This window comes from Carassius carassius, chromosome 5, assembly GCF_963082965.1.
Source record: "Carassius carassius chromosome 5, fCarCar2.1, whole genome shotgun sequence".
NCBI lineage: Eukaryota > Metazoa > Chordata > Actinopteri > Cypriniformes > Cyprinidae > Carassius > Carassius carassius.
This window is the reverse complement of record NC_081759.1, coordinates 21106134-21250312: the sequence shown is the minus strand read 5'-3', so window position 1 is coordinate 21250312 and position 144179 is coordinate 21106134. Positions and strand designations below refer to the sequence as shown.

Sequence of the window (144179 nt, the reverse complement as noted above, 5' to 3'; positions counted from 1 at the left end):
AATGGAGATCTCTGGACCACGTTTGTTTGTGAAATAAAAGCATCCATGTTCAGAAGACACAGAGAGTGATGCTGGTAATTGAGATGCCGGGGGAATGCAGTGAACATTATAATACAGAGCTATTTTTATTTTGTACTGTAAACGCAGCAGACTATAAGATGAATATTGATGATATTTTTAAACACAATACAAAGTCCAAAAAAAAAAAATCATAAGTATGGCATCCCTTGCTTATGCTTTGTTTTTGTAACACAGGACATTTATCTAATAATTATAACATAACTAGAATTATAAGTTAAACCATTTTAAAACATTGTGTGTGTGTGTGTGTGTATATATATATATATATATATATATATATATATATAGTGTATTCAGATGTTGCAGCCTGATACCACAATTGTTCAATTCATTTTTTTTCATTAATCTATACTCCGTTCCTTATAATTACAATGTGAAAACATAATTTTAGAAATGTCAGAAATGAAATATCACATTTACATAAGTTTTCATACCCTTTGCAACAACACTTGAAATTTAGCTCAGGTGCCTCCCATTTCTTGTGATTATTGCTGAGATGTTTCTACACGTTGATTGGAGTGCACCTGTGGTAAATTAAAATGATTGGGCATAATATGGAAAGGCACACACCTATCTATAAAGGCCTCACAGCGGACAATGTATAATCAGAGTGAAAACCAAGCCATGAGGTGAAAGGAACTGTCTGCAGAGCTCAGAGACAGGACTGCACTGAAGGTTCCAGAGAGCACAGGCTTTCATAATTCTCAAATGGACGAAGCTTAACACAACCAGGACCAAGAGTTGGTCACCCAGCCAAACTGGGCAATTGATGGGGAAGAGCCTTGTCTAGACTGGTGACCAAGAACCTGATGTCACTCTAGTTGAACTCCATGATCATACATGCAGATGGGAGAAACCTACAGAAGGACAAACATCACTGCAACACTCCACTGATCTGGGCTTTATGGCGGTGAGGCCAAACTCAATCCTCTCGGTGAAGACACATGAAAACACGCTTTGAATTTGCAAAATAGAGCCTAAAAAGCCCTCAGACTCTGAGAAACAAGATTATCTGGTCTGATGAACTTCAATTTTAAGCATCATGTTCAAAGGAAACCAGCTCTGCTCCTCGTTTGCAGAGTACCATCCCAAAAGTAAAGTGAGCTGGTAGCAGCCTCATGCTGTGGGTGTGTTTTTCAGCAGCAGGGACTGGGAGACTGGGAGACTGGTCAGGGTTGAGGGAAAGCTGAATGGAGCAAAGTATCTACGTACAGAGATATCCTCAATGAAAACCTTTTTCTTTCTAATAGATTTACAGACATTTATAAAAATCGGTTTCATTTTGTCATTGTGGGGTATTGAGTGTAGATTAATAAGAAAAAAAAGAATGTAAACAATTGTAGCATCAGGCTGCAACATTACAAAAATGAAAAAAGTGAAGGGGGTCTGAATGCACTGTATATCTATATACATGTGTATGTGGTTTATGTGTGTATATATATATATATATATATATACAAACAATATATTATGCAAACATGCTTAAATGGTTTAACATATATAAAAAAATCGAATAATATTATAATTAACACTCATAAATCAATGCAACGCTTCTTGTGCCATATTGAAAAATCAGCTTGACTGAAGAGACTTAACATGAATATGTTCCCTTCAAAGATGTTATTGGATACATACAAATTAAACGTCCTTCTTAAAATAAAACTGGTAGCTGGATTAGAACTTAAACAATCAACAAATTATAGGATTTGCAATGTTCACAGAATACACTGAAAAGAGAAAACACACACAGACAGATATTAAGAAGGGATTCCAAAACATTGAGAATCCCATAATTAGCAGCTATTATAGAGAGTGTGGAAAAAGCTGCCAGTCTATTATAGCAGCTGACTGAAAAGCCTTTTAGGATGGACCACCACCCACTTGTCAGTCGGCCCTATTCATCCAAATCCCAGAGGGCAAGAGCGGGACTATGCCGAGGACCGTGAGGAAGATGGAGTGCTGCTGTAGCCGCCCCCATGCTGTCCTTCAGCGGACAGGGCTGGAGGCTTCAGCATGGTGTTTCTCAGCAACACCACATGGGATGTGAATAAAGCCACATGGGTCTATTGAAGGAACTAAAAAGTGCCAAGCAGGGCCCTGACCCACACCACCCCTCTCCACTGTCTAGGCCATCCCTGCTGCCCTGGGAAAGCCACGTGTCTGAATTGGAGCCATCTGCCTCAATTTGCCTAACATATTTGGCCACAAAGGCTGACCAGTTATCCCTTACAAAAGGGCTACAATAGGCCATCTTCAAACATGCGGAGGAGCCTGTAAATGCATTGGGCTCTATTCACCTACACAGACCAACTGGACAGTGTGTCTCACGGCTGACGATCAGAACACACATCCTGTCACCAACATCTTGGCAGAGTCTCAAGAGACGTGGATAATTACCATCAATAGAAGAAACGGAGTTTATCACTAGACACTTAAAATCCCTTTTCCCTCAGGCTAAATCAGGATTAAATGAGTAATATGCTCTAGGGCCTCCTCTTCTGACACTGTTTTTAATCCGCTCTGTGTCAGAAGCGTCTGTTAGAGAAAAACACATGTAATGTGTGAACATTGCTATCCCTGGGAGTAATAAAGCATTTGCATGAGGGAATCATGTTTAGAAATAAATATCAATTAACTATATATATTTTAGATTTTATTTCATAGTTGTATATTATATTATATTATTTAATCATTTGTTATTTATTATTTAAATATTATACAAATATATATTTAATAGTAAGATGTTATTTCTTAATACATATTTAATACCTATATTTTTTATTGAATAATTAAGCTTAATATTATAATATAGACAATAATATGATTAAATAATACGTTAAAGACCTGATTTGCTACTATGTTCTGAGCTATGTCTTATTTCTTAGTATATCATCTAACAGCAGGTAATGGCAATTGCTGTATTGTTCGAAAAATCATAACTCAGCACCTTCATTCTCTCAGCATTTAGTCTGAGACTTCATGGTGACCAGCAGCTGAGAAGGGAGAGTCATTCAGGCTTGCTCTCTTTTGACATGGAGTCCTCAATTAAAGTCTGCTGAAGCAGACACAATCCTATTAGGGAGCATTGAGTGAGAAAAGAGGGCTGGCCCCTCCATTTGTGCTGCCAGAATAATTATCACGGGGTTGGTAAATTGTATGGAGGCCCCACACAGATAGTACTAAATAGGTTGGAGAAAAATGATGTGGTTTTACCGCAACAAAACAGCAGGATAACCCACATTAGAATCATACTGAAGATGTGTTTCATACAATAACACAAGACAGCGATGAAACAGGAATGATTTTGCTGCATATTGCTCCTGATAAAAGTGGGAAATATGAGGGGAAATGTGATTCAGAGCAACAAATCACACGTTAAAATACTGATATAAACAACAACAATGGTTTTGAGGAATGCTGCCTCAATACGCAGACAAAGACAAAGAACAAAGGAAAATATTAGATCAACACTTAAAGCACTTTTGTACTATACTGTAAATAATAATAACAAAGACAATAACAATAATCAACAAAAAAACTACTCATGCAGTATATTTGACTTGTTTTCCAGTACAAATATCTTAATCTTTACAATTCAAGATACAATTACTTGAGAAGCAACAATAAATAAGATTTTATTTTTTTTAAACTAAATAATAATAATTATATTAAATAAAAAATGTTTACTGTAGATATTTATAATAAAAAGACAAATATACTGAGTAAGGAAAAGGTTGTTTTTTTTGCAGTGTATATATCAACAACAGTATTGCCACATAAATGCCACATAATAAAACATTGTGAGGACACAATTTTTTACGTTTTTTATTTTTTATTTATTGTTTTCATTAAAATGTTATAACAATTTAATTACAAATAACTAACTTAATGTACTATTTGCTAAAACAAATATTTGTTTTATATTAGTTCTTATTATAGTTATTATGCAACAAAATCTCCTATGATATGTTTGTATCATAATTGCAACAACATTATTATAGCATTAATAAAGCTGGAATATTGTATCAACCAATCATAAGCCAGGAGTGGAAATATAGATATATTTTATAAAAGTAATTTTTCATTCTAATTTTAAAAGTCATTCTGCAGACTTCTGAGTATTCTTCTTTCTGATTATTATAAGCATTGTGTCAGGCACTTCTTCTGTATATTGTTATTTCATTTCAAGATATTATTGTATGGTATGTCTTGAAACAAATATGGGCAAACAAGTATACACTTACATTGAAATGCTGCATATCATTTCTGTTTCTTATCTCTATCCTTGGATTTCTTTCCTCTCTTTCTAAATTAAGGTTGAATAAATGGAAAACAAACAGCTTTTGCACTGTATAATGCCTAAAACCTGTTTTGCCCAGGACCAGGAGTAAATAGATTGTTATTTAAAGCCAAGTACTTTTGTCAAGCTTCTGCAAATAGAATGATGGATGGCTCTCTGAGCTTGTCCAAGTGAATGCATTGCTTCCTATTTAACCTCAAGATCCACATTGTTAATGATTTGTCTGACTTGGATTTCAAAAGAGATGGTGCTGCACCATTGAAGTAAAATTAAAACTCCAGTATACCATGCTTTTCAGCGCACTCATTACGCGCTGCTAATGTATTGGCATAAAGCAAAGAAACATCATGTCAAGTGCCGCAATTTGGCTTTTTTCTTATTCAGCCTGCTTTACTGTTATGGGCAATTTGTACCACTCAGCATGACAGTGTCAACTGAATCAAGATTAATTTACATGCAAAGGAACACTTAGCAGAGCAGTGCAGTAAGCAAACATATTGTCTCGATTGCTGAGCTGGAAAAGGGGCTTTGGAGGAAGAGACGGTGTCAGAATTAAGGAGCATCAAATGTAATTGCTAGAGCTGGTTAAAAGGCTGAAATGGCACAATTCTTTGCTGGGACTGAGAGTATGTGTTGCGTTGAAGGACTAAATGGAAAAAGTAAGCAAATAAATCAGGGAATGTAGTGACTAGAAAACACATTTCATCAAAAGCGAAATCAAACTTTATTCAACGGTGAGTTCACTGATCATAAAAGACTACTCTGTATGTTTTTCTTCTGTCACAAAAACAGTTTACATATCAGTTACTCTGACAAAAGACAAATATGTCAAAAATAAAAATAAAAATGCTAGAAAATAGGTTGTAGGCTCATGCACTGTCAATAGAGCAAATATGACACTCGCAGCTCTGAGAAACCAAAGGGGAATTCTTGCAGAATGACTGTGGTTCAGAGAGGAGACGTCAGCAGACACCGCTGGCATCTAACACCGGCCTAAAGCAGCAACAGAGGGGAGGCAGGAGTCTTTGTGATCTGCTTCAACGTGTGCTCCATTTGCCAGCCTCAAATCCCCCGTCAAATTCACAATCCAGACTGACACCAGAACGTGACGCAAAGGCGCCAGGAGGCCTGCTTCCATTTACAAATATTTCACATAAACAAATTTTCAAATAGCTTTATTCTGAGCAGCCTTTCTGCTCTATTAGACATAACACACAGCTGCCACAAATGCTCAGATACATCATCAACAACCACAGATAAGATATATAGATTGAGAAGAAGCTCTCGCCAAAACGTCCTTGGAGAACGCGGCCACGCTCTGACCAATTCAAAGCTTTACAGTTTCAAGCAAAGTAAACAAAACCTCACATACTTCAGGCTATAATGGAAGACATCAAGAACATATCAATTTGACCCACATAATCCTATAAGAACATGGAACCTGTTTGTGGGCAGATGCATAACATGTTCATGGACTTCATCAACATCAGGAATTTAGGCTCAATTATTTATGAATGTATAAAGGAAAGAAGTTTTGTTCCTGTAGACTATAAAGAAATGTTGACCTATTATAAAGTTTTCATCATTTTTAAACACCTTTCTGCCATCAGTGGCTCATTTGAAATGCTACTATAAATATTATTATATTATATTAAATAAAACATAATCATAAACCTAATTTACAAATATAGACAGCAGGAAATGTCAGCTTCAGAAATATTGATGTATATACCCTTGCATAAAAAGTCTGGATTTTTATTAATGAATTAAAATATACCTTATTAATTTCATTATTATATCATGTCTCACTGTAGGACATTTCAACTTCAGATGAATTTTTTGTCAGGTGCTCTTGCATTAAAAGTAAAAAAAAAAAAAAGTCTTAATTAATGTAATACATTTTTCATAATAAATCATTTTAAATTATAAAATGATATAATGTCTCACTGCAGGACATGTCAACTGCGGAAGTATTTCATGTCAAACTACCCTTGCATAACAAGTACAGAAAAAAATGTACATTAAAAATAATTTAATGAAAATAGTTTAATCATCATATAATTTTAAAATATACAATTATATAACATAGGACATGTCAACTACAGAAGAATTTCACATCAACTAGTCTTGCTTAACAAATACAGAGGGAAATCAAAGATTTTGTAACATTATCACTGATTGTCATCTGTTTACATCCATATCTGTGGTGCATTCTGACCTTACAATGACATTAGATGTCGCTGCTGTCCAGAAATGGTATGCCAAGATGGGTCTTGCTCGTCATGCTACCAGACATAATCTCACATAACAGTGCAATTATCAATTTCACAGTAATTATTCCACACAACACATGCACAGACTCATTTCTGAGGTCATTTGCATACCTGAGCAGTTTGTTTGTCCTTTTTAGGTTTGGTCTGTTTCACATTAGTGTTTGGGTTTCACATGAGCATCTGTTCTTCTCAGGTGAGTGAATTTTCAGGGAGACCTGTGTCACACTACAACCAATTACTCCCAGAATCCTCTGGCATTCCTATTGTGTGAAACACATGAGTCTTTTTGTCTCTTGTTCTCTTGGCAACAAACCTGCAGCCGGAGGTTTGCTAATAATCACTTGAGGCTGATTGATCATACATACGCTGTGCAGTCTCTAGCTCCTCGCCCTCTCTGGTTAGACCATTGATTTGAACCCAAATCATTGGATTACATTCTCTGCTGTAGGGCTGGTAAATTAAGACTCTGACTGCACTGCATCAAGATCAATTTTTGTCTGTATGTGAAGTAAATAACGGTTTGGATGAGGGGGCAAAAGAGAAAACAACATTTTTGATGCCTTACATCATTTCATATTTAGAGTGAATTAAATTCTAATATTTATATTGGATTTCTGATATAGTACTAAATGTGTGTTTTCTGGAAGATCTTTGAAGAGCACTAAAAGTGCATTGAATGAATAGGCCACACAAAAATTAAAATTTGCTGAAAATGTACTCCAAGGTGTAAATGAATTTGTTTCTTTATCTGAACTAATTAAAAAAAAAGTGGATGGATTCTCTTCAGTGAATGGGTGCCGTCAGAATGAGAGTCTAAACAGCTGATAAAAACATCCACAAATGACTCCAGTCCATCAATTAATGTCTTGTGAAATGAAAAGCTGCATGACTGTAAGAAAAACAACAAATTCATCATAAAGATGTTTTTTATGCAACATATAGCTTTCTTGTCTGAATCAGGAGAGAAATATGCACAGATCAAGCACTGTTTACATGTGAAAAGAGTCCAAAACAGTTCTAAATAAATATGTCGGTGGATTTTGATGTGAATGGCCAACAGGAAGATGGACTTTTTCAATGGAAGGAGCATTATTATGATTTATGGACTGGTATTTTGTCCAGAAGTAATGCTCTTAATGTTTAAAAAATAATAATAATTCACCTGTTTGGACTCTCATTGGATCCAATAGTAAGCAAGTGATGCAAAATTTCTCCAAACGTGTACAAAAAAAGGAACAAACTCGTCTACATTTTGAATCAGGGTAAACTTTCAGGTAACATTTTTGGGTGAACTATTCCTTGAACTATTAACTATTCCTTTTTTTCAGGGACCCCTGTAAATGTAACATACTGTATTTAATTATACCTAATAATACTCTTCTGAATAAAACCGCAAATAACCTACGGTCCAGCAATCCTCATCATCACTGGATGCCATTGAAATGCCATTGTAGAAATCATTAGAACAATTTATCTCGATTGTTGGCAACAAATCTATAACTGTTGATGTTATTCATTGCCCTTTTTGCTAAACCATTGATCATCAGCATTTGTCTAATTGAAAAATAATAAACAATTACAAGGTATGTGGCAAGGTAATTGTTTTCTAATACTGTAAACATCAACAGCGAATCATACTTTCCAAAATGTATTGGCGAACATCTGCATAAAATCAATTGCGCGGGATGTAATTTGTATGATAATGATAGAAAGTGTGTTTACTAGTAGAGTCGGAGCAGGATTACCATCAAAGAACTATTCTTGCATGAATTACATTAAATTACTACACTCTTGGTTCCAAAATAATGTTTTCACATGACATTGAAGAACCATTGAGGGTTCCCCAAAGAACATTTCAGTGAACAGTTCTTAAAAGAATTATTTTATTATTTTTCTCAGTGTGAAGGACATTTAACAATCTAAACAAAAAAAAACTTTTTTTCACTACTTCTCCGTATACTGTGCAATGAAGAAGTCCATGGATTTTAAAAATGGCATTAAAGAGAGTGTACTGGACCTGTGTGTTTATACTGTGAGAGGAGGTTGATCAAATATTTTAAATGGAAAACATCAAAGCGTACTTCAACAAATCCAATTTCCAAGAAATCTTTCAATTCTAATTTTACTGAAGGCCAGATTTTAAAAAGCAGACAAACACATTCAGGATTATCAACAGGAAGTCTTTACCTTCTTTGACCAGACATATATTAAATGCTCCTGCCCTGAGAAGGTTAACAAATTGGCCTATTACAAATTCCCAGTTTGAGACTATTGCCCAAAGAAAAGGACAGAAAATCATTTGGGTTAAGCCTATTAACTGCCTGTGGGTGAATGCTTGACAGATACAATCACATAGCGAGCAATTCTCAGCGTCATGACAGAGGTTCTAGGGGAAATGGAAAAAAAGGCTAGGTTGAAATTGTATCGTTACACTGTTGTTCTGATGTTCTGGACCCAGAAGGTTAAGACAGTTGCATTTTCTAGCATTCACTTGAAATCTTACATTGATTAAGCACTAATCCTGATAAAAGAAACAGGCATTTGGAGCATTATCATTGTCTTGGGAAAACAAGAAAGCAACCATGCAATGAAATGCATATAAAGAAGAACAAAACTTGGATTAAAAAATAGTTTTGCCTGTGCAATTCTACATCACAGCTAGAGGTAAGAGCATTGCTTGAGTGTAGCCAAACGCACCCACAATAGAGTTGTGACTGGCAAACAGCATGGCATTTTCAATCTGGAAAACATTTGCTTAATTGAGGCATTGAGAATTAGTGTATGAATGGATTCATTGTCAAGATAGGACTAATTACTACTCTGTGGGTGAATCACTCAAGAAGAACCCTTGTGCTGGGTGACATTTTGCATCAGAAATGTTAAAAGCCTTTTCACCTATTTACATTAATCATATCAAGAACTGTGGACAAATACATGTTAATGCACTGCTATGTCCATTATGTATATTACCAACAACAGCAGCAAAGGAAAGCGACGAACGGCACAAATGAACGAGCTTGGCTGCGAGAGGACACATAAACAGCCATTTTAGGCGCCCACTGCTTCAATTTTCTCCCAAGCACTCAGGCTATCTGGCTCGTGTCAATCAGAGCGTGAGTGACAATCGAGGGGAGCTCAGGGTGGGTTTTGCTATTGCTTTGGATTTGCTGAGTCATAATTAAAACAGAACCAAATGGAATTGCGGAGAGGGAGGTCAACGGATCGGCAAGAAGAGGATGAAGCCGGACTGATAGGCACCAAATGAACAAATTATGATGGGCCCCATTCGCTGTGATGAGGTCAAATGCATGACTCCATTGGCTGACAGTTCAATTTCCTCCAAATGTCTCTCATTTCAAGATGAGTTAATTATGAGTGAAAAGTTATTAGTCACTCACCTATTGAAAAGAGGGATTAAATGCATTTTTCCTGCATTCTAATGTCAAACTGTTATTTCAGCTGGATAGAGGGTCAAACACAATAACGCTGCTGAATGTAGCTGCTTCAGGGACATTGCACCATATGTAGCAGTTTGCCTTAATACTACACTCTATATTTGTATTACAATGAGGTCCCATTTGTTAACTAACAATAACATAATTTGTTATTGATCTTTATTAATGTGAGTTAAGAAAACCATTTGATTTATCAAAAAATGGTTTGTTAATGTTAGCTCAGGTCCATTCAAACATATTGACAGTTCCATCTTATGATTTTAATAATGCATTAGTAAATTTTGAAACATTAAGATTAAAAATGACTTTCAAAATATTTTTTTCACTGTTAATTTATTTTAATTAATGTACTGCAGTCATTCATTCTCATCTGTTTGTATACCTTTTTGTTTTCAAATTAATTTTATTTATATTATTTCCATATTTTTATTGATTTAACTAACTTGAAATGAAATTCAGACATGCAACTAATATAATATAATGTACAATAAGTTTAGGTTTTTCATCTAATATTTATATTTTATTTTAGTTCAGCTTCATTCAGTTAAAAAAATATAGTTTGCAAGCTTTATGTTAACAGTAATATCCCTGTCAGTAGTTAATTAATATTAACAAATTGCACCTTATGGTAAACCGATATCTTTTTATTCCTCTTTTTGTTAACAGCATTATAACTGTCTCTGTATTTACAAGTGAACACAAAAATATTGTGGAAAGATAGTTAGATAGTTTAAGGCAGAGTTTGACCTCAAATGTCAGGCAAAGATTAAATTATGAGACCGGGAGCATAGGTAATATTTTATCATTAGCGTGACTACATTTCATGATGGTATTAGGGGCTCAGTGAATGATTGTGCATACTAGAGGAGGACTATTAGAATGTTGTAAGTGTGTCCAACATTTTAGAGGAAGAGACACTAATGATCGTTTAGAACTGGAGGTCACCGACTCAGTGCGTCTGAGGAGACCTCAACCTGTTCCCAGATCCAAAAAACATAGCGATTCATTTCAGACCAGATTACTCTGTTTCAAAAATGCTCAAAAAAATTGTTTTTTACACCTCAAGGCATAAAACCACAAGTTTCCTCTAAAACAACATTACCACAATGGTAATTTCAGTAACACACCGTTTTAAGCCATGAACATCATTTTCACCCTCTAAAAAGCCATAAAATTCTCTGTTGTTTCAATAGACGGAAGAGACTCGCACAAAAGAGAGATTTCACACAGCAAACAAACAATGAAGTTAGAACCATAACCACTCAAATATTCCCCATTCAGCAATTCATCTTGGTAATAGAGACAGAAGCAGGGTAATGTGTGGTGGTCTTGAAGCGTGAGATTGAGGATTTCTCTGGCACAATGCATAATTCATGGCCCTGGCCAGCAAAGTGTGTAAGATGAGAATTTCACAGCATGCTAAGAGTAATGGGGTTGTAGGAAGAGTCGGACTGTATTAAATTTCATTGTGTGGAAGAGTCTTTTCAGGTTGCCCAGTTTTCAAGAAACGATCTTTAAAAAAAAAAATCAGCTCATCATTTGTTGTGTTAGAGTTTAGTTTTGCATTACGGTTTTTTCTACAATCAGCATAATGCACCAATGTTTACTCTGCTTTCATTGGGTGTTTCAGATGTGAAATTAAGGATGAAAACGCACTGATAAACTCTCCAGTGATGAAAAGCCCGAGCTAATTCGAGCTACAGATTTAATTTGTTCAGAACAGGAAAAACAATATAAATCATTTTTAAAACCATTAGATGCTGACTTACATTAATAAAGTCGTAATTTGGGCATTATGCTGGTTTATTATGGAAGCAGCAGGGTGAGCTAGCACAATTAGCATCGGTAATAGGGAGATCAGGGTACGAGAGATAGGTGTCAAGGACATGGTTGAGCAGGACGCCGGTCACAGAGGCCAGTTTTAGTCTGTTTGCGGTGTCGTGCGTATGTTTGTTTGTCTTGCTTTTGTTAATGACAGAAAATGGTTTAATTAAATGATTTTATTTAATCAGACACTGATATATTTCTACAGTGCTTGTTGGCATGGTATCAGTCTGACAGAAAAATCCCATTGATCCTCATTTACCAAAGGCTGATCACATCATCTCAACAGCTTGAGTTAACCAGAAGAGAGGCGTAAAGGTTATGTTTAATCTGCAAAAGATAATCTCTTTGTAAGAAAAAGTTAGAACATTGTCAATACATATAGATTTTTGTTGTTGTTGTTTTAAATACATATTAATAGTAAAGCCTTTGCATTCCATGACTCCACACTATGGCTATGTTACTGAGTGGACATAATTATCTAGCTGTTAACTTAACATATATATAATAACACTAGGAAATATGCACTTTACATTGTGTAGTATTCAGTAAATAGTAAGCCATTTTCCGTTATAAATAGATCCTAAATCTAATCCTAAATGCTTTGAATCGACATGAACTCACTGTTCCCCACTCAGAATTTTCTCTTTATTTCCCCTCATACACTTGAACATAGAGCACGCAATGAGTTGAAGCGCATTAATGCCATGCTTGATGAGTCAGAATATGTGGCAGAATGCTGGCCCCATTTACAGCACTTTCACAATGGTTTGGTGTCCATCAAACTCATTTTGAAAAATTGAGGCTGGATGAATCTCCTTTGTGTGCGACATTATCCTCTTATGACTGGTTTTTATGAACTCATCGCTTAAACTAGCGAGCAATTCTTATAGATCACACTGGATCACATCCAGGTGTTACTGAGCTTCCCAAAGCATTTGTAATACAGTTTTTCTCAGTTACTTTGGTGCATTTCTCAAATCAGAAATGAAATTTTCAAAACTACTTGAACAACCTCCACATCATCTAGTCATTTATACACATCATAAAACCAGCTTTTCATTCTTTTGAACAAGTTGCGATTGCTTTTATACATTCATGCAATTGATTACGCACATTTATCTGCGGTTTCCTGCATTATCAGTTGCTAATGTCATGTCGCTCAAAACAAATTATATAGTTTTCTGTGCAATAGTCTTAGATAGATAGATAGATAGATAGATAGATAGATAGATAGATAGATAGATAGATAGATAGATAGATAGATAGATAGATAGATAGATAGATAGATAGATAGATAGATAGATAGATAGATAGATAGATAGATATAAACATACACATTCAGTATATATTTTGAAAACATTTACATGTATATATATTTATATATTTGGGATGCTATTAATCGTGAGTAATCATTTGACAGCACTAATATATATATATATATATATATATATATATATATATATATATATATATATATATATATATATATATATATATTAAAGATTATATTAAGCCCCTTATTCCTCTAATTTGATTTATTCTTTATTTCTGTCCTACTTTCTTTATGAAGGTTGCCATAGATAATAGATCTTGAGTGCTGCTTTCCTGAACAGACAAATGGTAAATTACAGAGAAGGTCATAAGAGTCATACTTAGTGCAAGCTTCCTTGAAAATGCAGCAATTTCAGCAACAGTGACTGTCTCATCACCAGCATCGCAAGGAGTCACACACCCTAATTTGAAAATGGAAATGCAAATAGTGTGGTCTACCAAGGGACCCTTCCATTTATTACTCTAAATAGGTTTCATTTCAAATTTGCATGGCATCAGCTTTATTTTGTAAATGTCGTGCCCTATGAATGCTCAGTGTTCTTTTTGGTAAGTTTGTGCTCCTTCTCATTAGTATGTAAATATAAAGTCAATCGGTCTTCTTCTTGACAGTAAACTGCACTTCTAGTGCAGTGTGTAATCAGCTTTGACTGCTATCCACCATTTATCATAAAATGCCAAACAATAAATAATGGGAAAGACAGTACACTCTGATAGCCCTGTTAACAGGGTGATATCCATTTAATTAGAGATCATCATTTGCATTTAAAGGTAAATATTACCACAGACCTTGCTTTAAAAACATTAAAGGGACTTCTGTGACTAGAATCAAGACTCTAAAATCAAGGAATTTTTTCATGAATTTAATCCATTGATGATGTCAATGCTTTTGGCAAATGGTCTAATATAATAGTATATACATACATAAGATATACAATACTTTAAACAAAAAAAACATATCTATGTATTTATGTTATACTCAACATGATTTTTATTTTTATATCTTTTCCAAGAAAAGTTGATGGAAAATATAATGATCCTAAAATGTCATGTGGCATGACCATTAAGTCAAAATTAATTATATTTTTATTGTCATTATTTCAAAAAAATGTATTTGCTTATTTATTTTTATTTTTATTATTATTTTGTGTGTGTGTGTGTGTGTGTGTGTGTGTGTGTGTGTGTGTGTGTGTGTGTGTGTGTGTGTGTGTGCAAATAGCAAATAGCACAGATTACAAATTAATTTATTAATATTACAAAGATTTGGGTTGCTCCACATTACATTTTATAATTTTCTAATAACCTGTAAAGCAAAAGTTTTGTTTCAAAAGATATGTATTATTCTTCATTATATCAGCACGTTTTTACCACTCTGACATTTTCTTTTGTCAGAGTTAAAAACATTTTTTTTTATAAAAATATATTCCTCATAGAAGAGTAAGAAGATTATTCAAGTTGCTGTCTGTATTAGTTGCATTTTTTTTTTTAATAAAGACAACAAACTTGATTGCCAGTACATTGAGCCAGTTGTACTTTGATATTGCAGAGGATTTTGAGTTATTGCAACTTTAACACTAACTATCCCGCTTTATTCAATGTCCAGTCTCTTTAAACTCCTAAAACTGGTCCATTGGTGAGCCACAAATATTTGTTGACAGACTGGTAATATAATATAATTCCTGGCAAAATGCTTTGCCAAAAAAGCTATAAATTTACACTGAAAAAATAAGGGGTATTGGATGTTTCCTTGCATCTATTTTGCCATGAATCCTAATTAAGGTGGCATAAACCTGAGTGTGTGGTCGTCCCAGGAAAGCAACTGAGGCTTGATTGATAACATGGAAACAGTGAGCCCAAGCTGACAGAGTTTCTACTCTTTCTTAAATTAATGGCCATCCCAACAACCCTAATAATGCAGCCCGGATGATAACACCCCCCCCCCCCCCCACTTTACCACCTCCCCCCAATTTCAATTTTCTAGAGGCATGGAAAATAGGAGAGATCATTCATTTATCTTGTAATAGCTGGATAATAGATCCATCACAATGGAACATCTGCACATAGCACGCACACACACACACGTAGCACGAGTACTGACACTACGCGTTAACACAGCCTCCCTCTTCCTCTTCCTCTCACAACTGCTGCTTGTTAAATCAATATCTTGAGAAGAATGAAGCCCACCTGAGTTACACATTCGCAGCACACACAGCTGTTGACATGTAGCACTATGAATTTGAGACATAAAATGTGTTACAGTGGCACAATAATAATAATGAGTCATGAAAACAAATAAAACTCAGTTCTGCCGACACACAACTGACTAAATATGACAAAAAATTGCTTTTTCAGACATTCAAAATTACATTTAGTATTTTTATTTTACTTTCATAGTTCAATTTACCAAACACAAGAGCATGACATATGTCAAAATAAGCTTATTATGATCATAGATGTTGAGTTGGTTATGGTATGGGTGTTGAAAGCTAGAATGGGTCTCGTGTAGAGTAAATGGTGCTGTCAGCAGGCCTGTCTGTGAGAAGGAAAAGCATTACAGGTTTCTTCAACCTGTCTGACTGGCCCAGCTTTCCCCATCAGTCTGCTGAATTAGCACAAAAACAATGATGGTCTTTTTTCCTCAGCCTGCCAAGCATTCAAAACACCCAGCAGAACACATACCGCACAATTACAGTTCAACCTGCCACTGACGGAGAATAAATTAATGTTGAGGTCCAAGCTAATACAGATTGTTTTGTTTTTTTTCGTTCTATGGTTATTATTGCACATATAACTTTATATTGTAAGTGCAAGTGTTTAGTTTTTTTTAATTCCCTCAAATGCATTAACACTGTAATGTTCCTAAAGAGTGATCAACACATTAATTTATTTACTTTGCAAATCATATATTATTATTAATGGTTTACACATAAGAATATTCTACATTAAATGAATAAACCTTAATAATGACTCCCATAGTATCCCATTATATTGGTTTTAATATAATCAAGTCTCCATCTTGTCTGATGATGACAACATTTCCTACGCTTTTCTCATGTCCAATCCAAACAGATAATTGTGGGTTTGGCTTTTAGCACTTGGCCTAATGTTTAACACTGAAGTGCTCTTAGAGTCAACAGTCAAGCTCATTCATTCAATTAAGCAGGAGTGAACTATTGCACCTATTCACTCTGCACCAGTGGTTAACGAACATTTCCAAATGGCCATGACCAGGTGTTTAAGAAGACTAATGTACTAGGCATTAAGCATGAGCAGTTGTTTCCCGCAGATTGGCCAGCACTCACCTCAGGGAAATGACACTACTCTGCTTTTTTGTCCCCTCCGTGTTTACCTTTCACATTCGGCAGCAAACAAACCATGTGATGGTCTGTACACCCAAGCGGAGCATTATTCCTAATTAAATCCCGGGGATGTGTGCCATTAGCAAGATTCATGCTCAGCTTCAGGAGACTTCATTCCGGCTGTTGACTATCCATTGATTATTCATACACAATATGATTGGAGCCCATTAATGGAAGATAAAGTGGGAGGCAGATTCGGTAAGCGCAGGCAGCAGAATGATGGTGGTCCTATTGAACACTAGAGAGGTGGAATGGGACAGAATGGGGGGCCTTTATATCAGTGTGTTTACACCGCTGCATCACAAATGGAGGGTGGGTTTTTGTTTAGGCAGTTTGCTAAGCACTCCCAATTATAGCAAAAATACTGAAGACTGCATATATGTTCTCACTCCTGTTTTCCCTAAATGTATACATTTATTTCTTGTAAAATAAACAAATATATGACAATGTTGTAATATGTTTATGTTAACTCTTACTCATTTAAAAGTGCCTAATTTAATTATTAACTATAAACAGGCTATGGATAAAATTGATAATGCATTATAAAAAATTTATAAATAAATAACTACCAGATAAACAAATTTCCAGAACAGTATAAAAAAAAAGTTATGAAGTGTACAGAACACTATACTTTTATAAATCTAAAATACATATGTTTCCTTTAAAGCGTGTTTACATTATATTTATTTTTGCCCACAAACGTGATATTTTCCAATATTTTCATTTTGACAATACTGTTTTTTTCACAGTCCTATGTGTCATGTTTTAGTGTAGCTTGCTACTATGTTTTTTTTTTTAAATCATCTTGTAACTAATATATGTGTTACTTCATCCCCTTTTATTTTTTATCCTTTCTTGTAATTTCAACTCATAAAATACTCTTAAAGATCCAAGTTCTTTCTATCTCCAATTTTGTATATATATACATATTAATGTAGAGATGTGCTGATTAATCATAAGGCCTATAAGAAAACTAATCGAAATTCAGTTTTTCTGTGCCAAACTAAGCTCTGTTTATCGAAATATAAACAATACAAGGTTCATATATTTACAATTATGTGAAATTTCTGCTTAGTATATAATGTGTTTTGTTTATTTTGTACTAAACTGTGTGATGGATGAAGGAACAGCAGGAATAGTTTGACAAGGGCTCCTCCAAATGGTAAATCAACGCTACTACAATGACAAGTAAGCAACAGAATTCCTGCATTGCTGGATATAATGAACGTGGATTTGTTACGCTTAAATGAATGGTTGCTAGACCAAGTTCATTTAAAATCGGTCAGTTCAAGATATAACACCTGCCGCATTTATATTGATAATTTATAAATTATTTTAGGTAAAGCAAAGGACTAAACCTGTATAATAATTAAAACAGCAAGAGTCCAGCCAAACATTTACATGTCATTACTTTTATATTCAAGACATGCACAAAACAAACCTAACCACTGCTCCAGCAATAGACAGGAAAAGTTACTCTTGACCCTAAATAATCAGCCCTCAGCCCCCGTTTACCAGGGCATTCAGCTCTAATGAGATGAAACAGTGAGCCATGCTTGTTTGGACAGCAGTTTAGGTGGGATGGCCTGCATACATTCATCAGAGCAGAGGGTGCTTTATTGGGAATTCATTAATCACTACAGACCTAATTATAAATTGATCGCATGCTCATACAAGATGAAGAGGCCTGTCTTGCATTTCTGATCAGCAGGGGAGGGCCAGCGGGTCCTAAGGATAGTAACTGACAGAGAGACTCTGAGATCTGCTTTGATCCACTAGCACGGAGCTGGATGAGAAACCTCCCCTCAGCACACCTGCCATATGCAGTCATTACAGAACAAACATCAGGAGTCCGGCCCTCGCTGCAGCATGTACTTTCCCACACCAACTCATCTGATGATTCTTACAAGAATCAATGACTTTTCTAGGTCCATCTGTTCGTTATTTGCTTATGTTAACTTCCCGTTCACAGCCTTAAAATGCAGTTTGCCAGATATGCGACACAACTTATGTTCTTTTAAAGCATGAGCACTGGGAGTGTTGATAAGGAACAGTAGAGGATGAATTCTGTTTCCTGAGATCAACAACTTCCTGTTTCCAGAATTTTCAGTTTAGCCTCTCAACCAGCTAAAACCAGCCTAAGATGGTTGGCTGGTTTTAGCTGGTCATCCAGCCTGGTCTTAGCTGGTCGGCAGACTGGTTTTAGAGGGGTTCTGGCAACTTCCTTTTTTTCAGCAGGGTAAGGCATGAAAATAGGTTTGACCTAGAGTTTGCTGTTAAAAGACAAAGAGAAATTAGAAGTAGCCTACACTATTTGTATGTCATATAAATCACAGTAATACACAGCCTAAATACAGCTAAAATGTGAGTAAACAAAACAGAAATCACTTGGAAACAAAAAAAAAACACTTTTTATGCATTTACTGATTAATGTATCAGGACCATACTGATATGAACAGATCACCAACAAGAAAAATGTTCTACGCATTAAAAAAAGTGTAATCATTCACAACGCTATTCAGTAACAAAAACGTACGCTCTTGAGAGCTGAAATGAAACGATGTAATGAGGGTTCACTAACAAACGCGTTTTTGAGTTCGGCTCCTATGATTTATTTTTCTATGTAAACATGAAACTGCACTGCCTCGACACTCACTCTCTCTCTCTCTCTCTCTCTCTCTATTATTGTTCTACAGTAGTCTACTGCCATTCCAAAACTTCTGCCGAAATAGGCCTATATCCCTCTTTCTGTAGCCATAAGTACCAGTGAAGCAGAAATAAAGTAAACCCGACATTTTTGATGTTGTCAGCTCCCTCCAGCGATGAAAAGCTATCAGTGTTCACCGCTGGGTCTCTTGACCTGCAGTCTTTGTACTTGAGCACTTGTCTACAGTTGTGGCCAAAAGTTTTGAGAATTACATAAATATTAGTTTTCAAAATGTTTGCTGCTAAACTGCTTTTAGATCTTTGTTTCAGTTGTTTCTGTGATGTACTAAAATATAATTACAAGCACTTCATACGTTTCAAAGGCTTTTATCAACAATTACATGACATTTATGCAAAGAGTCAGTATTTGCAGTGTTGGTCCTTCTTTTTCAGGACCTCTGCAATTCGACTGGGCATGCTCTCCATCAACTTCTGGGCCAAATCCTGACTGATAGGAACCCATTCTTTCATAATCACTTCTTGGAGTTTGTCAGAATTAGTGGGTTTTTGTTTGTCCACCCGCCTCTTGAGGATTGACCACAAGTCCTCAATTGGATTAAGATCTGGGGAGTTTCCAGACCCAAAATTTCAACATTCTGGTCCCCGAGCCACTTAGTTCTCACTTTTGCCTTATGGCACGGTGCTCCATCGTGCTGGAAAATGCATTGTTCTTCACCAAACTGTTGTTGGATTGTTGGAAGAAGTTGCTGTCGGAGGGTGTTTTGGTACCATTCTTTATTCATGGCTGTGTTTTTGGGCAGAATTGTGAGTGAGCCCACTCCCTTGGATGAGAAGCAACCCCACACATGAATGGTGTCAGGATGCTTTACTGTTGGCATGACACGGGACTGATGGTAGCGCTCACCTTTTCTTCTCCGGACAAGCCTTTTTCCAGATGCCCCAAACAATCGGAAAGGGGCTTCATCTGAGAATATGACTTTGCCCCAGTCCTTAGCAGTCAATTCACTATACTTTCTGCAGAAGATCAATCTGTCCCTGATGTTTTTTTTGGAGAGAAGTGGCTTCTTTGTTGCCCTTCTTGACACCAGGCCATCTTCCAAAAGTCTTGGCCTCACTGTGCGTGCAGATGCACTCACACCTGCCTGCTGCCATTCCTGAGCAAGCTCTGCACTGGTGGCACTCCGATCCCGCAGCTGAATCCTCTTTAGGAGACGATCCTGGCGCTTGCTGGACTTTCTTGGACGCCCTGAAGCCTTCTTTACAAGAATTGAACCTCTTTCCTTGAAGTTCTTGATGATCCTATAAATTGTTGATTTAGGTGCAATCTTAGTAGCCACAATATCCTTGCCTGTGAAGCCATTTTTATGCAACGCAATGATGGCTTCACGCGTTTCTTTGCAGGTCACCATGGTTAACAATGGAAGAACAATGATTTCAAGCATCACCCTCCTTTTAACATGTCAAGTCTGCCATTCTAACCCAATCAGCCTGACATAATGATCTCCAGCCTTGTGCTCGTCAACATTCTCACCTGAGTTAACAAGACGATTACTGAAATGATCTCAGCAGGTCCTTTAATGACAGCAATCAAATGCAGTGGAAAGGTTTTTTTGGGGATTAAGTTCATTTTCATGGCAAAGAAGGACTATGCAATTCATCTGATCACTCTTCATAACATTCTGGAGTATATGCAGATTGCTATTATAAAAACTTAAGCAGCAACTTTTCCAATTTCCAATATTTATGTAATTCTCAAAACTTTTGGTCATGACTGTACTTACTTACATGACGTATGTCCTCTATTTGACCCAAGTGCTCAAATACGGGTAGGCTACAGACCACAAGTGTGTGAAGAACTTTACCCACTGTAGTTTTAACATAGCAGTCTGTTGGTTTTCAATACTTTGCCCTTTAAAATTCTAAATGTCTGTTCAGTTGTTCCTATGTAAAAGAAAAAGCAGTAGCAAACACAAACCCTTTTTTTCTTACCTCTGTGCCAGTAACACAATCTTTAGCTAGGTTACTATTGAATTATATTTATTATCTAATTTAGCTTTTATTATGTATTGTTTTTCTGGGCAATTTGCAATTGCAAGTTCCTGAATATGATGAATGATGGGATACGCTTAGCCTCAAATACTACTTTGAAGTTGTTTGAGATAGAGTGGATTTAGTGAAAGTTAAGGGCACTGAACTTCGGCATTTTTCGGCACTTACTTCCTCTTGCGTACAAACTACAAACATACAAAAGCCAAGACAGTCTAGTGTCGGTATTACAACAGGCACTTTATTTGTCCTCTTAAGTCTAATTGGCAGCGTCAGATATTGTTGACAGATGAAAAATATCTGAACTCAACAAAAATACTCACAAAGCTACAGTTGAAAGTTCGTCATATCATGCAATCAGCTTCCCATATATGGACTGTTTGCAGTGAACACACACTGTGATAGAGAGACAGAAAGTGCCTCAAACACCTTCTGATTCAATAATCACTTTTTTTTACAGTTTAAAGAGACTAGGTCTATCACAGGGCAGTTCAGAGTAACCTATTCTAATTTTCAGCATACCATTCCATAGACAACTGCTTATAGTTTCATCCATTAGTAAGAAGTTACTAAATTTAGTAACAAATAAATCAAAATACTGATAAAATGCATTTGCTTATAAACACAATGTTAATGCATTTGTTAGTATCAAAAGGTTTTTTAATAAAAATAATCTGTTATGCGTATACTTTGCAATGGCGATGCAGCGATAAGATAAGATGAGATGTGATTAAAAAAGCACAAGCAAATACATTTGTAAATTCCTTAATCAGTAGACCTACAGGTCTGAAATACATTCTCATTTATGCAATAGTCATTTCAATCAGTAAACATGGGACACAAATGATTCTTTTTCATCTGAGTGGTTTGTGTTCACATCTCACAGCACACAAATGAGACTCCGTCCCTCTTCAATCTCATCCTGCACCTTATCGCTGGAGGTGGCGATTTCAGCCTGGGCCGAAAACATAGCACAGATGAAAGTGAGAACAGTGCCTCCTATGGCTGTGTAGAAAGCCCAGCCCAGAGAACACAGGCCCACTTTATATGGGGAAGCATCAGGACCACAGTAGTCAACCACCTTCTTAGAGCCCCAGCCTGCAGGATAGAGCATCAGACCGAGGATGAGGAATAGACCTGCAAAAGAGAAATGGGAATGCTGGAATTACAAGGACATCCATTCAAACAAATAAAAAACATTGTGAATTACAGTTGATAAAGTGTTCAGGGTAATTGAAAGGTGGACAGTGTAGTAAAGGTTAACAATAAAACTTCCTGAAACTAATAAGAAACACAGCTATAGAATTCTTAACGTCCATTCACACCAGGAACAATAACTATAATGACAACCATATTAGTGTCCACATTCTGTTTATTAGAAGTATGTCCTGCTTAGTTCAGTCAGTGTACTGTTTGAATACATGCAATATTGGTTTGTTTGAACTCAGAGGAAGTGTCAGCCACATTAAAAAATTTAACAGCTTAAGTCATTTGTGGATTAATGCGTATTGGAGAAGCGAACCGTTTAAAACGATTTAGTTCGATTTGGTGAACTGGTTCAAAAAGATCCGGTTACAACGAATGATTCGTTCGCGAACCGGATATCACAAACTACTTTGTTTTGAACCGTCTTACAACAGACACGGAAGAGAAGACAATGCTGAATAAAGTCGTAGTTTTTGCTAGTTTTGGACCAAAATGTATTTTCGATGCTTCAAAGAATTCTAACGGACCCTCTGATGTCACATGGACTACTTTGATGATGTTTTTCTTACCTTTCTGGACATGGACAGTATACTGTACACACAGCTTCAATGGAGGGACTGAGAGCTCTCGGACTAAATCTAAAATATCTTAAACTGTGTTCCAAAAATAAACGGAGGTCTTACGGGTTTGGAACAACATGAGGGTGAGTTATTTATGACATAATTTTGCAAATTGGGCGAACTAACCCTTTAAGTATGATAAAATCTATGAATTACCTAAAATGTGCACCTTACTGGTGAATAGTGTGAATGGGTCTTCACTTGGTATTTTAGTCCTATGATTTTATTTGGAAACTGAATGCTAACTTCATCTTTCTCTCTAAAGTTCCTCTTTCCTTGAAGACACACTCACTCAAAACTAGAAGTTCAGATTTCTCCTTGTTTTCCTGACAATGGCCTTGCAGCCCCTTTGAACTGTGATAACAACATCAGAAAAATCTCTTTACAACACGAAAGGTTTCCCTGTAAAACCTCAGGGTAACCATTGAGTCACAATTTCTGTTCCTGTGGCTCAGTGATAGAGCATTGCATTGGCAGTGCAAAAGGTTGTGGGTTCGATTTCCAGGGAACACACATAGTAAAAAAACCTAAATGCACTGCAAGTTGCTTTGGATAAAAGCATCTGATAAATGTAAGATCTAGGATTTAATTGTAGTGTTTAAAAGGCAAGGCAAGAACTCTTGCTGATCTAATCTTCATACCAAACGGAGCAGGTTGCTGTGATCCCTCTATTTTATTCTTACTCTAAATAGGCAAGTGAGATCCTGTCTCTGAAGTCATATTGAAGTCATGCTCTCACTATTCACAAATTATTCAATCAACATGTCATAAAACTTTCAATGAAATTATACAAGAGCTACATAGTTTGGAAGTACCTGTTTTTAGTCTTGGTCTTCTATAAAATTAACTGCAATATTTTTATTGTACCACAATACTTTATTGTTCTAGTTTCCAGACATGACTGCAAAAAAGATGCATTATCATTACTGATCTGTTAGTGCCTGGTATTTTGACTCAAAAGGCCCTGCCACAGTCAACATTCCAGCTCTGCTCCTTTGAGCTGGTTTGAGAAATGGTAACAAAAGTAGGTGTGGATTCATGAGGCCTGCTTAACAAAGCATTCAGATCAGCATGGGATAAAAATGTACCATATTTTCTAAATGGATAGATTGTGAATGACTTGTCCATGCATATGTCTGCTCTTTTTTTATCAGAGTGTAATTCTTAATGCTTAAGACTTATTTATGCTCATATCAAGCTCTGTTTTAAATCAGAACTAGGACAAGCTTAGCAGGGATTTCTAAACATTGGAGACACCGAAGTAACATTTCCAATGCCGTAATATTTAGACTGTCTTTTCTGTAATGGGATGATGAGAGTGTTGAAGTTCATAATTAAATAGCATGGTCTTTGAGGTCACCAGAGGAATGTCAAAACCTCGAAGCCGTAAGGTCAGAGCATTCTGGGGGCAGCTTCAGTGTCTCACTTAAATACACTCTCTAATTTTCTGTGTTTAGTTGATAGTGGTTCAAAGTTAAAAGATGACCACCAACTGCCACCACAAAGACTGCCAAGTATCTGAGAAAGCAGTGCTACAGTAGACTGTCCCATCTTACCTGCTATTCCCTGAAGCAGGCCACACACATTGAATATGCTCTTCTTCAAGATACTCTGGAAGCACATGCTGAAAACCGAAAGGATGGCCACTAGGGACAGAAGAAAGATTCCGATGACTAGAAATATAACAGTGGCTTGCCAGAAGCCACTGGCTATTTCCACGAAGTCTGTGGCGTAGGCCCCACACTGGACCACCTTCTGCTGTGCCACCTTGATGCAGCGGTTATAAATACCCAGGGTGCGCTGGTCACTGTGGTGAGAAGCCGTGATGGTGAAGTTGAACTCAGAACCATCGGGATACCCCACTAGCCATTCGGCGCTCATAAATGCCACCAGCTCAGCAAATGCCACCACAATGCTCATCAAGGTCCATAACATAGAACGGCATGTGACTATGACGTGACACATTCTGCAGAACCTTTATGCCAGCACTTGAGAGGAAGGGGTTTCTTCAAACAGCAGCTAAAGCACGTCAGTGAAGGTCCAGTGGTGTTATCATCACAGCTTAATTAGCAGCAGATCTCCTCAAACAGTACCACAGAAGAACTCCTGAGCTCTAGGACCGTCCGGAGAGTATCCATGTACTGACACCGACTGAACAACTCTATGGAGAAAAAAAGAGAAGCATTTGTTTGAGAAAGTTATAATCAAGGCTATAAATCTAGATTGCTCAAGAGCTCTGAATCAGCACACTGACGTCTGTACCAGGAACAATCCAATTTAACTCTGATGTTTTCCAGTGCATAAACCTCTCTGAAAATCCTAGCAACATGGCACACTCTTAAAAATGCTGGGGTAATCAAAAATCCAAAATCAACCCATTTTGGGTTTAGTAGAAAAACTTTGAGGTGGGAGACATGTTGAGACAAACAACTTTAAAATTAATTAAAATTTTGACTTTTTTATTGATTGATTTTTTGGTCAGATTTGTTGCTTGCAGTTGAGGAAGGAGTTGTCAAGTCAGGAAATGGAGCTGTCAAGTCGAAAACTATCGATTCATGATGTTGGTGCCATGTCGAGTCAGACAAAATATCTAAGCAATAATCCCTACTTCACGTTAGATGCTGATTGGTCTGCACAGGAAAACACAACTATTTTATAAGGTGGTTGTTTTGTATGAATTTGTATGATGTGAACAGTATTGAAATATACAATTTGGAGAAAAAAGCCTGAAGGCCCACCTCTAAACATAATCATCGTTGGGACGTAAGTATATTGTACAAAACATACAAAGGAGATTTTCCAGAATTTTTAATGAGATTTTTTTCAGAGGAGCCAGTTTAGGTTAAAAAAAAAACAACAACTGAGGGTAACATGTATGAAAAGGCATGGAAATACCTGGAATACTTAATATTAGCATGACAAAGATATTCAAAAAATAAAAAGTTTCTGTCATTTCACCCATCAGAGGATAGTGCTGCAAGCTATACAATACTTTCACCTAGGTCTGTGTTATGACAGGTCCTTACTGTGATACCGCAAGATTGTGTAAGTAGTAGCAAATGCCTGTTTGTACAGGTATGAAAGGTGTTAAAATAAAGAATGTGAAAAAACAAAATGTACTTCGTAATGCAGTCATAACATAAACATAAGAAAGGCATAACATTTCACATTAAAAAGTTCCTAGTTTAAGTAAACTGAGTCTGAGTACACGATGACTTAAAACCTTCAATGACAGTGCTGTGAAGGCAAGTGATATATGAATTTATTGAATGGGAGATTATTATGTCAGGTTAGGGTTAGTCTTTTCTTTTGGTATCAAGAAATGTTTTATCATTTAAAACTGAAACAGAGAACAACCACAGCACTATCTCAAAGCTTGAGTCCCAGGGACTCTTCAAATATACAGTATGTCTTGTGTTTAGAGCTTTTTTGTTACTACCAATAAACTTATCGTTCCAGTCCTCAAGAACGATTATTTAATTATCTGTGACCTGCCCAAGATTGTTTACCTGAATGGCCAGAATGTTTCAGATCTAAGAAACACAAAGAATGAGCTCACGCTTAATTTAATTACACCACATGATTTCCCCAAAAAAGGAGGTAGCAAACGAAAAAGAAAAGTGCCATGGATTCTTAAGGGGCCTGAAGAATGTCAGAGTCTGTTGCTGTGAGATGAGGACACAAAGGGCTCTCCTGCTGGAGAAATAACACGGTTCTGAAAAGGGATAAGGAGGTTCTCCACTTTTGAATAAAGATGGACCCAGAAAATCCCTAGAAACGGTGACAGACTTTCACCGGTTAATTGGAGTTTCAATGGTTTCAACCGAAACGCTGCCTTTAAAGCAGTTTGAAAGCTGACAAGAAGCATTCAATGAATTCATTAGGAACTCTGGAATGTCTTCCAAGATCATTATTAAATACTTCTTAAGAGGTCCAAAGGTGCTCAGCAATCAAACATAACCTGAAAATCACAGAGGTCAATCAAAAGCCCTATCTTATAGGCTACATCTAATTAGCTCCTATGCATATTAATATGGGGTTTTCATTGGCAGATTCTAACTTATAACCTTCTTTTACTGTGTAACTGTAGCATACAGTGATGGTATCAACTGTTAGTACAATGGTGCATATGCCAAGGCATGGTACACCATATCAAATAATATAATGGTACATGTTCAATCAAAACAATGCTATTGCCATGCTACATGATGTAAAATCATGTTATTTCACTAACTTTTAAATCTTAAGCAGTCTGCCGGCTGATTTTCGTGTTACTTCAAAGAAGAACTTTATTTTCCCATGTCTCCTGTTACAATCTGTTACAGATGTTTGCCTTAAAAGTACAAGTTGAAAAAGCAGTTTTATTTATATTTAAGGAGCAAGGCAGAAAAGTCCCCTGGATCACTGCTCTCTGTTCTCTTGTTCTGTTTCTTTGAATGCTCTGTCTAGTGATCAGTTGTACCATCCCACCACAGCTAGAGAAAATGATCTCTTTTGTTCAGCGTGACTTTCGACGATGTCAAAACCTATTCGACACAGCTGAAATGAGACGAACAATAACACGCAGTCCGAAAGGCAAATATAAGACTTGTGTATTCCTCTTACCTTAACGGTTCTGAATTAACGGGCTGTTCGGTGATTAGTGTTTAACTTCCTGATGTGTCTGAGCGGATCTCCTCTGTTCTGACGATACACGACACGCGCCAGAAGGGAAGAGCCACAGCAGAAACCTGGAAACATTCAGCTTCACAATCACAGCTCTGGAATACACGGAAAAACATACAACATGGCATCGATTAGAGATCACGGAACCTAGTTCGGCGCCAGACTCAAAACAATACCAGTTCTACCTCACTTCAGCTCCTTTCTCATTGTTTGTTCACCGCCTCCTTTACTCCAGCCCCTCGTGAAGTTAGAAAGGCTCGGAATGCGCCCGTACGCCTACTATGTAGGCTAGTCTAGGTAGACAGCTCACTACGAGCTCACATTTCCTCTGATTTGCCCTCTTTTACTTTGTAAAGATGTTTACTTTTTTTCTGGAAAATCTGGTTAACTTTACCCAGTCAGTTTATATACGAGTATGGCTGGATGTTTCTTCAAATATGAGTGGGCTAGTTCTCGCCCTGTTTCACACACTCATATAAAATGTTTAATCACCCCCCACCCCAAAATGTTAATTATATATTGGGTTTGATAGCTCAGTTGAGGGAATATTTTAAACATTTTTTCTCGGAACAAAAAGGCTTAAATCTTTAAAAGCTTGCATTTGTTTTTGTATCTTTAATTATAGAATTAAACAGTCTTTTCACATTTTGTAGGCTATTTCAAAAAATTACAGCTTTAAAGTAACACCAAATAAAAACGTTGCTATAACTTATCAAGATTTTCCCTAAATAAATATTGAAATGGTTTATGTTGGTCTTTGCTGGCATAATAGTTTTAAAAACAATAATAACATTATAATATTTGAATGTGTTTCACATAGTTTAAAACTGAACAGCTGCAAGGGATAATATAAATAGAAGGCTTTTGGAAAGCAGTGGAAATGATTAAGGATTGATAAAACACTTCCAGGACAGTTTTAATGTGATCTTCATACATAAAAAAGGATCAGTTAGCCTACTACAAATCAGACCTTGATTTGTAACATAAAGTCAAGAGACAAGGCATGGCTGCAGATGACCCATCATACAAATATTACATGTTGTCTGCAATAGTTTAAATATGAACATTTCGAGGCCGGGGTAGTAAAATATTCCTTATAAGGACGTTAAAGAATGAATTAACAGAAGTGTTGTAGTACAAATGTGTCAACTCTAGAGGGCTATGTGTCTGTTACTGTAAATGAGAGAAGACAACGAGTGTGGGATGCAATGTTGTGTAAAAAAGAATGCTCTAAAAGTACATAAAAATACATAATGTTCTCAATCAAAGTCCAAACAAACTGGTGCATTAACAGTAACACTGTGTACAGCTATGAATTATTAAGTAAAGTTTAGGACGTATCTGTTTTAACGTGCAATATTTGCTGACCGAAAAAAAGATTAGGCTAGTCCAAGACCGAAAGATCATGCAAATGCCTGACAAATACTTTGACTGTGTCTCATCCTTACCTAATCTGCCCTGCAGCATTCAGGTCTGTCTTTTTCTACTCAAGCTTTTGGATGTAATCCCTGTCTATGAAAATTGGGAAATGCTGTACTGACTTGCCAGTGAGTGAAACATCTTAACTCAAGGGGGTGAAAAAGCTACAACAGATGCTTGACAGAATAGATAATAAAATGTCATATAACACACTAACCTTTTTATTAATTTTACTGCTCAATTTGTCTAAAATGACATATGTAGAATTATTTATTTTAGCAAATGGATTGCAATTAAAATGAGAATACTCACTCTAATTCTGTTTCTGTGTATCTGTCCTGGTTTGTTCTTAAACAGACTTTAATTTTCCTTGGCTGTAACATCTTAAAAGACATTTAGATTGAAATGAAGCATAATGAAACAGTTTAATCTTCAGGGAAACTGAGACGCTAAAACATCAGTGTCCTCAGATTGAGCTGCATATAGACATATAGTCTTGGTTAGACATATAGTCAATACATACAACAGCTCTACTGTAAAGTAACACATTTCAATCCCAATAGTCCATATGCAATACAAAAATTCTTGCAATTATAATTCAGCAGGGCCCAACAATAAGATTTTCCCCTGCTGGGTCAGTACAATGAAAAAAAAGTGATGTTTAATTTACTTAATTGAAATGAGCTAATGCGGCACAATTGCTGTACATTTTGTCTGAATTGTATTCATTTGTGTTCAATCCACTTAAATATATGTAAAATTTTAATTTCCTTAATCCATTTGTTTTGGGAATATATGAACTATTATTGTTGCAATAATGGAAATGTTTAGTTCCCAGCATGCTTTGCATAGGGCTGGGTTAAGAGCATATCTGTTGAAAATAAGTTTTATTTTAATGTGTTTTTGACTGAAGTGCAAGATCCGGTTAATATTTAGTTTTTAGCTATGTTGGAAATTTAAAATAGTTATGTTTTTGTGCTAAAGAGTAAAGCTCTTGGTGGCTACATCACATTTTTTAAAATGTATGTTGGTTTGTTTGATTAGAAATAGCTGGTTTAATGGCAGTGTGGTGAAAAGTAACTTCATATTTGTGCTGTGCTAGTAAAACTGTAAATGTATGACAAAAATGAATGTCAAGCACTTACAGGTCTTTCCATTTATTCGAAAACCCAGACTTGAATTTAGTGGAAACTACTCAATAAAACTGTGACTAAAAGTACTGACTAAGTTCAACTAAAAATGAAAAATATTACTTTTGTGCAACCACTTACCTCAAAAAAAAAAAAAAAAAAAAAAACTTTTGTTCAATGCAGCCCAACCAAAAAACTGTAATTTTATTTATGCATTTTTATATATGGTAAAGATACCTTGCTAGAATGCATCTGGATACAGCTGGCATCATGATCAGGATGATATTCCTTAGTTTCTCCAGTGTACTTTATACAATGCTTTCGATTTAAATTAGAACATCACTGCCTCTGGGGAATAAACTCCTAAATTACATTAATTCTCTTCTAGTACTGCTTCTAACCACAAGGTGTCGCTCTAACCTAACTGAAGACGAACTTGTAATGTCGGTGTTCAGGGTACTTGCACCACTCAGTTGTGTTGATGTGATGTACATCACAACTGATACGCTTTAGGTGTTTGTGGACATTCTAAACAATAATGACAGTGAAAGGGTTTCTTTTGTGTAGCTATCCTTCAAAACTAGAGTCAAAAATTCAAGTTTAGTATTAAGGCTATGTTTCTTTACCAGGTGGACCCCAACAAACCTCCAAGTATTCCTTAAGTTTTAAAATAAGACAAAACGAGCAATAAAAAAATCTAGTAAAACAACTCAAAATAACAGAATAAAAAAAAAAAGATTTGAAGAGAGGGAGGGTTCCCAATGTCTTGAAAAACACTGATTTATGAAGAAGCCTAATTTTACAACTATGCCATGTAAAATGAATAAAATGATATTTTTTTATAATGAATATACATTTTAGTTAAGCCCCAATGTCTGGATGCAAATCACTCTGTGAGGAATTTTATTTTATTTTTTTCTCTCACAGATTGCTGGTCCTAATGTTATAAAACCTCAAACCTCATTCTCTCTCATCATTTCTAAAGAACAATGTGGTGAGATATCTTTAAATAGTCTTTATTAACATTGGGAAATTTAAAACAGAATTTTCCCACATATATCATGATCTATGTATTGTAATACCCATCAGCAGAATGGATTTTTTTAATATTACAATAATATTGTAATTGAAAATCGTAAGGAATCGAGTACATAATTGCATTTGGTAAGTCAACAAACAAAGGAAGATCCTCGTCTTCAAGAAAATCCTGAAAAATGTATAGATACGGGTTATTATAAGGCCAATACGATCCAAAAGCATTACACTGGTCATTGGAGAAATCCAAAGGTTACTTACAACAGGCCATAAATTCATCCTTTGGGCTGTTTGAGTACCTGACGGATGCACTGAAGTGGCTTGCACTAATCTGGCATACAGACGCTCACACTAATATTGCTCAGTGTATATTACAGGCCTAAAGCATACGCCACATCTACGTCTCAAAGTCTGCTAAATGACAAGAGCTTTTTAGGTCAGCGGTTGAGTATCCTGAAACTTTGACTGATTGAACATTGAGGCAGTTTCCATGACGGGGAAGAGGCAAGCCAATAACATTTGGCTACAACATATGGCTCTGAATATCCAGTCTTAAAATACGACTGAAGACCCAGTCAGTGTAATTCAGTAGTGTACTCAGCAGCATAAGAAACGTCCATTAACGCCAACAGCCAGGCACGCGAAACCAGCACCTTTAAAAAGTAGGAGCCTATATGCAGCCATGTTCTTTGCAGGCTGCCTATTTCAGGGGAAAATTGGAGGAAACATCGACAAATGTACAGGTGTATTGTTGACAATAAAATTGGATAAGTAGCAGTGGCACTGAAAAGAATGAAACCACCTCAAAAATACAAAATTAAGTGCAACCAAAGGTTTATCATTCAGTGTAAGTGAGTGAACAAGAGTCCGAAAGCACATCAGACTCTCTCGGCCTGAATCGGATGCTGTGTATTTCGTAAAAAGGAAAGGAAGGTGGCATTAAAGTCATGTTTGGAGGCAAGACTTGAAGGAGTCTAGCTGTCCTCTATGAGCTTAGCTAGGTTGTCTCTCAGCTCTGTCAGCTCGAAGATCTTTCCATCCAGAATCTCCAGCAGGGTTTTGAGGTTCTTGCGGAGGTTCTCCTGATCCACTTGACTTGACTCCAGACGTTGCTCTAGATCAGCCAGCTGTTCCTCAAGCTCCTTATTCCGCAAGTCTGTATCCTGTAACACACACCATGCATCTTATACTCACCAAGACTGCATGCATTTGATCAAAATACTGTAAAAACTATTTTGTAACTGCAATATTTTGAAATATTATTACAATTTTAATTGTTCGAAATGTAATTTATTCCTGTAATGGAAAAGCTGAATAATCACAATATTAGAATGATTTCTTAAGGAACATGTGACCCTGAAGTCACATGATCCTTAAGAAATCATTCTAATATTCTGATTTGGTGCAATGTAGAAAACAGTTGTGTAGTTTGAAATAGAAATCCTTTGTAACATTATGAATGTCTTTACTTTTGATCAATTTAAAGTGTATTTCATTCAAAAACCATACTGACAACTAACTTTTATGCATATGTCAATACATTTTCAGGACAGTCCTCACCTCTAACTTTTTGGTGAGTTCATCTTGCTGAGTTTGAAGCTGCTTTGCATTTTCTACTTCTTCTTTCAGTCGCACCATTTCCTATGAAGAACACACAGGAAAGATGTTTTTAATAGAATCTGGAGAATGAAAGAATACATTATATATTTCGACCAGTGATAACGACCAGTACTTCTTCTTTTGCCTTTAATGTGCACTCCAGTTCCTCTATTGTTTGGTTCAGCTCTGTTTTCTGGGATTTGATCACATTGGTTTGACTACTCTGGCTTTCCAATTCTGAAACCTGCAGAGAAAAAAAAAGGTCACAAATTTAGTTACAAAGATTTAAAGCATTAACATTGAGAGTGATTTGATGAAGTCTTTTTTTTCTATAACAGTTGGTGAGGCCATGGAAAAAAGTTCAGCCTTATTTATGTGAACTGTAGATGAGCAGCAACAGTAATGACCAACGAAAATGCAGACACTAAATTAAATCGCTGTCAGTGTGAACACTCCACCAGCCCTGTCATAGACTCACTATAGCAACAGTTCAAGACAAAACTAGATCTATTGAGCCCTAGGACAGTATGTTCTTGATATGAAGTTACACATGGTAAATGTCATGATCCGGTCATTGAACTTCCATTTATTCACCACCAGAGGTCATCATCCACAACACAGACTCTAACACTACACAGTAGACCCTTGACTACATTTCCCATGCTCCATTGCACCAATCACATTCACCTGATAACAATCACATCATGCACCTGAGACCAATCACACACACACAGCACAATTATCAGACATGCTTTATAAGCATTAGACTTCCCCTCATACACTGCTGTGTATTGTTCTGCGCATATCCCTCTACTAGCGATAGCTGCGATTCAAAGCCTTTCCATGTTAGTTTTCATAGTCTTGTCTCTGTTTCTAGTTTCATAGTTTAGTCTTTTTCTTGCCTTGCCCCATTACTCGTGTTATTAGTGTTCCTGTATCTCAATTGGTAGAGCACGGCGCAATCAAGCGCATGGTTGGGGGTCGATTCCCCGGGAACACATGATATGTAAAAATTGATAGCCTGAATGCACTGTAAGTCGCTTTGGATAAAAGCGTCTGCTAAATGCATAAATATATATATATATTTTTTTTTTTTTTTTACTTTTTTTACTCGTTTTGACCCTTTTGTTCTAAATTCTGGATTACCCCTCTTGCTTAGCTGGATATTGTTCGCTCATTGAAGTCCCATGCTTGCCCTAGGATTATTCTTCTGTCTTGCCCTCTATATACCTGTTTGCCAGTGTTTGACCCATGCCTGTTTTGACCACGTCTCTGTCCAATAAAAGCTTGCATGTGGATCTGCACGTCTCATGTCTTGTCGGCTCCATTACAGTAAAGGTCAACCCTCCCCTCCTCACCCGTTTGTGTAGTCTTTCAGCCTCTTCCTGATAAGCTGCTAGCTGCTGTTTCCATTGTTTGACGTTGGCTGTGGACTCCAGCAGAGCAGCTGTGAGCTTGGCATTGTTGCTCTTCAGTGCTGCAAGCTCTGCTTCCCAGTGTTTGTTGGTAGTTGGGCTGTAGAACAAACAAACAAAAAATAAATACTTTAAAAACAGACTTGCAATAATACCTCTGATGGTTAATGTTCATTTTAGACTGGGGATTCAAACTATAGGCCAAGGGTTTTAAAACTTTGTTCCTTCGAAGAACCCCCAACATTTCACTCAGAGGGAGCTAGCAGCTATATATTTCATGTATAAAGCTTTATATACTGTGTGTAAAAATATTAAGTGTGGTATTATAAATACTTTTTTCTAAAACTGAACAATTTGCTTTTACATAGTCTCAGTCCTGAAGCCAACACAAATGATTAAAATATTATCTTGAGAGAATTTCTTTAAATTAAGTATTATGTTGTATTTGTATTCAGCTTTGTGTTATTTTTTCCATCAAATACACTAATAAAGTCTAAAGAAATGTAGAAATGTTTAAAACAAAGTAGCTGTCAGTAGAATAAAATAGTGGTTTAATGTCGTTTTATTTTATTCTTTTAAACAGTAATGCTATCAAATTTCATATTAAACTTTATTAATATCTTATACAACCCGAATTCCGGAAAAGTTGGGACGTTTTTTAAATTAATAAAATGAAAACTAAAGGAATTTCAAATCACATGAGCCAATATTTTATTCACAATAGAGCATAGATAACGTAGCAAATGTTTAAACTGAGAAATTTTACACTTTTATCCACTTAATTAGCTCATTTAAAATTTAATGCCTGCTACAGGTCTCAAAAAAGTTGGCACGGGGGCAACAAATGGCTTAAAAAGCAAGCAGTTTTGAAAAGATTCAGCTGGGAGAACATCTAGTGATTAATTAAGTTAATTGATATCAGGTCTGTAACATGATTAGCTATAAAAGCTTTGTCTTAGAGAAGCAGAGTCTCTCAGAAGTAAAGATGGACAGAGGCTCTCCAATCTGTGAAAGACTGCGTAAAAAAATTGTGGAAAACTTTAAAAACAATGTTCCTCAACGTCAAATTGCAAAGGCTTTGCAAATCTCATCATCTACAGTGCATAACATCATCAAAAGATTCAGAGAAACTGGAGAAATCTCTGTGCGTAAGGGACAAGGCCGGAGACCTTTATTGGATGCCCGTGGTCTTCGGGCTCTCAGACGACACTGCATCACTCATCGGCATGATTGTGTCAATGACATTACTAAATGGGCCCAGGAATACTTTCAGAAACCACTGTCGGTAAACACAATCCGCCGTGCCCTCCAAACAACGTCTATTTCAGGGAAGGCCTTGTTTATTTCAGCAGGACAATGCAAAACCACATACTGCAGCTATAACAACAGCATGGCTTCGTCGTAGAAGAGTCCGGGTGCTAACCTGGCCTGCCTGCAGTCCAGATCTTTCACCTATAGAGAACATTTGGCGCATCATTAAACGAAAAATACGTCAAAGTTGACCACGAACTCTTCAGCAGCTGGAAATCTATATAAGGCAAGAATGGGACCAAATTCCTACAGCAAAACTCCAGCAACTCATAGCCTCAATGCACAGACGTCTTCAAACTGTTTTGAAAAGAAAAGGAGATGCTACACCATGGTAAACATGCCCCGTCCCATCTATTTTGAGACCTGTAGCAGAAATCAAAATTGAAATGAGCTCATTTTGTGCATAAAATTGTAAACTTTCTCAGTTTAAACATTTGCTATGTTATCTATGTTCTATTGTGAATAAAATATTGGCTCATGTGATTTGAAAGTCTTTTAGTTTTCATTTTATTAAAATGTAAAAAACGTCCCAACTTTTCCGGAATTCGGGTTGTACTACCCTTCAAGTTTTTGGGATCAATTATATATGAGATCTATATATATATATATATATATATATATATATAACGGCTTATTTAATGTTTTTATTAAGCAAAGGTGCATTAAATTGATCAAAAGTGAAATAAGGCATTTTATGTTACAAAACTGTTTTTTTTTTTTTTACTTTATTTTCAAAAGAAACAAAGAACTGATGAAAAACATTATTTCAACATTGAAAAATAATAAATGTTTCTTGAGCATCAAATTAGCAAATTGTGAAAGAGTGATTGTGAAGGATCATGTGACACTGAAGACTGTAGTGATGAAAAATTGCCATAATTTTTGATCAAATAAATAACTGCGTTGGTGAGCATGAGAGACCTTTTTGTGTTTTAACTAGACTTGGACGCAGTTCAAGAGCAATTACCAAGGATTATTACAAACTCTGTGATCCGAGTTCTGTCATTTGCATAAAAATTACAATAAAACGACTGATGGAATGTGACAAGCTGAAATAGATCAAAGTAGAAAGTCACCTAATGATTATAAAGAGACAGAGAGTCTCAAAGACAAAAGAACAAAGCCAATTCTTCACTTATGCAATGACCGTCTCTCATCAGTCCATCTGTGTTCTTCATGTAGTCACTAACATCAAGCATAAATTTACAATGTGCTCTGATCCTCATGTACTGACAAAACAAAAAAAAGAAATGCTGCAGCGAACACATAACCAGCCCACATCTATGAGGAATCCCATCCACTGTCATCCTGCTCAACATCTCATCACACATCCCACTCCTCTGCCACGCACTCCACCACAGCTTAACTACGCAACCAAGACACGGGTAGAGAACCAACACAGTTGGTTCCCTTTCATCTCCCCCAGTACAGCCACCTCTGCTGCGGCTGACGTGATTGCCTCCTCCCCAGACCCCTGCTCTGACAGACAACACCTCAACCCACACTCTCCAACTCCTACTGAAGCTGCGACACAGTGGGCTGGAGACACACATGCTTATAAAGCACCGCACACAAGGAGAAGAAATGTTCCTCTGCAGAGAAAGAGAGGAGAGCAGAAGAGAGTGAAGTCTTTCAGCTTCAAGCTAAGAGAAACAGGGACTTCAGCCTGGTAAGTCAATATATGTTGTATAGTATAGTCTGTTTAAATGTTTGTTCAGCCTTTTTAATTAAATATAAACTTTGAGATTTAACATTTGTCATTTTTAAGACAAAAAAAGGAGAATCTAATCTTAAACATATATAATTAATAGTATTGTCTAAAACGAAAATCACTGTAGATTTAAAAACTCTTATTTAAGGACTGTTGTCCTTGCATGTTATCTCATTCCCAATCTTCAAATTGTATTTCTTGTGATGTGTCCCGTGTTTTTCATGTAATAAACTATTCTGATTTAAATTCAAGTCTTGAAGCCTCTCATTTCATGTATAACAATTGAGATGTATAAACTGTCATGTCATTGCATTAGATATGAAATATTAATCTGAGTGCCATTATTTTAAAGGACCATTGTATGTAAGCAGGTGCACAGAAACATACGGCTGTCAGCCTTGCATAACTACAAAGAACAGCATAAGCATAATGTCAGCGTGACTGTCCTTCAGGCCTGCTGAATGTGAATCAATAAACAATCTCTATCTGATCGTTCCTCTATTCAGAGCCTCAACAGCATATCATTTCAAAGGGTTCACGGTGGCTCTCTGTCGGATGTATACATTTTAGGTCACTGATAAAGTGGACTGCTTTCCATATGCCACAAGTTTTAAGACTATTGATTGGCGTATCACACATTTCGGTGTACGTCTCATATTAAGCCCCACTGTAAATGTGATTCACTACACTGTGGCAACTCCCCAACCAGCCCCTCAACACTCACTTTAATGTGCTGCACAAGACTGTGGGTGAGAGAATTACTGTTTGAAGAAATGCCTTCAAATCACTCGCCACATAATAAAAGCCAAAGCTGAACAAATACACTCTACAAGCTAATCTATGACCCTTATACATACAGATTTATACACATTCATCAAGCGACAGGAACAGTATTCTTAAGGGGAATTTAGAAGTAAGGGCATCTTTGAAGGAACAAATAGCATTATTTACTTCAAAATCAATCTCACTAATGTACTAATTGGTTGTTTCATATAATATCATAGTGGTATGAATCAGTCTTAGCAAACTAAAGGGCAGTTTGCTTCACTAAGATCACTTACACACATCAACCAGTTTTCATTGTTAAAGTTCAAGTTGGAAAACTTCAGCAAACTGAGAAATTTAAGTGTAATGACATTTAATAAATGTATTAAATGATTTATCAGATTTACAAATATCAACCTTAGAATCACAATTTCATACAAAAAAGACCATGAAACAAAGTCACAAAGGATGCATTGCAAAGATTTTCCCAAAAAGTTGCAAGAAAGATCAGGAAATGTTTTCTCTACAAAGGATTTCAAAACACAAACTAATAAAACACAACATCAAGAGAGTTCTGCTGACATAAGTATGCATATCTGTAAATACTAACAGAATTTCATATAGAATTAACTTTTTGTTGCATCCACAGTCATTGTTGCATAAGAATGTATTCAGTGAAAACATTGTAGTCAAACAGCTGTGAATATCAGTAGGAGCAGACTTGGCAAGTTTTTAGCACGTGTCTGAAAAAAAAACACACACATAAAAAAGACCATATGAATTTGTTCACAAAAATATGAATTCACGTGGACAAAACACTGTCTTGTTTAAGGTCACATTGTAAGAAAAATGTTGTTTTGACTTAACAGTGGGTTTTCTGACTCATTTTGCAAAGGCTCAGAAACAGATGACGCCGCCTCCATCTTCATAAGTCACATTTGCTCTGGGCTGAAAACATGCCACTGTTTTATATGATTTTGACTTGTTTGGACAAATTATTACTGGGAAACATATATAGTTATTGATCCATGCTTCTAAAACTCTAACAAAACATATAAAGTAGTTGTCTGGAAGAGAGCTGCAGTGTGGGTGTTGAATGCGGTTCGGTCCACTGAGCATTTGCGTCCAATAATCGGTTAGTATTTTTCAAGTGGCAGGTGAGAGTGAAACATTAACCTGAGATTATGTAAGAAATGGTGGGATGCTATTTTTGAACCTGCAGCACAGGATTGCTCAACTAATTCAAATTCAAGCATCTAGAGACTCGGTGAAATGGGCTCTAAACATTGCCTTTGGAGTCAGACTAAAAAAGCTGCTGAGTACATACTCATGTGAACAAGTGTCTGAATGCGCATACTGTAAATAATAAAAAAATGCTTGAGAGAAAAGCACAATGAACTTGCATCTGTTAGTGTTAACTTTAACACCACTTTTACTTGAGACTATAGGTACAACTTATGTTAAATTAGGTATGCATTGATATTAACAAAAACAGCTTATATTGAAAATTTAGTTCACCCAAAAATCACTGTTGAGGCATTCTAGGTGCATATGACTTTCTTCTTTCAGACGAATCCAATCGGAGTTATATAAAAAATTGTCCTGGCTATTCCAATAGTTATCATTACAATGGGTGGGCAGCCCAAATCACGGTAAATAAAATGTGCACATCCATAATAAAACATTTCTGCGGGGCATGAATAAAGACCGGCCTTTTGCTGTTTTGTGCTTCTGCGTATGACAGATAGCGGAAGTAATAGAAAATTGTTTATTATGTTTGAAATATGGATATTTTTTCTTACAAAAATGCATGGATTCGATACAGGAAGCCTTTATTCGTGCCCCGGAGCAATGTGAGGCACGTTTTATTATGGATGTGTGCTTTATTTGAAGTGTTTTGGACTGTTGAACAGAAATACCTGCCCACTGCGATGATAGAGCTTAGAAGTGGCAGGACAATTTTTTATATAACTCTTTGTCTGAAAGAAGAAAGTCATATACACCTAGGATGCCTCGAGGGTAAGTAAAAAACAGGCTAATTTTCATTTTTGGGTGAACTAATCCTTTAAAATTCTAATATTTTGTTGAATTCAAAAAATCAACACTAAAATCTAAAACCAATCTTTTAAAATTATACAAGTAAATTTAGGCATCACAACATTATAATGTAAAGTATGAAGTTCCACGTTCATTTTGAGCTGAACTAATTTGCGAAACATTTAAAGCAGCGGTTATCAATTCCAGAGTCTGAGCATGGGATATCCATTGGAACACTATGGAACATTCATTCATGGATATGCACTACGCGCTTTCACACAGACGAAACTTACTAGAGAAATTTGAATTGTGACATAATAAACCTCTGTAAATAAAACAATTTAAATTCCCATCTAAATTCACATTTTAATGCCCTTTGACTGGAACATATACACTTGCTTCGAACTGGAATCATGGCAGAATATCCTGCGATGTCCACTTCGCAGGGCACTTCCGGTCAAATAGAGCAAATGTCTGAAGTGATAAGAGAAACATACAAAATATGCAGAGCTGGGGGGTGCAAGGACTGGAGCTGAAAACCACTGATTTAAAGAAGAAAAAAAATTTGCTGAAAATGTATTCACCCGCAGGCCCTCTTAGATGTAGATGAGTTTGTATCTACACCGGAACAGATTTGGAGAAATTAAGCTTTATATCTATTGCTCACAAAAGGATTCTCTGCAGTGAATGGGTGCCATTAGAATGAGAGTTCAAACAGCTGACAAAAACATTATAATACTTCAGTCCATTATTGAATGTCTTGTGAAGTGAAAAGTTGCATGTCTGTTAATAAATAAAACCCATAAGACATTTTTAACGTCCCTCTTTTAACGAAGCTCACTATGTAATACTGTTCTCTCTAATGAAAAAGTAATTTTATCCGAATCAGGAGCAACCTATTGAGCACCGCTTCTAAACAAAAACAGTCCACAACAGTTCTAAGCAAAAATGTAGGTTGATTTTGATGTGAGAGGACAACAGGGGAGGAAGCGTGTCACTTGAGGAAGCATTATTACGTATTATGGAATTATATTTTGGCCAGAAGCAATGGTTTAAAGTTAAAAACGCTTTTATAATGGATTTGTTTTATACAAATATGAAGCTTTTCACTTCACAAGACAATAATTGATGAACTGAAGTCTTTTGGATTACTTGTGGATTATTGTGAGGTTTTTATCAGGTGTTTGGACTCTCATTCTGACGGCACCCATTCACTCCAGAGGATCCATTGGTGTGCAAGTGACGTAAAGCGAAATTTCTCCATATCTGTTTCGATTCAGAAACAAATTATCTACAACTTGGATGGCCTGAGGGTGAGTAGCACAATTAAATATCGATCATACCTTGAGTCGGTATCGCTAATATTAGCTTAAAAAAAATGTAAGCAGAATTTGAATAAATAATTGTACAAAAAATGTACATTAAGCCCCAGTTACCTGTGTGCAAGGGTCGGCGTGGTTGGGGAAAGGTCTGATTGGAGCATAGAATTTGGTGACACGTCAGACAGAGTGACGTCATCACCAGTGCCATTGATTCGGCAGAGGTCCGCAGTGACGGGTGGAGTCAGGGGGGAATGGATGTCAGCAGGCGATTCCTGTGGAAAACAACAAATCGTGGGTTATTTATTGCACCCTCACATACTTACACATATATAAATGTTCAGCTGCTAATTACAATTGTGGGATTTAGGAAAAAAAAAATTCACAGCGTCAAGAGATTTTCTTTGGAGACTGAAATGTTGTCATTGTTCCATACTGGTTAGACTATGATGAGATTTAATCGTAAATGGAAAATATACTGATTGCAAAAAACTATCATGGATTGGGATTTTTACAATAACTGTACTGTATATATTCTCCTTGAATGACAAATTTGAGAGTTTTTGATTGATGATTTGGAAAATCTGTTATTCCAAGCAAACTTCACTCCATGTTAGCAACAGGTCCATCCTCCAAACATTACAGGACATACCTGAGAGGGCGAACTTGCCAGATCCATCTTTTCTAGAGACTTCTCCTTGGCCATCCTGGCTGCTTCCTTATACTCTGCAAATTTATCTGCAAACTGAGAAGAGAAATGGGTTTTAATAATCACAATAAGTGGATTTTTATTAGCTGGTTAGTGCTAGTTTGGTGTTGGTGTCACTGGTCCAGCTGATAAAGCACATCAATAAGCAAGATCTTTATGCTGAAGCTTTTTCAACCAAGAAAGTCATGATGGTCAAGTTAGCTAAATAAAGCCTGATGCATACAAAATGCAGTTTATGCTGATGCCTATTAATTCTTGTCTTTTTAATACTGTATGTAGAAACAGAAATAAGGATGTCATGTTTATGTGTTAAAATGGATGAACTATTTTAGAGTGGATATGCGGTATCTCTGCTAAAATAAAAAGTAGCAATGGTCAGAGTTCCCAATATAGACTGCTCCTATTAAAGCTTCCAGAGCTCTAGAAGGACTGCAGCATTTCCCTTTGAATATCCAGCAGAGAGACCAATATACGCTGACACTTTAGGTTCAGGACAACAGTGCTCCATTAACAATGTTAAAACATCAGATCTCAAGTGAATACACATCAGAAAGAGAAGGTTTATGGCACGCTTTTTTGAGAAAACTGAAAACAGGTCAAATAATGCCCATATCATTGACTGACATACTGAGTCAACAGTCAGCAAGAAATAGTGTATGAAAGAGAATGATGCATTATTGTATCATCAAAGTTAGAAAGTTCATATATGACCATTGATCTTTCCTTATTTTTTACTACAACTAAAACTATTTTTAAAATTGTTACCGGTAATTAAAATTAAAGGGATAATTCCCCCTCAAAAATGAAAATTCTGTCATCATTTACTCACCCTTATGTCGTTCCAACTAACTGAAATAAGTTTAAGTATTAAAATTACTAACAAAAGTAGAGCGACTATATCTAGTATCTCAGATTATTTTATTCAATTCGGTTTTGACGCCATGGTTCAGTATGGATTCAGTATAGCAGGGGGACAGAACTAAACATATATATATATATATTTTTTTTTATTAAACAGTGGTTTACTTAAGAAATGGCTCCTTCTTTGAATAAAATTCTAAATTCAATTATAATTACGATTTTCTTAGGGATAAGAATTTACTGTAGCTTATGCTCTGAACTATAAGGAGAACATATTACATTTAATTACTATTTATTTTAAATATAAAAATCACGCTCCACGCTGCCACGGAGGCGATTATACAACAATCAAAAGCCCCTTTCACACTGCCATTCCGGCAAATACACGGGTAGAGTGTTCCGGCAATTGTTCCCGGGTCGCTAGATTTTGCACTTTCACACTGCCAGTGATTACCCGGGATGTGTGCATGCTTTCACACACAACCCGTAAAGATCCCAATACGACACGTGACATCAGGGCGTGATGTGTAATTTACGAGTCGAAAACGTTAGGCACGTTATACTTTCACTGAAGCAAGCGAACGATCTCGGCGTCAGCACGGAAAGTGAGGAACTAACTGATCTCTGCTTCATTACAGTTTGCACATATTTTTTTTGTCGCGAACGTTGATCTTCCTTCAAAACAGCCGGTAAAAGAGTCGCGCGTCATCACTTCGACACGGCATTAGATCTGGCTTTTGTTCACACAGCGCTCGTCCCGGGTTGAACCCGGTAATGTTACTAGGTCCCCGACCCGGGTTCAATGCCGGAATCAATCCCGGGACGTGGTTGCTTTTACACAGAAGGCGACCCGGCAATGTTCCGGCAATATGCCGGGTCCGACGTGCAGTGTGAAAGGGGCTTAAGAGAGTCAAAACTTAATTTTTTTGGTTATATTGTTTATTTATTGTATATTGCTTAGAATAACATTTATTGTTAGAATTCCCTGAAAAAATGGACATGATTTGAAAGATGAGACTTTGTTTGTTATCAGAAGTAACAATATATAAAACTGGAAGTTTCCATGAAGTTCCATTTGGGCAATGGTTCAAACAATGCTGTATTTGCATACAAAACTGAAAGACCCATACCGAAAAAGAACATTTTCAAAATGATCAATAAATAATGGTGATAATTCACTTTTTATAAAGTTAATACAGCATATGTAAAAGCAAAAGAAACAGAGAAAGAGGAGAGTGAAAGACAATAAAAAAGAAGGATAGAGGAGGAAGACAAAAAGTGTTGGTGAGGTTTTCTACCCCCAGTTCCTGACAGTGCATCATCATAATGCAGAGGAGCTAGAGATAGAGGGAGCGAAAGAGAGGAAAGCACTGCACAGAAGAAGCCTCCCACGCACCGATGACTGTACAGCTCCTCATTAGGGCACAGTGTGTAGGTGTTCCCCAGCTCAGAAACACAGGGGGTGGAAGAGAACGAAAGAAAGGGAGAACAAGGCCTCCAGAGACACACGGAAGAAAATGAGAGATAGCAAGACCAGAAAGAGAGAGAGAGAGAGAGAGAGAGAGAAAAGGAGAGAGAAAGAATTCCACCCACCTTGGCCAGATGATGCTCAGAGGAGAAGCCCAGCCCATACACTGTGTTGGCACGACTGTCTGCCCACTGCCCAAACTTGTGAGATGTCTTCGTGAAGGTCATGTTTGGGGTGATAGTGCTGTTTATTATTGCCTGTGAGATGAAAAAAAGTACTTCTCAGAAATGCCTGTGAAAAACATAACTTGCACTACGATGAGCAATCTGGCCGTGAAGTGTTTAAGATGAAAGCTTTTTTTGAGAGAGCAAATAAAAGGGCTAGATAGGGTCCATAACATGGGCTGACTGACATATTGGGTCAAAATCCGGCAAAACATTTTTTAGGAAAGAGCATGATCCATTAGTTTATCAGCATATTCTTGCAGATTTGTTATCTGAGATGTGGCCTTTAAGTCAATAAGCAGAAATATGGCCTTTGATATATCAAACTAAAATAAAGCTGAAATAAAATTGTATTAAATATAAATATAAATATTATATAAAATGCTAAAAATTATGAAATAAATAAAGGTTGAACAGAAATCTTAGAAACTAAAACTAATAAAAATGACAAAAGTATTTGAAATACTTAAAATAAAAAATTGAAAATATAGAAATAAAGAAAAATTTAAGAGTATAAAAACAATAATTGCTCACTGCCATTATAAATCTTGGAAGAGTCAGTACATTTTTTTTATATAATTCTGATTGTAATCATTAGAAAGATTATAACTTTAATAGGCTAAAATTAACCAATATAATATAATATGTGGAATATTGTGAATGACTGGTGTTTAAACTCTGCAGTAATCTTTTGCCACATATTCTGTGTGGATGTGATGACAATTCTCCAGGATGGCATTTAATCATGACTAAATATGATTAATATGATATAGCTTATTTGCTGTACAGTGAGAAGTCTGTCTTAGAAATATTTCTAAAATGTCTTAATGAGATGGTCAGGGCACGGTCCGAAATGTCTGCTCACAAACACTTAAATGCCTTCAGTACATCTCAAGATATTTCCTGCGTTATAAGCTTGTGAAATGTTATTGATGAAATGACGACAGTCGCTGCCAGTGAATGTGTTTGTGTGGGTGTGAAACCGAGAGCAAATAAGGAGGAAGGAAAGAGCGAGAAGGAGAAGGAGAGAGAGGAAAGAGGTACACTGTGAATGTTGCACATATTATGTGGAACTCACATAATCATAATTTGAGCATCCAGAAACTCAGGCATCTTCACAGCCAAAATTTCTATCCTTAATCAGTATCAGTTTCCTGGCAGAAATATCTAAACATTCTTACTAAAATATGTAATGACCTGCAGCATTACAATGATTGTAAGACTTCACGTCATGGTGTTTTTCTTGTTCCTGTGGTAAGACTTTTTCTTACTTGTTTTCAACATAAGCATCATATTTTCATCTATTTTTTGCAGTGTACATCTTTAAGATGGGGTATGTAAAACATGGAATAGAAGGATGCACAAAGGATACTGATCCACGAAGGCTGCGTGGATAAGAGGCCTCGAGCGCTCTCATACTCCCACACACTTCCAGAACAAGGCCAATTGGCCACACACAAACGTGTAATTTCAAGCGAGAAAATCGACAGTGGGCTACCACTGTCAGCTTCCTGTGTGTGTGTGTGTGTGTTACACATGTTATACAATTGTTCCCTCAGAGAGGATGAATGCTGTTCCCTCTGTTCTATACTTCCAGTATTTATCATTCGCACAGATATTACAGGTTAACCTACAGCCTACATGCCTCTGTGAAAAGCAGAAATCAGTGTGATTTTTAATTTCTTATCGTTTTAAAAAAAAATGAATATCTGGTGAATTACACATAATCCTGAAGAGAGATCCACCAATCATGAAGTTGCTGTTACCTTAGCAATGGGAATCGCAGCAACAGTAAAGCTCAGAAGTAGTAGTCCACATGTCCATAGTTAATTTTAGTTATCAGTACTCTGAAATAGGGCTGCAACTAACGATTATTTTGATAATCGATTAATCTGTCGATTATTTTTACGATTAATCGATTAATCGGTTTATGTACTTATATTTTAGGTTTTTCCATTTTTCCCCCAAGTAAATTATTAATAAATGGTCTTTATCCTTCAGCATAGATTTTTAAGAGATTTTAACCATTTTGCACTGTCATATCCTAATCAAAAATATACCTGGAGTTGTTTTATTGTGTTAGTAATCCTTTGTCGAACTCTTCTGCAATCAGAACACTGACCCATACTCTAGCAAATTTCACAAGGAGATTTAAAATAATGTTTTCACCATGGCAGTCCTTAGAGCTCCTAAAGTAGTTTAACATCCCGAACGAAGCTTATTAAGGAATCTTTCAGAACATATTTTCACGAAGAATAAGGATAAAACAGAATAAAATCGCAGTGCATTGTATTTTATTATTTACTGGGAAAAAGCTTTATAGCTTTTGCTTTGAAATTGTAAACAATCCTTCGAATAAAGTGCTAATGGCATGAAACCTGAATGGAACTCACAATTTAAAGTAAAATCCATCAGAAGGTTGTCCAGAAAAAAAAATTGGACAGTCACACACAAAAAACCTGCTGTGTGAAAAAGAGCAGTGAATACTTAGAAAAAAAGTGCATTTCAAATATCTTTAAACATTTACCCCTCTCATTCAGTCATAATTAGGCTGCACGACTGAATTTTGAACTGGTAAACGACAAACTGATCACAGAACATGTTTGTAAAGCTTTAAATGTTAACTGTTAAAAAGCAATGTTATCAGCTTTTACGACTAAACATTTGCAAACAACATTGTACTGGAGAATCTGCACAAATAAAAGTCTTAGGGGCCGTTCACATATCGTGCCTAAAAACGCGTGGAAAACGCTAGGGGCGCCGCTTTCTCCTCCTTTCCAAAGCGCTCGTGCAGAAGCGCCCCTGAGGCGTCTGCCTTTGCTAAGCAACCATGACGTGCTCTCTCCTTGAAGACGCGGAAATTTCAGCAAAGGATAAATGGATTTGCAGCTCAAAAAATCGCTTGCAGTAGCTCTGCTACTAAATTTATTTCAAAATGGAAATCCATATACAACTATGATCAGCTGTTCCTTTCATCTTGACTGAGCTTTTAACGTTGTTACGGGAAAGGATTAAGCTGATTGGTTAGTTCTTGTCACATGACCCGCGATGCGCTTGCAGCATTCTGAAAAGTTGAGATGTTTTTAACTCGATGCGGTGCGGTGTTGGAAAAAATGAACTTGAGCGCGCAAAAGACGCGATATGTGAACGTCCCCTCAAACAGTTCAGTAGTGCAGAGTTTACAGGTTACTCTTCTTTTTTGAAGGCTCAAAGTAAAGTACTCCCAGTCTCCCACATCCCGCTAAATGCTGCAGAGACGCTGTTCGGGAAGCACGTGACATAAAACGAGGCCAGCTATTGGCTATTCGCTACTTCTCCTGCTGTACTGGCTGAGTAAAACCTCCGGTGGCTCATTACTGCCACACTTTGGTCACCGCAGATTTGAAATATGCACGAAATGAGCCGCTTACGGCAAATAAAAGTTATTTAGCAACGAATCGATGACTAAATTAGTTGACAACTATTTTAATAATCGATTTTTATCGATTAAATCGATTCGTTGTTTCAGCTCTACTCTGAAACATGCATGCTTTCAGACAAATAGTCAAATGCTCATTACCTGTAAAAACTGTAATGGTCGAAAAAGATTTTTGATATGACTTTTGGATCAACTCCTCCATGTAGAGATGACAATACTAGAATTCAATTTTCACATAAATAAATCACAGGCAATGATTTCTGAAGGATCATGTGACACTGAAGACTGGAGTGTGCTGAAAATCCAGCTTTTCTACCACGGGAATAAATTACATTGTAAAAATATATTACAGTAGAAGACAGCTAATAATATTTGACCATATTACTTTTTTTACTGTATTTTTGATCAAATAAATGCAGTCTTGGTGAGCATTAGAAACTTCTTTCAAAATAAAATTAAAAAAACACAAATAGCAGGTAAAATAAGTATTGAACACATCAACATTTTTACTCCGGAAATATATTTCTAAAGGTGTTGTCGACTCGTCCAGATGTTGGTAACAGCCCAAGTAATCCATACATCCATACAAACAAAACAAATAAGTTCAGAAATTAAGTTACATGTACAGTAATAAAATGGAACGACGCAGGGAAAAAGTATTGAACAAATGAAGAAAGGGAGGTGCAGAAAGTCTTGGAAACCCAAGACACCAGCTGAAATCTATCATCAGTTAGAAAGCAATCCTGCCTGAGCAATAGTCAGTGGATATGAATATTAGCTGATTCAGTCCCAACACCTACAGTACCAGGAGGATGAAGATGAAACAAGTGGACATTTCAGCAAGACAATGATCCCAAACACAGCCAAGGAAACTCTTATTGGTTTCAGAAAAATAAAACAAAGCTGCTACAAATGGCCAGCCAATCATCTGACTTGAATCCAATAGAAAATAAGAACTAAAGATCAGAGTTAACAGAAGAGGCTCACAGAACCTTTAAGATTTGAAGAATGAGTGGAAGAATGGGCCAAAATCACTATTAAAACTACTATTACTACTAGAGTAATGTATGTGACTAGTTTCTCCTTTCAGGAGACGTCTTGAAGCTGCCATTACCAACAAAGGCTTTTGCACAAAGTATTAAAAACATTTCAGTAGTTCAATACTTTTTCCCTGTGTCACTCCATTTTAATACACATAACTTCATTTCTGAACATATTTGGTTTGTTTTCTTTGTATGTATAGATTACTTGGGCTGTTACCGACATGTACACAGCACCTTTAGAAATATATTTACTGAGAAAAATTGTGATGTGTTCATTACTTATTTTACCCGCTGTACACACAACCCCAAACTTTTGAATGGTAGTATTTTTAAATTAAGGTAGTTGTTAAATTTAGGTATTGGGTAGGATTAGGGATGTATATGGTCATGAAGAATATGTGCATTATAAGTACTAAACAGCCAATATTTTAATAAGAGGTATGCAACTGATATACTGTTGTGATTGACATTAAAGCTGGTCGGGTTTCATCCAAGAACTATTTATTCAGGATTTATTTAATTGCCTATGGAAAAAATGAATGATACAAACTCTCCTGAATCACTAATGTGCTCTATGCAGACACTTCAGAACCCTCAAGGCACATAATGTGAGCTTTTGGCATACATAAAGCAAAAATAAAAACAACAGCACTTTTCAAATATTATAGCAACTAGAATTTAAGTATAACAGACACAGTAACACATAAAAAAATCAGAACACGCTAGTAATGGAAAAACAACCAAACACAACACAATAGCATGTTTTACATGAGCAAGCAGCTCATTATTTTCTTCAGAAGATGTACAAATATAATTGTTAAGATACTGAAGGTTTTCTAACAAATCTATGTTAGTGTTTGCTAATCTGCATCAGCATGACTGATGTTTGCGCTGTGCCCAATGTACATATTAAGTATGGTAAACTTAATGAAGTGATGAGCATGTGTATGTGTGGTAGTCCAGCTCAGGAACTTCACAGTTTGAGACTTTTCCATACTCTCGTGTATGTGCTGCACAGCTAGCTGAATGCTATGTATGTTAAAGCTGATATTTGTCTTTATTTTCAGATGTACACTGCTCGGCGAGAGCTCTAATCAGAGTCCACACAGCCTGCTGTATAATCACTCACTCACTTCAGGCTTTTAATTGCATGAGAACAGCTGGAAGCTGTACAGTGGGTGGACAGCAGCAAAGAACAGTGCTAAGACTAACATCTCTGTTGTTGGAAGAAGCTGTCCATTTCATGCCACTTTTGCAATCTGTCAGGGGTTAAAATAGAGCATAGTGTTGCAACCGTAACCAAGCAATTTTCTTTAATTACAAAGAAACAGCAGGTAATAATGGGGAATAAAACTTTAAAATTTGTTTACAAAAAAAATAAATAAATAGAAAGACTGAAATAATATTTTCTTGTGAAACTTATGTCTTACAGGGAAGCTGCATATAAAAAATAGAAGATTTTCTTCTTCCCGAAAATGCTTGTTAATGTTATCACATTGTGCTAATACATGATGACTCTGCTCACACATTGTATAACAAAATTTTATAATAACATAGCATAATGAGGGATCTTTGGGTTTACTTTTTTTATCTGAAACAATTCAATTAGGTAAAGGATTTTTAGAAGCAGGATTAAATCTAATTTATACACACACTAATCTACATAAACGATGGTGTACAAGAATCACACATATGCAGCCATGATGAAGCAATGATGTTGCACAGGGAATTGATGGATGAATCAGTCAACTGTTTTTGAACCTGTTAATTTACATAAAACATTCAACAAACTGTTTCACTAAAATTGAACAAGAAGAATGCATTTGGTTTAATGGCGATAACGGTGATAAATTGTGAAAGTGATCGTGCTACACTTCTAATGCTAAAATCACTCCATGTAACTGAAAAAGCTTCACTAATGTTAATTGAAATGCTACTAAAAATTTTAGTTCTGAAAAACTAGTATTGTTTCTACTTTATGTTATTGTCTCTAAATAAAACGGTAACAGAAAAAAATGCAAAAGAGAAAAGTCCTCAAAGAAAAATATAAACAAAACTGCAAACTGCATTTGATCAAATGCTGTCAAGGGAAGTTATATTCAAGATAAAGTGAATAAAGCTCAGTGGATAGAGACCTTGCTGCTGGCTGTGCTTCTGCCTATTATAGGTCAATAGTGGTTCAGATAAGGACAAGGCTTTAGTGACAAGTCCCTGTCATTCAGAGTGACAGGACCACAATCAGCTGTACCATACAAAAGTAAGGGCAGAATAAATTGCATAGGGGTAGAGGGAGAAAACACAGGAATGGAAAGAGCTTGAATATCATGTCAAGCTTTATATGAGCTCTTCAATCAATGTAGCATCCTGCTAATACCTTTAGCCACTGTGAGCCATAACTGAAATTCCCTTCAGGGCTCAGACTTGGCTTAAGATCAGACTCTAATTACAGCTGCTGCGCTGACCCCATTCCCTGCCCCAGTCTCAGAAGGAACAGTAACATTTAAAGGCATTATAACTGAATGGTTACCATATTTATGTACCCTGATGCTATTTTGATGATACGCCAAAGTATTTCAAATTATACCATGGAATGACCGTGGTATTTTCTGTACCCCTTTTTTTCTACGTTTTGGTTGATAGATGCCTAAATCGAGTTAAGACTGCTAATGTATTGTTTTAACCACCACTAAAATGCTGCATGTTAAAGAGGTTTTGGGATAGGTAAATTACTATTAAGGGTGTCTATGAACTTGTACAGCACTTTGGGATGCCGTAGTTGCATCACAAATGCGCTTTATTTAGTCAAAGTTTGAATTTTAATCAAATTCAATGACTAAACATATTAAGTTTAATCAAACATAATGCAAGTGGCATCACCTGTGAAATAAATAATTTCCTTACACCTTGAATACGTGTGAGTGGACACAACCCTTTCACATGTATCATTAATTCATTACTTTTCACACAGGCTTTTAAATGTATTTTTCATGGTTAAAGCATTTTTTTAAATACCATTTCACATTTTAAAACAAATTGTAGGAATATGGTTACATTGATTGTTATAAAATGGTCAAATTATCTGATAGTTTAAGAGACTTATTGACCGTGACCAGTGTTGGGAAGGTTACTTTGGAAATGTAATAGGTTACAGATTACAAGTTACCCTGTTTAAAATGTAATAGTAGTGTAACTTTTTCAATTACTTTATTAAAGTAATGTAACTAATTACTTTTGAGTACTTTTTGATTACTTTTCTAAATTTGTGAAATTTAAAGAATAATAAATAAAAGCATATACATCAACTTAAATACAGTTATCTAATAAGCATGTGTCGTATTCTGTGTAATAAACTCCTAAACATTGGTGTTTTTTTTAAACTGCTGTCTCTGTATATGATGATAGTTTTCTCAAAATAAGTAAAATGCACATGAAGTGACACAGAGCAGTTCTAGAAATTATGTTTATGTGCTCGTGTACTCCTATATTGAGGCAGCAGAGGTTGAAAACACTGCAAGCTTCAGTAGGCCTATGTGTAGTAAATGAAACCATGTCTTTGCCATTAATTTACAGGAGGGGCGGACTGGGAAAAAAAATTCAGACTGGAAAATTCAAACTCATACAAACAAATTCATGGACAAAACTATTTTTTATCTATTTTAAATCTTTAATTTGGGGACATGCAAAATAATTATAAGTTCTCTCCTGAACTGCACCTTCACTTCTATTTTTCTCTTCAGTCTCTTTATTTTGCCCTGTTATCCATCTCTCTCATGACTTTAATACTCAAGATTGAACAAAACTATACAATACAATACTCTACAATACTACAATATCTTTATAGAAAAATCCTAATACTGTACACGAGTCATGTTTTCCTTACAAAAATTGACTTGCTTTTTTTAGCCTATATAAAAGTAAAATAACCTTGTTTTTTTGTTTTTTTTTGCAAATGGATTTGTATTTATTTTTAAATTTTTATTTTTGGTGATCACAGTTAAACAATAGTAACCATTTTCTCTGGATTTATAGTTAAATATTAAAATGTTAATTTTCGTAAGGGTTGTGTTGTTGTCTGTCGTAGCTCCCCTAAACCTATAAAAAAAAATCTGATTGTTTTTCAGATAAATTCCTACTGTAACATTACAACTGATAATAATGATGTCCTTTATATAGTTTTTTTGAGTGATGACTGATGAGCAACGTGCTGCTGCTTGATTAAATAAATAAAAAAACAAAGACAAAAAAGCATCTTTACAGATGAAACTGACCTGAAACCCTGAACACTAGTTCTGCTTCTCTGCTCCAGCTGTGCGCTTCCCCAGTCCACTCTACTCTCTCTCTCTCTCTGTCTCTCTCTCTCTCTCTGTCTCTCTCTCTCTCTCTCTCTGTCTCTCTCTCTCTCTCTCTGTCTCTCTCTCTCTCTCTCTCTCTCTCTCTCTCTCTCTGTCTCTCTCTCTCTCTGTCTCTCTCTCTCTCTCTCTCTCTGTCTCTCTCTCTCTCTGTCTCTCTCTCTCTCTCTCTCTCTCTGTCTCTCTCTCTCTCTGTCTCTCTCTCTCTCTCTCTTTCTCTCTCTTTCTCTCTCTCTCTCTCTCTCTCTCTCTCTCTCTCTCGCATTGATTACTCTGAGTCTGATCCAAACCATTTGGCGGAGGCGCGGAGAGCGCGCGAGTCATGACTAACACTTCATGACTTATTAGAGATTTAATTATCAAATGGCGGATTCGCAAATGATCGCTTTAGTACATTCGGCAGGCAATTATACAATAATGATATTAAATAGTGGGGCAAAATCGGCTGCCAGGCCACCGAAATTGTCCCGGTTCTCCCGGTGTCCAGTCCGCGCCTGATTTCCACAGACACGCAGAATGTGCATTCAAGTGTACTGACCTACTTTTGATTTAGTCATCCAAAATGTGGCATATTCCGTCCGCGTTAGGCATTCCGTTTTTATGACTGGATTCTACGAACCATAGTCAGTGCGATTTGGGAAAGAAATCAGTTAAATCTGTATGTGGATGTGTGTAAATATTCAAATGTAATCCCCTTTGTAATCGTAAAAAATTTCATAAGTAACTGTAATTTAATTACTCATTTTTTCGTAGTAACTGTAACTAATTACAGTTACTATATTTTTGTAATTAAATTACGTAACGCTGTTACATGTAACTAGTTACTCCCCAACACTGACCGTGACACACAATGTCTGCATCAATCTTATTTAGAAATTATAAACATGCTCATCACAGAAGAGGTTTATTCAAGTCACTGTATCTATAAATTGCACATTAATGTATTTTTGAATGTGCATCATTTTGTTAACCCTATGGTATGTTTAAGGTCTACACAAAATGAAAAAGGATCAACTGCTCATAAACAGTGTGTGTTTGCCTTTGTAGGTATCAACAGTCACAGTCCAAAGTGCACTGGTTCACATGTTATTTCTGTCACTGAAACCAAAAGCTAAGGGGAGGGTTGAGCATCCCAACTCACAAGCACATTCAGGCATACTGCGGGAGCTATTTTAAATCCAGCTCTGCTAAAGCTTAGGAACCGTAGGGATATGGTTAAGACTGTGCATGAAACACACCATGTGACTGCTGAGATTTTGGTGGAGTGGTTGAAATCAATAGTGTGTCCACTCCTGCAGAGCAATGCTATGAATTATACGCTAATTAGGTCCAAGGGTTCATGATTTGCAATAAAAATACATTTTGTTGATTCTAACAGTGCATTTTTTGGTGGAGGATGGTAGAGGTATATGGTCTGCAATGGTCTGATTCCAAGTATTGTGAACAATTACACAAACTACATGAAAATAAATAGTTAAAACTATGAAGGCCTTAGAGTAAACAGCCTACGGTAAGATGGACGGACTTACTCTAGCGGATGTAGAGTCCCTACTACTGCCTATTGATGTGCCTTGGATTATTGGAGCATTACATCCACTGTATAAGACTGCACAGCAGTGACCAATTCAAGTGCATGCAGCTCTCCACAGGGAGAGTGAGCTAATCCACTTCTATCCAAGGGAATATGTTTGATAGAAATCTCTAGCAGGTCGGTCCTTCGCACACACTCAAATCTCTTGTGCACAAAAGGGTCCTGCAAATTCAACTGATGCATCAAACTCACATTATATTTTTGAGATTTGGAAAGCACTCTCAGAAGCTTTTTTTGGGCCAAAGACAATCCTTTAATCTCCACCGAACATGTTCTAAGACTGTTCCATTCCCTTCCTCAATTTCCCTTTGCAGTCCTATATACTCTTAAAAAATAATTGGTGCAAAAGGGGTTTCGCAGAAGAACCATTTTTGGGTTCAACTTTTTGTGAAATTAAAGGGTTCCATGGATGTCAAAGGTTCTTAATGGAAGAATAGACTTTATTTTTAAGAATGTAAACATGAATGAAAATAAAACACCACGTTACCTTTGATCCGTCCAGGCTGATGATCCTGTACACGTTCCTGGTACTGTCATAGAAGTAAGATACAGTGACCGCATGTTTGCTGGTGGGCATCCAGTTCTTCTTAGTATTGGGGTCTATCTGGAAGACGTGTGCCCGGGTGCTGTAGATAGGCTGCTCCCTGAAAGGAAGGAAGAAGAAATGGTGAACCTCTTTGTGCCTGAGCACCATCGTCTCTCCGATTCCACCAGGCGCGCTGCAACGTCCCGGTAGATGGATGACCATTTCTTCAGCCTCCATCTTGCTCCTGATCACCACTGATTGAACCCAGGTGGAAACCTGGGCCTGTCCTAACCAGTCAGACACATTGGTGCCCTGCTACCAGTGCAAGGCGACCATTCAACGCCCTACCAATATGGAAATACCAGATGTTTTGCTGGGGCCATGTGGGATGGACACTAAATATAGTCAGGGACGCAGTAATCTGTGCAGTCCCACCCCATTGACCTGATATTTGCTGTTGGAAATACGTTTGCACACATTGGACCACACTAAGAGCATATCAGGGCTCTTTTCCCAGACGGCCTGTCTCTGATAATTGTACACAGATGAAGGTAACATAAATACTAGATAAACTAATGTGCATTACTTCTTTTATTCTAAGAGGATGAGTGAACTTTCATAAACACTCCAGCCAAGTTTTTCTATGCTGCATTTCAAGATTGTGTTAACAATTCAAAAGTCAACAATCCACCCTTCATAAGGGCAGTTTAAGCAAAAAGGAAAATTCATGCTGTTTTAATAATATGATTATTATTATGTATGACTTTATTTCTTCTATGTAACACAAAAGAAGATATTCTGGAGAAGGTTTCGATTGTTTTTCTCTATACGATGAAAGTCAATAGGATCTAAACAACACTGGACACTATTTACTTTCATTTCTCAGCCAGACAATTCTCAGTATATCTTCTTTTGTGTTTTACAGAGCAGGTTTGAAACAACATGAGGGTGAGAAAATTATAATAGAATTTTCATTTTTGGGATAATTCCTTTAAGAAATTAGTCATCTTGGAGGCCATGCACAGTGAAAAACGAAGGTCTGTTTTTTGTGAATCATCACCTTGGCCAAAAAAAAAGAGGATCATGTGGACCACAAGCAGAATGGAATAATCACTCTCTAGAATAATAGGCAATCATCGCGGAAAAGAACAAAAGGACACCGGAGCCCCAGTCAGATGAGCCGTTTTACTCTGAACTTTTCTCATTCTTCTCAACTTAATTACACATTTATCATCATTCCAAGTGATACATACATGTCCTCAGCAATTCATGAGCAATTAGCATTCATGCTGCCAAAACGGAATGCTACACTTCTCGGTAAGTTTCAACTTGTTAACATTGGTTAATGCATAAGGTATCATAAACCAAAGTTAAAGATAATGTATTCTTGTGATTGGCGAGCCGCTATAGGTAAATAACAACAAGAATAACAACATGCAGTAAATTGTAAAAGTATTATACCTTTCCACTGCACAGAAGGTTCTTTGTAGTGGAAAAAAAGAGTCTTTGGAAAGGTTCTTTTGGGGGAAAAAAATTAAACTACACTTTTCGAACCTTTATTTTTGAGAGTATAGAAAGTTACATGGGAGGTTTTCAAAAAACAAATCCAATCACAGAGGTAATCCCAGTATAGACTGCTTATTGGACCTTTCCCAATACTTTAATAGCAGCTGGCTTCAAATCAATGTCAAAGGGCATCTGTCTTGACTACTGTATACTCAAACATCAGCAGACAGAGCTTTTCCATATCGTTGCCACAACCTACACTCCTCTGACCTAATTCCACAAAAAACACCCTTCAAATCCCAATCAATCCCAATATATTCCGTCCTGCTTATTAAAATATAGGATCAGAAGTGGGAAGAACTGAATGGGGGAAGGGGTAATATCCCAAGCACAGATACAGACGGTTTGTTGCTTCTATTCCCAGGATAACGAATCACCATATTCAATTACATTAGCGTGCTTCTAATCAGCTGCCGCTGGGTTGATGTGCAGGAATGAGAGGGAAAGTCAAGGAAGACGAAAGAAGAAAAGCAGGGATAGCTTAGTTGAGGAGGAGGAAAGAGAGCGCTGCGGAGTATGGAGAAGTGCTTACGCTGCACCGTGGAGGCGGAAGATCTCTGAAGAGCATCAAAGGCTCGTTGCATAATTAGCTTTTCAATTCTATTAAAATTCAGTTGCAGTCACCACACATGGGTGGTTCACATGACATCACATGGTGTCTTGTCCAGAGGGTCATAACCATTTAAAATATATTAACTTGAAATAAATGTTTATTTTGTGAATGCAATCCATTTGTATACATACTTTACTCTGTTTTCACCTGAAATTAATTAAAGGCATCTTTGGGGAAAGAATGAAACAGTAAATAGACTGGAAGTCATATTGCCATATTAAAGAAAATGACTTAAAATTTGCATGGATGCTTATAATTGTATGTGCTTATTGGATACCAATTGTTATCAAACATTTTCTCATTTTATTATAATGATAAATATTTATTATGGTGTGACAGACTTAGTGTCATTCATAAATAATAAAATATATATTTACAATAAAAATGCTTCAAATTGTCATTGACTGAATTGAAAAATCATTTTTATATTATATATATATTTGACCAGTAGAATCTGTCATCTTCAATCTTTAGCACAGAAAATATGACAAAATTATGTTAAAATACAAACTACACAAGTAACAATGTATTTTCTAAGTATCCAACAGTATAACCAACATGATTTTCATATTTTGTTTCCTACGAGTTTTCCATTTCATGTTTCATCAATTCATGGTTAAATGCCAACCACCCACACAGAAAAAATAAGATGGCAGTACAGCCTGCATTTACAAAAGGAAAATGAATGCTAGATTTCATTCTAAACTGTGTCTGAAAACACAAACCCTCTAAGACAATCACTTGAAAAGTTGTTATTCTTTGCTTATTTTGAACAGATTGATCATACAATCCACTGGACTCAAAAGTCAAATGTATCTCAAAGCTACTGTAAGACTGTACAATGTTAGATGTAAGTGCTATAGTCAATTATATAAGGAATCAAACTTAGCCAGCTCTATATTAACATCAACACACAAGGGAGACAATTTCACACCACCCACCTTCAACAACCCACCACCATCCAGAGCTAGCAGTCACTTCATCCTATCTTTACATGAACATCTGTATTTCTGTCCAAATAATACAGTAACAAAAAAGAAAACGAAATTCTGCCACACTTCCAGCTTGAGTGATCTTAAATAGTATGTACGGGTAGTAGACATACATGGATGAGAAGATTTTTTTGTTGTTGTTGTTGCATATTCACATATATTTGTTACATAACCTGGCTGGCAGGATGATTGATCTTGATTTTGAAAAGTGACATCATTTTAATCTTTACATCTAAAACATCTGTTTTAGAAGAAAATAAATGAAAAAAGCGAAATAGATCACTTTTCATTTTATAATATTCATCTTCGAAGCACTGCTTTTGTTTTCCATCTCTTCAGTTTCTCATTGCATTCAGCAGGGGGCAGATCTGTAAAAAAAGCCTCAACAGCCCCTACCACAGGCCTATTTTCTTTAGTGCCGCCAACTTTTTCAGCGGCGTAAGTTTTGGAATTATCTTTTTTTTTATTATTATTACATTTTCTCTAGTGGAATCTTAAAAAAGTAGAAATAGTTAAATATAAAAGTGTTTTAAGTGTGATTTCGTGGTGCCTCATGGGCAGAGCTTAGCACTCTTGGATTTTTTGATTGGTGGAATTGTGGAAATGCACTGCATTGTGGGTAATGTAGTTTTCACCGAAAATTTTACTGTTAAATTATTTTTATAACAATTTGAAATAATTCAAATAGATTGCTTCAACAAAAACATATTGATTAACAACCTCGTAGCCCACAATAGGTCTGTCTTTAAAGGTTTTTTATAAGTTATTGTTAAAATCAATTTCCGTATGGAGAAAAAGGTTTTTAATTCCAGGACACAAATGCTGCATTCTATTACAACCACTATTGCCTGTTCAGTAATGTTAGCAAGCATACTACACAACAATCAAACACTTTATAGCATGAAGTAAATTGAATTGTGTGCCGCTGAATTGAGTAGGAAGTGGGAATACTTTTCTCCAGAGTAATACACTCCCTGAACAGCCCTTGAATATTTCAATGGTGATCATTTAATTAAGAATAAGGAAGATGGGCCTTGAAGCAATTAGAGTATTTTATTTATTCATTGTTTTAATAAAAGAAAATGCTTTCTCACCACAAGAAGATCAATCTTTATTTAATAAAACACTTAAAATGAAAACATGATCACTTAAGCTTCCAGACACTGATCAAAGACTACCTTGGGAAAATCTTCAAGAGTCTGATTTATAAACAACAAGAGCTACCAATGAAAAGACTTTAGGTCATTCAGACCAAAACTCATGATAAGCGACCCTCCGAGCACCCAAGTTCGAATTTCCATGTATAGGGTCACCTATTTACAATCTATATTTCAGTTCAATCTCCAGCTGAGCTTTGGAAATTCCGTGTACAGATATCAGATGTCATTGCCAATATTGGCTCCAAAACTGAATTGGTAAGGCTGTGCCATTCAGCGATGCTCTGCTGAAATGTAGATTACATAAGCATGATGAGATTAAAGGCCTTTGGCACTGCAGCACATCAATATGTGAAATTAGCTAATGTTCATTCTCATTCAGAGTACATGCTTGTTATCATTTACCAAAAAAAAAAAAAAAAAAAAACACTATAGATCATACAAGGCTGCCCAATATACTTTACTCTCAGTTGTCAAAAAAATGGTTGTCGCAATGGATTAAGAATGAATATATATATATATATATATATATATATATATATATATATATAAAATAAATATTTTTATTATAAATTATATATTATACTATTATATAGGCTATGCATGCATGTGTGTGTTTGCTATACTTTTCAGTGTGGGCATGTACTATATTTGTAATATGTAATGCACATAAATATATTTATGTCATAATGTCATACTAAAGAAGAAGGCTTTAATGAGCATGAATAACTCCCTTACATTCTGCCCTAGCTGTCCTCATAAGACCGGTGATACAACCGTCATACTGAGAGCTGCCAATTTCTACGGTACGTTTCGCTATTTACAAGCAACTCACCCCATGTTGCCGTTTTTCCCTCCTGAGACGAGAAGCGATTTGTTGATCACCGAGTTTCTTCTTCCTGCGGAATGTAGCGGCTTTGGGTGCGTTGCGCGCGGTCAGTCACATTATGAGCAGCGGCAGTCTGCGTCTCTCATTACGCGCTCTGTATGTAGGCTGTCAGGCGCACTGAATGAATCCCACGGCGAATTACCCACTAATACTGCCCAATTTCAGCTAGTTTGGCACACGATGGGCTCACCTCGCATCTCGGCGATTCGAAAACGCGCCCGTATGCTAATTCTGAAGAGCGCGAGGTAACGGTGAATAAAGAACCGCAGCCCCCCTCTCTCTCTCTCTCTCTCTCTCTCTCTCTCTCTCTCAGTGGGCGTGTGGCTCTCAAGATGAATCTACTGTCAGTCGATGGTCATAATAACACATAACGTTACCACACAATATCCCACAACAACGCCCCCTGCCACGCTTTTCTCTCATTAAAAAACACTTGCCACTTTTTCATCATAGCATTTTACGACGATCATCTTCATAAATCACAGTCGTAACAATAATTATCACTTTATGAAAATGTAAATAAAACTGTAACAACGAAAAATAACTTTTTTTATAGTAAAACTGTAGTAACCCATGGTTTTTTGGCGTACGACTACCATTTGTATAACCACAGATTTACTACAAATACCATGGTTAAACTATGGGTAATATAGCAAAACCATAATTTGTGGTTACCATGGTTTTACTATAATAACCATGGTTTTTTGGTTTTATTTGCAGTAAAACCATGGTTAATTTTCGTAAGTGTAGTTAAAACTATCAAAACATGAGAAATGAAGAGTTAACCATTCAATTCTAAAACTTTAATGTTTACTCCAAAATGTAACAAGGATATTTACAGCTTTTAAATTGTGTTTTAGATCTAAGGATCTGGATTTTTATTTATTTTTCTAATTTAAAGAGCTAATTAATGAGCTAAGTGGTTTACCACAGTACAACAGCTTGATTGTAAGTGTGATGCTGCTTTTAACACTTCAACTGTAACACCTATTTTGGAACACATAGATGTGAAAGTGCACTATCCAAACTTAAATTGTTATAATTCATGAACTTATACATTTTGTAATATGATTTTGAAGTATACCATTTCCATGGTTATGCAATATAAATAACTAGGTTAATGGTTTTCACAGGATGTATTTAGAGGTTTTAAGCTTTCAATTGATATATAATTTATGATGATTTCTAAAATACAATAGGGAATTTTTTTACTTTAGTGATGTACTATATTTTTGAGGTGCACCCTTGTCATAAATTAATCTATTACTGTTCCTACATAATTAGTAACAAACAGTGGTAAAATATCTATTTAGGAGTCTTAGACCTTTCCAACGATATATAGTTGGTCATGATCTGGGGTGCGTGTCCCAAAAGCATCGTTAGCCAACTATGGTCGCAAGCTCCGTCGTCACCAACGATTCGGTGTTTCCCGAAACCATAGTTCAAACGAACATTCGCAAACTGCATCTCAAACTTGTGTCGTTGGAACCATAGACATAATATACGTAGACGCCTCATAGACTGACGCTGCCTATTGGAGCGGACGTATCAGCGCGGCGCCATCTTGGATGGGTCCCCAATGCGCCGCCCGCCGCATTTATTTCTACCGAGGAAGGTGTATCCTCAACTACAATGATCATAACTCCCCGAGTTTTTACCGGATTTTCACACGGTTTGGTTTGTTACAAACGGCAGAGACTTAGTTATGATACAGGACGCTGTCACACATTGAAAAATTCTGCTTTCATGTTGAAAGACTTTGTATTACGCTCTTTAACAAAGACATATGGTAGACTATGGCACATTGATAAATGTATAAATGAATGAATTTTATATTTTAATAAAGAAAAAAGTTTGATTGTTCATTTGAATTTATTTCTCTCTCACACACACAAACAATGGCATATTGATAAATGTATAAATGAATGAATTTCATATTTTAAAGTTTGATTGTTATTTTGAATTTATTTCTCCCTCACACACTCACACAGGAATATTGATAAATGTATAAATGAATGAATTTTATATTTTAATAAAGAAACAAGTTTGATTTTTCATTTGAATTTATTTCTCTCTCACACACACACACATATACACTCTCACACACTCTCTCACACACACACACGCACACACTATCACACACTCTCACACACACTCACTCACTCACTCACTCACTTTCTGTAACACATATACGTACAAGCTTCCCATATATACTGTACCAGCTCAGATTTTTTTTTAGATTAGATTAGATTCAACTTTATTGTCATTATGCAGAGTACAAGTACAGAGCTAATGAAATACAGTTAGCATCTAACCAGAAGTGCAAGAATATAGTGTTTTATATACATAAAAGTGCAGAGTAAGTGAAGCTATGATATACAGAATGTATAGTGGAATTACTATATACAGTATTGAGCAGAGTATGTACAGAATATAAATAGGAATGCAAATGTAGAGATTGTATGTACATTATGAACAGAGCAATGTAGGATTATATATGCATTATGAACAGCAGCAATGTGAGAACAGTGATAATAAATACAGTTGGATGAGTGTGTAAAAGTATTGTTAAACAATGTATTACAGTATATACAGAATAACAGTAGTGCAATGATGTTTTCATAGAAATAGTTTACTGTGCTTTGTACAGTAACAGCTTTAGGCAGTTTACAGTAATAGCTAGAACAGTGTGCAGTCTGTGCAAAATATGATTAGTGCAAATGCATGTGTGTAAAGTACAGTGACCAGTGCAGTAAAAGAGCAGGTGCAGGTTAGATTGGTGGTGTGGCGTTTAAAGGCCTAAAGTAAACGTTATAATTCCAGGTCATTCCAGCATCTTACATTACCCTGTCAGGCTTGCAACTGGGACTGGGGAGCTAAAATCCTTTAAAAAGAACTGTTTTGCACAGCTTCTTGCGTATGCTTGCACTCTGTAACTCCAGGATAGTTAATTTTGCGATGTGGTGCAGCCTTACTTTGTGAAATACAGACACCACAAATGACACAAGCATAAAATGATGGTTCTCAAAAACAAAACCCTCCCGTCTTATAGCAACTTCCCATTGCCTCCTCAAGCCTGTATCACTGGGAAACCTTGTGTGTGAAGAGAGAGAAAAAAACAGCAAGAGATAATGAGAGAAAGTTACCAGTTCCTGCTGAACGTTAAACGTAAGTAACGTTAGTTACGATGACATAATTGTATAAATGGTAAAATAACCTAAATTATTATTCAATCTTAGTTGTGAAATGTAATCCCATGCGATCTGGTATCAATAATGCGTCGGTTATTGCAACCATAAGCTGCACAAAATACGGGCATAATTGCTCGCTCTCCGTTGACTCCGATTGACTCTGGTGCTAGCGTTGAGTGGAGAGACCCAACCAATATGGCGGCGACGCTGGATCACGCTCCAGCACGTCATGAGGCGTCTACGTATATTATGTCTATGGTTGGAACGCTCTCCACCTGTGGTTAGAATCATAGTTCGTCGTTAGTTTGCTGTGTCGACGTCATTGATTGCGCCGCACCTGGGCTGTGTTCTATTCAGAGTTATCGACTCTATGCCCTATTCCTTAAGAAGATTTCACCATCCACTTTGAGTGATTTAAAAGACTTAAAGTTGTGTTTTAAATTTATTTCATAATTCGCCTTTTTATTATTATTACAAATTCAGTTTGAAACTATAGCAGCGTGGCCCTCGCGAATCATTCTCCCTTCGAAGTGCCCTCTGAAAGCATTAATCTTGCCGATTAGAACGCAGTCATTGTTTCGTTTGTGCGAAGAAACGATGAGTTTGTCAAGTGAGTTATCTTTGTAAAAACATTCCAAAATACATATGTCTCGTATAACAATATTGGTAAAACAGTGTGTTAGAGGCTTTCCCTTATATAAAATGTTAACACTCAAATTACAGTATTTTTATAGTAAATTAATTTTTAATTTTAAATGAATGTACCTAAATAAAGTACCAAAAAAATGTATAAATAAGTGAGTGATTTTGTTGTTTTTACAGAATTAGAATATAGAATACTCTCTACAAATGTGTTTGTGTGTGAATACATATATAGAGAGAGAGAGAGAGAGAGAGAGAGAGACGGTATACACTGTTTGCAAAAGTTTTTTTTAAATGTTTTTAAGTGTTCATTTAATGCATATCGGCAAAGAAACCAAATATTTAACGGAAATTATGTCAGATTAAACAAATGGTTTAAACTGCAGTGGTGGCTGGATGCTGCACAGGTGACAGGACGTATGGGCGAAGAGGACATGTCTCCAGCAGCCAGCTATCACCAAAGCCATGCACCCTCTTCAGCCACCTGCAAACTGCAGAAGTGGCCCACACAAAAGAGTCATGTGTGCTTCCATCACTCACCCATTAGGCCATCACTCACCACCTCCATAAATTTCCAACAGCATAATAATGCAGTGTAGCTAACAACTGAATTTAAAGCATTGTTTCTTCTTATTGCCCTCTGAAGATGTGAAGCCTGATGTTGAAGGGCCAGACTGGAGAGGGCCTGATATTTGAGGCCTGGACTTTGAAGGCAAAGGACTGGTTGATGCACATGTATCTATATCTCCAAGGATCCTTCCATTGCAACAGTCCCCAGGATGGCCAAAACTGTCTCTTCCTCTGTAGGGACAGGAGGAACTGAACTGATACCCCATTAGTCTTGTTTGGTTCCCTCTTACGTGCCACAGCCCTCTGTTTTGTCACACTTGCGAAGTCCCTCCACTTATTCCTGACTTTGTCTGGGCTTTGTCCATATCCATAGCTAGCATCGTTTATTTTTTTAGTGATTTCTGCCCAGATTTTATTTTTGTCAGCATTTGTAATGCTATTTTTCAGCTTTGAAAATAGGACTTTACTATTTTCCACCTCCTCGAAAAGAACTGCAATTTCAAGCATTGAAAATTGGGGTTTTCGTGTCATTTTCATTAACACGTCAGAATGGCAAGAAGACATAAATAGGAAAGATTGAGCAAAATAAGCAATCCACAACAGTACATCACAGTTTTTCAAAACCCATCTTTTTTCAATTGTGGTTATGTAGCCTATCAATATTACATAAGAAATAGTATTTATCTGAAATTGTGAAATTATTGACATAGGGATCAGAAAAGAGCACATTTTTAACTCCGTGTGTATAATGTATTGCAGAACAAACGAATGATTGGTTATTTCTCGACTCCTACGTAACGTCATTTCAAAAGCGTAATTCGAGTAGAAGAAAAGAGAAAATAAAACCAAATTACTGTAGGTGGCGGTATGTGCTCATGTCTCCAGTCAAGCCATTAGATCGAAGAAGAACGACGGCTCAAACCAACGTACAGTCGTGGCCAAGTTTTGAGAATGACATAAATATTCGTTTTCAAAAAGTTTGCTGCTAAACTGCTTTTAGATCGTCGTTTCAGTTGTTTCTGTGATGTACTGAAATATAATTACAAGCACTTCATACGTTTCAAAATGCATTGTTCTTCACCAAACTGTTGTTGGATTGTTGGAAGAAGTTGCTGTTGTAGGGTATTTTGGTACCATTCTTTATTCATGGCTGTGTTTTTGGGCAGAATTGTGAGTGAGCCCACTCCCTTGGATGAGAAGCAACCCCAAGAATATGACTTTGCCCCAGTCCTCAGCAGTCCATTCACTATACTTTCTGCAGAAGATCAATCTGTCCCTGATGTTTTTTTTGGAGAGAAGTGGCTTCTTTGCTGCCCTTCTTGACACCAGGCCATCTTCCAAAAGTCTTGGCCTCACTGTGCGTGCAGATGCGCTCACACCTGCCTGCTGTCATTCCTGAGCAAGCTCTGCACTGGTGGCACTCCGATCCCGCAGCTGAATCCTCTTTAGGAGACGATCCTGGCGCTTGCTGGACTTTCTTGGACGCCCTGAAGCCTTCTTTACAAGAATTGAACCTCTTTTCTTGAAGTTCTTGATGATCCTATAAATTGTTGATTTAGGTGCAATCTTAGTAGCCACAATATCCTTGCCTGTGAAGCCATTTTTATGCAACGCAATGATGGCTGCACGCGTTTCTTTGCAGGTCACCATGGTTAACAATGGAAGAACAATGATTTCAAGCATTACCCTCCTTTTAACATGTCAAGTCTGCCATTCTAACCCAATCAGCCTGACATAATGATCTCCAGCCTTGTGCTCGTCAACATTCTCACCTGAGTTAACAAGACGATTACTGAAATGATCTCAGCAGGTCCTTTAATGACAGCAATGAAATGCAGTGGAAAGGTTTTTTTGGGATTAAGTTAATTTTCATGGCAAAGAAGGACTATGCAATTCATCTGATCACTCTTAATAACATTCTGGAGTATATGCAAATTGCTATTATAAAAACTTAAGCAGCAACTTTTCCAATTTCCAATATTTATGTAATTCTCAAAACTTTTGGCCACGACTGTGGTTTCTTTTACTGTCGTGACTAGGTCGTTCGTTTTCATTTACGATGCATCGTACTATGGTGGTTAATCTGTGAGCTACGTCGTTGTACGGGAAACGCACCCCTGATTAGGATTTATTTGTAATATGGTTAAGTAAACTAGCCATCCCGCTGAGGGGATGGGTGACACATCACTTTATTTTAAGGTGTCCTTGTTAATTATATATTGAAGTACTGAGTAATATTAATTAACTACATGTATTTACTATATTGTTGGGGTTAGGATTAGGGTTCGTCTTAGGTTTACTAGCAATTATTTGTGCATCATTTATATTATAATAGTAAGTGTAACGTGTAACAACGACATCGTAAATTAAAGTGGCTGTTTTGTAGCCTTCAATCTTCTCAGCCAATGAAAACTGTTCCAACAGAAGCAAAAGCATCAAGCTTTGTTTGTCGTCAAGAAACACACAGACTTTAAGATGGACTGGAAAAGCATTTAAATGGCATAGCATTCTGTACTCACTTATTTCCACCCCCCCAACCCCCCCCCCCCCCCCCCCCCCCCGTTCTTCACTAGTGAGAGAAACCCACATGCTCCAACTTTTAGGGAAACCAACTCCTTGCTGCAGGCAAATTCACTCCACTTCCACTCTGTGCACGGTCTGGAACGCTGTGAACACTGAACACAGTAAAAAAAAAATAATTGTGTATGTTACATAACAGCACTTGATTATTGGTCAAAATATGCCCACCACCAAGATGTGAGTTGATAGTCTTTATAAAATGAACAAGTACATCCTTTTTATAAAGCACCTTCTTATAAACTTTAACGAGTTAAAAGAAAGAAAGAAAGAAAGAAAGAAAGAAAGAAAGAAAGAAAGAAAGAAAGAAAGAAAGAAAGAAAGAAAGAAATATTTACCACAGGCCCATTTTTCCTCATAATTACAAAAAAAAACTAAATCTGTAGGAATGAACAAAAAGTACAGATATATTTTGTTTTTAAATATAAGACATATAAAAAAATATACACATTTATTAAATGTAAAGAAATATCCACATTTTATGAATGCTATTTCTCAGTATACCGTGCCATGTCCTGACAATAGCACGGGACTTTTATTTTAAAATCACAAGCGAAATAAACCGGAAACAGAGGCTATGGTGTTTTGATATTTTACACACGCTTCTGCTCTCTCACTTTCCAAACCTGCCAGCCCCACTGGTGAGCTCTTCTTCCTTTAGTTGTTACTTACAACAATCGAAGGCAATTATTACAGCATTTTTACAGCTGGTTGCGAACAGTTATTGTAGTGTAAGCTATTAAACGGGTGTTATGTTCTAGCACTCTTCGGCCAGTGAGCTGCATGTTTTGCTTTCATTTGTGATTTCATCATTGATAACAGATTCTCTCATTTAACATTTTAGCGTGACACACTATCAAGGCAGCAGATTTCCAGTATAATGTGTTTGGGTGTTGAGGTGTTTTATCATTTGGCAATGAACACTTACTGTTTTATTTTGCCTGTTACATTTTTTACGTGAAAATAAAAATCACGGAAATGGTTAGGATAACATATTTAAAAATGATCTGTTGTCTCCAAACTGACTGTTTTGTTTGTAAAGCTGAAGGCAGCTGATGCTTGCTCTGGCTGAGGAGGACAATGTTGCCTAGAGGTTATGTCTTTTCCCATAAAGACAGGCAATCTGCACATATATTCCAGCAGATTTTACCTCACACCGTGTCCCAGCAACAGAGGATTGAAGCCCATCTGAATGTAACAAAGTGAGTGGATATTGTGCTTTTGCAATTGTGCATTATGTTCTGTGAATTCATTTAATTTCTTCATTTCTGTCTCCATAGCTACATTGGTCCACCCATGAATGTTCCTCGTTTGATTCCAGCCTATCAATGGACACCAGTGGCACAACCGGGTGTTTCTTTCAGTCCAAGTGATGTAAAAGGAGGCAACAGAAAGTGAGTAGCACACTGGCATCTTGAACGCGTGACCACAAACCACTGGAATTCATGTCACTAGTCTGGATTTCAATCAATGGGGTGTGTTAAGTTCCTTCCCTCTAACAAAATGTAATTTACTGTGGCAGGAGAAGGAGAGATAATCACAGTCAGAATGACCTGAAGAGACAGTGCTTCGGTTCTCCAGGTCCTCACAACCAGCCTGCAAGAGATGCCAACTTTACCTCCCAGCCGGCGACTGGACCGGGGTCAAGCAGAGAAATGTGTCATTCTAATCCCAGCGTACCCACATGCTCATCTGCCGTCTCCAAGACTGGAGGTTGTGTGCCATCTTTGAAAGAGGGATCCGATCAGAGCGCCTTTCACCCATCAGCAGTCAATGATAAGGTAAACACACAAAGAAAAGCCAGGAATGCTGGCCGACTTAGTCACATGACCTTTTATTTGATATACACACAAGTTAACGGCAAAGTGTATATTTTTCAGTATTATATTATTCTTCCGTCCACAGCTAAGTCAGCAGATTCTCAACCTTTTTCATGCTTGTGAGCAACAGAATGATGATCTGGAGAAGAAGGAACATTGCCGAGCTGCACTGCAGAGGGACATCCAGACAATCTTCCCATGTACATTACACTCATATTTACAGATATTATGACTGGGATCTTCTCTAGCCATGGTTTAAAAGAATAGTTCACCCAAAAATGAAAATTTCAGAATGTACTCAGCTTCAGGCAATCCAAAAGTTTGTTTCTTCATTGAAACAGATTTAGGGATATTTAGCATTACATCACTTGCTCAGCAAAGGATCATCTATAGTGAATGGGTGCCGTCAGAATGAGAGTCCGAACAGCTAATGAAAACATCACAATAATGCACAAATAATTGAGACACATCCAGTCCAAAAATTAACATCTCAGGAAGCACCCATTCATTGCAGAGGATCTATTGCTGAGCGAGTGATATAATGCTACATTTCTCCAAATTGGTCCTGATGAGGAAACCAACTCATCTACGTCTTGATTGAGTACATTTTCAGCTTTTTTTTTCTTTTTTGGTGAGCTAATCATTTTTTTCATTTGAATTCTTCATGAACTTGTTCTAATATTTCAAACTTTGCTCTAGGCGCACAAGTCTTCTTGGCCGGATCATCTCTAAATGGCTTTGGTAGTCGCAGCAGTGATGCAGATCTTTGTCTTGTCATTGAAGAGGGAATGGTAGGTGTGTTCTTGAGGAAAGATGCTTTTAGTTCTAATGGTTCAGGCTTTGCTGTCTTAGGTATAACTCTTTACATACTCCTTTGTAGGTAAACCACAGAACAGATGCTGTATATGTTCTTAGTCTTGTGCGGAAGTTGTTTTACACACTGTGTAAGTGATTTGCCCTACATGCATCATTAAACATACAGCCGTTTCCCTGTAAACTTCTCTTTGTTTCATCAACTAATGGCGTTACTGCTGCTTCACAGCTTACATTGAGAGACCTCAGCTCATCAGAGCTAAAGTGCCCATTCTGAAATTCAGGGACAGAGTCAGGTAGGTCTTTTCAATTTTTGTGTTGTATTTGCAGTCAGGAATAGGTGTATCTACACTACCATTCAATTATTATTATTTTTTTTAAATAAATTAACTTTCATTTAGAAGGGATGCATTAAATTGATCAAAAGTGATAAAGGCTTTTTTTATATATAAAGACCTTTATAAGATTTTATAAAGGATTTAGATTAATTTCTTTTGCACGTCCTATTCATAATAATATATTATAATTCAGAAAAACTGTATCAGTGTTCACAAAAATAAACAGCAACTGTTTCATCATTTAAATAATAAGAAATATTTGTTGATAAGCAAAGAATTAAGACAGGAGTAGTGGCTGCTGAAAATGTATGTGGGTATATATATATATATATATATATATATATATATATATGGGTATATATATTTTTTTTTAATCTTCCCAAACCCAAACCTTTGAATTGTAGTAAACTGTTATTTAACCAGCACTTGCAGTGTGAATGTAGCAAGCATGAAAGTCATGAAAAGCAGTATCATCTGAAAACAAAAGATCAATACATCAGCTAAGCACAGTTTTTCTGGAATTGTTTTACATGCAGTGGTGTGGAGTTTGACTTGAACTTTAACAACACTGTTGGTATCAGAAACACCTTCTTACTGCGGACATATGCCTATGGTAAGATCAGAAATGTTCAGAATTTAAACCTAATTATACCTCATTTAAATCTTTCTGAAAATGGTATTTATGTTTTTATATTAATTTCAGTTGAAAAACGTGTTCGTCCTATCATCCTTGTAATAAAGAAATGGGCCAGTCATCACCGCATCAATGATGCCAGCCGAGGAACACTGAGCAGCTACACGCTGGTTCTTATGGTCCTGCATTACCTTCAGAGTAAGTCATTTTTCTAAAGTTTTGGATTAAGGTCTAACACACTACATTTGTAATTAGCAGTGTTGAGTCTTAAAAAAATATGCAAGCTTTCCTGTGCTTTTCTGCTTATGTTGTTCTAAATGTTTATTGTTTCAACCTCATATAGCTCTTCCTGAACCTGTCATTCCATGCCTTCAAATGGATTATCCAGTAAGCAAATTGCCTAATGAATAAATGACACATAAAAATATGCTTTTGTTAAAAGAGTTTACATGTTGCAATCATTTCTTTCAGGAGTGCTTCAACCCTAAGATGGACATTCATCTTGTCCCAAGTGGACCAAGCAATATTCCGGCTTTTGTATCTAAAAACCAGTCATCCTTGGGAGACTTGCTCTTGGGTTTCCTAAAGTACTATGCCACTGTTTTCAAGTAAGTAACATCATTGATTTATGGCATAAATCATTGGCATTGATCAAACCTATATTTTAGGCAAAACAAGAAAACATTCGTAAACATTTTTATTTTTGGTCACTTCATTTTGTTATCTCTGAATTTGTAGTGCTATAACACATAACCCTCCTGTTGTGTTCCAATTTTTTGACCTGCAGAGGTCAAAAGTTAATGCTAGTTAATGTTATTACGTTGGACTAAAACCAAATAACTTTTTTTTCAGTTACATTTGTGGTGTTCACAATCAAAAATTGCATATATAGTTCTTGTTATACTATATATTATTACTAAATATTGCATTCAATCTTTTTACTAACTTGTTTTCTTTCAGTTAGCACAGATTTCGTATTTCTTTATGGAACTGATTGATTGTAAGACTCAGACTGAGCTTAATAAGAATCTCAGATTTTCCTTTTAAAATGTATTTTACTTTTTAAAATGGGTAAAATCTTAATTCGATGTAGAGCTGAAGTTGTCATGTTGACTGGCTCAACACATCTTGTCAGTGGACGAAATCTAAAGATGTCTAAAATGGTTTCAACACTCAGTTACAGCGTTTTCTTTTTATTGGGCTACATCGATTGCTGGGCGCATTCTATTGCCATATTATTGTCCAGTATATGAATGATATTTACATTACACGAATGTACCCACTAATGCTCACACCATCCTGTTTTGGTTAAAAATAGGAAAAATAATACTTCTCTCTAAAGAAATTTGAAGTAAACATATGCACATCCATGCCTTTTTCTCCAATGTTTTACCACCTCAAGAAGTTTAAATTAATGTAAAAATATACATCATTGTCATGTTCTAGCCTTGTTTTATTTATCTTTCAATAAAATAAACAATTTTATGCCCTTAAAAGTTGTGGCTTTTTTGCAAATGCTATCGTATATCAGTATTTTATTGTATCAAAGTTATAAATTACAATAAACTCCCCCAGGGACAGTGCCACCAAAAATAGTGTGTAAAAACACTTACCTGTGCAAATTGAAAGAAAACAAGTTTACACGAAGACTGAATCCAAGATTTGGTGATAATATAGCATAATGAGAGATTTGCAAGCTATTTAAAAAAAAAAGTGCAGGTCATTTTTGACATAGAACAGCACAGCACAAGGGTAAGTAATTGTCAGTCAAATATGTAATATTTGTATCCCAGTTTACACAGCAGACTAGATTTACATGTAATAGATAGGGGCCAGTGTTGCTTACAAAAACTTGCCTAAATCTAAGCCACCTGCAAAGCTCCTGTTTCATGTCATTTTGCTAGACTGACAACAGCAGGTGAAATTCTGGCTCTGCATGTGGCCCTGCTCCAGATGGCCCGCTCTAATGCTCATAGCACTCTAGATATGTGCATATGCTTCTTTGAATAAACAAGTCTGATTGCACTGAAAAGCATGTCTCTACAGTTAATTGTTATATTTCCACAGATGGGATAAGCATGTGATCTCTGTGCGTGAAGCAAAAACTCTCCCCAAGACCTATTGCAGAGAATGGAGAGATAAGTTCATTTGTGTAGAAGGTAAACAGTCCCAAAATCTTTGTACATCATGTACTGAAAGAGTATAAGGACAACAGTTGTTTTTATTAGTTTATTAGTCTCCATGAACTTGAATATTTGTGTTCTGTTTTAGAACCATTTGATCGTACAAACACAGCCAGAGCCGTTCACGAGAAGGTTAAGTTTGAAGCCATTAAAGCAGAATTTACAGAGGTAAGCCTCCTTAAATCAGTAATAAAAATATTACTATTCTGATCTTATTCATGAACGAGGTCTGTTGCAGCAGCACCGAGTTTGTTTGTTAATGAGTTTTTATTGTTCATTTACAGTCCTACCAGGTTCTGCAGCTGAGAAAAGATCTCAACTTCATCCTGCCTCTGAAAAATGCAAGACCAAAAAGATAGCATGTCCCCAGATAAGAATAAACATACAGTTTGGATTAAACCTGGAGTCTTCAATTATACATTGTCAGAAGAAATGCTTTACTCCTTTACAGATGGCTTTTGGGTAAACTGGATCTTTTGGAATGTGTTGAGCCAAATCCATTGAGCTGACTTGAATATTATCTGGTCCCTAGTCAGGAACATCAGTGTCTATGTTTGAGTTGTACATGAAACATCAGACATGAGCAATATCTTTTGCCCATATGGTGCACAGTCTGCATTTAGATAATGAATTAGCTGTCGCAAAAGCTTTTTTTTCTCTTAGCATTTTTTTCTTTGGTATATTAGCCAATATAATCCTTTTCTAGCTCACTGAAATCGAATTAAAATGGTATGAAAATTATCCTGGCAATTTTTCAGTGATCCTTGTTTTCCTTAAAAACCCCAAATTGTAAAAAACACCTTTTTCTGCCGACTGACTACTTTTACCTGAACATTTTCACTGACTACATTTCTATTGGTTTCTTATATTCTGTCATGTTTTGTATCGTTTGTACAGTCTTTTAAATGTTTATTTATCTGATTAAAATGTAAAACTGTAATTTGCCTTTTGTCACTATTTGTTTTTAGTCTCTTGTGCATGTTTTGTTGGTGAGAACTTTTAAATTGGATACATTTCTGCATGGCAGTAACACTTTTAACTGCTGGTAAATGTGTGTTTTTTGTTTGTTTTAATGAAGTACAGCATCCATTAATGGGTTGTTATTCTCGATACATAGCTTGATGTGAGTTTGGGGGTGTTAATATGGCTGTCTGGAAGGGACAGAGAGTAAAATTAGCTCAGTCAAAGTAAACTGACACTACGGTGGCCCGAGTCCTCGTGTCCCTCACGGACATGGTGCTGTTCTCTGCGTCTCATATTACAGGGAACACCGCCGCAGATTCGTCCAAGCTTTACTGTTCAAGACATAGTTAACGATGTCCTATTGTTCAATATTTGAGAAGGAAATCAAATATATGGGACAATATCCTTAACTGGGGTTACGAAAAACGTGGACACTTGTGACTCTTTTCCCAAGTACGCAGCCTTGAGCTCAAGAATATTTGTAATCTATTTACAGCAGCCGCTGAGTAAGACAAACTGCGCTCAACGAGACATGATCCCAACGCGAAGCTGCACTCTCCAAGACTGGTTTTTATTTTAATATAACACTGCCACATTTCGATTTTCAAAATGGATCGTGCTTTGAAAGGGGAACGTGAGGGGGCAGGGGCAGAGATGGAAGAAATGCAGGACGTGGTGGGGTCAGGAATAATGGATATCGACGACGAAGAGGAGATTGAGGAACTTCATCAAAGGTAGTTTCCCGCGACTATTTTCGAGTTAAAAAGTTTAATTCGGCTAACGTTAGGCCTTTTTAAATATGATTGAGCCGGGTGGTCTATAAACCCCCAAGAGCTGTGTTAAAAAAATATATGTATTTGTATACATGACCATATATATGACAAGTGCAACTCTGGAACAAATATATATATATTGTTCATTAGCATTTTCAACCCTTTCCAACATTTTGGTAACCAAAAAAAGTCTGAGGTAACCATAGGAACAGTTTTGGCAGTGTTGGCAACGTATTTTTAGGTTAAGTTGCTAATTGACGTTGTGACATCATGGTGATGTCATTATGTAACCATGACGCAAAACTGATTCATTGAATAAAATACACACTGAAAATTACTAAAATCTTAGCAAAGAATATAATTTGAAATATGTTCATTTAGATTTGTTGGTAAAAAAATAATTAACATTTAATATATATTATTTGTTAAAGTAATAGGCAAATGAAAACATTTGTATTACATATTTTTAAATACAACATTGAATAATTTTTTTAACAACAACATTTTGGCCTATGTATATTCTAAATAACTAGTAAAAGTACAGATTATTAATAAGTACAGTGTTAATCAGTGCATTGGTAGTAGGCTTAAAGCTACACTCTAAGTCTAAGAAAAGTCCATAAAAATAGGGCACAGTACTGTGTTAATATGAAGAATTTTTTTGTTTTAATTTTTCACCAGCATTTTATCTGTATTTTAAATTACACACTGCATTTTGCTAGATAGATATTAGGGATGGGACGGTATGAAAATTTAATATCACGATTATAGTGACTAAAATTATCACGATTATCAATATTATCACGGTTTTGTTGAAACGAGATGAAAGTGTTCAAAAATAGTTGATGCTCACACTGAAAACATTTCAGCAAGTTTTATATTTAATAATCAACAAACAACTAATAAAACAAGCAACTCTATGCACTTAATTTAAAGAAAGATTAAATTCTGTGGCATTTCCTTCCTTACAATGAAAAGTGTAGAAGCATAGAAAAGCATAGAAAAGTGACTGACGTTCGCCATTCCTTCTCGAAAAAAAAACAAAAAAAACATTGTGCGCTGCGCTTGCATCAGACTGTTGCTGGCTGGACATGATTTAATAGTGAGTTATTAAAACCGCGATAATCAAACACGGTTTTAATGATAATTCATTTTTAAACGATATTACTAACCTTCAGCACATTTTATCACGGTTATCAATAAAACCGGTTATCGTCCCATCCCTAATAGATATATAGATTTTAGGTAATTTAGGTAACAATTTTAGGTACAAACTAACAACTAAGGTGTATCATAAATGAACTATTATTATTGAACAAGTGCAACTAACAACTTGATTCACCTGTGATGTGTGTACTGCTGGGCATCTCTCTCCAGTTTTCTAATTCTCTCTCCTTGGCTGGCTAGCTGTTTGATAGTTTCTTCTTTTTGTGTGGTTAAGCACTAAACATGATATTTGCCATATGACGCCTCAGACTAGAATATTCTACACCACATTTCTTTTGTTGAAACATTTCTGAACTCTTTTTGGTTAGTTTAAAGGAAGTATTGCAAGATCCATCAGTGAAGCCTAAACTCCAGTGCCTGATGGTGGACCCGTCGTTCTCCATGGTGACGGTACAGAGTGAGGACAGTGGGATAGTATGGGAGACTGCTTCCAGTAGATGCTCAACTCCATGGGCTTCAGAGGGAAGCTCGCCGTCTGAACAGTACAGCCTGGAAGGATCTGGAACACAGGGGAATATTGTGATCATAATGGATGAAGACAGAATTAAGAGGAAAAAGACAAGCAGCAGAGGCAAGCTGGGTGACCGGTTTAAGAAGTCGAGCACCAGACTACCAAAAAGTCGGATAGGTGAGGAAAGACCTGCGATGACTGAGGTGTCTCTGCCGAATATCAAATCTGAAAACAATGAGGATGGTCAGTCTGCTGCAAGCAAGGATCAAGATCTTTTTAGTTTGATATCAGAAGGTTTTGAAATACTCAATATTGTTGTACCTTCAAAGCTTGCTACAGTAGATGAGGAAGATAGCAGTGAACTGGCAGAGAATTTGACGTACTTGGATGATACCCCAAAGATAAAATCCAAACATAAGCATGACCCTGTTGCTACAAACAATTATATTGGGAACACAGAAACAGACATTGAGGAAATAAAGCAAAGTGAAAGCTTGAAGGAATCGTCCCATATCTCTGCTGAGAAGCAAGCAAAGAAGGATGAAACTCATATGGACTATCTTGAAAAATTCACATTGTTAGATGAGCAGGCGCCTGGTGATAGCGCTACACTGACAGAAAAACCTGTACCAGAAGTTACTGTCCAGCCAGAGGAACATAAGGTGACTAAGAAAGAACCAAAAGCAGATGAAGGAATTGATGAAGATTCTTTTGTAATTATCAATGATGTTGACATCGCAGATGAACACCTCGATGAAGTGTTCTATGGAAATAAGTTTAATGCAGAGCCTGGGGTTCCCCATGAGTATGAGGACCGAAATGGAAGATCAGCAAAAGTGATCTCTAAAACTCTGAAAGAGAGTGGATCGGTCTTATTTGGAAGTCAGGAATGTATCCTCACACCTATATATCTCCCCACCGGACCACCAAAGATCATAGATCAAGTTCTCCTTGAGGAGCCACGAGCAATGTCCTTCCATTACTCAGACCTTTATGAGGATGCATTAGGAGAACGAAAGAAAGAAGACGAATTCTCAGATACGGAGAGTGTTGTTTCCGAAAGGTCTTTCAAAAGGCGATACTCTGATTCTGATGACGGAGATGGTTATCTGGAGAAATTCATATTGAAGGATGAAACCCCAGTGGTTGTTAATGTACCTATGGCTAAGGAGCAGGAAGATGGGGGGAAATTTGCATGGTCACAAAGTAAATTTGAACTCACTGGATGTTTAGAGAGAGCACAAGAAGAAAATGATGAAGTAACTGCCGAAAAAACATGTGTGCAGGATAAAAATGAAAGTGAAGCGCAGTGTGATTCCACAGGGTGTTGTTCAGAGGGGCACTGTGCTCCAAGAATCCAACCAGAGGTGGAAAAGATCATTAGAAGAAAGGTCACATCAGACGACTTTGTTGCGAAGCATAGTAGGACAGATGAAAAGCAATGTGATGTCAATGTCATTATCAAGGACAGTATCACAAACAAAAGTGACACTGATGACACACAACCTCATGAAGTGGTTCAAGTCCTTGAGCCAGAAAGCAAAACCACCAATAAAGAAGAACACAGTGGACAAGAACAAATAAGTCAGACTCAGAATGCTCATTTTCAAGCTAAAGATGAATTTGAAATCCTGCCTGAAACAAAGATCTCAGAGAAAATCCAGGCTGATGATGCAGTTGAAAACATTAGTGTTTCGGAGACCAGTGTGGATAAACGTCACCAAGCAGCTGATGTCATTCAGGAAACAAGTATTATTGCTAAAAACGACAAAGGAAAGACTAGTAAATCCAAGACACGAGACAAAATTGTTGAGCCAAATATAACTCAAAGGATTGATAAAGACATAGTAAAACGAGAACCACCAGAAATATATTCTCAGGAGATTATCAGTATCAAAGAACCTCTGTTAGATAAAACAGAACCTCCTAAAACTCAAGAACCGTTGAAAGCAGAGGTCAAGCCTTCAGAAGAGACTGAATCAAGCACAACAGATGCTACTAAAACTGAACGTTCTGCATCTAAAGCCTTAGAAATTGATGTCTGTGAAAATGTAGAAATACTTGCTGTAGTTGAGGATAAAGTGAGTGAAGGATTAATTCCCAAGAAGGTGGAACAGAAGCAAGCACTTGACAGAATTGGTGCAGCACAAGAGGTTGAGGCCCATGTCGGTACAGCAGAAGTGTTAACAGAAATTGAAATGAAGCCAGAGTCTGAAATTACACCAGTTCAGAGAGCTTCAGAAAAATCACATTCGTGTGAAACAGATGCAGGAAACACTGAGTTTCAGACTAAACCTGAGATTACAAGTGAGGAGAAAATATATCCAGAATTACAAAATGAATTCAGTACAAAAAACAAGAAAGCCAAAGCGGACACAGGTACAGATAGGCCAAAAAATAAGGCACCAGTGCTAAAACAAAGGTTGGAAAAGCAAAAGGGACATATTGACGTGCCTGAGTTTGAACCTGGGGTGGCAGAAAAACACGGGAAAGTTGAGGAAATTAAGGTAGACATTACAGAGGAAGCCGGCACCACAAAAGAGACAGTTCAGAATGAGATACCTGCTGAGAATAGAGTGACAACAGAGATTGAAGAAATTATTGATTCAAGACAAGAGTATAGCTTATTGTTAGCTAATGACATGAAGGCATCTGCTCGAGAAAGCATAGACCAGATGAGAGTAACAGAAGATGTACAGGACTTCTCAAAAGTAAAAATGTCACCTGTTGAACCAACAAAGGAGGTACAGGTAGAGATACATAGTGAAATAAATGACATGGCCATATTAACCAGAGAGATCCCAGTTAAAGAATCATCCCTTTGTAGGACAGATATTGAGAGCAAGATGTTACCTCTAACCTCAACAGAAACTTCAGATGAAGGAAAGAAAACACAAATGAATGATGCACAGATTGAAGATATAACAGACCTACCAGAACACATTTCGCCTCCTCCTCCAGCTGAGGAGATTGACACCTCAGCAATGAGAGTTTCACCTTTAGAGCCAAAGGATAGTGTGAAAGTCTATGAAGATATACAAAGAGGAGGAAGCCTAAGTAGGAATAAAAAGGTTTTCTCACAACTGCGAAGTTTTACCCCTCAGGAGGACCTGTCAACCTTAAGCTGCGACCAAGATTTGCAGCAGGAAATTGCAGAGGAGCTTGATTTTGAGATGGTCACCGAACAGGAGGCAAGAGAATCTGAACAAGCTATAGCTGAGGATGGGCACCGTGAACAAGTCGGACTGTCAGATCAAACCTCAGAAACCGGCTTTGAATTTGTTGAGGGTTTAGATAGTGCCCAGATGGCAGAATATGAACAAGAGGAAATTCAACCAATGGATGCATTCTGCCTGGTTTGTCGTTGCCCAGTACTGCTGAGTGAGGCTGAGCATCAAAACCATGAGATGGCCTCTCTGGATGAGGCCTTTGACAGTATTAAGGTGAGCTAAGATTGCTAAGACATGATTTCCTGACATCTGCTTGACATCTGATCTTTCTCAGCTGGCCTGTCTGGAGAGCTTGCATTATGAGGTCACTGATTGCTCAAGTGTTTTATTCAAAAGGACTCTTCCAGTGTCTAATATTTCCAAATGATAAAAACACATAATGGGCTGTAAAACCAAATCAGATGTGTTGTCTATACAAACATTTTTAAGTATACATCAGGTAGAGACAGTGAAGGATTGCTTACTTTTATTGGCCTTTGACAGCATTCATAGCAGATGAGTCAGGACCGTCTGACTCATAGCAAGCTCCGAATGTCTCTCTCTGAAAGTAGACAGCTGTTTCCATGATTCATCTGTAGTTTATTCCAAAGGACTACACCAATGTGATTGGACATTTGCAAGTATGAACAATCCAAAAGAGAAATGAAAGGAACAGAAGTTGCTCAATCATTCAGTATAAATGCTGAACATTTAGACCTGTTGTGTTCTGCATCTCAGAATATTTCATGATGTCTAATTAATTTCCTATGTGATAATGTTTTCAGAATCAGCTGAGTGAACTGATAGCAGTTTTACAAGGAAGATCAGAAAACATTGAAGACTTTGTATCTGAGCTTGAGCTGGCATACAACACAGTGGAGGTATTTACACTGAAATGTGTTCATTTAAACATATGAAACATATCCTTTACCAGTTGTGGTTTTCACTTTTTGGAATATAAAACAAACAAGTCATATCATCGACACCTACTGTATAAATATTGCGTTGGACAGTGGAGGACCAAGACTAAGGTCAAAAAAGATTAAGAAACCACTGGCCTTGAAAATGTGCTCCCACAACATCTTAGCAATGTGGAGGCGACTTTTGCACGCAGAAATCTATAGTGAGAGTTTTGTAGTGCTTATGTTAGTGCACTGTCAGCTTGGGGATGCTATTAAGGCGAGAAAGGTTACTGAGAACTTATGTGCATGTTTATTGGGCTGTTCCCAAAGGAGAACTTTAATGATTGCGAGAAGATCATAAAGGAGCACAATGAGGAGGTGGTGAAGCTGTTGATGGATCAGTATAATGAGATGTCTCAGGCCATGGAGGAGGAGAAAAAGGCCAAACTGGAGCAGCTGTACGACCAGATTGTCTTGTTCCAGGAGAATATCGACAAGGCCAAGGAGACGATGGAGATGACAGCTAAGGAGGAGGAAGAGACAGACCCGCTTAAGTTTCTTTCTGTGAGGCTTACCTCAGTTGTGTATTAGTTAATCGCTTAAAGTAGGTCACACATAAAGATTCATTTTGATGTATTGATTTTAAAGCCATAGTTGGACTGAAAGCATTTTTAAGTGCTTAGCTAAGATTTGTTAATAGAGACGATGAACTATTGACGAACTAAAACTGTTAGTCTAATCAAATCATTTTTTATTCATCCCCTTCTCAGTCATCAAAAGATATCAATATGAGGTAACTGAACGGCCTGAGTTTATGTTTCATCAGTGGCTTGCTAACACTGAATGATCTGCATATTAAATTAATCAAAACAGAAGCTTGTTGTTATTGCCTTGTTGAGTTTGGTGTGTTAAAAACAATGCTTGAATGAAGTGTTTATAGCCATTAAATGAATAGAAATCTAATAATTTACTGCATGGGGTATTCACACGCTATGAAAATAATGTCATAAACTGGATTTCTTAGTTTTTCAGTGTCTCCGTCCAGTGATCATTCTGTTCTTTCTTTTTTTTTTAAATAGGCTGAACACAGCTTTGGAATCCACCATGTCACTTGAACTTGGTCCACGAGGGCTGCTGGTTTTTGAGGATTATGCCAAGGGCAAACCAGGCAATGGGAGGAAAAACAGACAAGCTATTCCAGGTGCGCCTTAGCAAAGCTTTCCATTGCAAATAAACACCCTTCACTTTTTACTGACTTGAATTATCACTCATTTTGTAGTGCCTCAAAAACCGCATCTTCAGCCTCAACAGGCCAATTCTGCAACCAGCATTTCTGTTACTGTGTACTGGAAAGTCAATGAGGATGACATTATTGACTGCTTCCAGGTCTACTGCATGGAAGAGCCACAAGGAGGTTAGATTAAAGGGAGAACGGGATTTTACCATCCACACTAAGAAAAAAAAGAAAACAGTACCATTCATATATATATATATATATATATAAATAAAATATATATATATGGGGCCCAGTGTTGTTTTGTGTTGTTTTGGTCCATGCTATATGACCCTGGAGCACAAATCCAGTCATAAGGGTAAATTTTCGAAATTGAGATTTATACATCATCTGAAAGCTTTTTAAAATGTTTGTTAGTATTGGACTATATTTGAAAATCACTTTAAACTTGTCCAAATGAATTCTTAGCAATGCATATTACTAATCAAAAATTACGGATTAATATTTTTACGGTAGGAAATTAAAAAAATATCTTCACGGAGCATGATCTTTACTTAATTTCCTAATGATTTTTGGCATTAAAAGAAAAATCAATCATTTTGACCCATACAATATATTTTTGGTTATTGCTACAAATATACCCCAGCGACTTAAGACTGCTTTTGTGCTCCATGGCCACAAATATGTTGAAACATTTTTCAAAATATTAATATTTTTCAGGATAAACCATCCATTTGCCACTGGCATAAAAACATGCCAGTCTGACTAATAAAAACACTTATTAGTATGTAAAATTCTGTCAGTGGGATGCTCAGATGAGCTCTGTGCTTCAGTTAAAGTGTGTTAAATGTAATTGAATCTACAGCGATCTCAGAGGAATACAGGGTGACTGTGAAGGAGAGCTACTGTAATCTAGAAGAGCTGGAACCGGATAAGTGTTATAAAGTGTGGGTGATGGCGGTGAACTACACAGGCTGCAGCATGCCGAGTGAGAGACTACCCTTCAGAACCGGTCAGTTGCCCATCGTGTAAATCCCCTCTGACTCGCCTGATGTTTTTTGAGAGCAAGAGGTCATGCTGCCATATGTGTGTATGTCATTATATATCAATTTATAATGAGATGACCATGCAGAGCCTCTTTACCAGAACACTAACACTGAATGAGAATGCAAAATGTAAGTGTTTTTAATCCAGATTAAATATGTAGTGTTCACATTAGCAAACCAAACCTGGGATTAGCAGTTAGTATATTTGTGATCGGTAACTGAATTCACTGTGTTTGCTCAGCTCCTTCTGTCCCGGTGATCCAGACAGAACAGTGCACAGTGCTGTGGGACACGGCCACGCTGCGTTGGAGCGCCGTTCAGCCCAGCGCTGTGGACAGCTTCACACTGGAGTACTGCCGCCAGTACGCATGTGAGAGAGAGGGCCTGAGGTACAGTTAACCAGTCTTATCCTCAGCTCTCTGTACAAGCATTTACAGAACTAGGGACAAATATGATACCATTGTTTTTTCATGTTTTGGTTAATAATGTTATGATCATTTTTATTTTATTTTAAAGTCACCATGAATTGACAGTTCCAGCCAGTGTTATTTCAATATTTGAGATACTATTATAGTTTTTATTAATATTTTCAATTAGTTTATTTTTTATATTTTCTGTCTTTTAGTTTTAGTTAAAAGTTTAAGCAATTTTGTTGTGTGTTCTTGACATTTTATTTGTTTTAGGGGTCAGTAAAGTTTTAATACATTTTTATTTTAATTTTAGTTATTTAGTACGTCAAGTTAAATTATTAAAGGAAAATGAGAAATGTTGCTTTGACAACAAATAGTTGAAATTAAATAATTTCTGTTTTATTTGATTTCAAGTTTTAGTACATGTAATGAAAGATTTAACTATATTAGTTAACTATATTAAGTTAAAATTAATATTTTTTATGATATCATTTATAAAATAATAAATTGTTTATTATATTATATTATATTATATTATATTATATTATATTATATTATATTATATTATATTATATTATATTATATTATATTATATTATATTATCACATCACATCACATCACATCACATCACATCACATTAGGGAAGAAAAAACATTCACAATTGTATAGTCAAATCCACTGAACACTCAGATGAGGTTTCTCAAGTGTGCACATCCAAGCAGGGTAAAGAGAGGTTAAATGTGCGCTTATTGAAAACAGTCTGTCCTTACACAGATCCATATCTGGGATTAAAGGCTATGAGCAGAGGGTCCTCCTTCAGCCCAATGAAAATTACCTCTTCTATATCAAATCAGTGAATGCCGCAGGGGCCAGTGAACAGAGCGAGGCGGCCCTCATCTCAACCAGAGGTCAGATTCACTGCTATTACAACATTAGTCTAAGATTCTCATATTATATTATTCCTATTAAAGTGCAGTCACATTTACCTGTTGTTTACAAAGTTCCATGGACAAAATCCAGTCATAACAAGAGAAGCATGGCAATATTTGACAGCATCACTAATTTCTTACTTTCCAAATGATGTTCATTCTGTTTTTTGGTAATTGGTTGTTGTATGTTAAGGTACAAGGTTACATTTCCTCAGCGAAACGGCCAACTCAGTGCTGAAGGTTTCAGAGGACAGGAACTCAGTAGAGTACCCACATGACGTCTACAATGAAATGTCTTCTGTCATAGAGTAAGTACCTTAAACAATTGTTTTCACTATTACAAAACTAACACTGTAGATACATACTTTATACGTAGAAAAATAAATTCATTTGCAAACTGCCTGACATTTGCTGTTTTCAGTGATGCACAATTGTCTTGATTTACAGCAAATGCTTATGTATTTTAATTAACTTGATCCCAGATGTCCAGCTGTTATGGCTGAGCTTTTACCTTCTCTTGGACATTACTACTGGGAGACGGAGGTGTCAAAGTGCAAAGCCTACCGCATTGGCATTGCATATCCAAATGTATCACAAACCAGCACTCTGGGGGAAAACAGTGCCTCCTGGTGTCTGCACTGTGTACCTACATCTATAAGGTATCCCTTTCATGTAATGCACTTGCATGTAGTTGTGCATGCGTTTCATTATCCCAAAGAGGATATCCATTACATGTAAAGGTCATGGATTTATTTTTATTTTTTTTCTGGACCAGTAACATTTAAAACTTTGTCCAGCTAGAAAAGTGTGTAGAAAAGGTCATTTCGGAGTACCGTTTCAAACTGTGGAAACATTGAGTAATTAAGGATCTTTAGCAATTGGGGAGGTAAATTAACTGGTTCCTTCAAAAAGAATCAAAATACCACTTTGGTATAAAAAAAAAAAAGTGTTCTCTCATTTCATATTTTTTCTCATTTCATATTTTTTCTCATTAAAAAGATCTTTTGGTCTTCCATAAAAAAATAGTCTTGTGTACTTAAAAAAAAATCCCTGGTCTAAAACTATGAAACCATGTACATCATCTATGATGATAAAGTTTGCAAATCAGCAACTATTGTGCTTGCCAATGGAAAGAACAATTTTATGAGTGCATCTGCACAACATGTGAGAAAAAGGTTGTTAAAATTTGTAATATTTTTGAGAGTTCAAATATGCAGTAAAAACAGTATATACAGTTGCAATCAAAATTATTCAATCCCCCAACCTGCAAGACATTTTGCTGCGGATAACAACATTTTATGAAATCAATTCAACAAAGGCATCAGTAAAGTATTAGAGAAAGTTTGTTAATACTCTTCTAAACATTCATGTTCAAAATTATCCAACCCCCTTTGTGCAGAATCTTTTATTCTTTAAAATCACCAATAAACGCTGTCTGTAAGTGTTTAGAAGCTTCTGTCACCTCTCTACTACAGTCTTGGCCCATTCCTCGCCTGAAAAAGCTTCCAGGTCACTGATAATCTTTGGTTTTCACATTGACCACTGCTTTCTTCAAATTCAACCAGATATTTGCAATGAGAGTTAAGCCTGGAGACTGAACAGGTCACTCAAGTACATTCTATGACTGATCCCTGAACCAAGCAGTAGTAGATTTGGATGTGTACTTTGGTATTACTGGCATGCAGGAAAGTCCATTGATCATCAGCTTCAGTTTTTGCACCAAAGGAATCACAATTCTTGTCAAAATGGCCTGATACTTGAAAGAATCCATGATGTCCTTCATACAGTCATGATTTCCACTTCCTTCTACAGTAAAGAAACCCCATAACAGGACTGATCCACCTCCAAGTTTGAAGATGGAGATGGTGTTCTTCTGCTTATGAGCTTTGCCTTTTTTGCAGCAGACATACCGCTGATCCATGGGTCCAAAAAGTTCCAGTTTGGTCACATCACTCCATAAAACATTCCTCCAGAGCTCCACAGGTCCACACAAATTAATTTTATCAAGTTCAAGTTGGCTTTTTGTTCTTCTTGATCAAGAGTGGTATTCTGCAAGATGTCTCAACATGAAGGCCATACTTGTGTAGTGTTCTTCTTACACACTGCACTGAAATAGTTTTCCTCCTTTCATCGGGTCATCTTGCAAGTCTTTGGCTGTACATTGCAGGTTTTTCTCAGTTGCTCTGATTAAACATTTTTTATGATATTGTGCTTTTTCTTCAACACCCTCAAAGGTTTTCTGGTAAAACACACTTTAAGCTAAGGAATAAGGCTGAGAGCTGTGTCTCCACGAACTTTCAATGTCTTGGAAATCTTCATATACAGTAGCCTTAGCCTTTCTAAAGTAATACAATATTTATTCTCTTTAGCTTTTGTGAGATCTCTGTTGACATTTTTGCTACTCAACTACAACACATGCATGGGCTAACTGTATGTATCTGTAAAAGCTCAAGCTAATTCTGTTTTTAAGAGTTTCTAAAGGCTTAATTGTGTTTTGAGACTGTTTTATTCCCCACCATGCAAATAAGTGATTTAAAAACAGCAATGTTGAATAATTATGACATAGCAGTATTATAAAAAAATCTTACAACTAAAAAATATTACATTATATATTGACAATATCACTTTTAATATGCCAGTGAACTGTTATAGATGCTATTTTTATTTTAGCCTGGTACTGCAGTCTCTGAGGGGTTGAGTAATTTTGATTGCAACTGAATACAGTACAAAGCAAAAGTCTTAGACAATTAGTATTTTCACCAGCTAAAAACCAGCTTTCAGTCTTTTGCTGTAGTGTGTCAGTAGGAAATATCAGTTTACATTTCCAAACATTAATTTTGCCATTAATTGTTATAATCCAGTGAGATTTTTTGTTTGCACAAGGAGTCTGTGCTCCACACAGAGATCTGGTCTCATCATCATCAGTCTGTCTGGAATCACTTGAAGAAAAGGAACAAACTGAGACAGACTCAAGCTTTAGACGATTGTGCATTTTTACACAAGTGTCTAAAACTTTTAACAGTACTGTAGCTTTGCAGGTAGGTTTCCTGAAGCATCTCGGAAACGTTGCCACAGTTCTTCTGGATTTAGTCTGTCTCAGTTTGTTGTTTCTTCTTCTATATATGACATATTTATTGTGTTGTACTATATGATATGTATTGTTATTTATTAACCCTTCCTCTCTCTCCAGCTGCAGATTTGAACTGCTTCATGAGCGTGTGGAGTCCGACATCTTTGTCATGGACATCCCTGCACGGATTGGCACTCTGTTGGACTACAGTCAGGGTCGGCTGTTCTTCTTCAATGCTCAGAACGGCCAGCTCTTGGGCACTTTTCGGCACACCTTCACTCAGCCTTGCCACCCTGTGTTTGTCCTGGAGCAGCCGGGTAATCTAGAACTAAAAATGACCATGGAGGTGCCGGAGTTTGTGAAGCACTGCTAGTTTACATGACTGAAGCCTCAAAACTCTGGGCTTGCTTGTGTCAGGATATGAATCAAAAGATTCTTTCTTCATAGTAATAAAATGAAACCATATTGTGCTTTCACCTGAAGAATTGCTCAGTTGTATGGTGTGACTGAAGAGATTATGAGGAATATTTAGTCAGGGTGACCATACGTCACCCTAATTTAGTTTTGTGAAAGGAAGGATTGTTTTTGAAGCTGTGCTTTTAGATCCCTCCAAAAACAGTTCGCTTTTTTAGAGCAGTTGCGTTGTTTTTGTATATATGAAACAGAAAGTGCATGCGACCAGTTTTATTGCTTATTACAGTATGTGACGATCACCTGGATCACATGATGTGCAGACATTCACATTCAGAGTCAGTGTATTTATTTTGGAAGTTGCAGGCTTCCAGGCTGTTTGAATAAAACAGATGCAGGCACTGCTAATAATGCTTTCATAGCTTAGAGACATGTGTTTTGAGATGATGGGCAAGGCTTCTCAAATAAGTGCTGAAATTATTTATTTTTCTGTGGTTTACTGTATTTACATGCTTTGGTAGGAAAAGGTTATTTCACCATTTCCATTTAAAATTGTTGGTGGTCTGGATCTCACTTAATCACGAACTAAGCAAAGGGAAATGAACAGTTAAGAGATTTTAGTTTTCACTTCTAATGGATCACCACAGTATCACATACATATTGTTTTGAATTTTCTGCTATGAAAGCTCTTTGTATGAAAATCAAAATAAGTTAAAATCACTTGCGGAATAGAAAACACATTTAAATTATCTATTGTCTAATGGCCACATTTAATTTTCAAGTTGTTTGGTCTCTGTTTTGTAAAATGATTCTTTTAAATGTTTCTGTTGTATAATCATTTGGTAGTTATATGAATTAGTCTACTTGTATATTTATTTGTATTTCTGGAAACGACTGAACTGAATTAAAACGTTAACGATGCTTCTGAATATTTTTAGTGTCAGTTAGATGTTTTTCTATCAGAGATGTTTTAACAAACAATGAATTCATCTCATGGATGAGTTAAGATGTTAAAAAGTTTGGGGTCAGTGAGATTTTTAATGTTTAGGCTCACCAATGTTGGATTTGTAAAACAAATATTACGATGATCAATGAACATTTAATGAATATTATTTTATTATTCCAAAATAAAATATAACTATTTAAAATATCATCTTTCTACTGTAATGTATTTTAAAAATGTAATTTATTCCTGTGATGCATAGCTGAATTTTCATGATCAGCCCTTACTCCAGTCTTCAGTGTCACATGATCCTTCTGAGATCATACTAATATGATTTGTTGCACATAATTTTTCTATTATCACTAATGTTGGAAACAGCTGTGCTGCTAATTTTTGTAGAAACCATAATCATTTTCAAGAGTTTGAGATGAATAATTAAAGCATTTATTTAAAAGACATTTCATTTCTATCGATTTAAATGTTTACGTTTTTAAAAGTATACGTTCAGCTTTATAAAATCTTACTGACCCTAAATATTTTATTTGATTTTGTGTGTGTGTTTAACCCCTCTTCTTTCTATCTGTAAAATCGTAATTCCTCATAGATGTTTGTAAAGACCAGGGGAAAATAACCAGCAAGACAAAGGAGGAAAAAAACCTCCTGTCCTTTCCATTTTGTTGAGGCAATGTGAATATTTGGGGAGTGGAGAGATGTAATAGCTTCCATGTGACATCCAAACAGCAGCCCTACAGCTGTCTCTCTATTACTGCCACATTTAAATGATGAATGAATGGAAAGTTGTGCAATATGTTAGTATTGTTCATTCAAAGAGCATAAATAAGTTCTGTCACGATTTAGCTACTTTCATTTGGTGGAAACAACTAATAATAAAAAAATTATATATAATAAGTTAAACATGTTAACTTGTCTTCATCCACATTTATCTGATAAAAATATATTTCAAAGAACTTCCCTTTAATGCATGTATATGTACATATATTTGCTATACATTGATATATTTTGAAATATACAATTTCTTGAATGAATGAATGACATATTACATTTTTAAGTAATAAGGCTTTTAAGGCATTCCTTGCATGTATAAAACCTCCAGAAGAATATGAAGAACTATAAATGTATACACAGTACACAAAATCAGATGTCAAGAAAGATCCCTTTGCCCCAAAAGAATGTGGAAAGTTACACAATCAAGTGAAATCAATAGAAAGATCTGTTAAAATAAGAGAAAGAATTATGCTGTAATGAGGCACAATGCTTACTACAGTATGTGACAGTTAACCTGCCATGTGCACTAAAACTAAACTGTTATGACCCTTAAAGATATCAACATTTAAACTCTTAATTTGATCATTATAAACAACTCTATGATGAAGCCATGAAATAAAAGCTGAATAAAGCTTTTAATGAACTTGTTCTGGTGCAGGATTGAAAAATATAAATAAAAACACACAAAACCTTTTCTATTTGGAAAGCAAAAAAAAAAGCAAAAAGTTCATATACAATGATGTTTGAAAAGCCAATGACCACTAGGAAAACTTATCATGGAAAATGCAACTCACTTTTCTTTTAAACTATGGCATTTGTATCTTAAGTCACCAAATGTCAGATTAATGTTTATATGTGTTAACGATTTTTAAATACAACAGCTTTAACAAGCCCTTTACTGTATGTTGTTGGTGGTTTGAATGTTAGATTGTGTAACACATTTCAACAACTTCATTATGAAAAGTTATTATTAATTTATTATGACTGCACAAGAATGTTAAATTATAAATAACATTTGGAAATATTTCAGTTTCAATGGAAAATAAATAAATGATGGTAAAGTCTGTGCTTTGTTTATCAGGGAGGGGTGGAGATCCTCTCACCGGCCAGGGCCAAGGGTTTGGTCTCATGTCTGTGCGGTCTGTGCTGCGGACTGCTGCGAAGATTGTCATCCATCTGTGACAAAACGATAAGATAAACGATACATGACGATAAGACCCACGGGATAAGTGTTCATTCCAAAAGATGTGTAAGAAGAGACACTACATAGCCAAAAGCATGTGGACAGACACTCCCCTTGTGTCTGTTTCAGCAGGTTCAGAAAATCAAGTATACAACCATGTTGTACCATGTTGGACAAGTTGAGAATGTATGATAAAAAAAAACATTGGTCACAATTCGGGATAACTATCCCTCTCACAATTTGAATTCATATCTCACAATTCAGAGTTTTCTCTCAGAATTGGGAGATGACATCTCTATTTGTGAACATTTCTGAGTGTATATCTTCTTTAAAAAGTGAGCCTTGTGAGAGAAAAAAAGAAAAAAAATTCAAATTAATTAATTTTTTTACTCCATGAAAATAAGCTTCCATATAAAACCCTTAATCATTTCAACAAAAAAACATCATTTTTTTATACCATCTCCGTATAACAAATATTTTCAGCACAATACTCCATCCTTTTTCTTTTCCAAAAAAAATAAATGGCTAAAGTCTGGTTGGACTTGAATTGGGACATGGACTGTGAGCCAGATGTGTGTCTGTGTGACCTCCCTGAAGCTGCTGTGTAATTCTGAATAGGAGCAAATACTTGCTTCAATACACACTGAAAAAAACAGTGTCCACATACTTTTAACCATGTAATTGTGATTTCTAGCAACGTTAAATTCAGAAGTGAATAAGCACATCTGGCCAAGACCTTTTCAATAAGGTTGGACTCTTTGTTAACAAGTTGTGTCAGTTTCTGGAGGTTTGCATCGACAGGATCATGGGTAGCCGTCAGTGAGCCTAGCGAGAGGGCACAGACAGAAAAGAAAAGACGACAGGACACTGATTCTGAATAAAAGCAGGCATTTTTACGCACATGGAAGAAAGGTTAGTGCAGATACAGAGTGCAGCCAAAGAGACATAGCAAATCACTTAAAATAGCCACGAGGCCCAAGACCATGCTGTTATTAAACTGTCTTTTAGCATCTGCTATAAGCCAAATAGAAGGGTAACGAATCATGAATGTCTGGTTTATTTCTATGATTTAGCAGCAAACAAATGGAGGTTGAGATAAACTAATAAAAAGAAGAAAGAGAGCAGAGCATGACTAATACTATGATTTTTGTGGTTTTATTAATATAGGACTATAGGACAGACTATGACAGAGGTCTTACTACTTACAGTCCATTCTCGTCTCAGCAGGGGCATCGGTAAAGTAGTTTTTAAGGATGGCGTTGCAGAACTGACAGAGGTTATCAAGTTGGTTCAGGTGCTTCTGAAGCTGCCCACTGGGCAGAGGGGCTTTAATTAGAGGGGCGATATGGCCAAACACAAAGGCGTCCAGGCTTGTAGGCCTGGCAGATAGAAAACATGGTGAAATTCAGACTGATAGACAAAGATGATTACATTTAAAGGGATAGTTCACCCCAAAATGAAAATTCTGCCATCCTTTATTCACCTTCAATTTGTTCCAACCTTCATGACTGTCTTTATTCTGCTCAACACAAAGGACTACATTTTGTTTATCCACAACTACGGTGTTCAACAGCTGAAAGAAATGTAAGATTGGAACAAGGAAATTATTTAAACTATCCTATAACTCAATTATACACTAGTGTTCAAAACCTTAGAGTTGGTAAGATTTTGTAACGTTTTAAAAGAGTCTCTAATGCTCACCAAATTGGTGTTTATTTGATAAAAAAAAAAAAAAAAAGCATTAATATTGTGAAATATTATTACAATGTAAAGAACATTTTTCTGTTTTAAAAAATAAATTATTCCTGGTGAGAAAAATCCTGAATTTTCAGCAGCATCATTTAGTAAATAAAAATTTCAAATATATTCACATAGAAAAGGTTGGGAATAAAATAACAAAAATGAAACCCACTGATTGCCACTCTATGGACAAAAAACACTAACTCTATTTTCACAAAATATATCTTTTATGTTCCACGAAAGCAAAAAAGAATGTCATACAAGTTTGGAATGACATGAGAGTTGATGAACTGATGATGAACCTTTTATTTTGGAGTGAACTGTCCCTTTAAAGAGCTGAAAAATATAATGCAATAAAAGAAGTGAAAAACTCACGTGTCTCCAAAGAAGAAATGGAAGTTCCCAAGTCTGTGGGAAAGCAAATTCAGGCACTCTTTGGCTTCACTGTAGATCTATAAGAAATTCTATTACTAACCATACAAATTTTATATGCATTATTATGAGGAATGGCATAACTACAACTTATTTCATGATCTTCTGGATTCTACACTCCATCTCAGGCAGATTTGCTCATGAGGACAGACAATTTTCCTGAGATAAACTGTTTTCCATCTCACAATGCAGAACCGCAAACATTTCCATTTCACCACGGCATTGAAAAAAAATAAGGCAATGGTTGACAGTTAATGTCTCTGACGTAATGTTATGATTATAGGATCTGTTTTCTCATACCTTTCCCTCTACTTCTGTGATGTTCAGCAATGGCGACTCTGCTTTGGTCAGTAAGATGCGGGACAGAGCCAAGCTGGCCTGTCGACCCGGTACAAAGAAGTTAAGGGGGAACGGGGAATGTGACGTAAACCAGGGTCGGGTCAGATTAGCATAGTTCTCTGCGTCCACCCAGAATGTGTGCAGCTACATGATAACAGCACAGATGTACACTTAATCTATATGATAATCATTATGAGGATAAGAAACAGGATTTCAGTCAGTAATTGCTGAATTGCAGATGGACCCACCAGAGCTGGCCGCAGCTTTTCCTCCAGGAGGGCGATATAAGCCATTGTATCTGCACCTTGCTTAGCTGTCAACTCATAGTCGGCATTGAATCTCTGTGTGGATTAAGCAACACATGTATTATTGATATTTTAATATAAAATCCAGGGAGCATAATCACTCTTCCTCAAGCACATCATACTTCATCATCATCAGGATTGTTCTGCTGACAAACACTTTACACAAAAATCTGTAAACAAATATGAATTTCGACCTGTTTTCGTAGGAAGTTTAGAATTTGTGTTGGTTCTGTGACTGTGGTTCCCTCATAGTGTAGTTGTGGCACAGATGCTGTGAGGGAGAAACAGGACACCTGCAGGTTAACCATCACTTTAGCAATTTTTGGTCTTCACGATGTTACATTTGGAAAATGGCATGGATGCTTGTGGCTACATACCAGACTTTCAATATATTTAACAAGCTCGAACACCAATATTATTAAAATCAGTCCTTTCTGACCTGTGATAGTCCTCCATGTCCAGTCAATATACTTTACTGCAAGCTTTGCACCTGAAAATTTGACATATGCCTGTAAGAGAACATAAAAACATATCAGGTGAACAGATAATTGATTAAGGCTTAAGTAAATAGGAATAAGCATCACTAAAGCGCTATCCAGTAACTAGGACTTTTATTGTGCATTTTTGCAAAAGGTTATCAGAACAGAACGCATTCACGTTTTCAGGCAGCTGCAAAAAAATAAATAAAAAATAAATCTACACTCCAGCACAAAACACAAGCACGTGTTTATAATCTATAATCTAGGTGAAAACGTTTAAAAGGAGCCCATACCATTCAGATCCTATCAGCATTACTCCTCTGACCTTCAAGAAATAAAACCTGAAGCTGTGCGACACATATTAGCTTCCTATTATCAATCAGTCAAAGCAATACAACTGAGTCGAGCTGCTTTAGGCATGACAGCTAAAACAACAGTCATCAGCTGCCAACTGAACTGGCGCATAAATATTGCACAGAGACATTTATTTATCAAAGTGACTCGGATAACGTACAGCTATCCGGATCCCAGGACAGAACACGTCTATCCAAAAATGCATCGACGTTCGTGATAAAAAATTAAATTTTTAAATATGCATACAGCACAAGCGTTGAAATAAGCCGTGTTGTTACCAGCACGACGAGAGAGTCTGTGTGCACAGACGGCAGATCCCAGCCGCCTCCCCAGCAGAACAGCTCCATGGGTTCCGCCATGATGGTGTGCAACATACACAACACACACGCACACGCACGCGCACGCACGCACGCGAGCCCAGCAGCATCCCAGTGCGCCAAGAGTGAACTTGCACCCAGCAAATGCTTGCTAAAATACATAAATGTAAGCAAGAAACTGAAACCTTACTTTATATATATATATTTATCAGTCAATAAATGATTTTGTCAAATTAAGCAAATACATTAACAGTGTTGGGGAGTATAACTAGCTACAAGTAACAGAGTAACTAAATAAATGTAACTGTAATAAGTGTATGAAATGAATGTGTTGTTAAAATTACAGTTATTTATGAAAATATTTACGTTACAAAGGGGATTACATCTGAATATTTTCTCACAGACAGATTTGAGCCCTAGTGCAAGGTTAACCCTGTCTGCTTTAAATGTTTGAAAATGATAAAAAGTTGAAAACATTTATTAGAAAAGTAATAAAATGTAATTAATTACTTAGACTATAAAGTTACACTATTATAGTTAAATAGTTAAATTAACTATGATGAATATTTACACATTTATCACATTTTAAATCTTTTAATCTGTAACTTATTACATTTCCCAAGTAACCTTCCCAACACTGTAAATAAATAATAGAAATAAAATAAAAATAGGTTATATAGATTTATATTTAGGATAGGCTATAAGAGGAAGTGACCTGATGATTTTGGCCATCATAAAACAATTCTGTTTTTATTTATTTATTCTTTTTTTTCAGTTTTCTTTATTTGAGAATCTGCAGGATACAATACACAGGCAGTTGTAGAGTTAATGTGGTAAACTCATTCATATGAAGCTGAAAGTTTAATTGATTTTCCATAACTCATCTGTCGTACACTCAAACTGGCAATACTCAGCAGAGATCATGCCAGATCATTCCTGTAAATGTGTTCTTTCTCTCTTTCTTTTTTTCTTTCTTTCTTTTTCTTTTTTCTTTTTCTTTTTCATTTTCTTTATTTCTTCCTTTCTTTTTTCTTTCTTTTTTGGCAGACTGTTTGATTAAGTCGGATTGTAAATCCATTATTATTTCTATGTAAAAATCCTCAGTTGTAACTTTTAAGTATAGTTTAATTGAAAACGATAAACGTAAAAATAAGAACCAACTTTTTTTTGTGCTTTCAAAAGCATTTGTTTAATTATATAATTTAAACCGGAATATTCATTGCAACCTTTAACCTCTGGCGCAGGTTCTGACCAAAAACCAAAGCATATCCTCCCATCATTTATCGTCATTAACAAAGAGCTCTTTTAGAAGGTTTTGATCTGACCTGTTCACAGCAATATGTGACTGGTAAAAGCACAGAAACATTCTGGAGGAGGTGCTTGGTCACACCTTATATAGAGAGAGACATCTGAAAAGCGTAAATCACTCGAGCACCAGTCTGGTTCTCGTTCATCTGCAGGACTACAGGGAACAGGGCTACTGATCTAGACCGAATCAGGGGTCAGAGCAGAAACTATTTTTCCAGGAATAAGGGTGGAACAATTTAACTGGATTTGCGACATAAAAAAAAAAATCCACAATGTGTACTTGGATAAGAATCATATTCAGTTTACAGTTCATTTTACAACTCTTTGATACAGTGAAAACACAAGGAATTGGTAAGTCCTTTAACCTTATAATAGTTAAGTGTTAAATATTTAAGAAATGTATTTTTTTGTCAATGTTAATATTCTTGCTTTTTTTTTTATTTGCGTATGTTTGCAAAACTGTTTATGAATTAAAGTGTACATGCCCTAATTTTATACTGTTACAATGTGAAACAAATGAAAACTGTTGACAAAAATGCTAAATTTGCAGTTTATGATCTTCTGGTGTCACCGGATTGCTTACCTGACCTTCTGCAAGGAGGAATACAGGCAAAGAACATGGACAACGTTTTTATCCTTGCAAGCCTGCAGCTGCAGAACAAAGCTCCAACTCGGGTCTTCCGCATCTTTAATGCCCTAGACCACACAGACTATTTTGATTTCACCGTTCAGGGGAAATTAAACAAAGGTTTGTGTGATCAGAGCTCACTAATGTGCTTTATGTTCAGTGGCTCAATAGAAGCTTGATATGTGCACTAAATACTTTTTCTGTTCACAGTCGTTTTGAAATATCTGAAAAGCAATGGAAAGGTTGGATCAACCATTTTCGGTAAAGTGCCACTGACAGATGGTCAACAACACCATATACTGCTCCACTTCAGCGGGCTGCAGCAGGGCATCCCCACCACGACCCTCTATGTGGACTGCAGGCTGGTGGACAGAGTGCAGGACGTGCCGCTGGCCTTCAAATCACTGCCGCAGGGCCCAAAACGAGTCACGCTCAAGACCCTGCCAACCTCATCCCAGGTAATCTTAGAAGGTGGAACAAATAATCTCATTAGTCTGTTTATCTATGCATACAGTAAGATGGAAAAAAAAACTACAGTAAAAAACTGGCATCTGTAGTCGTCAGAAATTCTTTACTAATGCTAGTAAAAATACTACAGGCTTTGCAGGATACTTGTATATTTTACAACTTGTAACAATATATTTCATATATAAGTGATATAATGTTAATATGCCAACTGAACACTATTAATAACTGCCTTTTTACCTTAAAATATACTGATAATCAGTGTGTGGTGGTGGTTTTGAAATGATTTTTTTTTTTTTAAATCAAATGTAAATTCAAGTCCCAGTCACAATTTGTTGCTTAAATATACATTACTTACACTATCATAAAAAGAATAAATCTATTGTATTTTAGATTTTTACATTTTTATTAAAGCCATGTATGAATCTTATTGGGTTAATGCACTATTTTGTACTATCGACATTGTTTTACTTTAGTACTACAAATTTCTTTCTCATCCAATATTTTGAGGAGGCATTGCCTCCCTTGCCTCAGAGGAAACGCCTCTGCTGATAACCATCCTAATATACAGGTAGCATAATAAAAAACCACATGATGAATCAGAGTTCATTGCAAGTGCATTAAATAAATGTCCATAAATAACAGCCAATACTTGTGTGAAACAAAATTACTTTACAAAATATAATCACATGTGATGAGTCAAAAACCATAAATTTGACTGTATTTTACTATAAAATTACATATAATTTTTTCACTGTGTAAGGTAACTTACATGTAATTAGCATGTTTTACTGTAACATTTAACAGTGCTTTTCTGTAAAATGACTTACATTTTTTACAGTGTGCGAATATGTGTGTTACAGGACAAGTTGACAGACCTCAAACTGGTGCTTGATGAGTCTATTGATAACGTGGTAGAGCTTCAGGACTGCAATGCTCCAGAGCACGGTGAAAAGAGCGAAACACTGCAGCTACTAGGTGAGGCTATTGTTTCTCTGTCGTCTTATTCAGCTTTAGTTTTGTTAATGATTGGTTATTTGATTTATTTTTTTCTGAATACAGAGAATATCATTATGTTACATTTCTGCAGGAACAACTTCAAAAATGGAAGCTGGCCCAATGTTTGAGCTCATGCGAATGATCCAAGAGTTGAAACAGAAGGTCGATCAGCAGGTAACTTGAAAATGAGTGGGAAAACAGTTCCTTAAAGGGATAGTTCACACAAAAAGTACAGTTCTTTTTGAGTTCTTTCAGGAACAGATCATTATTAAGGGGTGGTGTTGGCGCAGTGGATAAGACACATGCCTTTGGCGTTAGAGACCCGGGTTCGAATCCACTGTGTGACACCAATATGTCCCTGAGCAGGACACTTAACCCCTAGTTGCTCCAGAGGCATGCGACCTCTGACATATGTAGCAATTGTAAGTCGCTTTGGATAAAAGCGTCAGCTAAATGTAAATGTAATTATTTTCACTAAATCAGTTGACAGAACCAGTCTGAAAGATTCCTGTATCTATCAGGTTTCAACTCACTGGTTCAATAATGGCGGGGAGATTATTAGTGTTTATTAATCTGGTGCTCACACAAAACTAAAGAAAAAATTTTGTTTTGGTTATCTGAAGCTTGAAAATCCCCTATTCATTGTAGAATTAGTGACCAGAAAATTTCTTACAAATATTTGAACTTCTATAATCTTAATCTTAATCTTAAATATCTACAATATTAGCAACTTAATAACAAACCGTTTTCATAACAGACCAAAGAAACCGCTGACTTGAGAAGGACTATCATGGAGTGTGTTCAATGCAAAGGTAAGACTTTAGTTAAAAAGTTACAAAACAGCTGAAATGAGAAAACATTTATCAGTTTTTCATGCCTGTGCTCAGAATGAGAAAACAGAATGAGGTTAGAATGAGGGTGTTGAAGGGGTCAGACCGGTGAACTCAAGGGTTCTGTTTTATTTCATGTAGATGCGTCTGGACGGGACAAAGCAGAAGCACATAAAAAGCAGTCCAAGTGCAGGCCAGGGGTCTGTTTTAAGCCGGACATGTGTAACGAAACAACTGAAGGTGTGGAATGTGCACGCTGTCCTGAGGGCTACACTGGAGATGGTCTCCAATGTGATGATGTAGATGAGGTTAGACTTAAGATGTTGAGTTTTTTGTTCATCATAATACTATAATTTTCTATTCTATATGTCTTTCTGTGGTTTGAATCAAGTTTTGCTGTTTATGATGTTCATCTAGCCACTTATTTCCTGTTTACTTAAGTTTGGGTACTTAGGAAAGAGCAAGAACACTCATGAAGACTTATTTTATTTTATTTTATTTTATTTATTTCCATTACTCACTGCAGTATCTCAATAGCTCAGACTGTTCAACACATCTGACATTGTGTTCTACATTATTAATGAACAATAAAACTATATTAAAATAAAACTTTATTAACATATAATCATTTCAGTAGGGGTTTTATTAGACTAATAATTGTTTAAACGGTTATGTAGGCTCTAAGGTAATTTTCCAATGGTTTTTATAGAACTTTTCACAGATTGCAGTGCAATCGTGTGACTTATTCGTCCATATACTATACAGGGCATTGTTTGTTGAATATCATAAATCCAGCTAACCTTATAAACTGTTCAATTTTAGTGCCAGTTCAAGCCATGTTTCTCTGGTGTCCGGTGTATTAACACTGCACCAGGGTTCAGATGTGACAAGTGTCCCCGAGGCTTCATTGGTCCAGAGATCCAGGGTGTGGGCGTTCACTATGCCCAGACAAACAAACAAGTATGTATTTAGGACAGTTAATTCAAATAATTGAATTGAATTGACAGAGAATCCAAAAAAAATCACAATTTTCTTGAAAATGTTCAGCTGCACAACTATTTTCAACATGATATTAATAAGAAATGTTTCTTGAAATCAGCATATTAGAATGATTTCTGAAGGATCATGTGACACTGCCTGATCAAACTAATGCAGCATTGGTGAGCATTAGATACTTATAAGAGAATCTTACCAACCCCTAACATTCAAACATATGTAACAAGACATTCGGAAGCACTCTCTAATGTATGCCAATGATACAGAATGATTACTGTATTATATACCATGATATTTACACGTTACTCCAACTACAACTACAAATTCAAAAATAGTATAACCATGATACACATAGTAAAAATGGTATTGTTTGTGATTTTAGTACCATACTGTGATTAACATCATATTTATCATTTTTTCTTATCAGATATGTAATGATGTTGATGAGTGCCAGATAGATAACGGTGGCTGCACACCCAATTCATACTGCCACAACACAATGGTAAGACTATAACTATCCTAGATAGCCCATTGTACTAATGTGGCCAGTGGCAGGTACAGTAAATATAGTTTATATGTGAAACTTGCTTTGTTGTAGGGTGCGTTTCACTGTGGGATGTGCAAGACTGGATTCACGGGTGACCAATATAGTGGCTGCATAAGTACTGGCCTGGACCCTGCTCCTCTAACTGACAGGAAGTGTGGGAACGGCCAGCCAAATCCATGTGACATCAACGCAGAGTGTGTTGTGGAGAGAGACGGGAGCATCAGCTGTGTGGTGAGATGTCAAGCATTCACGCAGATGTTTTGACTACTTGTGCATTTCAAGAAAACAACAAGATTTTTTTCTTTTGAGCCAGGACCCAACTTTCTCAGCTGACATCTTTGTTGCTTTTAGTGCCAAATTGGCTGGGCAGGAAATGGCTATGTGTGTGGAAAGGACACAGACATCGATGCTTATCCGGATAAGAAACTTCAGTGCAGAGATGGAACCTGCAAGAAGGTGACCTTCACGTGACCTGCTATTTTTGTTAAAAGTTTCGATTATTAGCAGCAGTTAACAGATTAGATACCATGCACTGACAATGAACAACATTCTCTTCATTTATCAGTCGAGGTACACATGTTGGGTTCAGTTATACAATAAAAACATTACTATTTTTGTTCATTCATAAATTAATAACATTGTCAACTTGAAATTATTACTATCATTTTGATCACTGTGTAAAACTGAACATTAATCAATATTAAAGGGTTAGTTCACCCACAAATGTAAATTCTGTCATTAATGACTCACCCTCATCATGTCGTTCCAAACCCATAAGACATTCGTTCATCTTCAGAACATAAATTAAGATATTTTTGATGAAATCCAAGAGCTGTCTGGCCCTCCAAAGAGAGCAATGTAACTGAAATGTTCCCAGACCCAGAATAATTGTTGTTTTTGCTGTTGTATTAAGTAATGTTAACAAACTAAATCTTATTGTAATGTTTTACCAGATTATTTTACTTCCCATTTTCAGGATAACTGCATTTTTGTTCCAAACTCGGGCCAAGAAGATGCAGACAGAGATGGGAAGGGAGATGCCTGTGATGAGGACGCAGACAGTGATGGTATCTTCAATGAACAGGTACAGATTAATCAGCATTAGATCATGATTTGATGAACTGAGAAGCTCCTTTCAATGTCAGTGCTTGCATGACTGTATTTCTACAGGACAACTGCTGGTTGGTTCCTAATATAGACCAGATCAACAGTGATAAAGATCTCCATGGTGATGCTTGTGATAATTGCATAAACGTAGAGAACCCGGACCAGCGGGACACAGACAAAGATGGACTGGGAGATGCCTGTGATGATGACATAGACGGGGATGGTAATTTAATTCAGGTCTTATTTTGTCAAAATGAATTTTTTTTTCCAATCTCTGCTAGTATTCCGTATGCTATGCGGCTGCTGTGTATTTTATTTAGTGGCAGAAATGGGGTGTAATGTTTTAAATATCCCTTTCACCCTTTGGGCCTGTTTTTTTATCATGATTTCCTTTTGCTTAGGTCATTTTGTGAGGAAAAACAGAAGCTTCTGTGTTTTTAAAGCTAAAATTAGAGCGCTCTTTTGCCTGCATGGGTCATGTAAAACAGAAGTGACTTGTAGGGGTATTAACAGCTTCTACGGCACCACACTGATCTTTTTTGTTCAAATCGACAATTATTTATTCCAGTCTGAATCGAGCAAAATAGAGTCCAGGCAGTGCTTGACATTTATGGTCTGTTCATCAAGGCAGAAATCCAGACACTTGACTTGATACCTTTAGAGCTTGGTCATGTCTAGTTTGTGCAACCACATTTCCACCAAGAACCTGCGCCAAGAGCTGCTGACGCGTGGAAACTATTCCACAGAAGTCTTTCCGAAACACCGCCACCTTGTGTCATGCATAACCCGACAAACTGCACACAAAGACATCACTGTATACGCTATAACACCGCAGTGCATTTCTCCTGATGGAGTTTGCTCCATTCAGTGACATTTTAGACAGTATACCTCTGCATAATACTTTCATTTATAGCACTGGTGCTCTGACTCTGACTCTAGTGATGAATCACTGAATGCATCCATGAACATTCTCTACTTCTGATAGGTTTGAAGAACATCCTGGATAACTGTCAGAGGGTTCCCAACCCTGACCAGAAGGACAAAGATAATGACGGGGTTGGGGATGCATGTGACAGCTGCCCTGAGGTGCCAAACCCCAACCAGGTGCCAAACAGCTTTATTACTTTATTTCTATTCTATTCTATTCTATTCTATTCTATTCTATTCTATTCTATTATATTCTATTCTATTATATTCTGTGTATTTTAATAAATCATGCTTTTGTCTCATCTAGGTTTAAGTTAAATGGATAGTTTTAGTGCTTTAGTTTTCAAAAATGACTGTTTCTTGAAAACTGCTTTCGTCCCTTTGTTTCAGGGAGTCATTAATGTTATTAATGTTAACAAACTAAAACTAAATGTTTTATTATTTACATAAACTTGATGTAAATAGGGGTAAATACATCAAATATATGTACATATTTAAAAAATAATAACAAAAAAGACAAAAATAATCATACAAATTACAAAAACATAAAACAATTAAAACTTTGCTGAAAAAAATCAAATAAAAAATATAAGAATTATAAAATATAAAAAACAGTACCTCAATAATTCAGAAAATATTATTAATAATAATAACACTGTAAATATCCAAAAATCATCAAACAATGCTGACCAATCTAGTTAAACAATATTAAACGAGCAAGAGTACTGTTGTCCCTAATTATCACTTGCTCATTGCCTGCTAATATTCACAAAACAACATGATTCTGATGCCTTGATTCTGAGTACAGTTCAGTGAATAAACAAGTTAATATACAAAGAATTGGCAGCTATTTTGTAATATATTTTAATTGTATTTATTTTATTTTATTTATTTATTTATTTTTATTCACCAACGAAAACAGAGAAAACAAATCCAAAGTAGAAACAACCTCTCGTGACTCTGAGCAACACACAGAATCGGTTGAGTGAATGATTCAATGATTCACTCATTCGGTCCGGAATGAATCAGCGTTTTGAGTGAAACGCTTGAATGAAAGAATCAGTCACAAAATTAGCTGCCACCTACTGGTGCAAATACAATGTGCTGTTAGGTTCCTATATCAGCACTCTTTTAAGGCCTCTTGTCCAGATTCAGGAAAACAAACTGTTGTATAATGTGTATTTAGTATATTTTGTATGTTAAATATGTCGTTTTCATTATTACTATTTTGAATCTGTTTTCTATTTTTTTTTTCAATCAGTCTGATGTCGACAATGATCTTGTTGGAGATACTTGTGACACAAACATTGACAGGTAGAGTCTGATTTTTTTACCTTTCTTTTTGACTGTCAATATAAAACAAGTTTATAACGAAGGTTGTTTGTTCCAGTGATGGAGATGGTCATCAGAACACCAAAGACAACTGCCCCACCATCATCAACAGTGCACAGCTGGACACTGACAAGGACGGACTTGGAGACGAGTGTGATGATGATGATGATAATGATGGCATTACGGATGATAAAGATAATTGTAGACTGGTGCCAAACCCAGACCAAAAGGATGAAAACAGTACGCATAGCAACATGTGTTTAGTAGGATGTCATAAATTGTTCAGTCAATCAAGACAAATGTTTTAGTTTACATTTTTTGCAAATGCTAATACAAGGACATTTGTGTTTTAAAGTGTGACTTAAGTGTCCAAATATTGTATCATAATGTGCCTTACAAATCTATATTGGATTCCATCAAAAATCAGACCACTGCTAAAAAGAGAATTAAGCAAAATGTTGTTTTTCTCTTCTTCTTTGTCAGATGATGGGGTGGGTGATGACTGTGTTGGAGACTTTGACAAAGATCATGTGATAGACAGAATCGACACCTGCCCTGAGAATGCAGAGATCACTCTGACTGACTTCAGAGCCTATCAAACCGTGGTTCTGGATCCAGAGGGAGAGGCTCAGATCGACCCCAACTGGGTTGTTCTTAATCAGGGAATGGAGATTGTCCAAACCATGAATAGTGACCCAGGACTAGCTGTTGGTATGTTTATGTGACCCACATCATTCAAATCATCCCGAGTATTTCCATGGTGAAAAGACCAGCTAAACCAGCACCAATCCAGCATAGACCAGCCTGGAAATTCATACTGGTCTTAATTGGTCTTTTAAAGGAACACGCCACTATTTTTGAACATAGGATCATTTTCCAACTCCTCTCGAGTTAAACAGTTGACTTTTACTGTTTTCGAATCCATTCTGGTGGTAGCACTTTTAGCTTAGCTTAGCATAGATAATTGAATCCTTTTTAGACCGTTAGCATCTCGCTCAAAAATCTATGTTTTTCCTATTTAAAACTTGACTTCTCTATAGTTACATCATGTACTAAGACCGACGGAAAATGAAAAGTTGTGATTTTCTAGGCTGATATGGCTAGGAACCATACTCTCATTCCAGTGTAATAATCAAGGAACTTTGCTGCCGTACCATGTGTTAAGCAGGCGCAGTGATATTACCCAGCACCTGAAAATAGGCTTATTGTAAGTTACCTAGCTGGGACTATGTTCAGATTCAATGATCTATGCTCCTCTTTCATTTAAAGGGGTAGTTCACCCAAAAATGATAAATCTGTCTTCAAATGCTCACCCTCATCATGTCGTTCCAAACCTGTAAGACCTTTGTTCATCTTCGGAACACAATTTGAGATATATTTAATGAAATCCGAGAGCTTTCTGACCCTGCATAGACAGTAATGCAACTACCATGCTCAAGGCCCAGAAAGGTAGTAAAGACATCATTAAAATGGGTATTCCACTCAAAAATGAAAAGAACTCCCTCATCAGTTACTGACCCTTACGTTGTACCAGATTTATATTACTTTTGTTTTTCCGTGAAACACAAATTTTTGTAAGATAATATAATTCAGGTGGATACAGTAGGACCCTCAAAGTTGATTCTTCAGAAAGCACACAAAACAAAAGCAAATGTAATCCATGCAACCACAGTGGATGAATCAGCGTCTTCTGAAGCAAATTTACAGTTTAAAAAAAGTTTTAAAATATTAGTATTTTTCACACCTATCGTTCCGCTTCAGAAGAAATTAAACTGGGGTTACTTTTGTGTTTGTTTCGCACGTTTTTGAAGCATCAGCTTTTAGTTTGCTGTCCACTTGCATTATATGGACTCTCTGAGATGGATTATTTTTCTAAAGAAAGTCAAATTCATCTAGGATGGCATGAGAGTGAATAAATGATGAGAGAATTGTAATTTTTTTGAGTATCTCCTTAACTAAAGAATAAACTATCATTTTTGTCTCAGTTTTGTTTAAATCATGGTTGAAACATGAGCTTTAGTATTTAGTTTTTAAATGAAAATCTGGCCAAAGTGTGACACAGTCTTGCCACCACAAACAGGGTACACAGCATTCAGTGGTGTGGACTTTGAGGGCACCTTCCACGTGAATACAGTGACCGATGATGACTATGCAGGCTTCATCTTCGGCTACCAGGATTCCTCAAGCTTCTATGTGGTGATGTGGAAGCAGACGGAGCAGACGTACTGGCAGGCCGTGCCCTTCAGAGCCGTGGCTGAGCCTGGCATTCAGCTTAAGGTCCCAGCGATCTTCATCTCTATTACTGTCTGCTTTTATCATTACTGCTGAACTCAGAAATAACGGATGTTAACGCTATAGCCAAATAGTTCTTTTGGATTTCAAGTACATCCCAATTAGATTTCATTATTAAGTTTAAATAATAAGCAGACAGACATGAATCAATATATTTGCATTTCTAGGCTGTGAAGTCTAAAACCGGGCCAGGGGAGTTCCTGAGGAATTCTCTGTGGCACACTGGAGACACAAATGATCAAGTGCGCTTGCTGTGGAAAGACACTCGTAATGTGGGCTGGAAGGACAAGGTGTCCTATCGCTGGAATCTGAAGCACAGACCCCAAGTGGGATACATCAGGTCAGACGCCGTGAATACTGGAGAGTTCAGACTTTACTGGATTTGGATGTGCGAAACATGTTTGTGGTGTTTCTCTGTTTTGGCACAGAGTAAAGTTCTATGAGGGTACCGACTTGGTTGCAGACTCTGGAGTTGTTATTGACACCAGTATGAGAGGAGGCCGTCTTGGAGTGTTCTGCTTTTCACAGGAAAACATCATCTGGTCCAATCTGAGATACCGCTGTAATGGTGAGTGCAGTGCTTGAACAATACGAGAAGATCATTTCGGTGTGTATCTTAATATACAATTTATCACATTTACAGACACAATCCCGGAAGACTATACAGAACAAGGCCATCAGTAATGAAACGAAGATGAAATGAAATGAAACTGGAGAGCACTACTAGTGAGGTGACTGATGTTTTGGGTACTCCTATTTCCCGTAAAACACAGACCATTTACTGACTTTTACATTCAAGATGAATCCAGGTTTATATTTGAATATAGCTGAATTTACACTTCTGTAATGTTCACTGCGCAAAAATGCAGTTCACCAGGAAAGAGCAAAGCCTGTGTGCTACTAAACACTCACTAAATGTTTTAATATTAATAAACTGAATAAATAAGTTTAAATTGAAAAAAGTTTTGTGCTCGGACTTGTCAGAGAATGTCGTAGACTTCTAATCTTAAAGTTATAGTTTAAACGATGATTTAAACATAAGACAACCCAAAAATCTGCGTTGCTCGAAAAAATATATACAAATTTAGAAAAACTTTAATTAAATAAAAAAGTTTGTGGTCAGTATAAATGTTTTCAGCATTCCCATCATAGGAATAAATTACATCTTAATATACATTTAAAAAGAAAAGATCATTTCAAATTTGATTGAATACATTTCTTGCTGAGCAAAAGAGACTTCTTTCAAAAACTTTAAAGTACAATGAAAAAACAGACATTAAAATGCTCCATACAACTCGTCCTGTATATTGGAAGTCTTTTGTGAGGCTTTGCGTTGAGAAACTGACTGATGTTTAACATTGGTTTTATTTTGCAAGCCCCACAAAGGTCGTTTCATCACAAATTAAACCTTTCATTTTATAGTCTAATTTTCATATTGTATACGTGTTAGCTATTTGCTTTCCATGCACAACTACAAATTACAAAACGTCCAAATATTAAAACATTAAATAATTTAATGCACAACACCATTTTATTCATTTGTCTTTTTTATTGAAAGAACTGGCAATATCAATAAAAACACTAAAAAGAATATTGATCCTGCAGCAATTGAACTCATATGACTTCCTTTAATGGAATGTATTGAAATGAATAAAGAAAAATCAATGCATATAAATGAGAACAAGAGTTGTCTGTAAACTTACTGTACATATTTTTGGATTATAATGTCTTCATGCAAAATTAGTGAGAACAACACAAAGCGCAATATTACTTTTTTTTTGCAACATTATGAGTACATCTAGTGGTCATCTTTACAATGGACTATTTACATAAAGCACATATTGCAATCAGATGTCACCTTTATGTTCAGCATATCTATCAATAAAGGAAAGCATAATGTTTAATTGTTCAGTGGTCACATAAACTGTATGCTCATAGCTTAATGCAGTTCTAGCATGTAGTGTTTAAGGCAATCATTAACTATTTACTAATTTGGATTTTTATATAGGCCAAAAACAACACCATCACCAGGAATATAAAGCCATGCCAGCTCTAATTCTAATAAAAGAGATTTTGGTTTGTCAAAACATGTAGGACAGCTACAACTGCTACACAGGAAATAACCATAAATTGTAAAATAATTCCAGTTCTAGATTGTATTTTCTTCATTGACAACACTTCAACACTTTTTTTCTACCAGGGAGCACCAGAAGTGCTGCATGATGTCTAATACAGGCAGCTCCTGGAAATTTTAACTAAACACCACAAATAAGAAATACAGACATGCACTTCTAGCAACAAAAACCTTTGAATGATTAAACATAATAGCTGAAACAATGCTTTTTAAGTATAAAAGACAGTACAAACTTGTTCTTTGACAAATGACATGCTTGCAAGTCTAGTGCACGAGCTGGAATAAAATACCATAGGACATCCATGTTCTAAAGCACCATTTAAATTGTAACAAAAATCCAAAAATACGAAAGAAAAATCTATAGCTTCAGTGTTGCTGTTGGCCGTATAACAATCTGTGTGGCAGTTTGGGTTTTTGGGGCATAACGATGTGACCTTGGCTTTGCCCGTCCATTCCAAATCATCATAAAAACATTTACTGGCAATGGCAGTCACATGCTTTCCTTACAATGGTGACTCACTGGAAACAGCATGTGGAACTCATCACTACCTGAGATTTAAGCCGATGAAGCCGAGAGATAGGAAACTTGAGGAATGTTGCGGACTCATTTGCAAATATTGTTTTGGTGTGGTTTTAAAAGGACGTTATTAGGGTGCTTCAATAAATGCAGTGACATGACATCTCATATGAGTACATTTATTCACATATATGTACAGGGATGACCTTGCACAGTAATTCCTCAGCTGGTTCTGATCCTGTTTCCAAGAGTGCAACTGGTGGCAAGGCAGCACTTTCCTAACTACTGAGAAGAGATATTTCTATTAAATAAATATGTTCATTCGCTCAAAGTCTTGCTACCTTACACCCTTGAAGTGAAACACTACTATAAAACACATTTGAAGACCTTTCAAAAAGGCAGACAAATGATTGAAAATCACAGATGGTTTGTTGATTTGCATAGAATTCTCCAGCTACCAAAATAAAAGCGTAACTAGCAAGACACTTACAGGTGATGTGTGAGCCTGAGCAATGCTTTGTTTTTATACCTTCATGTATTGAGGAAAACAAGAGCCCTACATCAGCATGGGAGCAGTCGTAACATGATTTCTGTAACGTATTTAAAGACATAAAACAAGCAGCTTTTGAGAAACCAAAAGCCATTACTATACTAAAACTATTAAATCAAATAATAATAAAAAAAAAACATTAAAAACAATCTCTCACACAAACACACAGTAGTTTTAAATGGACAGTGGTGATACTGGATCATGTGTGAAGGGTTTCTAGGCATGGAATCTCTTTGGGAAGAGCATGGGGACCACCAGGGTCCACATGTACAGAAATAAACATAGCCAACAGGATGCCATCTTGATCCAGAACACTGACCAGCTCCCCTCCAGCAGCCTCTCGATCTTTGCATTCTCATAACTGCAGACAGACAAGATCATGTGCATATTACAATTAAAAATGAAAATTCTGTCATTAATTACTCGCCCTCATGTCGCTCCAAACTTATAAGACTTTTGTTCAACTTCTGAGCACATATTAAGATATTTTTGATGAAATCTGAGAGCTTTCTGACCCTGCATAGGTAGCAATGCACGAAGGTCTTATGGGTTTGGAAACAACATGAGAGTGAGAAATTAATTTTTGGGTGAAATACTTCTTTAATGCACGGCAACCTCTGAGCTTCTGCTGTTAACAATAATAGTAACAAACAAGAATACTATAGTAATAAAATACAATTAAAAATAATACAATTAAATGACTCTGTCCACACAAAATACTTATACTTAATTATACTAAAATAAAACTTCAAACTTTAACTCAGACTAAAATTTAGTTCAATTTTGTAATATGTGTGTGTATATATATACACACACACACACACACACACACACACACACACACACAAACATATATATTTATACATATATACATTCAAATAAGCAATAAGAAAATGTAACAGCTGGTCTGAGACATTTGAAAAGAAGGTTGTGTGTTGTTTTTGTTGCTATATACTTACTGAAACCAGTTGGTTACAGTCATCATGACGTAGAGGGAGCCAAGAAAGAAAACAAAATGGAAATAGCAGTAGCTGTAGATTGTGCCGTCTCTCTCATCATACTTCACATTCTGCCCTCCAGCAGTCTTCTCATCATCATAGTCCTCTGGAAAAAATAAAAAAGCACCCATTTTAAGAAACTATAGTACTTCTTCTTGACCATCAGGAGGCTCCATCTACTTTTTTCAAGTGTCTGAGGCCCTGTCCCCACATACACGAGTATTTTTATAAACAGAGTCTTTCCTTCTTCTGTTTAAAAAAAAAAAGAAATTTCTGTCCACATGAATACACATAAAAGCATGCTATGAAGCACTGTCAAGAGCAAGCCAAGCCAACAGGTGGCGATATAGTCTCAACCATAAAGCCGTATTGGCCAATCAGAAGCCTGAAAAAGTTTCCAGTAGGCAGAGATAACAGCGCATGCTCTGACATCACAAGACAAGATCCCCACTTTCGCTGTCTACATGATAACACTTCAACTGGAGTTTTCGAACATCTTCACCCTGGCAGGAGTTTTCAAAAACGTTCGTTTTCAGTGATCTGGTGCTGTCCACATGAAAGTGGGTATTTTCAAAAGCACAGCTATTTCTTTGCGGCTTGGCCGTTTTTCCAAACGCAAACACAGGACCAGGTCACTGAAACTGAACATTTTTGAAAACACGCCACCTGTTGACTTGGTTTGCTCTGGACAGTGCTTCATAGCATGCTTTTGCATTTTCATGTGGACAGAGATTTCTTTTTTTTTTTAAACAGAAGAAGGAAAAACTGTTTATAAAAATACCTGTGTACGTGTGGACATGGCCTAAATGAATCCAAGTTAATGTCAAAAATGTGTTATTCCTCTAACATTTGAGCTTGAAATCTTCATGTTTTGTCCTAAAATACTAGAGGAGGTGTTGGTTGAAATGAATGTCTTACCTGTATCATCAGCACAGCAGAAGCAGCAGCGTGCTCTCTGAAGAGAGAGAGAGAAAAAAGTGGTTTGATTAAAGATATAATTTGCTGTAATCTTAAACACAGCAAAGAGAGAATACAGCAAATGTTCACCTCATTTTCAGGCATATCGTTCCTGTACACCTGCAATGCTGTTGAGCTCCTCTTGGTGGTGGAGATCAAACTGAAGGAAGAGTATTTTTATGTTAACGCATCAGGCTTCAGACACATGGGGGCAGTCTTCTTTTTTTACCATCAAATGTAAAAGCAGAGCACTCCATAAAACTTCTCAAAATGCCACCAGACGAAAAAATAAGTCACTTTTTCTGCTTCAAAGCTTTGTTTTGCCTCATGCAAACTAGAAATATGGCAAAAAACATTTTGATGCGAGACACAACAATGAATCACCGGTCTGACAACTAACACATAGGCATGTAAATATGGCTTTGGTGGAGAGGAGCGGCTCTAAAGAGAGAGAGCTTCAGCAGACATGTCTGCAGTTAATGAGCAACACATGTGAGTTCACGTCTTCACAGTATGAGAGCTTCTAATCTTCACTCCCTTCCTACCAAACTACCTGCTTTTAAATCTAAATGAACATCTTGTCATAACCAGATAATTACATGTTTCCACTCCTCCCAGGATCATTTTAGGGATCACCCATTTAAATAATATGTTATGGGAACTTGCATCCAGGCCAAGAATATCCCAGCTTATTTAAAGGGATAGTTCACCCAAAAATCATGCCTTTCCAAACAGTATTATGTTTTCTTCAGTATTATGTTTTCTTCAGTGGAATAAAGTAAATGACTTACTTACACAATTGAACAATACCTTTGAATATTTTTTGTGTGTGTGTGAAATTACAATTTAAAGAACCAGTTCACCCAAAAATTTAAAAAAAGAAATAAATGCATGCATAAATAAAAAATGTAGCATTAAATATTAGGGTGCCATCAGAATGAGAGTTTTTAAAACATCACAATAATACACAAGAGAAGCGAAGAGCTGCATGTTTGTAAGAAACAACTTCATTATTAGGATGTTTTTCACTTTAAAACACATCCTCTATCCATAATACTGCTTAATTCTGCTTAATTCTAAAGTTGTCTTGTCTGAATCAGGAGAGAAATATGTTTCCACCGAGTGGTATGGTCAGAGGTGGGTAGTAACGAGTTACATTTACTTCGTTACATTTACTTGAGTAATTTTTTGGGGTAACGAATACTTTTCGGAGTATATTTAAAGATGGGTACTTTATACTCTTACTCGAGTAAATTTTTGGGGAAAAATCTGTACTTTTACTTCGTTACTGTGGGCGACGCTCCTCTCCTTACTTTATCTTAATGCAATAAATGCATCAGTTTATTCCAAACGCGCCGTCTACTTTTCTCTGGGCAATGAGCGATGCCCATTCGCGAATGATTCATTCTTTTGAGTCAATTCTGTTCAAAGGCTTGATCAAACCAATTGGCAAACGAGTGAATTGGTTCATGAATCAGTTTGAATGAGTCGTTCAGTTCCCTGCCGCACGCGCTGAGCGTCTGAAGTGGTTCACTCGGAGTTGTAACGTTTAACATCAGCAGCGTTGAAACCGTGGCTGGAACTGCACTGAATTGAAATCTGCAAAGGCTATTATTTGCTAGCGATGGAGATCCTTATTAGATGAACACCGCGTGTGCTGTCTACTGTTTAACAGGTAATAACTTGGGCTACATTCGATTACAGTACACGATACCACTGTGACATTAGTTTGTTGTACGTGTTTGGCTTATAACAGAGGGGAGTCAAGTTGAATGCAGCTTCCAAAAGACAAAAAATAGCCGATTAAGATTTTATTAATTTTAATACAATCACACTGGTGCAAGTACGTTCAGCGAGTCATATTATCAGCTGCTAAATTCAGATCTGTGATTGCTTGCTGGCGCTTAGCCAGAGATAGATGCGTTTATACAGCGCTGCGTATTATAACAAATCACACATGATTCTTTTGAGCTTATTAAAGCATTGGCCAATCAGAGGCGTTCAGATGAGTCATCGCTAAAATGCCGGTGCTTCCTTCACTCGCTCACTGACTGAATACCTCTTTCTGGTGAATTCTCTCGTCAGAAACAACAAAGTGCAGATGTGTGTACGAATCTTTAATTAAGATATTGATTTCACAGTGTTAACAGTTTCAGTGATTTTAATGGGAGTTTCTGAGAGTGATTGAACTCTAGACTGTGAGTGAAAATGATCTTTAATAATGTAAATGTTATTTGCTCTCTTTCTGAACAATGAAAGATTAGTAGCAATATTTATATCACATTAACTTTCAATGTTAAATTCACATTTAATATAAAGTCAGTCGTATTAAAAATATGTTATGGCATGACACCTATATCTGTTACTTAAGTAAACAGACAGGGTTTTATAATAAATTACATAAATTGGAGTAAAGGCTGATGAAATATATACATTTATACACGCACACATACATTACATACATTTTATCTATATATCTAAATAAAAATAGGCTCAGTATATATGACCCAAAGTAACTAGTAACTAACTACTTGAGTAGATTTTTTATCCGATACTCTTTTACTCTTACTCAAGTAACTATTCAAGACTAGTACTTTTACTTTTACTTGAGTAAATATTTCTAGAAGTACTTTTACTTTTACTTGAGTACAGTTTTTGGGTACTCTACCCACCTCTGGGTATGGTTCAGTACAATTGTTTCCATTGTCAGAAGTTGTGAATGGTACCAAAATAGCGAACCAGCAAAGGGTGGAGCTGAACTCACTGCAGAGCAAAGATTGGTCGACTAGAATCGCCACTTTTGAATAAAGCTTCTCCTTCACTCGTTCCACTCTGCTGTCCACGAGTGTTGGGCTTATTTACACCAGAGTGCGCAAACACAAAAAAAACGATGTATTTTATATTTTCACACAGACGATAGCCGTTTCTCAATATGCGCTCTTTACTGTTCTTGTGGACTTGTGAAACGTCATTGCTGTTATTATATATTACTGTTATTGTGTCATGAAATGTTTTAAGAGTTTTTCAGGTGAGAATGTAGTTGTTTAAAACTTAAATCCGCGGTTTATATATAAAGATAGCGCCTATTTTTACAAGCAAATACAGCCTAAAACAGTTCTAAATAATTATGTCTGTGAATTTTGATTTAAAAGGACAACAGGAGATGGTTTTTTTTCCACTGGAAGAAGTATAGACCCACAGACTTAAGCTTAAGCTTTTGAATTACTTGTTTTTATCAGCTGTTTGACTCTCATTCTGACGGCACCTATTCACTGCAGCAGACCCACTGGTGAGCAAGTAATGTAATGCTAAATTTCTCTAAATCTTTTCTGATGAAGAAACAAACTCAACTACAATTTTGATGGTCTAAGGGTAAGTACATTTTCAAGAATTTAAATTTTTGGCCAAATAATTCCTTTAAATTTTGGTCTGTTTTTCACATAAAACTATTGTATGTCTTGGAAAATTTTAGAATATGATGCACAAGACATATGAACTATAATAGCTTTCATGATACTATCATGGTGGTTTTTATAAAGCAGTCTGGACTTGGCCTTCACAACATCAGAAAACACGATTTTCATTACTCATACCAAGAATAGAGTATACAGCCAAACAGGATGGCCGTGCCGACACCCGTCACTATGTTCGTGTCGCTTTGCAGTCCTGATTTGTAGGGAAAGACGCAGACGGTGACATTTTTTCCATTTCGTTCCACCACTGAAAGAGAAAGAGCACAGGACAGATTTTAATAAGGGTGTGGGAAATAACTACATAAGTCTGGTGGGTTGAAATGCATTATTATTGAGGCTACTGTAACCTCAGTTTACAGCTCTGTCCACACACAAGCTACAGTAGGAGACACTAAGGAAACCACAGACCACACTGTGAGACACACCCAGGACAGGCTGAGAGATGCAGTGTTTGAGTGAGAGACGTACTCACTTTCAACGGGTTTGCTGGCGAGTGCGGAGAAAGTGAGGTACATGACGTAGACGGAGATGACCGCGGACTGCAGCAGACCTGAGGTGGGCTGGACTGTGTGCAGAACAGAACAAAACATCAGATGTGTTCGTAAAAAGCAGCATATAAACTGATCTGGCCATGTCTGTTTGAGAGTTTATGCTTCATACATCACACTTCTTTATTAAATTAACTACCGTTCAAAAGTCTGAGGTCAGTATGATTTTTTTACCGATGGTCTCTTATGCTCACCAAGGCTACATTCGTTTGCACAAAAATATAGTAAAAACAGTCATTTTTTCTTTTTTCTTTAGTATTCTAATATATTTTAAAATGTAACTTATTACTGTAAAGGCAAAATTCTAGTCTTCAGTGTCACATCATATCATACCTATAAATACCTGGGCATATGGCTTGATGACAGGTTAGGTTTTAATATTCATATTGACAATCTTTCAAAAAAACTCAGACCCAAATTGGGGTTTCTTTTTCGTTTAAAGAAATGTTTTCCGTCTGAAGCCAAAAAGAGAATTATTCAAAGTTGTTTTCTCTCTGTGCTGGACTATGGCGATGTGATTTATATGCATGCTAATGTACCTTCACTAAAAAAATTAGATTGCATATACCATGCTGCAATACGATTTGTGACAAATGCTCTTACATGTACCCATTATTGCACTTTGTTTGATTTGGTTGGCTGGCCCTCCTTGTATCAGAGGAGAAAAATGCATATGTTGATGTTTATTGCCAAAGCTCTAATAGGTAAACTGCCTCTGTATATCTGTAGTCTCCTATCTTATTGTTCTGGTAGTTATAAAAATAGATCGTCTTTTAAATTACTTTTAACTGTGCCTCGATCATACACCGAGTTTGGTAAAACTGCCTTTTCCTGTTATGCGCCCAGACTATGGCATGAAATGCAGAGTATTTTGAAGCTAAACATGCTGCCATCGTTAAATATTTTTAGAAACCTTTTGATGTCACATTTGAAAGAATCATGTTCCTGTTTTACTTGACATTTATATATTACATTAATCTTGAGTGCTGGACATTTTTGTGACAGGATTTTTTTGTTTTTGTTTTGTTTTCCTTTAATGCTTTTCTTGTAATATTTTATGTGTAAAATTTTGTATGCTGCCATTTTGGCCAGGACTCCCTGGTAGAAGAGATTTTTATCTCAAGGGATTATTCCTGGTAAAATATGGGTTAAATAAAAGAAAAAAGAAAAAATATTTGTGACCCTGGACCACAGATCCAGTCGTAAGTAACACAGGTATAACTGTAGCAATAGCCAACAATGCATTGTATGGGTTTAAATTATAAATTTTTCTTTTATGCCAAAAATCATTAGGATATTAAGAAATTAAGATATTTTGTAACTGTCCTACCGAAATATATTAAAACTTAATTTTTGATTAGTAATATGCAATGTTAAGAACATCATCCGTACAACTTTAAAGGCGATTTTCTCAATATTTAGATTTGTTTGACACTCTCAGATTCAAGATTTTCAAATAATTGTATTTTGGCCAAATATCATCCTATCATAACAAACCATACATAAAAAAAAACCGCAAGAAGCCGTGGTTTACAGTGAATTTATAACAGCTAAGGGGCATTGTTAAAAACCCCTTAACTGTTATAAATTCACTGTAAACCATGACTTCACAGTGTTTATTGCTTTTATAAAATGGTTATTCCATGTATGTAGTAAGGTTTCACAGAATAAAACAGAGCAAATAAAGTGTAATGATATAAATAAAAGCAGTATTCTTCCACCAAACAATGTAGTTCCTAAGAAACAGTTGTGGTTTCACCAAAGTGGTTGTGGAGCAACACAGAAGTAAACAAAGGTTTGTTTGTAAGGTAATTTACAACAGCTTTGAACGCGCCTCAACCAATCAGAATCAAGGACCGTTTTATAATGGAAAGCTTATTTATTCAGATGATGTTTGATCTTTCTGATGATGTATAAATCTCAATTTACAAAAATTGACCCTCATGACTGGTTTTGTGGTCCAGGGTCACATATGCAGACATGGTGCTTTTCTATTATTATTAATGTTGAAAATAGTTGGGCTGCTTTTTGTCTCCCAGAAAGTTCAAAAGAACAATGTATTTTACTTAAATTACTTGCTAAAACAATTTCACCTCACACTTTGTTCTGTTTAGTGAGAATCCATGATAAAACTCTGCTCCTCAACTCTCCAGCTTGCTCACACATGGGAAAAGCTGCAGGCACTATGAATACATTTGTTTGCCTTACATCGAACAAACATCTGTTTGTTAGTATAAAATGTAGGTCAGTGAAGACTTTGTAAACTCACAGGTCTGAATGCAGGGTGAGATAGCCAGCAGAGACACGACGAAGCACAGGCCTCCGTTGACACCCAGGAAGAGCTTGTTAAGAAAGCAGGCCTCTGGGTCTGTATAAAACATGATCATAAACACCAGGGCTCCCACTGCCACGGAGAACAGCACCAGTGTGACCAGAGCCAGCGCTGCATACCAGATTTTATTATACTTGACCCCTGAGCTCCTGTGGAGGGACACAGTGGAGACGGTTCAAAGGAATGCTCTGGGTTCAGTACAACTTCAGCTTTTGTGGCATGATGACAGTCACCACAGGAAATCATTTCATCCCTCTGTTTACAAAAAAGAATGCACTCAAGGGGATAGGAAAAAAGAAAAAAAAACTTAAAAATATTAAAAGATTAGACTGGCCTACTTACTTTTTTTAATATGAAAATTTTCCGCTTCATTTTCACCGTAATATAAACCTTCATGTATTTAGCAACTTTTGCAGCGTTTCCACCGATTTTACTCGGAACATTTGTACCAGGAACTTTTTTCCCAGGAACTCCCCCCCCCCCCAGACCTGTTGCTTTCTGCGTTTCCACCGCGGTGTAAAGTACCAGGAAGATTAGGCAAATAGACCGGTGACGTAGGTCTGCGCGCGTTTCTCAATACAAAGTACGATGATTTTGGACGTGCATCCTCGGTAGTTCAGACTTTGCTCATTCGACTCGGGAGTGTGATGTCTGCGATGACGCAAATCCAGTAAATCTGCAAACAGCAGCGTACTTGATAACTTCTGTCAGCTGACCATGGCTACTGCAATTTTCCTCTCTGTATATTTACAATAAAACGAAATACCACTGCCTCCTTTCGTTTTCATTTAAGCATAATAACAGCTGCAGAAATGTACTTAGTTCAGGGATATGTGTAAATACAGCCATTACAATGAAACAAAATATTATATAGATTTGCCTTTTTTATTTTCATTTTAACATATAGATAAATTGAATACAGACCAAAGAAAACCTGTTAGATTTACCCCGCAGCTGAATTATATTTTATGTTTAACCACTAAAGAGACATCAGAGCCAGCGTCACACATCAGAAGGTCTAGCCGAGGTGAGGCTGCTCTCGGCGGATAGATGATCACTGAGCTCCCGCTGATCGCGTGGAGCTGACCGTCTCCGAGATCGGCGAAACACATTTTTAAATAGGTGCTGTCTTTATAAATAAACCACAGATTTGAGTATTAAACAACTACATTCTCGCCTGAAATACTTTTAAAATTACATTTCATGACACAATAACAGTAATATTTTGAAAATGATCCGAATAAATGGTGGTTGAACCCAAACAATGCTGCGTGAACTCGACCAATCAGGATGTTTAGTGCCCAAGTCCCGCCCCCAAAAGTTCCGGAACTTTGAAAAAGTACCACCTCGCCAGCAGGAACTTTCTGAGGAATATATATATATATATATATTTTTTTTTTTTGTTTAAAGCTATTGCATTAACTTTTGAGTTGGCCTTGTAATCAACCCAGAACATTCCTTTCATGACAAGCTCTTCATTGCAGACATCCTATCAGATCCACATCTCAAATCTGGGTCGTGGTAGTCATAGAGTGTTTTGACTATAAACTTAAGGTCTGGTATACAATCTAACCAAGCCTACACACCAACAGGTATCACAAACAGCCACAAACTTTCTTTTAGGGTATAGTAAATCTGAAACCAGTTAATACCAAGATCACACTGCAATATACAGCTGTGCTCAAAAATATATGCTTAAAATTTTTTTTGAAATAAGTCTCCTAAATATACAGTAAAAACTATAATATTGTGAAATATTATTACAACTTAAAGTAAGGGTAATATACTATAACATATAAATAATTTAAATTGTAAACAGGCATTACTCCAAACTTCAGTGTCACATGACACTTGAATTAGCTTCTTTTTTTTTTTTTTACAGAAACCTTTTGTAACATTATAAATGTCTTTACTGTCTTTACTGATCAAAATGTCTTTTGATCAATTAAATGCATCCTTGCTGATAAAAGTATTAATTACTAAGAAAAAGTCTTATTGAACTCAATTTTTTGAATGGTATTATTGTGTATTGCTACTAGGTATCTTGAACAAAAAGTGCTTAGTCATTTGACCAGGTGGTCTGTGGGGGTGCTATCTGATAAGAGTTAGTAGGAGTGTTAGGAGTAACCAGTGACCAACTAGACTTCCTGATGTTTTAATTAAAGGCCTATCACTGTCGTGTTCCTCAGCCTGCTTACAGGATGTTAAACCCAGATTGCCCGTCACTGCAATTAATCAACTCTCACCCACTTGGAAAAAAAGAGCTTCTGTTAGATGTCCAGTTAGTCTCAGTGCTAGATTGCTCTTATCATAAATGTACCATATCAGTGCATGATTAGCATGACTGAGTGAGCAGTGAAGAGTTGTGAAGGCGTGGGGTTTCAGTAATGCACATGAGAAGTGCTGACAGCAGTGACTTCCCCTCCAGCGTCTGCTTCATTTCACTTAGGACATACTCTATTTGTTCTTCTAGGTTTTATATACATTTCTACACAATAAACTTTGTTTTTCTTTTTTACAAAATAAATATTTTTATTCAGCAAGGATGCAATAAACTGATCTAAAATGACAGTAAAGACATATATATATAGTATTTTTCGGACTATAAATTGCACCTAACTATAAGTCGCATCAGTCCAAAAATACGTCATGACGAAGTCGCACTGGACTGTAAGTCGCATTTATTTAGGGCACTCTATGCTGTTCAGTGTAGACTACAGGAGCACTGAGGTAATGTTTTCTCTTGGTTCATTTCTCTTGGTTCATGTCAAATTAATTTTGATAAATAAGTCGCACCTGACTATTAGTTGCAGGACCAGCCAAACTATGAAAAAAAGTGTGACTTATAGTCCGGAAAATACAATATATATATATATATATATATATACACACACACACACACACACACACACACACACACATTTTTAAAGTAAACAAATAAAGAAATCACATTTTATTTAAATTAGCATTTTTATTAACATTATTTCTGAATAATAAAAAGTGTCAAAGGGAGGTTAAATTTAGGTTACTTTTAGAACTGTTTTGTCCCCAGTACTTCCTGTATTACAAAATGCTGAGGTTTTCATTTGCTGACAGAAAGCCGAGAGGAAACTATGATGCACGTTGAGCTCTACCATAGGTTTCCCGTCCACAAACTGGAGAGCAGCCAAGAACCTCTTACTTTTTCTCTTTCTCCTCCCAATAATGTCAACAGCACAACACAAAGCCATACTCTACCGCCACAACACACATTATGAACACACCCCTGAGAAAGCTCTGCTTAAAAATCAATCTGCTTCAGTGTGACTGTCTTACAGGTCAAATGTTTCATGTATTGAAAACTCCCTCTGAAACAAAACTCGAAGGCTAAAAATGCTTTTACTGCTATGAAACCTTCTCTGCTTGTTGAGTAAACTGGAGGTTGTGAGAGTTTTATTTATCTATACTCACACTATCCATGTGATGTATTCCTCACACCTTGTCTGCCACAGCGCCAGTGACTAAATAATAGCAAGCGCATTAAAACTTTCCCCAAATCTTTCAACCCGGTGTTAAAAAGTCCCCTTCTGCTATAGCAGCACAATGTTAAGACCACCCCGGCTGACAACTATGCAACATAACTGACAGTGGAAATGAAATGCAGCTAGATTACACTATAGTCTCCATTCCCAGACCTAATGATTTCCAGTTGCGGGGATTCAAATTGCATACCAAGCAACAGTTGGATACAATGATGGAAAGTACTAAAGAACTTCTCCAAGAGCCTAATACGTTTTCCACTTGGTGAAAAAAAGGGGGAAAAGAAGGAAAAAACAGAGTTATTTGGACAGAGCTAAACGTTAGCTCACCAGTTTTGATTCCATCTGTGGGCAAACTGAACGAGAAGCATCAACTGGATGATGATGAAGAGAAAACCTCCGAAAGCCCCCACATAACGCCAGACTGAAAAAGAGAAAGAGAAAGAGATGAGTCAAAGGTGTTTCCCTCTGGCTGATACTGTATGACAAAACAAACACCGCTCTCTGCTAAAAGCCAGGAACTGAAAACACATCGGGAAGCACACATCATTTAAAGAAACACCACAGAGCGATAATCACTTGGAAGTTTTCTGGCGCACAGAGCACAACTTTATTTATGACACCAAACACAAACATACAACCATCATAGTACCATCTATCTTGAGCAGTTCTTGAGGTAATGTGTTACAAATAATGCATGTTGTTTTTAAATGTAACACATATGGCACCAAATGAATATATGAAACATCTGATAAGGGTTATTATAGTTAACTAGAACCATTAAAAACATTTTTGTTACTCGTATAATTATTAACTGAAATAAAATATATAAAAATGTATTGTATTTCAACCAATTGCTAAAGAAAGCTTCTCAGTTTCATTTAGTTTAACTTGATGTACTAAAATAAATAAAACTGATATGATATAAGATATTAATAAAAACTATTGATATTAGTATCTAGATAATACTATGGAACTGCTGCAGTTTGCTTATGAAAATAGTTGAGATTAAAACAAGTTAGCTTGCTAATTTAAGGACAACTATAAGAGGACAGCATCCTCTCCATCACTCAGGATCTTGTCTAAATATGTGTGGTTATTGATACAGGCAGCGATGAAGCACACAGTGATGCTCACAGCAGATCAACTCATTTAAGGGGAGATATCCCAACACCACTGCAGGCTCAAAGTACAAATAATGAAACTTTCCAGCAATGTTTCAATACTTCTCAATAAGTTTCTAAGAAACGTTACAAGCCTCATGAAGTGAGTGCATGAAAACAATAGCAACAAATGTAATAAAAAGAGAACAAGCATGTGAAAACTGAGCATACTGAACCTTCTAGAAACTTGTCTTGATTTGGGAGAAAAAATCCGCCTGCACAGCAGGCCAGCAAAGCCACAAACTTAAAGAACCAAAACCTGCAACGAAACAGAAGAAACTATTGATTTAAGGAAAAAATGTCTCAAACTGGCAGTCTGGTGTTACAACATAACATAAGACATGGGTTTTCAAACATTTTGAAAGCAATAGTAAGGGAGTAAAGTAAGTTTAAAGATTAAATCATTGTACAAAAGTTTACAATAAATTATTTATATGATCTGGGAAATAATATTAATTAAAAATAATTATTAATAAATCAATAGGCCTACATTGATATTTCACAACAGATACTGAACCAAAGCAATTTTGTTTCAGTTTATACTAGCGCTGAAAAACGATTAATCACATTCAAAATCAAATTTTAGTTACATACTATATATGTGTATGTGTACTGTTATTACGTATATATAAACACACATATATCTATATATTTTAACTATTATTTTTATCTAATATATTTTTATATTTGTATATAATTTACAATATATATAATTCTAACATATTTTTCCTTAACTTTCACATGTAAGTGTGTGTATTTATATATACATAATAAATATACACAGTACAAACATATGTAGTATGTAAACAAACTTTTATCTTGAATGTGATTAATTGTGATTAATCATTTTGCAACCCTAATTTAAACACCCAACCCCCCCTTTCAGAACCCAGATTAAAGATTAAGTTAGAAGGTCAAAACTTTTGGGTCAATACAGATTTTTATTTTGTTTTTAATTAATACTTTAACTGAGGAAGGGTGTCTTACATTTATTCAGTAAATTTGCTTATAATGTTTTCTATTTCAAATACACATTGTTCTTTTAGATGTTTTATTCATAGAAATGATATACTAAGCAGCACAATGGTTTTCAACATTGATAATAATAAGAAATGTTTCTTGAGCAGGAAATCAGCATATTAGAATGATTTCTGAAGAAACAAGTGACACTAAAGACTGGAGTAATGATGCTGAAAATCCAGCTTTGCCATCACAGGAATAAATTCAGTTTGAAGCTTTATTAAAACAGTTTTATTATGCAATAATATTTAATATTACTGTTTTAGTATATTTTTGTAACAAATAAATGCAGCCTTGGTGAGCATGAAAGATATCTTTCAAACTAAATAAAAAATCCTACCACCCCAAATGTTTACCACAACACATTTCCTACAGTATGCATGCTATCTAGTATAGGATTTCCTGTTTATCATTGTTAGTATGTAATCATAGGGTAGTTTCAGGAAGAACTAAATGAGGTTTTTAATTTGTTTCTTCTAAAGCCTTGTATGAATGTACATAGCAGAATGGAGCTGCATACAACACTGAGTTCAGCCATATACTTCCTTATCCTACATTTGCATACAACACAAAGATACAATTACTGTGACATGAAGTGCTCTCATGTGGGGCTAAACCATTCCATTTATAGGGGTGAAACTCGTCTCCAAGCGCCATTTCCTCTGGACAGAGCTTTATATGAATACATCTATTCAGGGCTTTGGTTGTGGGTGAATAATGGAGCATTAGGAGGGGTGTACAGATGGAGGCAGCAGGCCAAACAATACATGGTGGTCCCTATAGGTCCTGTGAACCTGGGCCCAGAGGGGCCACGGAGCAAGACAGAGGAGGAACAAGCACTGTTTGCAGAGTAAATACCACTTCAAAAGTGTCGACCTCTTACCCGTTGTGAACAGCTGCCCGGCATCCTGTGCTGGTTCGCACACGAATGGTGAACACAGAGAATAAGAAGAAAAAGCAGGCCATGCCGAAACAGACTTTATACACGGCCGAATAGCCCACTAGAGTACTGCAGTTCTCCCCCGCATTCAGCTTATTACACATGTCGGTGTAGAAAGGAATCTGGGGAGAGCACAAAACAAAAGAGGAATAAAATTACACTTTGAGTAACAGAATAGTTAGACGCTTCAGGGCAAGACTAAAGTTAAAATCAATCCAAACGGTGAACACACCCTTTCACACTGGGTGCCAAAAAAAGAACTGAACTAAAAAATAAATAAATAAATAAATAAATAAAAACTTACAATACACACCTTAAACAGACATTGAAGAAATTATTTTCCATCCATTAAGTCCTAGATTTTTTTTATTACTTAAAGGGATAGTTCACTTTGAAACTAAATTTTGGTATGTTTTAGCTTACCTCAAGGGCATCCAAGATGTAGGTGTCTTTGTTTCCGCAATAGTTTGAATTTTGACATTTTTAGGTCAAACCGTTCTTGCCTGTGACTCATATAATGGAGGTCTATGGTCACCACCTCAAAGAGCATGCACAGAGGAGTCCAAATTAAACAATTCTCCATCGTAAGTACACACTGATGACCTAAGACACGAAACGAGCGGTTTGTGTGAGAAAACGAACATTATTTATATCGTTTTTACCTCTTATACACAAACACGTCCAAATGATCTGAGGGCGCGCGTTCTTCCTTCTGTGTGCGCGCGTTCTGGCTTAGTCTGCGCAAGCGTCGGAAGTGATCTCTCGCGCGTGTATGTCACTCATTGTTTACACAGAGATTTCACTTCTGTGCGCTGGCGTTCTCCCACAAGTTAAGAGATTTTAAACAAACACTTGCAGTTAACCAAATGAAACAATACACATTTTAATGCTATAAAAGTGTGCACATCGAGAGAAATAAACAGCAGATGTTCATGTTAACAACTTCTTTAACTTGAGCAAATGCTGCTAATACACATACATTTGTTAATATAGTAAATAAAACAAAAACATGAATGTTTTAATGCTATTTAATAAAAAGAAACGATCCACTCGAAAGTCTCTGCCCATCATGACAGGACCTGGATCAGCGAGCTGCATCTCGGTCCGATGACGTCACTTCCAGGGAGGCATGTTGTACACGCCCCGTCCCTTGACTCTGCCCCACGTCAAAACAGTGCCACAAAGAGAGACATGCGGAAAAGTGAAGCGCAAAGGAAAAATGGTATCGCAAGCTCAAACTAGACTGACACGTAAAATAAAAGCAGCGTTGCAAATAAATTAATAGATATGACCATGGAAAATATGTATTGCAAAATCATTGGTTTCGTGCCATTTCATTTATGTTTTGCAATTCTTAATTTTTGTTTGCAAAAAGCACATTTATTTTCCTCAATACTAAATTTTTATTTGCAAAACTTCTTGCAAAAAATCTTTTGCGTATATATACGCCGTTAAATTTACCTAAAAATATCAAAATTCTAACTAATGCAGAAACAAAGACACCTACATCTTGGATGCCCTTGAGGTAAGCTAAAACATACCAACATTTTATTTCAAAGTGAACCATCCCTTTAAAAAAATACTGGTAACACTTTACGTCAAGCCTTTATGTATAATGCATTATAAAAGTAGTTTAAATGGATTAATTATGCCTTGTAATGCACCTTATAATGCATTGTACAATCTAATGAATAATTGTAACCACAGTTAAAACATTACAGCTCTTATCGATTCACAACACTTTTCATATATTGTTATTCAAATAAATTATGCTCTTTTGAACTTTCTATTTACCAAAATCCTAAAAATGGTTTTCAACAAGGATAAGAATATAAAACAAACATACAAAAAGAGTTATTTTAAATTGCAATAATATTTAATAATTTAACATTTAGACATTAAAAAAACAAATCATGATACCATCACTGTACAATAATTATAACAACAATAATAATCCCACTAACTGTACCATAAGAATAATCATAGTAATTATTATTATAATATGGTACAGTGGTGGTAATCAAACATTAAAACAATGCTACTTTTATATGAACAATAGTAAAGAATGATTATAATGTTCAAATAAATTTGACTGAAAACTATTATATTTATTATATTTTTTTATTTGTCTAAAAATACTGTATTACTATGGTTTCTCTTTGTAAGAGTATTAACAAAGCCAGTCGAATTCTAAAAAGTTTTTACGGTTCTCTTTTGTGGTTTTGAAGAGAAAGCGGGCACAAACTACAGGGCACTGGTCAATTCTTCAAATATATATTTAGGTTTCCAACAGTGCACATTCTGTAGACCTGCTATAATGCTGGGAGGCCCTGCTATTCTCATAACATGGACAATCCCATAATATAAAGTTATTGAGGTATCCCTCTGTCCCTGTGTTGTAACCACGAAAGATCACCAGGAGAAGATTTGATGTGCTCTTAAATTGCTGTAAATCTATGTGTCCTGGGCACCTGAGTGACAGTTCTTTTGTGCCTCACTGAGAGGCAGCGTTTTTATAACTATGCTGGTCTAGGTTTTTTATACTCATGGCATTTACTCAGTAAGCACTCATTGTGGTGCGGTGAGCAAAAAAAAGAGCTTGAGCTCAAGTTACACTCCCAGGGCCTTTAAATGCATTTAAACCGCATTCAGTTACTGGTTTAGTATAGTTACAGAAAAACAAAACCCAGCTTCACTGAAAGAGTTTTTATCTACAGTGTGCAACAATTCCTGTATTAGATGTTATGATGGGGCATTCATAGTCTGTCTTACATTCCTGCAATGCTTTGAAGCAGAAGAGTCTTTGTGTTTGTCTGAATAACACGGACTAGCTGCCTGCAAATAAACCCTGATCCCTCTAGTGACCTTTTCTTTAATGAATGAATGAATACGTAAATTCTGTTCTTACAAATGTTTCTAATGTACCTTTGCTTTTAAAAAGATCTGTCCAGGGTGTATACTGTAGGACATAATATTCTTCTGTTAGGTAAAAAAGCATTCATTTATTGAGAAATGAAATGAATTGAAATAAAATATAAAACACTGAAGAAAACGATTTTTTCAAGAAAATGTATATATTATAAAAAGCTGTTGCAAATGTGTCTCTTTAACTTGAGTTAAAAATGGTGACTCAGTCTTTTCTGATCTTTTCAATCTTTTCCTATAAAGTTTCTAACTGATACAAACCAATAAGTGGAAAGCCTTTTTGAAAGATTTATTTGAACAGAAATGGCTTATATATGCAGTGCTATTAATAAATAATAATAAAAAAATATAATAAATATAATAATAAAATTAATAAACTGAAATAAAACAAACTAAAAGTACTACATTAAACACAAAAATGACTGAAACTATTACAAATTTCATACAACTTTACTTTTTTTTTATTATATAAAAATCAAAAACTAATTAAAGAAAATCACAAAACCTCACAACAAAATATATATTTTTTAATTATAAATGTAAAATATATACAAAAATACTTTAAATACTTCACTTTTTACCAAAATGGTTTATTTAAATATATATATATGCAGTGCAATTATCATTAACTAAACTAAAACATTTCTGTTTAATAAACTAAATAAAAAAAAATTATAACATAAACCGAAATAAACTAAAAGTACTAAACTTAATAGAAAAATTACTGAAACTAACAAAAAAATCTTAAAACTGTAGATATATTTTATATTATATAAAACAAAATTTATAAAAAGGACAAAATGCACAACAACCAAAAAAACATAAATAAATATAAAAATATAATATAAAAATACTTTAAATATTAATAAAAAACTATAATAGTAATGATATTAAAATAACACTTCATAAAAGTAATTTGCTTGTGAATCTGACTCTACTGGTCAAAGCATACAAGTGTTTCTACAACAAGATGTTTTTTGTCATTACTCCACAATAAAATGATAAAATTTTGTTTACAAAATGTTTTATTCTTTTCCCGCCTCTAACTCATGGCATCGGTTGAGAGAGAGAAGTCAGGCCCACACAGAATCTGCACCAACAGACCTCCACTAAAAATACTTTACATTTCCACATGTTTTCAAATGTCTCTCATTAACACAGTTAGAAACATATTATCTGGCCCATTGTGTGTTCGTTTATTAATATTTTGACTTAAAAACAATTTGCCTATGCTTTCAACTTATCCAAAAAGTGTGTAGTAATCATTTAAATCAGTAGGCCTACTAGTTTGCTGAACAAATATTTGTGTTTGACTTGAGCTGGCCTTTTTTTTTTTTCCTGCTGCTGACCTTAGGCCAGATTTAATGGTCTTTGTATATTAGGGAACCTGATACTAAAAAATGCAAATGGAGACGCTCTGAACAAACTCACATTTTCTCGCACTGCCGTCTCCACAGTGGGGGACATCATGATGACACAGGTCACCGTGACCAACATGAAGAAGAGGGCGTACATGAAGCGTGTGGAGGTGGACTGTTTGATCTTGGGACAGCAGCCGCAGCACAGGGAGCAGGCAGCCGATCCACAGCAGCAGGCCAGCTGCAGAAAAACAGCACATGAGTGAGCGGGACACATGCAAGTGCTTAACGCTAACAGTTCACAAACCATTACAATGATTTACAATTAAACAAATGCATTTTAAAGCACATCTGCACATTTAAAAGTATAAAATAAGCCAATTAAAGTGTAAGTGTACACCAAGGCAAAGACAACACAATCTTTTTAAGATTAAGTAATATATACATTTCAGCTGAAATAAACCAATACAAGTCTTTGAAGTCTATAATGTGCTGTGAATCTGAACAAATGCACTGAGGGGACTGTGAACGTCTTATTGGTCATCATCCCCTTTAGCAACACAAATGCTTCATTCCTATTGGCTGTAAGCAACAGGAGAGCAGGGCTGTTACTATGAGGCAACTTGATTCACATGACGCAAGACACAGACATAACATGAGGCTCCGAGATCAGATTGAGTAGATACAGTACCAGTACAAATGTTTCTAGACGTTTTAGAAAATCCCTTAATCTTTTCTACTACTGTTTGTAGACTAGATTATGCAGCCAGAGAAGAAAAGAAGTGTTACAAAACTAACGTAAGTTTAAAATGTTCTTAAAATATATATTTAGATTATTAATCAAACACTTCACATCATTACAAATATATAAGCTATACCTTAAACATTTGATTTGACAATTTTGTATCTATTTATAATTTATATCATAAATTCTAAACATTTAATCATACTGTGGAGCTTTTCCACAGCATGGTACAGCATGGTACAGTTCACTTTTGGGGGGTTTCCACTGGGTACAGTACCTGATACTTTTTTTGGTACCACCTCGGTTGAGGTTCCAAGTAAACCGTACCATTGTACGTGTAAATTCTGCTGATCACGGATTGGTCAGAGAAAATCGTCACTACCTGTGTCACTGAACTTGAGACACAAACTATATTTAAATCAGTGAAGACTTGAATGCAACTGTTTTGAACGAGCGCACCTTTTTTAAAAACCAAAGAAATGGCTGTTTCATTGTCTGTTGAGGAAGTACAGACGTTCCTCTCGTTGATAGCAGAGGAGCGGATCCAGCGAGAGCGACACGAATGAAAAAGTTATTCACGATTCGAGCAGTAGAACTGGCGCAACAATAACGACGTGAATAATCCCGCCCACACTAAAGCGGTACTAAACTGCAGTGGAAACACAATCCGATCCGAGTTAAAGCACCAATTATCTGTTTTGTTACATTCTAAAATATCCTCTTTTGTGTTCAGCAAAACAAAGAAATTCATACAGGTCTGGGACAACATCCCCATGAGATCAAAATTGAGTTTTTTTGCGCTTTTGGTATGAATATGTTAGGCTCAAGATTATCTGTAAGCTAGTGTGCTCCAAAACAATGACAAAATTCACTTTTACAAGATACAGTCCTAAGCATTCAAAACTTACAGTCTCTCACTTTTGTCAATAAGGATCGGCCATTTTGATGACATCACACTGCACTTCAGCTTCTCATCAAACTTTCTGTCCAATCAAATGCTCTCTAGAACCCGAAGTGTCCTGCCCCTTGCACTATAAATAGACGCTGAAGCTGTGGCACAAATCGGTCACTTGTTCACAGGATTTGTATTTTCTGTACAGTGAATGGCACGTAGTGCACTATATAGGGGATAGGGCACGATTCAGACAGTGTAAATATGCTTTTTGTTGGGGCGAATGAAGTCTGGTTTCACACAGTGTCACGTGAACCGTACCGTGCACACAATCTACTCCGGTTCACAGACACGATACACAGAGTGGATAATATGCACGAGTCGGCGCAGACCATAAAACTTAAACGAACCATTTGAATTCTACACATAATGCTATATTTTATAGCATGTACGTCCCCAACCCATCACAGCACCATGGAGCCCATCGCTGGTCAACACTGGTCGAGTGGGACAGCACTCGACACCCTCTGACAATAAAACCATCCCCCATCTCCTGCCCCAGAGACAGTTCTCAACCCCCTACAAAGAGCCCTTCTCTAACCCTCTCCCGCAACCAGCAGGGGTCTGGATGAAAGGGGACGGACTACGAGTAAGGACAATAACCTGGACATTGTTTTCCTTACAATTCAGACTGGGAAATTCCCAGGCTCCTCAGAAGTGTGTGGAGGAGCTCTCTGAAGCTACATCTAACCCTTGGAGAAATGTTGTAAGCAAACACATTCTAGGTTTGTAGTTCCACCGTGTTTACACCCAGCAGAAAAGTCGACCATAACCAGAAAATAAGGATCTTAGAACTGCAGAACTGCAGTAACTTTAACTTCCTTTAACTAAAAAAATAGTAAGCCAATGAAAGCTGCACAATACGCTTGGACTGCAGTGACTCAATACTATGGAAAATGTTAACTCAATAATTGGTTGGATTTCAAAATGTTCACATTTCAGAAGTCCAGAAAAAGTCCACCATAACTCAATGCTGGTTCTGTAGCTTCCTGAATTGTCAAATAAAAAGAGCATATATGAAACATATTAAGTAAATTGATGGAATTGTCAATACAATTCTGAATTTTATAGAAATGTTACATTTTTTTAATTATATTTTTAAAACAAATCCATAAAAAGATCATTGTAGATCTCTGCTGTACTTTCATTAATTGTCAAATAAAATGAACACAAACATTTTCCTGTTAGGAGAATATATTTTATGAATTAGATATGCGTTTTAATAATACAAATTAATTTATGGAATTGACAGTAAGATTCAGAATTTCACAGAATTTACATTTTCAAAAAACATTGTAAATTAAAATCCATCATAAAGCTATAGTTCTTTGCTGAAATGTTATTAATTGTCAAATTAAATAAGCATGGAAATGATTCCCCATTTTAAAGTTTTAGGAATTCAGCTGATTAGATATGCATTATAATTAGTCAAATGCAATTATTAAATAATTAGATTATTAAAACAGAGATGTTACAACACTAGATGACTTGATAAGACGCTTGGCAGCCAAACAAATGGGCGAATCGATTCAAACCCAATTTAAACTGATCTCTGGTGTATGTTACTAATGGCCAAGAACATTAATAGACAAGTTATCTGATATATTTCACTGAGCTCAAGTATGTTTACTGTCGAAACTCGAGAGCAAACAATAAATCTATAGTCTTCATGTCATGAATAGCTGCTTTGTGGATCTGTTAGCAAGGCAATTGTACAGCTGAGGCAAAAATGTATTACTTTACTTTTTGAAGTGTACACAACAAAAGTGTTCTTTTGTCCAGTGTGAAGAGTACCCATAGTAACACTGAAGAGTCAAACCTTCCTGCTAGAGTCACACTGAACAACGTTGATGGATGGATGGCGGCGATTGCTAGACAGCTTTTTCAGTTGCAAATACAGAGCAATCCAAAGGCTCACGGGACAAGAGTAAACACCCTCTACGATGGTGAAATGGAGGAAGTCAGAGAGAAAGAAATGCGTTTTTTTCTGTGTGAAATTCACAAGGGTGAGAACGCCTCACTTTTACCCAAAAAATCAACACAGATAAACCAAAGCCTCATTTCAGTTCGCTGGAAGAAAAAACCTCACTAGTTGAGATTTGAGGAACTTGGAATAGTCTACAAAAAGTCCACAGGATAATGGGATGTGGGGTACACACGTGGTGACGTCTTCTTCAGCCGTTTTCATATATTATGCCGTTTCATCAGTCAAAACGGAGTAGCACACTGGAGACTCTACACAATTTGCAGGTTTCACGTGGGTGTTTAGACAAATAAGATCTTACAAACAAACTTATCTCAAGGTCTGATCAAGAACAGTGTGCCATTGAATTCATTACCATTAGTTAATAAAAGATCATGAATACCCTTCCTGTATTAACAGATCTGCAACAGTAACTCAGAATCCAGACATGAATGTTTTCACTTTGCAGTGTTACCAGGCAATAAAACCACCTTTTATATAGAATGCATCATCACGGATGATTCATAGGGAGTCATATATGACTCAAGCCCAGACATCTGATGCAAATATCACAGTTAGATTTCCATAATGTTTCCCAGTAGAACAAGACTAAACAGTCCAATCTGCAAGAGCGGAGAAGATTTTCACATACATGAACACAAAACATGTCACAAAACACGATTCCCTTTACATCTTGACAATAATTAGAAGGCTTATTTAAACTGTTGCTGGATATATCTCAAAGGGACGCTCCACCCAATTCTGAAAACTCTCTCTTCATTTCCTCGCCCTCATGGCATTCCACATGTGTATGATTTTAGATAAACACAAGATTTTTCAAAAAAATTACCCATTCCCATCATCATGGTTTGAAGTGTGATGTTTATGTAAAGGGGTTTTTGAAGTGCAAATGTTTGTGGTTTCATTTTCATTAATATGAATTTAGAAATTGATTCGGTAACATTTTATTTTATTTTATAGTCTTCTTGTTACATGTTACACATACTTACTACAGTAATAACAGTATATTATAGCCTACATAATTACATGCAATAACCCTAAACCAAAACATAACCTCAAAGTAGAACAACATATTAATTAATATTACTTAGTACTTGCGTTAGATCTACAGTTACAGGGACGCACCAAAATAAAGTGTAACCATGGATTTTTATTTTCTAAAAATCTTCATGGGTTCATGAATTAGTTATAATCTGAACTATATGACATTTTAATTATCTTTCTAATAGGGAAGTCACCGCTATAACGATAATGACACAGAGTGCTAATAAACAGTAACTTGGAATTTTTGGAACCACTTTTAAATTTGACTGTCCTACCTGTGTTATGCCACTTTAATTGCTTTGATATTACAACAGCATAAGCGTTGTCTTGTGAGGTTGCTTATGTGGATACGGAACCCACAAATGTTAATAAATGCTACGGTCGCTGGCATAAAGAGGGAATCAATTACCATCAAAACAGAATCAACAGCTAAACAAAGCAGGGTTATCTAATGATAGCAATTAGTTAACAAACATTGAGACTACATAACGCCAATCCCCCAGCCGTCTCCACACATTTGTGGGGCCACTGGCTCCTGACAAGCTTAGCACTAATGAGACAACACTATTGACGCTGAGCACTGACTGCAAGCTCTCTCTTTCCATTGCTAATCTTATGCAAACAAGCAGCCACACAGATCCAACCAGGAAATGAAAAGACCACCCGCGGACCCCACCAAATACAAAGGGGCTACAAGACGAGTTGGCCTTCAGAGAAATAGTAGACTAAGAATGTAAATGAGACAATACACGGACACTCATTTACCACATCTAGCCCTGAAGTGTTTCCTGGTGGGGTGTCCAATATTGTCTGCTTTATCTGTATTTGATCACATTTGATTCACATGGTTCAGTTAAGAACAAGGACAGATACAGACATATTTGTCCTGACTGGAATGAAATGAGGACAGAAGACAGAACAAGGTCAGTCACAGTGATGACATAATTTCCTGACCGTTGGAGGAAGATAAAATACTGGCTAAAATGATAAGTCTGACACCACAGTTGATGGAAAAAACCTGCCCTTTAATGTCTGCAGAAAGCATTAGCCTGCTGATAAAAGACAACTTAAACCAGCCTAAGATGATTTGGTGGTCTTAGGTGGTTTTTGCGGGTCTCTCAGCCAATCCAAACAGGTGTTTAGCAAAATTCAGGATGAAAAATAAAAATGTCCCAAAACCTTCTAAAACTAGTTAACAGTTTGACCAGGCTGGGAGAACATCGAAACATCTTGGGCTGGTTTAAGGGTTTTTTTCCCCACAACAGCATATTGTTTGGTGTCTTCATAGTCACAACGGATTTAAAATGAACAAATAGCTAGTATTGTTCAATAAAAAACAGAAATGTAAGCGGATATGGTTTCCTATTCTCAAGAAATGATGCACAGCACATTTACTATTGAGAACTCGCAACTGTACATAACTGGCACAGAACAAACAAGGTGACAGTAAAACTGCTTTTATACTTGAAATTGATATATAGACATTAACAAATACTACAATCATATACGTTAAAAGAACATACGTTTTATTATTAAACTTTTTCTAAAGCATCAGCATTAAACGCTACAGAAAAATCATTTTAAACCGGAGAACCCGAGTGCTCCGCGAGGTTCACGACTGATGATAAAAGACGGTGATGTTTCCAGTCAATGTATCACTCACCTGAGACAGACAACACGGCGCACACATGCTGACAGCGAGGGAAATCCTCCTTACACACACCGATCCAATTCAATTGTTGAGCTCGTAAGGTTCTGATAACGCGACCGTGGCTCGAGCGTTTGGTGCTCCCGCGATTCTCTCTGCACGCGCCGCGCGTCCTCGCTCACAATAGACTGTGACGGGCGCGAGCAGCGGCGCTGTGCGGACGTCTGTGAGAAGATGGCCTACGACAAATCCCAAATCACAAAGCCGTGTTGGCTTACAGTGGCGCTTTATTGTTTATTCACATTAATTGTTGATCTTACATACAAGTCAAATAAAATCGCCGACGCTCATCACTTCCGCTATCGTCATAATGTGACGGTTTCGAGTCCCCTCGACCACAACGACGACGAAAAACATATAACGTTAATTAAAAGGTCTTTTATAGCCTGACCGCGCCAAGTCTTACTTGGGGACAGGAAGAGGTTTATATTATATTATTGTTATTATATTAATTCGGATATCTTTGTTTCAGTTCATGTCAAAATGTTGTTGTACTTGTTTTGTTTACACACACACAGGTTAATAGATGGAGGACTGGCTTGAATGTGACAGCATCCCATCACTGACGCATCTGTAAAGTATGCAAGTTGCAGGGAACATCAGTTTTCAACTGTAAGCGTTGACTAGGTAGAATAAACTATCTATGCATCGAGACAAAGTATTTATGTAATACTAATGCGGTTTAAATTGTCTCCGTTTATTGAAATTGTGTCTGTAAACATTACTCTCAACATATCACAAAGTGTTGGCTGAAGTGCAGCCAGTTCACTGACAAACAAACAAACTCTCCTGGAAGAGAGAAGTTACAGACAGAGCTGAGACAACAGCACCTCCCTCAGGACTACTTTCAAAACAAACCAAACTGCCTTAGATGCTTTATGGTGATGATAATAAAAATAAGCTTGGAAATAAAGATTAACCAGGATTTCAGGAAAGTAACCTCACTAAATCCTTATAAGCATTACTTAAAAATACAACAGTTGAAAATATTACATTATTTTAACTATTATTAATATCAGATTTATTATAAATATCACAGAGATGGCAAAGCATTTATTTATTGTATATGCTAAAAATATGACTGAATATGCTCGTGTTGTGCATAATTAAAAGAGACAAAAGGCAAAACTACATTTTTTGATAATTTAATTTCCTAAGTTACATAAAAAAATAATTGAAAAAAAAATAATTCATTCAACTATTAACACATAAATATGTTAACTCCGTAACACTGTTTCATGTGCTGTTGAACTGTTGCCATTCTCGCAGAACCACAGCAGCACCGGTGGAAGAAAACAGCATCCAAATCACTCAGAAAACTAGTTTCTTTTTAAGGGTACCTGAGAAATGGGATAGGAAAAAACTATTAGATTTCAAACTTCAATATCAGTTTCATTATACATTATCCTTTTCTATTACACACTAATCTAATAATCTAATTGAAAGCTTTCATTAATCACACAAAAAACCCCACTGGAAATGTTAGGATCCCCTGTGGTGAAAATCAAGTTTTTAATGTTGTTTACATGTTGTTTAAATCTGGTAACGTTCTGAAACCATGTGCAAAATTCTGGTCTGAATGTCAAACCATGTGCAAATTCATCAGTCAACACCACATCTGAGCATTAAACAACACTGATATCTATCGGATGTGTTTATCTAGTATTTATGAATGTTGTCTTCACCCTGTTCAATACTGTCACGTTTTCTCTTGATTCCAATCAACAGGTTTTCTTTCTCCTTCAGGGCTTCTGTTGAGGAGTTTGGTCTGGGAAGCTGAGGTCCTGGGGTGGGTCCTGGTCTAATGCTGAAATATCTCATCTTCAAAGCCTAGAATGATAATATCCATTCATTCAGACGCTCTCTAATGTAGATTAGCTTTAAGCATCAAGCTAAATGAACTGAGACCCAGTTACTGGCACCTGTGAAGCTGTAGTGCGTGTGCAGGGGTTAAAGGTAAATAATCCCTTCAGAAGCTCCAGGAGGTCATCTCCAGCTGCGCTGAAGATGTGCTCCAACGGCGTGCCAGGAAATAGTTTAAATGACACATAGTCCGGAAGATTGGACATCCCCTTAAACAAAAACCAGAACAAATCACTAATTCTTCCTCAGGCTCATATACACACAGGGATTTCTCAAAGCCTGAAAACTGAAGGTTTTGAGAAATATGCAAATGAAGCTGAAGTAAAACTCTCTCAATTACAAATAAGTTCAGAAGATAACTACAACTCACAGGCCATGTCTCCTCTGTTGGAGTTCCCAAAGCTTCAAATATCTTTGTCAGCTGGTCCAAGTCTGAATCACCAGCTAAAAATGGCACCTGGAGCAAGAACAATCAATACTTCAATTAAAAAGATAATCTTTCTCTCTTCTGACCAAAGTAATTAATCAAACCTAAGCAATGTTATTTTTTCGTTTTCTACAAAGTCATAGAAACACTATCGTGATTATTTTCTTTTGCTATTGGAGAAAACAGGAACACAACATTTTTTATTTGTTGTAGTTTCTGTTCATCACTATAGAAGTTCACCCATCATTGACAGCTTTTGATTCTGGGGAACTTAGAAATGTGAAAAGGGCCAAAGGGTTTTACAAACACTGGATAATGTCAGGTACTCACTCGGAGTAAAAGCTCAGCAAGAATGCAGCCAACTGCCCACATGTCCACACCCACACCGTACATCCTGGCACCGAAGAGCAGCTCTGGGGCACGATACCATCTGAGAGGACCCACACAACATGAAAAATTAAACAATAGCATAATAAAGAAAATCCAAGTATTACTGTAAATGATCATTACTGAATTATCAAAGTCTTCTACAAACCTTGTAACAACTTGATGTGTATACACTCGGTTCGGGCTTCCAAACGCTTTGGCCAAGCCAAAATCAGCCAGCTTCAGGACTCCATTTTCATCCAGTAGCAAATTATTAGGTTTCAGATCCTAAAAAAGAGAAGAAAACAATTACGCTGACTTGAAGTAGCAGTTTTCATCAGGATTTATTTGGGGAATAAGTCAAGTACTGTTCACCAAGCTTGCATTTATTCTGTAAAAACAGTAGTGTTATGAAATATTATTACAATTCAAAACCCATTCTATTTTATTTTAAAAATGTAATTTATTCCTATAATGGCAGGGCTGAATGTTATCACCCATTACTCCGGTCTTCAGTGTCACGTAATCCTTCAGAAACCATTCCTATTTGATGATTTGGTGCTCAATGAACATTTCATATCATTATAAATGTTGAAAACTGTTGTGCTGCTTAATATTTTTGTGGAAACAGGACATGTTTTCAACATTCTTTGACGAATAAAATAGAAAATAGAAATCATCTGTAACACATAAATGACTTTTGATCAATTTAATACATCCTTGCTGCAGAAAATCATTAATTTCTTTGGAAATTCTATATTACAGACCACACACATATGAACAGTAGTGTGCGTAATGGAGCAGATGCATGAAACCTCACCCTGTGCAGGATCCAGTGATTGTGCATATATTCCAGACCCTGTAACGTCATTAGGATGTATGCCTTTATATTGGCTGGAGTTAATACAAGACTGGTGTCCTTTATAATCACCTAAAACAGACCATAATACAACTACTTATGTAAAGTGTTTTAAGAGCAAACAGTTAGGAGGGATAAACATCATACTTATACTGTGTTAATTAGGACTTTTATCGTTTGATCTACTGTAGTTCTTTATGGCTTTGCTCTGTGATAGGTTTGTTGTTGAAGTTACCAAAACAATAAATGTCCAAGTGTAATGTTGTCACCTCGAGATCTGTCTCCATAAAGTCAAAGACAAGACTGATGTTGGATTTGTGTCCAAAAGCATCCAAGAGCTGAGATAGAAAACAGGTTCATTGATGTCAGTGTTAGCATATAACCACAGCAGTGCGTCAAAGATTTATATGAATATAAACAAGACTTACACCAATAATGTTTGGATGACTGAGCTCTTGCAACAACTTAATCTCTCGAAGGGCTGTTCTGTTGATGCCTGGATAACAGAATATATATAGTGTATATATAAGACACAAATTAAAATGATTACTCAAAAAAAAATTATAATAAAAAATTATGACACATCCAATGCGCACCATCTTTGGCTTCTGTCCTGTGCCCCACTTTTATCTGCAAACAAGAAATTCAACATTTAACATAAAGGTACTTAGGAATGATTCAAATAACAATAATAATAATCAAAATGTTCTACTACCTAATGTAAAATACTAAAACAAGAGAATTTGATCAAAAGTGATGCTTTTCAAAAAGTGTAAACTGAAGTGTCTTACCTTTTTAATAGCAACAATAGTGTTTGTGGTTTTGTCTCTTGCCTTGTACACAGTTGCAAACTGCGAAATAATTGTTCAATGCATTAATGGCAATATACATTATTAAAATGAACGATTATCATGCACCTGCAAGAGATGCTGCAGCTAAACACTAAAGATTGAGTTATGTCGTATACCTGTCCTTCACCAAGAAAGTCCAGCTTTTCATAGCGCTTCGCTCTGGACTGCACATCTAATGCCATGATATCAACTGTACAACTGCTCTTTGTGAAGTCACACTTCCTTCTGTATTAAAGAGCAGTTTATACTTCCGGGTCAAATAAAAGCCTCAGAAGTGGGAACGGGTTTAAAAATTGCACGGGATTCGATTGCATATTATTAAATAGCAAGGGAATTTATGCTGCACGGTTCGTTCATTATTTTTCACAATATAATATTATTTAAAAATGATTTAATAATGCAGAAATAATTTTAATCGATCTTTAATAACTAATTTTAATAATTTTAATTTGATAATTTAATAACTCAGGTTTTTTAACGAACAAACAAATAAATTAGAATTTTTTTTTTAATAATGCAGTTTTGTGACTAATATGGGTCGTGCCAGTTACTGAGTGGACTAAAATATTTATATACCAGTTTTGCTTCTAACAGTTGTGAGCCGCAGTGAAAAATATCCGTGAAAGCTCAGAGGTACGCATGCAATTTTTGTTTTTTTTATATTTAAGAAATATTACACTGCACATTTTCAGAAGATTTAGCATTTTAATTAAATGTATATATTGTAGTTTATTTTAAATAATTTAAGGCAGTTTGCAATTCATTTGTAAATTTATTACAAGACCCTCACTTATTAGAATCACTGACGAATTGTTTCTTAAGCAAATCTTTAATTGTAAATCGAATTTCCTTGCTTAATTTTCATGGTTCATTTAAAACAGTAGCTTTAATCATGTAATCACAAATAGATGTCGTGCCATAAAAGATCAATCTATCAATTGATTCCTGCAGAGGGCGCTGTTGTCAATGCAAAAAAATAAAAATAAAACTCGAGCTTGTCCTTTCCTTTGCACAAATTACACTACATCCATTTTCACAAACAGCTCTATTTACTAAGTAGACCTACTAACAAATTGGCATCCTGTTTAAAACATAATATAACAGAAGTAATGTCCATTATGGGCGAATTTCGAGTCAAATAAAGTCATGTTTCCTCTTTCTCTGCATTATTATTTCTCACAATGTATCTATAGAAAGGGGACAATTTACATATCATTGCATATCATAAACAACTTCTGCTAATTCTCAGTATATTTTCATATAAAGCGTAGTTTATAAATCAGAAACAATTACAGATGATACTGAGGATCTTTCATTTTCATAAATGTATTAATGTATACTATCTTCAAAACTAAGACAAAGACTCAACAATGTGACACTTGACACATTTAGATTTTAATTCAAAATTAATATTCGACCAGCATGTCACTGCATTTGTTATTCTTTTATCGACACAATCACATGGCTCACACATTGTTTTTTGGTAGTGTGTGTCAGTAGACTGTGTTAAGGTGTGATCATTACACAGTTGTTCTTCAAAAAAATAATCCCCCTTAGATACCTTTTTGTTTGACTTGTTTACTGTACGCCTTCTATCGCCATCAGAAGTTTCCCATCTCAACAGGAAGTGGTTAGCACAAGCTCTGTTCTTATGAAGACGCCCACTTCCTCTGACTTTGATAAACACATTTGTGGTTTTGTGCACTAACCCCATCAGATAAATTTTCTTAACTGCTGCTAAACCCAATGTCCTCAAATTCCAGAATGATTTCTGGCGGGTTTATCATGAAAACTGCATCCAATACAGTGAAAAAGTGACTTTTGGATTGGTGGGAAGTAAATTCTCTAGTGTTAAGTAGTAATGTTTTTAAAATATTCAGTCAGTACTTTGCTTAAGAAACATCAGTGACTCATTTCGTATCAGTTTTATCAGACTGGCCTCATTTGAAATGAGAGATGCAGCACATTTGTTTATTTAGTCAGTGCTCTGAATATAAATCTGTAAAAAAAAAAAAAAAAAATCAAATAAGTTTTTGCACACTTTTTTTAAATTTACACACATTTACTGAAAGCAGCAAAGATCAAAATATTTAGGATTTTTGGGCTTAAACTGCATTTGGATTTTCATTTCTAAAATTATACCACATTTAGGGTTAAACTAAAAATTAGATTTTATTCATTGGGCTTAGTTTTTCATACAGTTTAATGTTCATTTCTCTGGTTTTAAGTGAGTTAAAGTTTTTCCAGTCTGAGAACACAAGTGTCCAGTGTCAACACAGTGTCATGTTTCAGTAATCATCTTCTCTGTGCAGCGTATGATTTTTCATTTCACAACTTCTAGATTTAGTAGTTAGCAGGCAGAAACTACACTGATTTTGAGTCAATAGGAGAACGAGAACCATCATCCTCAGTCTGAACAGTCATTCTGAAGAACAGGTGAGCGAGACGACTGTGAAACTGCAAATGAAACCTTTAAAAGGTTTTTAAGATGTTTTGTCATGAGCTGATATTGACTAGGTGTTTTAGCATTTCAAAACCAAAGTTAACAAGTCTCTTCTGAAAATGACATTTTGTGAGCTGGTTTACGCTCAAGCCGTCCAAGAAATATACTTAGAATGATGAAACTCATAAAAAGGATAAACAAAAGCATAAAAAAAAAAATCTTATGAAGACTTTAAGTCTTTCAAACATCTGGTTAGGTTATACTTTAACCATTCAGTAATGTAAAGCCACAATCCTGGCAATGAATTCTGAAACCGACAGCTTTTGCTTTCTGAGACCGTGCATGTAACATGCCTGCTCAAGTGCTGTGGTAGAACTTACACTAAAACCACATATTAGTGTGAGAAACAAACAGCACATCAAAACCTCTCACCTATCGGCTTTTTCACAGATCTGAGAAATGTACTGTAACTCAACATTCACTCTTACTTGCTGTCTTTACATTATACACTCTTTATGTTCCAGGCCTCAGACAGGCATATAAATATCTAGGTCACAATATAATGTCTGATCTGTTCTTAAAGTCAGTAGTCCATGCACATCCCACAAACCTCTAAGATCTTTACATGTGGTATCCATGGCAACCTTTTTTTCCCACTAGAAAAATCATTGACCTTTTTTGAATAATCGGCAGCATCATTGATTTTCAAGTTTGCCCAATGAGAACTATTTACTAACACAGTCGAGACATTGATCGGCCGTCAGGGGAGCAGATGCTGACCTCTATATTGAAGAGGTCTCAGAGTGTCATTACATTCTCTCTCAATCAATACACAGCTCGGATATAAACACCCATTCTGTCTAAAGGCCAAACAAGGTGAATAATGTGCTCTGCTTTCTTTAGATCAAATACAGTCTGAGTATTTGCTACTATTTACATTTTTATGTCAGTTAACAAGCTGTTTGACCCAAACCATCCCAAATAAAAAAAAGAATATATCAGTCTGGGATTTTTTTATAGTCACTGTGAAAGAGATGAATAAAATAGGGTGCATGTGAGCTGCTTTATCTATAACAATTTGGCTGGCATAATGATTTTGCTGACTGATTATGAAGATAAGTAAGTTATAATGTGCTAAATGGATGGATACTGCAATTCAATAAATTATTTGCTTAAACATAATGAAACCAACAATGAACATGTCAAGGACAAATGAAGGTTTATGTGACAGGATAGCAGACATAAAATACTGACTGTATACTGAAAAATGTACATTTAAAAATATACAGACATTGTATGCTATAAATAAATAAACATTTGAACTACAAGCAAATGGAGAAATAAATAATGAAACTACAAATAAAAATAATAAACAAATAAATAAATATTCTGCACTACAAGCAAACAGACTAATAAAATAAATAAATAAATAAACAATTATAAATATGTTTTACAGTACACTCAAAAAGAAAAATAAATCAATATACACATTTTGAGATACTATAACTACAACTATAAAATAAAAAAGCATATTTTGCGCAACTGAAAAACAGATACAAATAAATAAGTACATATACATATTTTGAGCAAACAGACAAAATAATGAATACATTTCTGCACTACAAAAAATATTTTGCGCTACAAGCAAACAAATATAAAACAAATATAAAAATAAAAATAAATAAACAAACAAAGGATCGACAAGAAACAATTAGATAATGATTGTTAATAATAATGAACAAATAAACGTGTGATTGATCTTTGTTTTATGTCGAGCGCTACATGGAGAGGGCGCTGGAGAGCGATCTGCAAGCCAGTGCTGAGACT

General features: G+C 36.2%; 8 protein-coding genes across 15 annotated transcripts; 3 read left to right on the top strand and 5 right to left on the bottom strand.

Annotated features, from left to right (window-relative positions):
• Positions 1–21556: 21556 nt before the first annotated feature.
• lhfpl2b (LHFPL tetraspan subfamily member 2b) lies at positions 21557–28154 on the bottom strand. 3 transcript variants are annotated; one of them, XM_059550118.1, is made up of 4 exons: positions 28014–28154; positions 27769–27923; positions 24720–25324; positions 21557–22474 (listed from the first exon to the last, which is right to left on the bottom strand). In XM_059550118.1, exons 3-4 carry the CDS (start codon positions 25126–25128, stop codon positions 22218–22220), a joined length of 666 nt encoding a protein of 221 aa, XP_059406101.1. In that variant the 5' UTR covers positions 25129–25324; positions 27769–27923; positions 28014–28154; the 3' UTR covers positions 21557–22217. The 3 variants fall into 3 exon arrangements, with proteins under 3 accessions (XP_059406101.1, XP_059406103.1, XP_059406102.1); XM_059550120.1 differs by having other exon boundaries at positions 27769–27893; positions 28014–28110; XM_059550119.1 differs by lacking the exon at positions 28014–28154 and having other exon boundaries at positions 27769–28007.
• A 3223-nt stretch (positions 28155–31377) lies between these two features.
• Positions 31378–61272, bottom strand: homer1b (homer scaffold protein 1b). Of its 2 annotated transcripts, XM_059550117.1 has the most exons (9): positions 60922–61272; positions 55720–55876; positions 44733–44864; positions 42222–42314; positions 41687–41844; positions 34370–34526; positions 33145–33255; positions 32973–33053; positions 31378–32575 (listed from the first exon to the last, which is right to left on the bottom strand). In XM_059550117.1, exons 1-9 carry the CDS (start codon positions 60924–60926, stop codon positions 32387–32389), a joined length of 1083 nt encoding a protein of 360 aa, XP_059406100.1. In that variant the 5' UTR covers positions 60927–61272; the 3' UTR covers positions 31378–32386. The 2 variants fall into 2 exon arrangements, with proteins under 2 accessions (XP_059406100.1, XP_059406099.1); XM_059550116.1 differs by lacking the exon at positions 60922–61272 and having other exon boundaries at positions 55720–56103.
• A 7210-nt stretch (positions 61273–68482) lies between these two features.
• tent2 (terminal nucleotidyltransferase 2) lies at positions 68483–74683 on the top strand. The gene is made up of 15 exons (XM_059550115.1): positions 68483–68596; positions 68998–69157; positions 69236–69349; positions 69478–69736; positions 69861–69975; positions 70475–70566; positions 70656–70719; positions 70818–70884; positions 71463–71539; positions 71630–71758; positions 71904–71947; positions 72032–72168; positions 73628–73719; positions 73832–73911; positions 74028–74683. The coding sequence occupies exons 2-15, from the start codon at positions 69036–69038 to the stop codon at positions 74100–74102; spliced, it is 1467 nt and encodes a 488-aa protein (XP_059406098.1). The 5' UTR covers positions 68483–68596; positions 68998–69035; the 3' UTR covers positions 74103–74683.
• A 308-nt stretch (positions 74684–74991) lies between these two features.
• cmya5 (cardiomyopathy associated 5) lies at positions 74992–88501 on the top strand. The gene is made up of 13 exons (XM_059550114.1): positions 74992–75440; positions 77015–80600; positions 81152–81247; positions 81599–81832; positions 82039–82061; positions 82348–82469; positions 82548–82682; positions 83368–83514; positions 83790–83937; positions 84733–84866; positions 85081–85195; positions 85370–85546; positions 88078–88501. Exons 1-13 carry the CDS (start codon positions 75316–75318, stop codon positions 88328–88330), a joined length of 5295 nt encoding a protein of 1764 aa, XP_059406097.1. The 5' UTR covers positions 74992–75315; the 3' UTR covers positions 88331–88501.
• A 2550-nt stretch (positions 88502–91051) lies between these two features.
• mtx3 (metaxin 3) lies at positions 91052–95325 on the bottom strand. 5 transcript variants are annotated; one of them, XM_059550109.1, is made up of 9 exons: positions 95208–95325; positions 94536–94605; positions 94291–94367; positions 94040–94132; positions 93753–93935; positions 93396–93472; positions 92487–92659; positions 92017–92105; positions 91052–91273 (listed from the first exon to the last, which is right to left on the bottom strand). In XM_059550109.1, the coding sequence occupies exons 1-9, from the start codon at positions 95301–95303 to the stop codon at positions 91175–91177; spliced, it is 957 nt and encodes a 318-aa protein (XP_059406092.1). In that variant the 5' UTR covers positions 95304–95325; the 3' UTR covers positions 91052–91174. The 5 variants fall into 5 exon arrangements, with proteins under 5 accessions (XP_059406092.1, XP_059406093.1, XP_059406094.1 ...); XM_059550110.1 differs by having other exon boundaries at positions 95090–95227; XM_059550111.1 differs by lacking the exon at positions 95208–95325 and adding an exon at positions 94869–95065.
• A 1335-nt stretch (positions 95326–96660) lies between these two features.
• Positions 96661–107928, top strand: LOC132140986 (thrombospondin-4-B-like). The gene is made up of 21 exons (XM_059550107.1): positions 96661–96905; positions 97105–97302; positions 97393–97640; positions 98511–98625; positions 98738–98820; positions 99404–99458; positions 99618–99784; positions 100299–100436; positions 100900–100974; positions 101071–101250; positions 101371–101475; positions 101996–102103; positions 102190–102349; positions 103112–103230; positions 104315–104367; positions 104444–104625; positions 104869–105096; positions 106466–106662; positions 106845–107017; positions 107106–107245; positions 107321–107928. Exons 1-21 carry the CDS (start codon positions 96827–96829, stop codon positions 107359–107361), a joined length of 2844 nt encoding a protein of 947 aa, XP_059406090.1. The 5' UTR covers positions 96661–96826; the 3' UTR covers positions 107362–107928.
• Positions 107929–108206: 278 nt separating this feature from the next.
• On the bottom strand, positions 108207–135734 carry serinc5 (serine incorporator 5). The gene is made up of 12 exons (XM_059550108.1): positions 135499–135734; positions 129184–129351; positions 124771–124949; positions 123044–123126; positions 122035–122128; positions 118124–118335; positions 115779–115871; positions 115427–115553; positions 111924–111993; positions 111795–111831; positions 110838–110982; positions 108207–110239 (listed from the first exon to the last, which is right to left on the bottom strand). The coding sequence occupies exons 1-12, from the start codon at positions 135523–135525 to the stop codon at positions 110095–110097; spliced, it is 1380 nt and encodes a 459-aa protein (XP_059406091.1). The 5' UTR covers positions 135526–135734; the 3' UTR covers positions 108207–110094.
• A 938-nt stretch (positions 135735–136672) lies between these two features.
• On the bottom strand, positions 136673–140164 carry LOC132140344 (cyclin-dependent kinase 7). The gene is made up of 12 exons (XM_059549136.1): positions 140026–140164; positions 139850–139909; positions 139655–139688; positions 139487–139554; positions 139328–139396; positions 139020–139130; positions 138369–138487; positions 138164–138263; positions 137777–137863; positions 137466–137615; positions 137229–137373; positions 136673–136883 (listed from the first exon to the last, which is right to left on the bottom strand). Exons 1-12 carry the CDS (start codon positions 140089–140091, stop codon positions 136855–136857), a joined length of 1038 nt encoding a protein of 345 aa, XP_059405119.1. The 5' UTR covers positions 140092–140164; the 3' UTR covers positions 136673–136854.
• Positions 140165–144179: the final 4015 nt, after the last annotated feature.

Bases quoted from the DNA above. Each gene is read 5' to 3' on its own strand.
- lhfpl2b (XM_059550118.1), bottom strand. From the start codon at position 25,128: ATGTGTCACGTCATAGTCACATGCCGTTCTATGTTATGGACCTTGATG. The intron at 22,475-24,719 runs GTAAGATGGGAC...TCTCTTTTGCAG, and splicing joins CCTGCTTCAGGGAATAGCAG to GTCTATTCCTCATCCTCGGT.
- homer1b (XM_059550116.1), bottom strand. From the start codon at position 55,995: ATGGAGGCTGAAGAAATGGTCATCCATCTACCGGGACGTTGCAGCGCG. The intron at 34,527-41,686 runs GTAACTGGGGCT...TTTGTTCTACAG, and splicing joins ACGCCGACCCTTGCACACAG to CCCAACTACCAACAAACACT. The intron at 33,256-34,369 runs GTGAGGAGGGGA...TTTTCTCTGCAG, and splicing joins CTGAAAGACTACACAAACGG to GTTTCAGAATTGGAAAGCCA.
- tent2 (XM_059550115.1), top strand. From the start codon at position 69,036: ATGTTGCCTAGAGGTTATGTCTTTTCCCATAAAGACAGGCAATCTGCA. The intron at 70,720-70,817 runs GTAAGTGATTTG...GCTGCTTCACAG, and splicing joins GAAGTTGTTTTACACACTGT to CTTACATTGAGAGACCTCAG. The intron at 73,912-74,027 runs GTAAGCCTCCTT...GTTCATTTACAG, and splicing joins TTAAAGCAGAATTTACAGAG to TCCTACCAGGTTCTGCAGCT.
- cmya5 (XM_059550114.1), top strand. From the start codon at position 75,316: ATGGATCGTGCTTTGAAAGGGGAACGTGAGGGGGCAGGGGCAGAGATG. The intron at 83,938-84,732 runs GTACAGTTAACC...GTCCTTACACAG, and splicing joins TGTGAGAGAGAGGGCCTGAG to ATCCATATCTGGGATTAAAG. The intron at 85,547-88,077 runs GTATCCCTTTCA...CTCTCTCTCCAG, and splicing joins TGTGTACCTACATCTATAAG to CTGCAGATTTGAACTGCTTC.
- mtx3 (XM_059550109.1), bottom strand. From the start codon at position 95,303: ATGTTGCACACCATCATGGCGGAACCCATGGAGCTGTTCTGCTGGGGA. The intron at 93,936-94,039 runs GTGGGTCCATCT...GTTATCATGTAG, and splicing joins AAAAGCTGCGGCCAGCTCTG to CTGCACACATTCTGGGTGGA. The intron at 92,660-93,395 runs GTGAGTTTTTCA...TCTATCTGCCAG, and splicing joins CATTTCTTCTTTGGAGACAC to GCCTACAAGCCTGGACGCCT.
- LOC132140986 (XM_059550107.1), top strand. From the start codon at position 96,827: ATGTGTACTTGGATAAGAATCATATTCAGTTTACAGTTCATTTTACAA. The intron at 97,303-97,392 runs GTTTGTGTGATC...TTCTGTTCACAG, and splicing joins TCAGGGGAAATTAAACAAAG to TCGTTTTGAAATATCTGAAA. The intron at 103,231-104,314 runs GTGCCAAACAGC...TTTTTCAATCAG, and splicing joins AGGTGCCAAACCCCAACCAG to TCTGATGTCGACAATGATCT.
- serinc5 (XM_059550108.1), bottom strand. From the start codon at position 135,525: ATGTGTGCGCCGTGTTGTCTGTCTCAG. The intron at 129,352-135,498 runs GTGAGTGATACA...GTTTTTCTGCAG, and splicing joins CGCCGTGTTGTCTGTCTCAG to CTGGCCTGCTGCTGTGGATC. The intron at 111,832-111,923 runs GTGAACATTTGC...CTCTCTCTTCAG, and splicing joins ACGATATGCCTGAAAATGAG to AGAGCACGCTGCTGCTTCTG.
- LOC132140344 (XM_059549136.1), bottom strand. From the start codon at position 140,091: ATGGCATTAGATGTGCAGTCCAGAGCGAAGCGCTATGAAAAGCTGGAC. The intron at 139,689-139,849 runs GTAAGACACTTC...TCTTGTTTGCAG, and splicing joins CTATTGTTGCTATTAAAAAG to ATAAAAGTGGGGCACAGGAC. The intron at 139,397-139,486 runs GTAAGTCTTGTT...TTTCTATCTCAG, and splicing joins GTCATCCAAACATTATTGGT to CTCTTGGATGCTTTTGGACA.